This window comes from Tauraco erythrolophus, chromosome 11 (assembly GCF_009769465.1).
Source record: "Tauraco erythrolophus isolate bTauEry1 chromosome 11, bTauEry1.pri, whole genome shotgun sequence".
Lineage (NCBI taxonomy): Eukaryota > Metazoa > Chordata > Aves > Musophagiformes > Musophagidae > Tauraco > Tauraco erythrolophus.
The window spans coordinates 11480693-11601173 of record NC_141475.1 but is presented as its reverse complement, the minus strand read 5'-3'; the positions used below and the strand labels follow the sequence as shown (position 1 = coordinate 11601173).

The 120481-nt window shown below is 39.0% G+C and overlaps 3 protein-coding genes across 24 annotated transcripts; all 3 read right to left on the bottom strand.

Annotated features, from left to right (window-relative positions):
- Nucleotides 1–16063: 16063 nt before the first annotated feature.
- MRPL44 (mitochondrial ribosomal protein L44) lies at nucleotides 16064–19917 on the bottom strand. The gene is made up of 4 exons (XM_086618314.1): nucleotides 19769–19917; nucleotides 18904–19372; nucleotides 17627–17805; nucleotides 16064–16398 (listed from the first exon to the last, which is right to left on the bottom strand). Exons 1-4 carry the CDS (start codon nucleotides 19915–19917, stop codon nucleotides 16227–16229), a joined length of 969 nt encoding a protein of 322 aa, XP_086474440.1. The 3' UTR covers nucleotides 16064–16226.
- Nucleotides 19918–21687: 1770 nt separating this feature from the next.
- On the bottom strand, nucleotides 21688–46780 carry MFF (mitochondrial fission factor). Of its 22 annotated transcripts, none has more exons than XM_086618487.1 (11): nucleotides 43094–44090; nucleotides 42595–42655; nucleotides 42267–42397; nucleotides 41020–41237; nucleotides 39940–40112; nucleotides 38992–39080; nucleotides 34920–34994; nucleotides 31217–31375; nucleotides 25571–25633; nucleotides 22722–22806; nucleotides 21688–22359 (listed from the first exon to the last, which is right to left on the bottom strand). In XM_086618487.1, the coding sequence occupies exons 4-11, from the start codon at nucleotides 41234–41236 to the stop codon at nucleotides 22228–22230; spliced, it is 993 nt and encodes a 330-aa protein (XP_086474613.1). In that variant the 5' UTR covers nucleotide 41237; nucleotides 42267–42397; nucleotides 42595–42655; nucleotides 43094–44090; the 3' UTR covers nucleotides 21688–22227. The 22 variants fall into 22 exon arrangements, with proteins under 22 accessions (XP_086474613.1, XP_086474616.1, XP_086474617.1 ...); XM_086618490.1 differs by having other exon boundaries at nucleotides 42595–42650; XM_086618491.1 differs by having other exon boundaries at nucleotides 43124–44090.
- Nucleotides 46781–52633: 5853 nt separating this feature from the next.
- COL4A3 (collagen type IV alpha 3 chain) lies at nucleotides 52634–118397 on the bottom strand. The gene is made up of 52 exons (XM_086618613.1): nucleotides 118314–118397; nucleotides 105334–105390; nucleotides 99599–99688; nucleotides 97438–97482; nucleotides 96910–96954; nucleotides 96551–96613; nucleotides 95752–95805; nucleotides 94889–94915; nucleotides 94192–94269; nucleotides 93024–93086; nucleotides 92470–92505; nucleotides 92307–92348; nucleotides 90781–90858; nucleotides 89271–89333; nucleotides 88953–89009; nucleotides 86489–86533; nucleotides 85037–85090; nucleotides 84617–84658; nucleotides 83196–83283; nucleotides 82058–82093; nucleotides 81536–81700; nucleotides 80339–80431; nucleotides 79526–79621; nucleotides 79111–79181; nucleotides 77671–77859; nucleotides 76652–76820; nucleotides 75692–75784; nucleotides 74029–74133; nucleotides 73066–73163; nucleotides 71488–71638; nucleotides 71242–71355; nucleotides 70257–70424; nucleotides 69095–69184; nucleotides 68394–68528; nucleotides 67570–67668; nucleotides 66707–66796; nucleotides 66179–66318; nucleotides 64990–65116; nucleotides 64639–64719; nucleotides 63561–63659; nucleotides 62491–62541; nucleotides 61304–61489; nucleotides 60612–60742; nucleotides 60107–60179; nucleotides 58699–58770; nucleotides 58458–58577; nucleotides 57298–57396; nucleotides 56487–56699; nucleotides 55643–55820; nucleotides 54485–54599; nucleotides 52993–53165; nucleotides 52634–52718 (listed from the first exon to the last, which is right to left on the bottom strand). Exons 1-52 carry the CDS (start codon nucleotides 118395–118397, stop codon nucleotides 52634–52636), a joined length of 5016 nt encoding a protein of 1671 aa, XP_086474739.1.
- Between the last annotated feature and the right edge of the window lie 2084 nt (nucleotides 118398–120481).

Here is a 120481-nt window from a genome sequence, read left to right as displayed (position 1 = left end):
ACGCCGCGGGGACAGGGACCGGGACGGGGGAGCAGCCCTGTGGAGGATCCTAATGGAAAAATCTCAATAAAATGGACGGTTCGCCTTTCCTCGAGGAGGAGGGGCTCGCCCCCTCCCCGCGCCGTGCTCCGGGGGTCTGTTCCGCCGCGCGCTCCAGCGGCGCCCCCGGGGGCGCCCTCCGCCCCCGCCCGCCTCCCCCGGGGTGCGCGCGAGGCGCGGCCGTCGGGGGCTGCGGCCGTCGGGGGCTGCGGCCGTCGGGGGCTGCGGCCGTCGGGGGCTGCGGCCGTCGGGGGCCGCCGGTCCCCACACGCCCCTCGGCCCCGCGCCGTGAGGGCGGGCTCAGGCCAGCCGGGGACATGAGCCTGTTCCATGAGACAGCGAGCACCGACCTCGCCCCCCGCCCCAGCTCTCCCTGCAGCCCTCTAAACTGCGCTCGTCTCCCAAAAGTCTGAAAGCTCAGTCGCGGGGCCTCGTGAGAGCAGAGGCTGAGGCGAAGGTGGACCCGCGGGGGGAATCTGCAAAGCCTCGTCAAACCTCCCGAGCGGGAAGCGTTTTCCAGAGGGCTGCCAGGGGTGTCCCTGCCGGCCTCGGAGTGACTCCCAGGGTACGGGCTGGTCGCGGTGGTGCTTCACAAGGGCTCAGTGAACATCGTCAGTGCGATTTTCACAAGGCAGGGAGATCTGTGTGGAGAACATTGTTATGGATCTCTGCCCGGTTTGTTACGGAGATAAAAAGTGCAGAGTTTCCTCTTGGAAATTGACTGCCCGTTCCCGATTGGACTCTTTCCTCATCAAAAGACAGAAATCAGAGCCAGCAGTCATGTATATCTGCTGATATCCTCGAGGAACCCTTGGTTCTGGCTTGAATTCAAATCCACTGCTCATCTACAAAATACGCGTTTTTTCCTTACAAAGGTGCCTAAAGGAGTATTTTTTCAACAGAGTGCAAAATACATTTAAAGAAAAACAAACAAACAAACAATTTGGTGATTTAATTTGCAAAACTGCCTAACAACACTGCGTGTGATTAACATCTTTTAAGGTTTAATGATTCCCAATGCTGTGTATTTAGAGTCAAGTTTCGCACTTCTGACGTCAGGACATATGGTAGCACTAGCTTTTGTAGGAGCAGGATCTGATCCGCTGTATTTTCCTCATACTTTTAGTTTAAAAAAACCCAGGACTCGGTGTTCAGCATCAGTAGTTTGCCAGTCCTCCTCTTATTCCTTTGGATATGCTGATTTACATGAGCTGATCAAATAGTCCTAAGTTTTAAACCCAGAGTATAATGAACTGATCTCAAACTTTTCTAATATGGATGGCAGGCGCTGTTCATAGTGAAAAAGTAAACATCTATTAAATAATCACAAATGCTTAAACCGCATTCTTAAAAGCAAACACAAATTATTTCCAGTTTCCTAAGGACCAAATTATCACTGCTTCCTCTGATTTTTCATTTCTCGCTGACATGCTGATATTCTTGTTATTCAGAAGGTTTCTTTTTTTTTTTGCCTTCTACAAAACATGCTAACATTGGAGATTCGCCAATGACCTAAATTACCTAAAGTAGATGACCTAAATTTAGGAAAAAAAAAGTTTAAAGGTTAAAAACCAAGCTTGTTTCCTGGAAAATGCTTTGGAGAGCAATGGTTGGCTGCAATGCCTGCTGTAGCTACATACAGCAGGTTTTGTTTCATCAAGAGTCAAAGGTGCCTTGTAACTGAAGTGAGAACATCCAACTTCGATTGCTTGTGTCACAAACGTACTTACGTGAATAGCTGTTAATAAAAAAGATACCGTTGTGACTGAAGTTGTCGTTGTCATTAAAATATGAAACTGAACTCCCAGGGAAAATCCTAGCACTGTTTGAGTCAATCACGCAGTTCAATAGGAGTCTTACTGATTTCACATTGTACTAGAACAGGCTCTAATTTGTTTCGTGAAGAAACAGTTCTGATGTTATTCATGGTCAGCACCAAGATGGACTTATGCTAGCAGATAAATTACCTTTGTTAACATTAATTTGGTTTAGAAATCAGTTTTTAAAAATAGCAAGCTTCTCCATTCTGAATCTTATAAAGCTGATTTACGCCAGGAAACTACGTAAAGAAACTTCAGAGGGTTGTGAGGATATACCCTTTTACAAATATCCATAAACGTTGTCGGACTTGGATTCTTCTAGAGACTGTGAGCACATCTGCTCCAAGTCTTGGGTTCCTACAATCGAGCATCTAAACCTTACCTTCTTGTTTCCTGTAGGAACTGGTGCTTGAGAAATACAACTGCCTACGTGTAAAGGTATGTGTTACACTGTTGACACATACAGGTCTGAAAACCAGCTGCCTTAACTTTCAGCCCTGCTTCACCTCCCGGCAAGCAATAATGTAACTTGTGCTGTTATCTGCTCACAGTCAGCATTAATTTCCTCAGAGCAGGTTCCTTGTGTTTTCTCTAAATTACTATGGGGAAAAAAATCCACAAATAATACATATGAATAAAAACTCTACTCTTCGGCTTTACTCGTTGTTTTTTTTTTTTGGTTTTTTTTCTTTCCCCCTCCTCCCCGATATATTTTTCTGTTTCTCTATTCTAGGATCTGAATTTCCTTTCCTACATCTTCTCTCCTCCTAATGACCAGACTTTTGTGGTTGGAAATATACTGGCCATTGTTTATTCCAAAAGTGCTTAATCCCTGCTGCACCTGCTACAGCTTTTAGCATTAAAATTAATTTCTTAACAAGAGGTAAAATAATGATTTCTTATGCTGACAACATTTCTCTTTACATAAAAATCAGAATTTAAAAGTTTGCCCGGTCTTGTGTAATAAAATCTGAAACATGTTGCTTCAGTAAGCCCTTCAATGTAGGCTAATAGGGTATAAATTATAATATATGAGCACATAATCTACGAGACTCATTGTCAGGACCAAGAGAAACAAGAGTCTAAGAACGTACATTTGGGAGATGAAGAAGGCATTCTCCGTTTGTCACTAGGATTGAGGTCAATAATATCCATTTTAAAGCAATTAACCCAGCAGGCTAAGTGACGTGAACGTTATCATGCTGAAAGGTTAATGGGCTATTAAATCCATCTTGCTTCACTACGGATGGGCATAGAAAATTAATCCTGGGATTAGATATATCGGATCTGTGGTAAACTGCTACCAAAATATTTGTACATGAAGAGTTTTCTGAAAATGCTAAGAAAGAACACGGCAAGTGTGTCTGGCAGGAATGTTCACTGATGTGCCCTATTAAAGATTCAGTCAGCTGAGCATAAATTAGTGACTCTTTTCCTGGCCTTATTTAAGCATTGGCTTTTTGTTAATGAGTAGGTACAATTTAGTAGGAGATCAAAACAAGAGAAAGTCAGAGTAGTGTTTATATAAATCCTTGATTGTTGACAATTATTTAAATCTAGAAAATTTAACTGCAGGAAATGGTCAAATACGGTTGAATTGCAAAATTGTTTTTATTTGAAATGCTATTTCCCTTTGACATTTCCCACCCACTGCTATGACGTTAACATAGTAGAAAAGGTAAATGATCGATAGCCCTGCCTTTACCCGTAACAGCTGTTTGTAGGAAACTGACCTCACAATAAATAGAAAGGCACAGTCACATCAGCTTTTTTTTTCTGTAATACACTAGTGGTCTTTTTTATTTTTTTTCAAATGTCATGTTTTATTAGTGTGACATACACCTAATTCCTTTTGAGTAATGTAGAGTAGGAAGTGATTTTCAGCCACCACAGCAATGAAAGTCTGAGATTCAAAGCAGAAGTGCTGAGTCTGAGAATGAAATGGAGAAGGTTAAAGGCATGGGATGAGAGACACAAAAACAAGAGCTAGCAGAAGAGGGGGAGGTATCAAAAGACCAAAAACATAGACATAAAAAGCACTTCTTTAGACTCCTCCCTCGACGGTTTATGACCTCCTGACTGTATCTTTAGTGACAGAAGAGCTTTTACGGTTTCCAAGTGAGATAGATTGAAGCTGTGTAGAACCAGGTATCAGGCATTAATAGCAAAACACATACTCTCCTTGCTGCAAAGTAAACTAGAACTTCCCTGTTAAACTGAATAAATCAGATGGGTTTTAAGAAGAGGACTATAAAGGTGTAGAATGCTTTTCCAAAGTTAACACAACAGATCAACATCAGAGGTGGTCAAAAAGTCTTAAGCATCTTTCCTTTTAGCTTGATGTTTTGCTCTTGATGGTAATTGCTAAGAATGAAGGTTAGATGAGCTTCTTGCAGTCATTAATTTTTCTAAATTGTTTGAGTGGAAAATTCTAATTAAAATTAATTGAATTAGTGATATCCTAAATTTAGTCTTGTTAAAAATATGTTTTCTTTTGTTTGAATTAAACCTATTACCTTATAGTTCAGTTGAATCTACTTGAAGTTTTTCAGTAGAAAGGACTGAGATTCCCCAGATGAACTCCCATGTAGCACTAGTTATTCCGTACACCTACCTCTCTCCAGTTTTTCAAGTTAACTAATCGATTAACATCTCTCTCATGGAAATACTCTCCTTAGGTTTTCTTCATCTTCTAGTTTAGTTTTCTTCTCATAAAGCTAAAAAAAAAAAAAAAGATATATCCATTGATAACACACACACAAAAAATCATTTGTTATTGAATTTTAGCTGTTTAGAAAGTTGTTCAGAGAGTGAGCAGCTTTTGTGTTACTTAAATTGTGCTTACGGTTGTTAACTAAGCACTGTGCTCTCCTGGCTAGACTGGAACTACTAGGGGATCTTGTAAGCCTTTCTTGCCCAAGATTACAATTGTTTTACTGCCTTAAGATTTTCAAGTTCCTTCAGGCACTGTGCTCAGTGAAGAACAGATTTTTTTTGTGTGTGTGTGGTATTTTTGAGTGCAGGATTGTCCCAGATCATAGTGTAATCCAGTCTAGTGCAACAGGAGATTTTCATATCCAGGGAGGATATTTCTGCAGGTTGACTTGTTCCAAAGTTACAGAAATTTTTCATTTTTTAATTTGAGTGAGAAATTTTGATAGCTGAGGAGGCATGATTCTCTTCCTGCTTTGTAGCTTGGTCAGTGATGTTGAAAGGTTATCAATATTTCAACCTTGCCCCTTTATTTGACACAGTTCTTGGATTTCCATCATGCTCTAAGTGTACAAGATCATATTCCAGTTTGTAATCACAGACTAGGTAGTGGAAAGAACATGCCTATATAGAGTTGCAGTGAAGGCAAAACATCTGTCATAGAAATATCTCACATGTGAGGTGAATGTGGTTTATTTTTAAGTTCATCTTTACAGTACCTTTAGTTTTAGGGTATGTGCCAATGTTTCTCTTATTGTGATTTTGATTTGTATTTGTTTATTGTTATTCTATAAGATCCTGTAGCTGAGCTTTCTAAACTGTACCACAAATCACAGGACTTTTTGTAAAATTATTCTTTCATGCATCCTTTCAGAGGAACATGCCAGAGGAGAGTGGAACCTTTTAAACAGAAAAGAGAGTATATTAATATCCAATCCTATTAAGAGCAATAGAAAAATAGTGGTAAGCCATATAATATTTTACATTTGCTGGAACTGCCCATGGGAACGTTAGTAATACACAAGGCAGCCTAAAGCCTTTAGGTAGAAAAGAGAGGTTGTGGAACCGATATGACTAAAGTGTAAAGGAAGCAAACAAACGACCTGAGGAGACAAAGAGCTGGAAGACAGATCTCATGGTGGAAAGACAGTTTCACTCTGTCTAACTTTTGTTTCTAAATTAGAAGTGGGAGAGACAGAATCTAGATAGATATCTAAACCACCAACAATTTCTGTAGTATTTTGGCTACCTAAAGCACTAAACCAGGAAATGCTCTTCCAGCTCTCTGAACAGGAACAACTTAATTTTCACATTAAAGTTTAAATAACATAACTTATTTCTTGACCTATGGATGAGTTTTTTATTTAAAGCCCAGTGTATTTTCAAGTTCAACTCTTCCTTCTCCACTTGATGATGAGCATTTCCTGCCTGTTTTCTATAAAACTCCCAGAGGAATGAAGAGAGGCCTTTGATCCTCTCCACTAATGAATTTAAATTATTGATTAGTCAGTCCAATTTGTCGAAACTTCTATCAGTTAGTACTGTGTTAGAATGATCTTAGATTTGGCAAAAAGTATTACAGGTAATTTGACAAGCATCTTCAGTGAGGGAAACACAATATTAAAATAGATAGGAGAAGTGATATTCTCAACTAGAGTTCTTCTATCTGCCCATGCTTTACATAACTCACATATTCTCCTTCTGACTTTCCTAAAATTTTAATTATTTTCATGAATATCATTGAGGGCTGATTTGAGGAACACTAGAGTTGAATTAACTGTTCTGAGCAGACATCCTTTAGTGCTTGTGGTAATCCTGAGGCAGTGTTTACAACTGGAAGCTACATACAGAAAACAAGTCCAAAACTTTTTAATTCTCTAAGTCAACCTGAATACACACAGAATGAAAAAGGTCAAAAAGGAAGAAAAAGTGCACTGAGTCTAAAATGCCAAGACAAGCCATGAAATACCTGTCACGTACTCCGTTATCTGAAACACCGAGATGGTAAATCAGTGACTCCAATGTAGTGGTGTTTGAACCTTGCCTGATAAAAGAGAGTTTTGTATACTGCAGTGAACAAATCAATGAACACAGAAGTATCAGAGTAACTAAAAATCATGGAAACATCCATTTGGATTTGAAGTGGGATGAAAAAGAACAGTATCTCAGTGCAGAACAATGGAGATGGACATAACAAAATAGGGAATTTGGGAAATGAAGCTTTCCAAGTGTCAGACATTTAAATAGAAGAATAAAGACAATAAGATATGTAATGTGAACATGGGAAAATTAAGTTCTTCAGTCACTCTGTTTCTGAAAGAAAATATTTTACAAGTGAACTACAAAAGGAAACTTGATCCTTCAAATTTAGTGTAATGTTTCCCACTACTGCAATTTTAAAATCTGAGATGCTGTCACCAAGATTTTTCCCATGAATTCCTGAGAATTTGTCCTGTCCAATGGGCAGTTTCATTACTCAAGGAGGAGAACAGGCAAGGACTTATGACTGGCAATATTAACAGGTTAAAAATAAGAGCGCTAACAAGATGCACAACAAACAAACAAACAAATCCTTCAGAGAATGTAGCACAGGCTAGTGCAGTTGTGGTAAACAGATACAGATGATACCTGGTAGCTGCACATACCCTCTTAAGGGCAGTTTCTGCAGGAGAAGCATAATCTCAAACCACACATGGGAAAAATAATGCTAAAACTAGTAACATTTTAGCACTTTCGCTCCATGTCATTTAGTTTGGAAGTAAAAGGACAAACCTTCAAACTGTTGTTTAGAATGACTAATTCTGCTGTGCAGCAAGACCACCTTCAGTTTCTTGCCTTGGACTGACTGTTTTCAACACTGCAAGCCACAGCTGCAGATACAAACAGCTTTAAAAAATAAAAATTTATTTCAAGAATGCATTCTCTGGTTAAGTGGCAATGATGGGCATGTCTCTGTGAAACAATGTGTGTGAATTTCAACTGACAATGCAGATTTTGAAAGTATTTGCCAATTAAACTCCTTCTTAATCAAGAGGAAAAAGAGAAATGCTCATCAGCATATGACTTAACCAAAATGACTTGACATAAAAAAGAAGCTCTTTTCATAACATGACAGGAATATTTGATGTTTACTGCTTACACACTTAAATAAATTAAATTAAAAAAACCCCAAACAACCACCCAAACAAATAACACAACAAAACACAGAAACAAATTAACAATTAAAGCATGCTGGGCACAGTGTTAGTAATATTCTACATACTGCATTTTGGGAACTGAAAAGAGTGTTTAGAATGTTATTGCAGCCTGACTAGAAAAAAAACTTTTTTTGCTTGTTTTTTTTTTTTCCTTTTCAGTTTGGTTTGTGAACAAGGGAGTTAATGGAAGAAAAGGAATAAATACTCTGCAACAGTACAGTGAATGAAAAATTTGGGATACTGTCCACTCACAAGACTTTGAGAAATACAGACCCTGATGTGCAAGAGATGAAAAAAAAAAAAAAAAAAAAAAAGAGGGAAATAGGTAGGGAAAAGGAACCTGACAGTTAGTAAATCACAAATATAGAAACAAAAATATTACAGAAGCTATTATGTAAGCATAGTATTTCTTACAGCTTAGAACTTTTGTTTAAGTCTCTTGTAATTGTTAGAATTTGTGACACGCTTCCCAGTACTGGCAAGTTACTTGCCAGTAACTTCCCTAGAGCTCTCCTAGTTTACCCTGACTTTCCTAAATTATCAAGATCCACTTTGTGAACACACAGGAGGTTTTGCATCCTGCTCCTCTTTGTGTGGGGTCGTTTCAGACCTCAGTACTTTACTACTTAAGGCCAGCTTTCCCATTTTTCAGCTTCGATGAATTCATAGCCATCTTATAAATATTGCTCTGATGCCAGAACTACCCTTCAGCTCATTTTTCCCCTCCCTGCATGTACCTTTGTGGACACAGATAACAGCCCAACTGAAACGTGCACACATGCAGGCAAGAGATACAGGAGGTGTGTGCCCAGCCATGCTGATTAGCTTCCAGCTGCGGTTTAGTGCTGCACAGATGGCTCTGGATGCAGGCCACAACTTTGGTAACTCAGAGTTAGGATTATGAGTGCAATCATTAAAAAAATATAATTTAAGCAAAGTAATGATTAACAGAGAAAGATTTCATAGTAATTGATGAAAAGTTGCCATTGTTACTGACCTAAACATCTGCCAGGGTAAACTCTTGTTTTATACTCCTACTCTTTTCATCATTAATAGAGATCACCGTACAAACCCACCTGTCAAAGGGTTTAAATCTTCCGATTTCATCCTCATTATACACTGAACACTTAACAGTCAATGATTTTTTAGAGTCATGTCCACAATCTCAGCTTTCCTCTGGAGTACCACGTGTTTTCTTTCTTTGCTAGAGCCTCTTAGTGCTGCCAGGCAATGGTCAAAATCGCCCCATGTCCTCTCTATAGCCAGTTTCATATCCTTGTTACAATGAAATCGAATTAACTGTTTGTCAACACAAACTCTTTGGAATGACATCTTCATGTAAAGATGATGTATTATTATTGTTCGAAATGGAAATTATGTTGAAGTATGAAAGTGTTCTTTGCAGTTTTCAAAAAGAATCTGGTAAGAGTCAAACAGTCCAACAGTGGATTCTGGCACTAACTGCAAAACCCTTCTGCAATGGGGGTAATTTTTCTCTAGAGGAAAATTTTGAAGCTTATTCTAAATTTTATCATACATTATTATTATTATCATCATCATCCTCATCTAGTCCCTGATGTTCTTGGTTACTAGGAAATTATGACTACAGTACTTCAGTCAAGAAAAAATGTTTAAACGTATTATTTTCTAATTGCCCATTTTTATCTCTTATGGGGTAATGAGATCAAGCAAATTCAATCTGATCCATGATCATCTCTTGATCTTACAGCCAAGCTTGCAGTAGGCAATTGAAATAACCAATTAAGAACTGACAAATTCAACAACAATCTTTCAAAAAAATAAATCATGAAATAAGTTACCTACCTCTGAAACCTGGGACAAACAATAGGTTTTGCTACTGGTCTGGATTTCCATGAACTTCAGCAGCCTGCCTGCTGGTCATGTGGCACACAGACTGAATCAAGGAAATTATCACAAACCACACTTGGACATCATGCCTGAAGTCACAGGACTCTGAGTGTCAGTGCAGATTCCCAGCAGCTGAGAGAAAAATACGCAATGCCAAAGGCCTTGAAGTGAAACTATATGGGTATGTGCATCTAGGGTACCTTCATCCTAAAGCAATAAAAGCAGCGATAGAAGCGATAATGAATTTCCATGTGAAGATCTGCTAAATGTCAATAAGAATGTTGTCTGCTTTGTTTTTCTTTTCTCTCCCCTCAAAATGCTGTCTCATTGCCTGGTGGAAACAGGTTGTTAAACATGCCTGCCTGATCGACAACATGCTGGAATAGCATTGTGTGATATTTGAGATAGAAATGAAATACTTAACATCTATTTCTACTGAAAAAGAAACATAAAAGCAAAACTGAACTGTACCCTGACATTATAAACAGAAAATGATGGGTAAATCAGTCCAGTCTAAAACCATTAGCCCCCTAATGATGAAAGCCCCATCAAATGATAAAAGTAGTTCTACTAGGCTCATTGCCACAGGTGTTACTTGATGCAGGAGGTCTGTGTAATGGAAGAAGTAACCTTCAGACACTCACTTTAGATTAGGCATCCATTTTTCTCTGATGGACTATAAAAAAAAAGTTATTTTGTAAATATTTTCCATTCCTATCATTTGAAATTAAAGAGAATAATTTTCATTAGCATTCAACTAACGGTTGGATGGTTGACAGTTGGACTGGATGATCTGTAAGGTCTTTTCCAACCTAGAAATTCTATGAATTCTGAACTAGCATTCAACAAATGAAGCCATTTTCTCTCTGTACTCTTCTCCTCCTGAAACATTCTCTGATATTAGAATTGTTTCTACAAATCATTTTGTTAGATTAGCATCTGATTAGCACTGATAATTTTGCCAGTAACTTCGAGGATAAAGCTGTGCCTCCTAGTTCTTTCTATTGAAATAATCATTAAAGTAACTGAACTTCTTTATTGGACTGAGCCAGAATTTTTAGACAAATTTTTGCCCTCTGGTGGTGGGAACACTCTTCCCCTCCCCGCCCAATCTTCTGCGCTTACAGGATGAATTCTGTAACACTCCCTCACTTTCATTAGTATTTTCTTAATTGCGTTGGGCTGCCTCTGTGAAGGAGATACTCCACAAGAAGAGATTGCAGAATGGTATCTTTGAAATCCAGATACTCTTGAGTTTTCTCTCATAGGTTTAGGTCTAATGTAGGACAGTGGTGCTCCACTAGTATGCTTCCTTCAGCCTCGAGGAACATGTAATGATTTTTCAATCAGCTAGGCTTAATTATTTGTTTGATCTGGCAATATCCCCTGCAATACCTCAGAGATATTAATCACAAATCTAGATCTGTCCCCACAAAACTGTCATCTCAACATGGCAGGTCTAATACCACTTACTATGTGCTACATAAATGGTGGCATTGTTCTCTAGAAGTGGTCAAACAAGCAAGAGCAGAACATTTTAAAACTTCCAAACCTAGAAACTTCAGAAACTGACCTCCCACATCAGTCAAAAGTGTTTCTTTTCTCACATCCAAAAGGTGGAAAAATTGCCAGCAGCACTATTTTTTTCCCCCATGTAAGTACTAGCCAAAGGCTACAGAAAGAGATAAATACACTGGCACTGACGAGCCAAAGATTTGATTCAATATTCATCTAAATACGTGTGGATCATGAAACGATAGAATCTGTTGCCAGAAGTGAAGGACTATAGCTGACTATGGTCACTCTCTGCTGAAACAACTTGGATTAAATAATGTTAAAAAGTTTCTTTGAAGCTAGATATCAAAACATTGTTTCAGAACTTTTTTTTGCATGTATGCATATTTTTAAGAGTTAGAAATTCTGTATAAAAATTGGCCAAGTCATTTGAATAACTACTGAGAATACAGTTTTTTAATAGACACACCTACCTATTGATGTAATTGATTTTAGTGGCCTACATAAAGTACCAAAATTAAGTACTTTAAACCAAAATCATGCCTTCAGGACAAAGAGTATTAAACTACAAATGTCGGGTAATCGTTAATCTAAAATATGTTACTCAAGTTATCATAAATGTTGCTCTGATTTATATAAGCATCCCAACCTAATTAAGGCAAAACATAGGACTGCAGAGCTATTGAGGTGCCTTGTAAGGGGGAACTTTCAAGCATGTCCAAAAGTCATTGAAATTTTCATCTCATTGGAAATAAATGTGAAATTCTCCCAACATCAATAAAAATCAAGATTTCTTCTGATAAAGAACACTGGTATAAGAACAAGTGATCACAACTGGCAATGAATACTTACGGGCATAAGGCATAATTTTTAATTTCTGTATCAGAACAGTGAGGTTCTGTAATTGTCCCCAGCTGGAGCAAAAGCTGCAATGCTTCTACAATGGAGCTCCATCTGTTTAGGAAAAGGCTCATATAACATCACAATGATGGTGAAGGATTGTCTTGATGATCCACGAGGTCCCTGAGAGTCATGCAGTACCTGCACTATAGTAATTCAGATAATGTATTTGAACATAAAACTGGAAGTTCAAGAGCACAGTCATAAGCATAACTGCCACAGACCAGCAGAAATATCAGACTTAGTACACAAAAATAGAGAGGGATGATAACGTTTATCTCCTCCCTAGACATACCCTTTTCCCAAAGAAGACCAGCCCGTTTTTAGGTGCACCATAAAGAGCTGCATTGCAGCACGGCCCGCGATTTAAAGAATCACCTTCAATGCTCTGATTCTGTCATGCAGATCAACTATGTTTCCACTACGCAACTTTGCACTATGACAGTGGCTATTTACTGACCAACTGGTAACCATTTTATCTTCCTAATCTATCAACAATTTCTTAGACAAGCTAAAATGGTAAACACACAAAACTAGTGCTGCTAGATCAGTGGAATCAATTTGAAAAGATAAAAACAATCTGTCCTTAGATGTTTGCTTCTCTACACTAAAAGCATCTCTTAATATTAACTTCAAAGCTCAGTTGTAAGAGAAACCAAACAGTTTAGAGCCTGTTTAAAGTTTACCATGGCACTCAGTAAAGCTAAGGACAAGAAAAAGTAGAGCTCTTCTAATGTTTCCACACTGCATCATCCCTCTCCCTCCTCTGCAAAAAAGAATGACAACACATCTTTTGATGTTTTGAATTCTTTACGGCTTTTTATAGCAACATAACACCTGAGCAGCTTATTTAAATTTTTATCATAAAAAACAAGAGTTTGGTATAAGAAATTTCAATAAAAGCTTTAACTTTTCACCACCAATTTCAAACACCAAATTAACACAGAGATAACTGTAAAGTGATTGTGTTTTAATCTCCTGCCTTTAAATCACAGCAACAATTCCTGGACTCCTATTATTTTTTAAGAGAAAATTGCAGCAAAATATCTGGTTATTGTAACCAGAAGAAGCTGCAGTTGAAAGCAAGGAGATAACACAGAGCATTCAGATGCATTGTGTCTGAACAGCTTGAGACACAGGAGCAAAAGCACGTACTGAGAACAGAAATAACTTAATAAAAGTGCATGAAAGCATATTCAGAAGTTTTTCTCCTGGTTACTTAGCTCAGATGAATGCAGAACAACTTCTCTTACTTTTCTCAAAATAAAATCACTTTTGAAACACTTTCAAGAAAACGGGAAAGGATTTAGATGACAGAAACAGAGTAGTCCAGGACTGTTCACGCACTGAGTTTATTAGGATGTGGAGTAAAACTAAGTCCAGACCAAAATCTGTAGCGAAACTGCCCTTGCTTTTAATGGATTAATGACTAGTGGTCCATTTATTTAATAATTTGACCTGTATCTATGTCTAAGCATATTAGCATACTCATGCAAATTAATACAGAGATCAAGAAGGAAAAGAAAGCTAAAAATAGGGTCAGCATATAGTACTGTACTTTTGTCAAAACACAGCTGTTAGTACACACGACTGTATTTTAAGTTAGTGCAGAAATATTGCGTTTTGGTTTACCAATTATAATTTTCACTTAAAAAAAAGGTCGTGATTATAAGATAATGTTTGAATGAGTTAAAGAAAGGATAAATGCAAATACAGTAACAGAAATATCTGCAGCAGATAAGGTTAAAAGGTAGCATACAGAAAAGCACAATCAAAAGTTGACTCCTGAGGTGATGTTAACCTATTCCAAAATCCCACAAATGCTAAAGAACATAACCTTTTCTACTACTCAGTAAGTTTACAAACATAATATTCATAACAATAATCAATTAGTTGTTCAATGGGTTGCAAGAATAAACTGTCCTGATTCCTTTCTGTCAGTCAATCATTGACACTTTGCTTGATCTATTGCCTTCTCTGAAAGATAAATAGAATGTGATTTGTGAAAGGAACAACCACTGGGAAATGTAAATACACTTGTACACAGCACCTGGGTCACAACCAACGCCAGTAGCTTACAAAGTACTTTTCAGACAAAAACACTATTCATGAACAATTTTTCTAGTAGAAGAAATGCTGCCGTTTTCACCAAACTTTGAAGATACCGATTTCTGTAAATCTAACCAATCTTTTAATGCTACTTAGGTATTGTTTACAGCTACTGATTCAGGAAAAAAAAAAAAAAAGAGAGAAGAAAGAAGTTATTAACCTGAAGTCTGCAAATGATCCCACTACAATGATAACTGCTTAAATACATGCTTGAGTATCAAAAATTAGAGCAGAGATACCACATAAAATGTTTTTCTGACCTTTGTAAGCCTGAAAACATTTTCTTATAAAAACTTCTTTTCCACTCACATCTCTATAAAAACCCAGTCCTTCCTTTCCACATCCCCCAACTGTCTTTCCGTTTGAGCTCAAGACATTTCATACATGTATTACACAATGAATTGATTTATCTTACATTATTCAGTTTTTTTCAAGCACACTATTCAGTAATCCACTTCTCCTAGGACTTACACCCATATTTCAAACTGTGAAGCCACAGTAAGCAGATCTTAAATCCTCTTTTAAGGTAAACTGCCAGAAAACTGCTTCCTTCTCCCTCTTAAAATACATAAATATGTATATAAAGAATAGTAGGTAGATAAACTTTGGATGTGAAAAAACCCTACCTTCACTATTGTCCTTTTAAAATAGGTAAAGATAAGACAAATACCTCATCTGGAAACTATAAATAGCATGAGTAATTTCTATCCTCTTTTCAGCTTTTGCTTTTATTCCCTTGGAATATAGTGACCTTATTGGCTTTGCTTATATAATCATAGAATCATCTGGTTGGAAGAGACCCTCAAGATCAATATAAGTGATAATAGATTACCTAGCTGGAATTTTTCACTTAATACAAGCAATTTTATGCATATTTAATGCTTGACTGATCTTTCCGCTCTTTTTTACATTCAAGTTTTCACACAGGTAATCTCTCATGCCGGCACGCAGAAGAAAGGGGTCACTGCTATCCAGCCCCAGCAGCGTGTTACACACGCTTAAGATGCACGTCACCCCAAGTACTGAGGACACACATGGACTGCAGACAACCTAATACGCTAATAAATCTGTTCCCATGGAGCAGAGCAGAACCAGATCTCACTCTCAGAGCAGGGAACACAGGGAAAGCACCACCTGCGAATGAACCACAGACCTGCTTAGAAGCCACCAATGCAGCCCAAAACCTTGCGCTGCCAAGTGTCCTTCATAGAAATCCATCCCGGGGGCCTAAGGCAGTGAATGCATGTTGTTACGGACAGTAACACCAAACTGGTCTGATTTTTATTTTTTTTTCCAAATAGTGAAGACACATTTACCTGTTGTCTTTTCAAACCCAGTGCTCACAATCGGATATGGCAGGAAACACTTCTTTAACCACTGTCCTACATTCAGCTTCTTCCTTTGAGGACTCAGCCCAAGTCTGTGATAGACTCTCACTCAATTTTAAAGGAAACAATTCCAAAAGAGTCACAGTCCACATGCATTTGTTGTCTTCTGGTACACCCACAGAGTTTCTATGACATTTAATAGGAACATCATGCAGGTACCCGAGTCATTCCTAAGTGACTTTCATTTACTTGGAGTTACACTAGAACAGTTACAGATAGTGCAAACAAAAGAAACACTGATTTCACTGAATCCAGTACTTTAGTTCCATGACTGCTTAAACTAAGCAGCCAAAAGAAAGACAGGAGAAAAATGAAGTACCTGGACTAAACAGGAAAAGCACAAAAAAGTAAAAAAAAAAAAAAAAAAAAAAAAAAAAGAGAATACTGTAGCTTATCTAATAGCCTAGCATTAAACAATGCAATGTTCTACAATTTCTTTGGGTTTTGACCTTCATGAAATTCAGAAAAACAGTACTTTTGTTATGCTTAGGAAAATGAGCAAATAGCAATCATTGTGCAAAAGGAAAATACTTTATTTATTTTAACACCGTATTTGATATTAAATTTTCAAGCATTTAAGATCAGAAAACCAAACTGGATTTTGCTTTCCTAAATCCATCTGTATTCAGTATGGAAGGCATTAATTCTTAAGAGAAAGCAAAAATGTCTTTTATTTTCTAGTTACTGCTGATAGCCTTTTCAGGGGCCAATCTTTGTTTGGGTTTTGAGTAATCCCAAGGTCTTCTGTTCTCTGTATACCCATAGAGCTTCCGCAGTGCCACACGAGCAGCTTCTTCCTCTGCAGCAAGCAGCGTTTCACCAGGGCCTTCAGCTATAATCTTCTTATTGCTTGGGGGGAAAAACAAACAAACAAACAAACAAACATTTTCATCATGAACTCCTGAGCACTACTGTGTATCAAGAATAAGGGCTGCTAGATTTTTTTTTCACCCATGTCTGTGAATGCTGAAGGTAACTTCTATATACATACAAATGTAAACATTTCCGTTGGTCTTTCTTGCCAAGATAAGTGATTGTATATTCAACAATGGAAACTCAAATCAGAAATGCATCTGTTTCCTGGAAGAACACCACTCTGTTCATTTAGACTCCTAACATATCACTGATTCTTGACTGTGTTTGATTTGTTAGCCCTGTTAAAAATATGAAAATTCATTCCTCTGGTTAGCTTAAATAAAGAAGTGAAATGCTTCTGTCTTTGCTCCTGCTCTGATAAGAAAGCATTTTAAAACTTCTTCAAAAGGATTCACAGATAAGTTCTCTGTGTTATGAAGTATGTACTCAGCTCTGTTTAACCAACACTTATGGGCACTGAAGAGGAACAGTTTGTGAAAGACACCAGGGATTCCAAAAGAAAACAAATGAAAGTTCTTTTCTTTTATATAAGATAATAAATCTTAGAAGGCATATAAACCAAAGCATGATAAATCAGAACAAGTTAAAGCAATCTTTTCACCTGTTTATCTGCAGCTCATTTAGCAAAGCAACAATGATGTGTGTTTTGGTGGAAGAAGGTCCTGTTCTGCTCCAGAGGAGCAATGTTACCGCTGGGCAAGAGACCAGGACAGGCACTGACCCCACCCGAGACAAGTGCACCATGGCCGACTGACTCTTTCTAAGTCTTGTCTGGTACAGATACTCCTCTTGCCTAGTCTACCGTGACCGTGATTTGAAAACTAAAAGGCTTCTCTGGAATATAAACCAAATCTCTCTTCAATCCCACCTCCCTTGATGTCTGTGTCTCTTTACCCTTCCCTGAGCCCTGGATACAGTTGTGGTCCCTCCAAAGCCATTCAGTTATGCTATTTGCACCCAGATGCTTTCATGTGCCCGATTTAGACTTTGAAGCCCTTTAGTCAGAGACTGTCTTTTATGCGTCATTGCAGCAAGCTATTGCCAATGCTTAAATGGCTGATTTTACATGGAAGTCACTGTATCATTTCTTTTCTGTAACAACTTCACCAAAGAGCACGCATAAAAAAGTAAAAGACCATCTTTCCTCCTCCCCGCCCCTCCAGCTTAAATCCATTTCACTTTAAATTAATATTGTACTAACCAGTACAACCCAACAAAGTAGAGGGGCAGAACCGTGGTGACTCCCAACTGCCTGGTAATTCTTGGTTCCGGAGAAGAGATATTCCTCTTGGTCAGTTCTTCCACTAGTAAGCCCATAGGATTTACAACTTCCCAGATCTCAAACAGGTCTTTTCCAATCAGTTGGGGAATAAAAAAATCCTAAACACAAATATTTAGAAGTTACAATTAATGGCAAAGGTAACAAAAGCTCTAGCTTCTGGTATCTGCTAATAAAAATACAATATGGAGAGGCATTAATACAGCTGACAATAAATTGCTGAAATAAACAATGAAACTGCCTCAGTGCTCCGTCACAGCTGAGCAGAGCTAACCGGTGTTACAACACTCTGCAGCTCTGGTTCCAATTTAGCCACTGACAGGACGTGCGTCTTGGGTAGAGTCGACCGCCCAGATGTAAAGAAAGAACAGCACCAGCCTGAGAGAGGGATTATAACGACACTTAAGCACAGCTCTGAGCACGAGGTAAGCAACACAGCGCTGCTTCCAAGCAAGAAGTTTTATGTCAGAAGAGTTCCGCAAACAGGTTGAAGGGAAAGTGCGAACTCACAGGTCTTTCACCTACTCGGGTCACTCTCTTGCTTGTTAACTGCTACTTGCTCTTAGAGAGACCTCTGAACAGTCTTGTATCAGAAATAAGATTTTTAACAAATATTTCTCCATTGCAAAACTGGAAATAAGTGAAAAGGATGACTGAAAGGACAGTAGCAGATAAAACTACTTTGTTACACTGCATTTCAGTTGAATGTTTTCGTATGAAATATCTTTAGGTGCTTGCACTCCTACATGCTAAACCTATGAACTCAGTCCCTGCCTTACATAAAATTTTTTTTTTTTTAAATTGAAGATATATGTGGCCATACACAGAATAATTTCATTATTTGATAGTATAGTGCATGCAATATAATGCTTTCCCTTAGTAAACGTTAGGAAATAGTAAAATATCACCATTATAAAGCAGAAGTATACAATTTTATGTACTTGACCAGCCTGTGCCTCTTAAAGAAAAAACCAACATCAAAAAAACCACAACCCCAAATCCCCGCCTGACCACCACCACCACTCCCCAGCAGATCTCATTGCTAAATTGTCTTCTTATAGGTATTGTCAAACTTCTGCCAATCTCCCTGGATCTCTGACCATCAAAGTACAAGATATTTTTTTTTTGCCTATTTTTTCCTGTAACTTCTGAGTCGTTATTGTTTTCAGTACAAAAATATATGATAAGTAATGACTTACCCTGACAAAGATCCCTGTTTTCTCAGGCCCACTGCTCTCAAGCAATGCTCCTATTACAGCAAAGAATGTCCTCTGAAGGACATCTGGTGGGACGGGAAACTCTTTGCAAAGTGTCAGGTCCTGTATAGACAGGTTTTGAGCCACGTAAGAAACAAGTTCCTGACTGGTAAGAAAATCAACAAGTGCTCCTATCCCCTTCGCAGGTAAATCCGGGTAGGCACCTTCAAAGCACCGTGTCAGGTAAGAACGTGAAAAAGACATCCCCCGTTCGGCGAGGTTACTGTTATCCTGCAGATTCAGAGCAACCGTCTCTTTGTCTAGCCCGAGTTCTCGGCGTCTTGCCTCTTCGCTTTCAATATAGGAGGAATTAACAAATGCAGTCTTGAGGAGATCCAAAGAAAAATTTTCGTGTAGCCGGTGGCTAAAAGCTTGTATCTCCGCGTGGTAATCCCAGTTGGGCTTCTCAGACCTACAGACACAGAGAAGACAACAAAGTCAGAACCAGAGCAAGAAGCGACCCGCACTGCAAGCATCATGCCTTTCCAACGATGGAAAGGGAACGAAAACTGGAATTGCTTTTGAAGACCAAAGCCAGGGCTTAAAGCCTTGCTGTCAAACGGAGATTTCCCTCCGTTCGCTGCCAGCTCGCGCATCGCCGTCCGCCTGCCGCAGGCCGGGCCCGCGGCACCGCCCCCGCCGGGGCTGCGCTGACCCGCGGGGCTCAAACACTTTGCGCCAAAGCGGGACGAGAAGGTGCTGAAACGCGCCCATTGCACCTGTCTCCCCCTCTACACCCCCTGCCCCCGAGCCCCGCCGACACCGGTCCGCCCGCCCGCCCTCTCCCCGCGGCCGGGCCGGCTCTCACCGCCGCTGGGGGGGCGCCTCCAGCCGCTGCTGCTCCAGGTAGGCGCGCAGCCACCGCTTCTTCTCGCGGGGCTGCGCAGTGCTGAGCGCCACTCGCCCGGCCCCGGCCAACAGCCCTCCCACCGTCCGCAAGAGCAGCCCGGCGGCCATGGCGGCGGGTGCGGGTGGAGGAAGGCTCCTTCCCCTGTCGCCGCCGGGAAACACGGACCCCTCCCGCTAGTTCCGGGCGCAGCGCGCCCGGCCGGGGACAGCACGGCACGGACCGGCGGCGGCGGAAACGGCCCTGGCGCCTGCAGCTCCCGGCGGGCCGCGCGCTGCGCCGCGCTGCATGCTGGGAGCGGCCGCCGTCGTGCCGCAGCCGCGCGCGGACGGGACGGGTTGAGGCGCAGCGGGCAGCGGCGGCTCCGGTCGGCGGCCATCGGGCCGGGCTGCCGCCAGCTGCCGGTGCAGGGCCCTTGGGCAGCCTTCAGCGAAGCCGCGCTGAGATTTATGAGCTCTCAGCTGCTGCGGTTGCAGCGAGTCGCAAAGCAGCAGCATCGCCCGGAGAAGGCGGTGCCGCTGCCCGGCTATCCAGTAGCTCTAGCCCTCGTTTGCATCATCAGCGTTTACACAGCACACCTTTAGCTTAAAGGTCGCGGTACAAAATTCATGGAAACACAGAGAATGTGCAGAGCAGGCCCTTCCCTTCATATTGTCTTCCACCGAACGACAAAGGCACGCGCTTTTAACATTCATGGCAAGAGAACGCGCACAGCAAATGCCCTAAATAGCCCATGGAGTCATGTGAGTCACAGAACAAAGCTTACGGGCGATGGACACAACAGCCAAATGCAGAACAGCACCAGGAAGCAGGCGTGGGAGCCTACACGACAGCGCAAAAGCCACATAACGCCTGGTACAACACCCTGTGCAACCTGATAGCAAGCAAAATGTACGAGAGCAGCATTCCTTAACCAGGCACACACAGCGTACGTATCTAAATCCTCAGGGTTTCTCATGCTGATGCTTCCTGAACAACCCGTCCTTACCAGGACACTGCTCCTCCACTGCCAAACCAGAGCGTGCAGCCACCAGCAGCACAGGTGCTGGTGACCTTCCCCGCTGGTGGGTGTCTCCCTGCACAAAGGTAGCTCTGGTGCTGCTCTGTGGCCTCTGGTGCTGCAGGGTGTGTGGAGGACATCACTGAAAGAGGCCTCACGTCCTTCTCTTCTGCAGCCTGTTGGGTACCATCATCTCTTCACCAGTCTGTGTACTTCTAGAGCCCAGAAATGATCCTGCACAGTGGTCCAGGGCTAGCTGTTCTAGGAAAGGTCCCCTTTGAAGCATTGTCTTAGTATCACTGCACACTCTCCCATGCACTGACACACGCAGTGGCAGCTGCAGCCATACAGGGCAGGAGGCCACCAACATGCAGGGAGGCAGAGGTCCCCCCAGCAGCACCATGCACGGCTCAGCAGTGCCTCATGCAGTATCTACCAAAAAAGGTGGTGGATTGTGGGACTGAACAGGAGATGCTTAATCTGACTGTGGTACATGGGGACACCATGCTAGCTTCCCATACTTGCGTACTCACCACACACACTGAGAACAATCCCACAATGCAGAGGACAGTAGGCTGCAGTTAGCTATTGGATGCCCACCTGCTACTTTTGAGTTGTTCAGTCCATCACTACTACTCCCTCCAAAGACTGAAAGTTTAGATGAACCCTCAAGTAAACTTAAAAAAACCCCAAAACATTAAACAATGGTTTTAGTGGGTTTTTTTGAGAGAGAGTTTTATTAAATATACCACATCAGTAGCTTTTACTCCATAATCTTTTGATCACTTACAGACGGACTTATTTAAAAATGTATTTTATAGAAAAAAAACCCTACAAAATTAAAGATAAAAAAAACCATATTACACACCTCTGGACAATCTCCATGTTAGTAAAGAATTCCTTTTATTATTTGACCCGAACATGTGCTTAAACAAGGAACATACTCATGAAACAGGACACACTCCTTGAATATGGCATACCTCAAACTACTCAGACTAAAGGAAAACTAGTGCAATCATGTTTAATTGCATCTAACAACAGAACAATAAAAACTACTTTTTATTCCTTTGTTTTGATATTTTTTCCACACCCGTTCCACTCAGTCTCTTCCCACCACAACAAAATATCCAGTGGTTATTCCTGTAGATCACTGTCCTTACATTGCATGAAGCAGACTTCGTATCGGCTGATCCATATGTACACTGAAGCATGCAAAGGAGGATACTGCAAGTATTTGCGACGCAAATCTATTAAATACATTATAACTGAACAACGTGTCCCCTTAAGACTGCAGTTCTATAGCCTTTATCTGTGGTGGAAGTTTCCAGTGTATGAATTATAAAACTGCATACAATTCAGAAACAAAGAATTTTGCAAATTGTTTGTATTTTCAACTATTAAATCATTCCAAGAGCTGTGTCTAGCGCCGAAACCAAAGCCAGCTATTGAGTAGCCAGAAAGCTACAGTAATTGAATACATGATCATTTCCCTTTTAGCACGCTCTTTGTTTTCTTCTTCCAGAAGTTGCAGACGACGATTAAGTTTGATTATCTAGGAATAAAGAAAGGCATTTAATACTTCATTAAAAGTTAACCAGAATTTCTAGAAGCTTTTGAATAGTGATGTAAACTTAGTATCTCAGAGATGGATTTTAAACACGACTTTCTATCTTCAGTCGCTAGTCATCAGATCTTGCTGTCCCTAGTACATAGGAACAGAAACGGAGTTGAACTCTCCAGATTCCCAGAATGATACAAGATACACCAGGGTGGTCTCGCAGGGGTACTGACAGGATCCCTCACCATATCTGTTATGGCTACCTTTGCAGCCGTACAGAAAACCTGCTCTCCCATTTTACAAATACAGCTTTTTTTTTTTTTTTTAGATAGCATCAACTACTATGCTTTACATACCTGTCGTCTTAAGGAAGCAGCATCTACAACTGTCATGTCATCTGGTGTTCCCTCAAGCGTAGTATCCAAGTTGGAAAGACCATATCTATCAAATAAGGGAGATAGCTTAGATGTCTGATCCATACAAAGATTAGCAAGTACCGTATTTTATCAACATTCGAGTAGATGTATTTTTTGTTGGTGACAGAGAGAATAATTATAAAACTTTTTTTCCCAGCTTTTACAGTGTTGTCTATTTCAACAGGATCCTAACCGAATAAAGCACAAACGCATATGAAGTGCATAAGTGCTTGACTGAATCCGGGTTTATTGCTCTCCATGTTTAAATATTTTTGAAGATTCTCTATGCAGGTGGACTTCTCGCCATCACTTGGTCTCTCAAAAGATCGTTTCCAGTTATTTTACTGATTAATCAAACCTGAGAATTGCCTGAACTAAAATGCCAAAGTTGCAAGAGACCAGGCAACAGATTAGAAATAGCCAAATGAAGACTTGGAAAGAATTGGGTGTCTTTTGTTCAGTATCTACTTAAATATCCCAAATGGAGACCTACTGAGACTATTGATCTCAGTCACATTAATCGTAGTATTTTAGGCAAAGACAGAGAATCTTGCAATTAAAGAGTCTAGTGTGGAGTCACTGACTGCTGAACTTTGCATGCATTAACAAGTTTGTTCCCAGAGCACCTCTCAGTTTTCTTAACGTAGCAATTCAGAGAAAGCATTATTCTAACTCCAGGGTAAGTTAATTAAGTATGGCATATCTATTATCAGTTGGGAAGTGGCAGAAAGTCTGCATAGAGTATGTGTTTTGATCATCCAAATGCTACCTCTTAAACGGATTCTTTTCCAACAACTAACAGGTAAAAGTAGTTTCTGATGCTGCACCTACCACCGCGTTTCTCACTTCCTATCTTAAACCCTCAATTTCCAATATTAGTTTCCCTTGATTTACTTTCTAATTAGACAAACGAACAACTGCTGCAAACAGCTTAGGAAATTGAACAAAATAATATAAACGCTACCAAATTCACAACAAAATACATCTAAAAGAATGTTCAGCATTTAATGACAGTTAATGGCCAACTCAGACTAACGTGAAAACGTGTAGAACTCCTGAAGCTTGCAGAATGCACTGAAGTGCAGATACTACTTTTGCACTGCATGTTCTTTCATCACCTTCAGCAAACTTCAACAGAACGCTCTCAGCTCAGGCAAGATTCTCTCCCACTCCCAACAGTCAACTTGTCAAAAGTTTCCCTGTATCATTTTAACATATTGTTTCTAAATAAGAATTGCTGTTTCAGGTGAGTTGCATTAGTACGGACTTAGATAACAATGAGATCCTTGAGCAACACTGTATAAAAAACAAAGTGAATTATATTTTGATCTGTGGTTTTTTTGGGTAGAGGGTATACACAGAGAGGGAAACCTTTTCCAAGTGAGATCAGGATAAAAATAGCTTTTAGTAAGGAAATGGTCAAACAAGCAATTGTCTGTCAATAGAGTCACAGCTGTTTTAAAAACGCAGTATGGGACAAAAAAAAAAGTTCTGGCAACTCCTTTAATGAGAAAATCTTTTTCTAACAAAGACCATTATTAATTCTTTATTCTAAGAAGACTTCAAACATTCACTTAACTATGCTATTTACTACTTGTAAAGAAATAGTAAACTTGTAGTTCTTTCAGTTTGGCCAATATTAAAAAGATTGAAACTGTTGGGTGGGTGGGTGTTTGGGTTTTTTTTGGGGGGTGGGTTTTTTTTTTATTTCATTTCCTCAGTGCTGTGAAGCTCACATTGCTAACTAAGCAAAGTTATTTTAAAATAAACCTAAGTTAATTATTAAACAATATGAACATTTCTACTGTTAAAAAAAAGTCTGAAGGTTTACACACACCAAAAAATAAATAAAGTTTTCTTTACTACTATAGGTCCTCCAAAAGCCAAAGAGATTTCTGAGGAGGGTCTTTTTGTAGCTATTTTTTTAATTTGTAGTAGATGGTAAAAAACCTAGAAAATCCCACCAGATCCACAGAGTAGTTGTCCTGCACCATCTCTTAGGAAAAGCAGAGAGGCTCATCATTTCACTGAGATGGGCACACGTCCCTCCCAGGACACATAAACTTAATACAAAGTCACAGTAAGTCACTGTATATCACTGCTGCTCTACCAAATTCCAGACCATTCCTGGCGTTAAATTGAGAGGGTTACCAGCAAGAAATCCTTTGAGATAATCTTTTGGACTGTTACAAAAATTGAATTCCTGAGATAGAGAAGAATCACCTGCTTGAATCCAGTGTCTCCTTAAGCACAAATGTAATCTCCATTTTGATGAAAACACAGAAGTGTAGTGGGAAATGAGAACGATAGATGTGGAAGGGACTATTTTCTTCCTTCATCCTGACCATGAGATTACACGTCAATCTTTTATCCAGCTCCACTGAAACAATGTCAAGCTGCCAAGATAATGGCAGTGAAAAGGCATCCAGCTACAACTAACAATCACAGGCACGTTACTGAGAACACCTGGAAAAAATATGGTGATGCAAGGCCAAATTTACTAGCAATAAAAATATAAAACTCATTTAAATACAAAATACTTGAAGTATGCTGCTAATGTAATTTAAGAGCCTCCCCTCATACACTACTTTTTATCTATTAGACAAGTGTGGTCTTTGCAGGTGACTCCGATGAGTAAAGAAAAAAGGCCTGAAATATCTCAAGAGTTGAAAGGGAGGATAGAAATGAGTATTGTGTTTTAAAATAAGGACACTAGAAACAGGGAAACAGAAGTCTGACTTTTAGACTCTAAAGTAGTGGATCATGACTAACAAAAACATACTCTTTACCTGGTGTTGTCATGATGAGGGTTAGAAGAAGTGGTAGCAGCTGACCCACCACGTAACACTGGCCTACAGCAGGTTTTTGTAGATAGAAAGGACAAGACAGAAACAGGAAATGACCAACAGAGATAAGAGGTAAAATACACAGAACAAAGGAACATCAAAATACTTCCACTTATATTGTATAATGTTTCAATACAATATAATATCTGGTTGTGGTTTTTTTTTTTGTAAATTGTACTTTCATATTTCTTTTATTCAAATTTAATCAACACTAAATGTTTATGCAGCTAAGACATATAGGCAAATTTTTGATGATACAGCTTCATTTATGGAGGACAAACTGTTGGAATAGAGATTTGGGCAGAGGTTATCAATCTTGGAAAATAACCATGGGAAACTTCAGGTTTAAAAAAAATATTCCTCCCCAATACCAAAACCCCACTCAACAGCAATGGAAAAAAGAATAAAAGTATCTACACATAGTTATAAAAGCCTTTTTAATCATCCTGTCTTCCCTCTAGGGAAAGGGGAGATTTTATCTTTTTTTTTATTAATCTATGCCAGATATAATTCCGAAAGCCTGGGCTTGTTGCCCAAGGACTGTATACAGTCGACAGAGAGGTAGATCACTGCAGGAAAAAGTGACTAAAAGATTCAAGTAGATGGCATGAACATCCTGTAAGTGTTGCTCTTTCAATTTATTTTCCTTTTCTTTCTAGGCAGAGAGGAAGAAAAGATAGAGCTTTTTAAGTTGCTGCAACTATATAACATACATTAACTTTGCAATAAGAAGCTACTGTGTCCCAGTTTACAGAAGACGTGAATACCAGCAGTACCTTCTGACAAAGCTGGTACTATATGTTTCCAGTACCTCTGGTAGTGAGGCATTAAGAGCTTCACATCTATGATGTGTTACAAACTGTTCAAGAGCCTGAAGCCTTTTTGCAGTTTCTTCCATTTTCCCAATGCCAACAGCAGGTACTTGTACCATGCATTCAACCCACATATACACCAGGCTATAAAATTAAAGACAAAAAGAATCTAGGTATGAAGATCTTTCTAGCAGGTACATGTAGGAGGCAGAAGCTTGGTGCTGAGGTGGCTGGGAGAAAACAAGCGAGAACCATGCAAAAACATCACAACCACTAGTTTAATTTAAAAGGATGAGGATCTAGGAGCCTCAGTAAACTCTGCCACCCAGTATAATACTTTTGGGGACCAGGTCCTACTCTAATCAGCACCACAAGTGCATACCACAATGTCTTCCCATCTAGCACACAAGATAAGCCAGCATAATGTGTTTTACAAAACAGAAACACCCATTTCCAATACATACAATAAAAGAATATTCCTACTTAAATGCATGAGGTCTTGCAGAAAGTGATCAAAAAAGGTACTCCCTGTTTTTTAATTGGAGAAATAATTCAGCTAGTCTAAAGTCTTATCTGACCGATGCTAGAACTAAATACTTTGAGAAAGCATGGGAAATTCAGCAAACAGCAGCTATGGAACAGGTCACAGAATTTCTCTGCAAACATAAGTCACCTGTGATTAACTGGCAGATATGTGAATGCCAGCTTGATGGCATCCAGCAGGCATTTCCCACGTCATCTGACACAGGACAACAATATCTGGATTTTGGGTAATGAGAATGACAGGTCTCAAATGCTCAAAGACTTGGACTCTGTGGTATTTTGTGGCAAACTAAGTTTTACAGATGTTGTAGAACTAATCAATATTAACTAATCGATGCTGCCCTTCCCAGGGAAAGCCACAGGCTTGGAGGTAGCTGAGGGCTAAAGCAAGGAACAAAACCAGAGCAATCTGGAATCTGCGCAAATCAGGAACTCAATCTAAACTAAAGACAAGTTAATTCTACTTCCCAACACAGCCAGGTTGTTAAGAAGCTGCATGATTTCTTCCTTTTCTTTGTAGTTCACATTTTATTTCTTTACAGGTGGACACAAAAGGATCACCAGAATATTCCTCTGCCTTTCCCATACTTTTTACTTGCTTGGTTTTATATATCAACAAAAAAATTCATTATACAGGTAACAGTAGCCTCATAACTGGGATCACCTTATCGCAAAATCAGCAGCAAGTTTTTTGGTAAATACAGAATGCACAAGTATAATATAGTCAAGCTATTAAATACACAGCCTTCTTTCAAAGTTTTAATGTACTCAGTATTTTTTAATTTTCTGGCTACTTCTGTCAATTCCATCCTAAACATTAACACATGATGTTACGGAAGAAGCTGTAACTGAGGCCATGTATACTCAACACTTAACTATTTGACTGCAAATACAGAGGCAGCCTGAAACATGAAGGGAATGCACAGTAATACAATCTAGTAACAGTGGGAAAACAGGCAATAAGGCAATGACCAAATCAATCTGGTCTGTCTTCCGCTGCTTAGAGCGGAGCATGCAATGGAAATACCACAGTAATGATGCAATCATAGACACATGGGCTGGGAGGAAAACAACAAGGTGTGGACAATCTAGGTACCTGGGTCCAACGTCCATGATTTCTGTGCATGCACACAGGGGTCTGAGGCCAGCACATTCTCTTTGTTCAGTAGAGGTAGGAGCTATGTTCACCTCTCACTGTACTTGAAAACACCTCTGGAAACCTCAGAAAGGCCATAAGAATGGGCACTAGGACTTTACAGATGTGTTCTGGATGTGAACTGAGTAAGAAGCTCAGCTTCTAAAGGACAGAAAGGACTGGTGCATTGAAGAATCAGTGACTGGATGAAATCGCTCCCCTCACTTCTCTCGGTGCTTTAAAGCAGTTACTTAATACAGCATTAGGCTACTGTTTTTCCTCGGCCTCTTCACATTTGCAAATCCATTTCATTTTCTTCTGAACTGTATTACCCCCATCCAAAGTCATGTGTAGCCTTCTTTGATGGTCTAATATCCCATTTTATTTCTTCCATGAAAAATATAATTAACTTGCTCAATATAAAAAGTGATCTTGTAACACCTAGGGATATGATAATGTGGGTTAAGTCTCGCATTTAAGGACAGTGGCTTTTTAGAAAGGGCTATCCTGAAGAAAGGAAATGTTAATAAATTTCCATACTTTTTTCTCCTAAATAAAAAAGTATTGACCCAAGAGATGGAAAAATAGTTCAGATAAAGTACAGATTTCAACACAACTCTATTCAGATATGAAATTGCCTTTTTCCCTGCATTTAAGACATCACTAAAATCTCCTTAAATGCTGGGGTATTTTGTTTCAGTTGTTTTTGTGTTTGTTTTTTTTTGTTAGCTAGAGCATAAAAGATCAGTCTTTAAAAGACAGTAGGTATAGGCCCTACAGTCATTCAACAGAAACTGAAAAACAGTTAGAATTGGAAAACAAAACTGACCTATTGTCCTTGTCCAAGCTGAAAGAAATGCAAGAGTAAACAGACAGTGTAAACAGTGATCATTAAATTGTTGCCCATTTAAATAACCTATTATGCGAGCAATGTTGGCTAAACTGGGCATAATTCATTACCTGCAGCAGTACAATCAGCACCTACCATCAGCCGTTTTAGTAGATTGGAAAATATTTTGGGAAAAAAAGCAAGCCATGAGACAAGTTAAAAAGATTTTCAGTGAGCAACACATAGTCAGATCTTGTTCATTTTAAGAGATCTCTTCTAGTATTAAGCATAAAATGTTAAAATAGATAAGGTTTTGTGATAGAAAGCACATTACACAGAGCAAAAGAACAGAGTGCAGTTTTGGAGCAATTTAAAAAAAGAACAGTATTTTGCAACCATGCAAGTGGATCATCCAAATTTCACATTCCTGTGCCAGCTGTAGAGTTATGGTGGGTATCTAAGCACCCAACCACACAGAATACACTTTCACCTTATTGAAAAGTTCATTATTTTGGCACCTATTTGTTTCATTGGTGACTAGAAACAGGTTTCCCATTTCTTCTAGCAAGGTTGGTAAGAACACCTGAAAAATTAACTCAAACCACGAAGAGTAATGCAAACTTTTGAAGTCTTCAGAACCCTAGAAATTTTCTGATAATTGATGTTGAAAGTGTATGCATGCATGTGTATGTTTTCCAGAATCCAAGAAACCACGGGCAAGAACATGCCTAATGGAAGCCAGGAATAAAACCTGTTAGCTTCGCTGCAGGAAAGGGCTAGAATTTCAGTTTATATTTTAACAAGGACTCTTGGCACAGTATCCATAAGCACTATTATTCACAGACAGTAGAAATTCTCCTTATCTGGGAGCTTTAATTTTGTAAAACAAAATAAACTTGCAATTCCATCTAATTTTTAGTATTGACAAGGAGAAAAGGTATTGCTGTTCAGCTGTTGACAGGCATCAAAATTTTAACAGCTACAGTCAGTTCATCGGATTGAGTAAGACTGGAGTTCTATATGAATCAGGAATGTTAATATGGGCATTTATATACTGTCAAGTCAGCAAACATGGTGAGCTACAGGAGGTGCAGTTTGGAAAGTGACTACAAACACACAGACATTCACAATAAGATTGGCTTGATAGTCATATTTTATTATCAAAACAACTAGAAAGCAAATCCTTTTAACTTCACACTGCAAAATATGAAGGGCGGTGCTGGGATATTAGCAACCAGATGCAGACAGCAAATTTCAAAGAACTTCCTAGCACAGGCCACACTGAAGGGCTGCAGGAGGACAGAGCAGTTCCCCCCAACATTCTTACCAATTATCTCCTCTACTTCAAACTCTTGGAAAGCCCTAAAGGTCTCAGCCAGCCCTACACTTGAAACTAGCTGTGTGCAATTTTTACCTGAATCTCTCTGCTAGTGTACTATTGAAATGAAAATTGCGTTTGGTAATTTCACCTTGCCTTTATTAGTCTTTATAAATGTTTCTAACACACCATTCTTTTAATGCTTACAAGTGCCAAATCAAAACAGTCCAAGGATACATCAAGTGGACAAAACTCCACTGAAAAGAATGTAAATACTATGCAATGACTGCCATGAGGCTTGTTTTGGCTCATCTCTCAAAGTATCGGCTTATCCATAAAACCAGACAGCATTAATCAAAGGAGCAACCAGCTTCTCAGTACACATTGGCTTTGTTGCTCTCAGCATCCATCAAAGTGGTCACCATCAGTCATGTTATCAACCAGATGTAACTATTCCCAATATAAACTGAAACAGCTAAAAGTCTTGACATGTTATCAGTGTCTGTAATGCCTTGCATAATATTATACCTTTTCTGCACATTTGTTTTAATTCTTTATGACAACATCAACCCAATCTCATTGATTTGCACCATTGCTCACCAATGGAAAAGCAGAAGACAAGGCTAATAAATTTGCAGGCTCAGGGTCAAGTATTAATTGCAAAAACACTGACAGTCTGGGAACAGCAAAATCCCTTGCAGTCACAGACTAACACTTCTTATTTTGGTTTTTATTTGGAAGGATAACAAAACAATGCTGTATTTGACTGAAATAGAAGCATTTTGAAATGTGAATTTTGGACAATTAAATTGCTTATGAATAGTGAAAGCAAAAGAAAGCAAAAGCAAATAATTTCATCTCATTATTTAGTAAACAGAAACCAAACTCCACCAGAAAGGAAAAAGAAAAAAAAAGGCAGCAAAAGCTGGCAGAATCAGTGACAACCAATCACCTGCGGTTTTCATCCAGCACATCCAAGACCTGCTGGTAAGCCCTACGAGTGGAAGACTGGATAAACGACAAAATGCCACGAGCAGAGTAAAGATTAGTTCCATCTTCAGGTAACATATTGGGAGGACAGACACGAGCCTGTTGCAGTGATGGTGTCACACTGTTCGTACAAGCACAGTAAATGAAAAGAGAAATACTATAGTCAGATTTTTAAATTAAAAAAACCTTTTCAGATAGACCCCATTGCAAAATGCTTATTGCTTGCTTTTAGTTTACCCTTCTCCCACCACTGTGAGGTAACACTCCCAAACTCTAGGCGTGTAGGGATCATGAGCTACATTTATATACATTCTTCAGAAACAAACACAAGTAATAATCCAGACACAGTTTGATCTGTTATACAAGTTAGTTTCAGAAGCCCTTGTCCAGCTAATTCTGTACCTGTTGAAGTCAGTATTCAAGTCCTCCCTGACATCAATGAGAAAAGTGTTTTTACAAGCACTGGCATTTAAAAAAAATCCTACCCATAATCTCTTTCAAAACACAAGCCTTTTTCCATAGGGAGAATCTCACACAGAGCCTCTTCAACAAAAATTTTTCTTCAAGCTATGACTAAAGATCAAGATAGTATTTTGATTTGCACATGAACAAAGTTTAAAGGCAACTGCAAGAAACTCCAAAGAAAGCACAGAATTCATATATCAGTAACAAGAAATTACATGATCTCAGTTTTTGACTATGATGCAGAAATAGTATTTAAAATATACAGGATTGAAATTCAAACATGACCATTTGGATTATACAAACCTCACCACTATCAGACAGGAATTAGTTTTGATAAACTGCCTTTGATTTGCTCCTGTTTCTTTACATTCAACCTGACTTTATCCACATTGTCCTTCACACATCAGATATTTTATTTTTTTTTTTAAACAAGGAAACTTTAATTAAAGGTGAGATGCTTCTTCAATAGGAATTAATTCATGTTAACTTAACTGTAAATATTAACACAAATGCAAATCAAAGTGCGAGTCACTGTACTCTTTAAATTTGGGGATAGTTTTTATTTCAAGATTAGCATCCATAATTCAACGCGTTCCCCTTGATCTTGCCACTTGTACTTTGCTCCAGCAGTTTCTGGAGTTAGAATGTCAGTCTTCACAATTTTGGCATTTTTAAGAAATTAAGCAAAGCATTAGTGGCTGAGTGCTTGGAAGCTGATTTGATAATCTCTAGATGGGTCATAATTCTATAGATACTCTTATTTTGCAAAGAGTTGCTCTGTGACTGGCTGGCATCAAGATCACGAAACTGCGTAAGAAAGAAAATTCAACTGAAAAGACATATTCAAAGCATGTTACACAGATGTCAGTTCACCCACAGAAAAGTTCAGCCATCCTGTCAGGATGCATGTCAGGAGACATGCAAAGACAGCAGTGGCTGGTGCTTGACTGATACTGGTCATCATTTATTACCTAAACTGCAAATATCTTTTCATGCTGCTGTAGAGTAGCAAGACTTGGACAAGAGGAAGTGAATAGCAGAAGGAGACATCAGTAAGCATCTACTTGGCTGCTTTACAGCTTTTTAACATTCTCCAAGACTTGTAGAATCTATCTTTCTTTTATATTTATGACGACTTCTATTTTGCAACCAATGGTAGTGGTCACATCCACACATTTTACTCTTGAAATGCATTGGAAATGCCCATATTCATTAGAAAAACCATCAAGAAGCAAGGGCAAGTATAGAAATACTGCTACTAAAGTGAATTTATGAGAATTTCTACTCCTTTGTGGATTTGCTAGCTTGAGGGAAATGAGGGAAGAGCTGAAGGCTTGAACTCATAGTATGTTTTATATTAAAGGTAATTTTTCCTGTTGATCACTTCAGAGATTTACAGAATAGGCCAAAAGACAGCTTAAAAAAAAGTAACAAACAGTATTTAGACATATGACAAACTAGAAGATATTGTGGAGCTCCTGTTGTCCACATTCAGATTATTGTAAATACCACAGTAATATTATTTGCATACAAAGTCTTCTGTAGATACAAAAAAAAAATCCCAAAAAACTACTTAACTAAAACTGCATGAAACTCTCTAAAAGAAAGTTAATGTGCAGATTAAATGGAAAGTGTATATAGTAAGGAAAAAATCAAAGTGGACTTCAGAACTAGATAATTCCTAATCCCATGGTCTAGTCCCTGGACTGCTTTATGCTTGTTTTTTTTACAGGTGGCTTGAACTTTACTCATTTTAGGATATTATTTAATTCTTACTTATAAGAGATTATTTAAATCTATTTGCTCCTGGATATGAGCTAAACTGTACAGGCACATGAAAATACTCACATTTTCTTCATAAAGGCTATTGTTACATTTAATATCCTTCTAAAGTACATAGTTTGAGAGTGCCCTCTCTTCCTTTCTGTCTGAAAATAAGAATAATTCTGTGAAGAACTCAAATGTCAGGATTAAGAAATATGGGGGGGAGGAGGGGGGTGTAGAAAAAAACCCACAACAACTAAATAGGCAAATTTTTCTTTTGTCCTTTTCCATGATTCAAAATTATTGACTACCATATCTTTGCAAGACTTTTGGACTATGTCAGAGATTATGGAGAAGAAATATTATGCAGCAAAGATCTGATATACAAATCAGCCAAGATGACACACAATAAAAAATCTCTAACATGAGGAAAATTCTCTAACATTTAGTATGACTACTTATCATTAGACATTGTGGTTATCCCCCTTCTGTCTTCCATTTGTAGTGAAATGGTCTTAGTCGTAAGTATAATTTTGTTTCAAACTTCTGAAAATAATTCTTATGTACAGCTCTAGCCACTTATTTTAGTACTCCCTGGTTACAAACATCAGTCAATTCCAGAGTTTAGAACCAAAAATCAACAACATGGAATTACAGAAATTACTATGGAAAGCACAGTAATATTCTACTATACGCAGAGTTTTTAGCTTAGCAGTTATCTCCCCTAAGCCTTCTCAAAACATTTGTGATGTACACAGGGCTTATTTCAGATATTTCTCTGATTTACTGTTCTGGAAGTATCAAATGAGAGGTAAACAGATTTAACTAATCAAGGTTATTTTAAATTCAACCACAAAGACATGCACACCATTACCTTTTCCCCCATTATGTACATGAAGAACAGAATTTCTCAAACTGTGAAATTGAACTCTCTAGAGAGATGTGTTTTTCTAAGGGAAAGGCTAGAGCAGAAAAAAAAATAAACGCTGTCCCCTTTTCCATGCACTCTTGGTGGTTTGTTGACTTCTGATGCAGAAATGGAATCCCTGCATTCAACATTGGCTGGTAATGGCCAAGAAGCAGCTTTTTTTCCTCCAGCCATTCAAAACCAGTCAAAGAACAAAAAAAAAAAATAATCAAACAAACTAAAGCTATTTTGAAATTTTATTTTTCTTTTCAAATTGGTTCTTAGTTGAAGCTGTCCCTTTCCTTTTGCCACCAGGTATTTTTCCCTATGCTTGTTACACAGGGAAACGATTTGGCAAAGTTTGAGAAACCCTGAAGCAAAATTAGAAACCACACATTCAGTGTAGCTAAGGCTGTTTCAAATTTCATGTTCTAAACTATAGATACTTAGTCAGAAAATTAGTATTGCAAAGAGCTATATAATTAAACATACTCTTGATTTTCATATACCAGGTAACATTTAGGCTTACGTGCAATCCTTAGATGAAAGAGGTGACTGGAACCGTGGCATTTTATTTCTCGGGACAGTATCTGATCTGTGCCACCTTGAATAATAATTGTAATCTCTTAAGTAAGCATCCTTATAAATAGAGAGATTGTAATTTAGAAAGCTGTCATTATTGCTATGCAGATGGACAGTTATTGTACAAGCAGGTGACTACTTGTGAGGCTCAAAACATTTGAGAGTCACTGTCTTTAGTGAAGCTCAATTCCTGAAAAATTCTTGGAACTGTCTCTGCATGCAACTGGATGACAAGAGAAAAACAACATAAAAGAAACAGTTATTAGTACCACGTAGAAAACACTGTGATAGGGAGCCCAGCCAATTCTTTTGCTTTAATCTGACAATCTATTCCAGAATGTTTAATTTTGTAACTTTGTAGGTCAAGCACTGGAATTTTGCACAGTACACCTGAACATTTTGTCCAAGGAGGACAACAGTGTCCCAGATTAAAACGTGAGTGTTATAGTCCTATTTAGAATACAAAGGTTTGAAAAGGCAGTGCTCCACGTGCCTTATCAATTGGGTCCTCATCACAGCATCCAAGTAGGCTATTGTGTCTATCAGGAAGTTGAATAAGGGAGGTAAGAGAAACAAGCATTTTAGGGGAGGAAAAAAAAAAGAAACTTTTTTTATATATATGAATTAAATATTTGAAGTAAAACATGGACTCTCTTTCCTATTGGAGATGTGAATCAGACTCACACAAGCACAGGAATAGAGAGCTGATAGCTGTCAAGTTAGAGTACCATAGTATTTGTTACTGCAGAATTAAACTACTTGGACATGATATGAACTTGAAAGTCAAGCCAGTTTTGATGAAGCAGCAATGTATCATCACAGTAATTGGAAGAAAGATTATTTATTTCTGTCAACAACACTGGAAATAAGACCTTTAGGAGCAGCTGGTTTCTTGTGGTTTTGTACCACTGGAAAAAAGAATATTTCTAGATGGTAAAGAAATTTCAGTGTGATATAAATGAGGTAACAGGTGTACAATTACATTTTCTGTAGTGCAAAGAATACATTTGTAGTAGAATGTATCTACTTAAATGGTCTAATTTGTCAACAACAAAGCTAAACTTAGAAGACATGCACCACATTCACCGCAAACCTCTAAGAGAAATAGTAGTCTATGAGCTAGGTGATACCCGGTACCATCTGAGGTAGCATGATTTACATCAAGCAGGTTTATTTGCTTCTGTTGCCTACTTTGAGCTATACAATCACACTTCCACATGGGTAGCTTCTCCAAGTAGCTAATGCAGTGAAAACAGAATGCCACTTTATCAATTTTGTTTGTAGAATCACTACTCCTGTTTTTATTTACATGAAAGTTGCAATTTGTTTTGCAGTTTATGGTATGTGTCCTCTGGGCCTAAACTGTGAGACAATGAGAGGCAAGAGATACCTTTTCCACCAAGTACAAAAGACTTAGCTTTCCTGCATTTGTGTGAGCCATACAAGTTCCACTGTGAACACAGCGTTCTCCTTATCTGAATTCACGTAACATTATCCTGAGAGTTAGCTGGATACATAGTCAGATTCTCCACTCTGAGACTGACAAAACCTGAGGGAGAAATGCCAGACTCAGCATCACTGAGAATGCCACAGCATGTTCAAAGTGGTTTCTTTTTTTGCATCACACTGAGTCAGAAGCAGCAATGATGACAGAAAAAAAGCCATTTCTAGAAACCTCATTGATTTCAAAGCAGATGATGTACACATTAGGCACAGCATAGCTTCTGTCACAAAAAAACAAGTACTTGAGAGAGTATGAGACAAATGAAGTTCTACTAAAATACGTTATCTGCAGGTCGGCAAGTGTGGAATGTTGCAGGGAAGAAAGATAGCTTCTTCCACATGGGCAGCAGACAGCACAGACACAGCAGGCTCAATATTAGCTAGTTGTTATTTTTCGTACAAATAAAAGAGAAGAGATCCTGGACCAATCTAAACTTTATATACTTTTCCTAGAAGACACTCATAATGGAAACTGCTTGGCATCAGAAGTTTGATTTATCTGACAGACATTATGCAAGCACTAGCATGGGCATAAAGAGAGGAAAACTAATCTCCAGATGCGTCGTAATTTCCTGGCTTTCGTAAGTGGAAAACCGAGTCACACAAGCTACCAGTTACATGTTTATTGATCGTATCCTTTTTCAATTTACAGGATTGCAAGTTCGTAGCGTATTGCTAAGCCTTAGAAGGACCGCTAGTAGATTAATCACTGTGATGGCAAATAATATTCAGACCATTTTAAACCAGTAATTCTAGATATAGCACTAAGAGACAGCAAAGCACACAGGTGAGTTTTACAGATTTATGATTTTTGGATTCAAGAAGTCCAAATATTTGTGAGAAATCCAACAGCAACTGGATACATCCAGTCAAGAGCTGATCTTGCCAGTTTCTAAGATGGCTGGCTGGGCAGACACAGCCCATGACTTTCGGAAGACTGGTGAGCAAGGATAAATTGATTTTCTTGAAACTGCAAGAATTCATATACCATCCATTCTTCCTTTAAGTCCAGTACATCAAAGACTGGAAAAGCAGAGCTGGTAACACCAACATCAAAGGGGTAAACTTTTTCACAAGCAGCTTCCATCACATGAAGACCATCTATTCCAGCATGTATCATGTGCAAACTATTAGGAAAGTAAAGGCCACTTCTGCAGTGAAATTCTAGTATGACCGGTCCAATAGGGCATAACTGGATGACCGATACCCACAAGGAACCTGAGGCACTTAGTAGGCTGCTACAACATTTGGAGACCGAGCTGATCAGAAGCTTATGAATGAATCTGTTTTTGCCAGCTCAGTGAATATATGACTCAGCAGACCTCAGTACCTAGACATGTGCTATCTACAAGCTTGTATGAACCAAAAGGCTCATTAAGCAAGACGAGGAAGGTATGTAACAGTATTTCCATGAAGATCTGGAAGAAGAGAAGGAGAATTGCAACATGTCTGGAACATGCATCAGAGTACATGTTTTAGACAAACTAACTAACAGGTAGACAGATATGTAGTACATACAGTACCTCCCAGTGCCCCTGCTGTAAATAGAAGAAACGAGACATTTCTAGGACATAATTCACTTGATCTATTTTAAACTAAAAATAGGAAGACCCTAAATAGGTCATGTGCTTATTTCCCTCTAGTTACTGAAAATGAAGTTTATGGTGGTTTAGCAGTAGTGTTAAACAGTCTACATTGGGACAGATCAATCCCATCTTTGGAGTCTTAAATCTAACATCCTTTCAACAAAGGAAAGTATTCTTTATGGTAGCTGTATTAGGAATCTTTTATATGTGAGTTTTAAGTGTTACATTGCAAAACCAGTTATGGCCAGGTGGAAAGATGCTATCACTCAGAATGAACTGTGATTAGCCAAAGACTGTCATATCTAATAAAAACATACAGACCTGTATGTCTTCAGAAAGCACCAGAAGAATTGCTACCTCAGATGGTATCAATAGATGAAGCTTACAATTCTAGATGCCAACTGCCATTTTGGTCTCAAAAGATTAAGATATATACTCACAGATTCCAATACATTAAGTACATTGACACTAGAGAAAAATGACTTATTCTAGTATTTATGAGAAATACACATATTCCTTTGTCTATGAACAAAAATCATTACATAATATCAACAGTAAAAGAACCAGAAACATTTTGATGCACAAGGAACTCAATTGCCTGAAAATTCACAGAGAAAAAAAATATTACACCAGCTCAGAAACTGAAAAAATCTCCTGAAGTTAACAATTCACGATAACTGGTGAAACCAACTGTGAGCCCACAAACACTCCCACCCATCCACTGCAAAAAAATACTTCCCAAATGAGTCACCTCACTAAACAAAAGGCATAGAAATTAAGAAAAATGCTGGCCTTATAATATTTAGAATTATGTACTTGCCACAACATACAAAATATTAGTTGGAAAACACAAATAATGAGGAGATAAGGAACAAAGGAACTATGTAAAAAAGCTCTAATTGTGTCCCTGCACCTTGTTGCTCTACTCACATGGAATCATTTCGGGCCAGCTGGCCATTCTGTCGAGTGGCGTTTTCGCTCATGGAACGTTCTCTCTTCAGTCTTCCCACTGAGCGGACCTGTGTAAAAAGGGAGAAACAGGGAGATAAAAGACAGGGAATTCCAGGACAGATTTAATAACTTGCCTTGGAGATGCGTAGGTTAGGTCTACCCTCAGATACAAAGGCATGTTTTCATGGGTTTCTCAGTAATTAGGAGGAAAACAACTGATGACAGGATCTGATGCTAGCATATGCAAAACCAGGGTCCAAACTTATTGCAATCCTGTTGTCATCTATCCGTATGATCTGATGCCAGAAGTATGAACAAACCGAATTTTGAATATGCCAGAAAGCAATATTTTTAATATTACTTCCTATCACCAGAGATAAATATTTCTCCTCTATTTTATAAGTCTATAGAATATGCAGCTTTATAAATATTTTTCAGGTTTTAAGATGTCAATTTCACATCATCCACCTGGATGCCAGTGTTATAACATTCTTTGAAGTTGGTTTTCAGAGTTATGTTAAAACTCACTAATTCTATGTGCTGTTATATCATCTGGCCATGAATTCCAAAGGTTAACTATTACCATTAAAAGAATCTTAGTTTGTTTACCGATAATCCGCAAATTCAAAAAGTCCTGCAGCTTTCTCTTTAATCAAAAATATTGTTTTTGTTAAAGGTATTTCGAGTAGTTCTAATCATGATTTTATTTTTTTTAAGTACTGCGTAAGCTTACTGAACATGCCAACCCCTAGCCATCTGCCAGTTAAGTATGGAACTTCAAAGTCATAATTAGAACTAGTACAGTGCTAATAAAATATTTTTATATTTCCCCAGGTAAATCTGCATCACAGTACAGAAATCATCGGCTGTTTCGCTTTCTTTAGTGAAATGCTTCTCAACTAAGGAAAAAGTAAAATAAGTACTAGCCTCTTCATTTTGAGGTGTCTGCTGTGGAGGTTTTTCTAGGTCCAAAAAGTCTAGTGGTCGGTCACTAAGAGAAATAACACGGGGAGGAGTTTTCAATGCCAGTGGTTTGAATGGAGTAGACTGAAGAAGGTCAAGGTCTGGTGGTCTGGAAAATGGAATGTCTTCACTATTACCTGCAAGAACATCAGTTGTCAATAGAAAGCAAGCTGTTTTGAGGTCTGAGGGCTAATCCTAAAGTTCAAAAAGACATCACATCAATTACTTTCCCTGACTACGCCAAGTAATTAAGTATACCTTTCTTTAACAGGACGTGTATGTTAAACACATAAAGCTCTCATAAAGACCACATTAATTGACACTTATTTGAGCAGTTTCTCCAAAAACAATGATCCTGAGAAAGCCTAAGCAACATCAACTGCTATTGCAAGTACGGGCACTTTTAATCTCAAGACATAGTCCTATTAAAGGTGTATTTGTTTAGAAATATGGTGACTGGGGATGTGAAGACGTCACTCTTTCAAAGCGTAAAATACATGCATGTCACACATTTTGCAAATTGTAAGGCCTTCAGCAGTTCCAGGACTGTCACTGTAAAGCCCATGATGATAAATATTAAAGAAATATTGATACAGTGTGACCAATAATAGACAGATCCTTAACATAATTAGCATTCTGATTATAATCAAACACATATTGCACAGCTAATATATAATACATCCCCAAAATTTGTTATAGTTACCTTAGCTTATAGTTAATTAAGAAACTTCATGTGTAAATCAACATTTTTTTTTCTTCCAGAAATGGTTTAGTAAGATGAAAAGTCAGCAATTAAACTTACTGTTCATAATTCATTCATTAACTGTCTCCACCACAAGTTATACCAAAACTATTCATGAATCATTTTCTGAGTTTAAGAAACTTCCTAAGTCAAAGTTGATGAACAACAACTGTTCGAAAATAAGGAAGCAATTTACAGGTTTTTCTTTTAAAAATGTACCAATATATATTTTTGTCCATCTGAAATTTGGGAAACTAATTTAAATTTTTGCTTATTTTTCCTCTATTGAAATGCAGACATACCTGCCACTACAATCCGCTCTGGAACCTGCATAGTTACGCTGGCATTTGGAAATCCTTCTTGGATGCCCTTCTCAAGGTCAGCATTTTGAGGAGCTACTTTGAGTTTTTCTGGGACCCTCATACGCTGACTGATTCCTTCGGTGTATTCCATTTCATACTGAAGGCGATTAATTTCTGCCATCTCGGCAGCTGGAGATGGGAATGCAGCCCCACTCATTCTGGCAAAAGAAAACCACAAAGCTGTAACAGCAACATGGGAAACTAGCAGAAAGCAAGTAAAGGAAACTCTTTGTTCTGATTACTAGGCAAGTGTTAAGATGATCTCACCTGAACAGACTTATTTAGAGAAACGAATTAGATGATAAAATTCACAGGAAGCATAGTCACAAGGGGCTGAGAGTTGAGGGCAACAACAGAAGAACAAAGTGGTGCTGCAGACAATGCTTAAAGCTGCACTGAGGGTCCTCAAGTTGAGCTGTGACAAAAACTCTAGAAATTCTGCATGTAATGTACTATTCCTGCGCTAGCTGGCAGAAAAAGAAAAACAAACAAACCAAAAAACCATTGGTTGGATTGATAGGAAGTCTATTCAGGATTGGTAAGAGATCTGAAATATTGATCTGTAGCTACACAGACCCAGTGTACTCGTATTTGAGAAAACAGATGAAGTCTTACAAAACTGCATGTTGAAGCAGGGGAACAAAAGACAGGCTTCAGCTTGGGCAGTAGACTTCTGCTCACTGTCAGTCACACAGATCTCACTCTGTTTTACCAGGACGAAGTTCCTTATCAATAGCCTGTCAAATCAGCTTGAAAACCTAGCATACCCATAACCCATTCCCAATCACTAGCAATTCTGTAAACTTTTCACTTCTGAATTTTTCTGTAAATGAAAATCTTACTTTTGCAAAACAGATACAGGACAGGCAGAGAGGGAACAAGACTTTATCACACTTAAAAGTGTTTGCCAATACTTATATATACATTTTCCTAGGAAGGGAGGGGAATTTCACAGGAAGCAGTGGGGGAATTTCCTAGAAACTGGGCTGTGAGAAATTCACTAACACAGCAATTGCTGGGACCTGTGTTGAGGACAAAGACCAAGATAATTAGTATTTTTGAGGTTAGATTTAAGGTTGACAGAAAAAGAAATCCTACAGCTGCACTTGGAGGTGAGCTTGAAAGGGGCTGCTAATGGAAACTGTGGGCTGGAAAGGGAACTTGTATGGCTGAGAGAAGTTGTTCACCTGGGCAGTGGCTAGTAGACCTTGTTGATGGCTCAGACTGAGATCACGGTTAGGTGCTCGGGTAAGGGAGAGACATTCCGGAGCTGCAGTTAGAGCAGGGATGGAAAGAGGCTCCCAGAGGAAACTGTGAGCTGCAACAAATACTCGGTTGTGAGAAACCTCTCATGCAGGCAATGGCTGAGGGGCTTTGTCAACGTTTCAGACTGAGATAATGGTTATTTTTAGGGTTAGGATTGAAAGAAATAAATATTTCTATACAATATATGCACACACACAATAAGTAAATATAGCTATCCCGGCAAATCCGCCTATGGGAAGCATAACTTACTCTAGGAAGAAATCTTTTAGTGGTATTGCTTGAAGTAGTTCCCTAAATGAATTGATCTGTCCTGGAAAAAAGGCAGGGTTTGCCACTATAATTGCAACTACATTCTTTTACTATTTTTAGCACCAAGGCTATGTCTGTTGCTGCACGTGTGCTTTCATAAGCTGAACGTGCAGAACTTTGCAAACAAAAAGTCTCAGTGCAGACCATCTACATGGCAGGTGAGACGGTCCACAAGCCATTCCTCCCACCATCACACAGAAGCAATACTTCCCAAATGTGGTCGTTTAGGCAGGCTGGCAACTAAATGTCACACAGTCACTCGCTCACTTGCCTCCACCCCCAGGGAACAGGGAAAAGAATCAAAGGGGAAAAGGGAAGGAGACTTATGGGTTGAGATAAGTACAATTTAACAATAACAATAATATAAAATTTAAAGTAGTAATGATAATAATAATATATGAATATATATATGTATGTATATAATAATAATAATATACACAAACGAGGGAGGCACGGTATAGTTGCTCACCACCAGATGACCAACGCCTGTCCCGTCCTGATAAACAGTCCCAAAACTGTAACTCCTGGCACTGCAATCCCAGATAAGCAAACGTCCTTCTTACCTGTCAATCCTCATCTATATGCTGGGCATGACATTGCATGATATGGAATATATGATTGGCCAATTTAGCCCTCCATCCTAAGTTCAAACCATAAGCGGACTTGTGGACCCTTTGTCCTGGCCATGCTCCCCTCTACCCTGTTGTGCTCCTGCACACTGGCAAAACATGGGGAGCTGAAAAGTCCTTGAGGTTTCAGTGCCAACTACAAACATCAGTGCACTGTCAACGTTCTTCTCCCAGTGAATCCCTGACTAAAACCAAAACACAGAGTTCTTCTAGCTGCTAAAAAGAAAAACTAACTCCATCCCAGTCAAAACCAGGACACTGTATCACTAAAATCTCAAACTAATAGTAACGTTCGGACAACAGAAAGCAGCACACAGAAGGATCTGGATTGTGTAACACTATATTAAATGCACATATTTAGTATATTCAAGATTTGATCCACTTGGCAATCCACTCTGCGATCCTCAGTGTTACTTTCAGGACTTCCTATCACCACAGATAAATGAAAGAATCTCATTCATCTCAAGGTCTCACTACAGCACAGCAGGAGAACCAGGTGTCAGGGAGAAGGCAAGAAGGTCATTGTTCTATGTAAACTTAAAAAAAACCCCACAGTTATAAAAAAAATACCTGAAGCAATGCAGATTTAATCTATCTGTATTAATTCTTACTGTTTGTATCTATCAAGTGAAAGGAACTGGAACAACCCATTTAAATAGAAATAAACACCTTACAAGAGTTCAAGAGGTGCTTAAGCAGCTCTGCCACTTCGAAATTCTTAAGATTTCAGTTTGAGGTTTTTTTGTCCCTGCCCTTTGGTTTTGCAATCTAGATTTGTCTCTCTTGCAAGACATGGGCTAGATTAGCCAGTGACATGAACAGAGTTCTTCTGACGTTTCCACGTTCCAAAAGGTGCTTTTCATTTCAAAACATGGTTTATGATCAGTGAAGAATTTCCAAATCAATAGGAGTGAAAATCATAATGTCAATAAAGAGACCACATTTTAAAAAGAACTTAAACGTACCCAGAATATCTACTGGCAGCAGCTTGAAGAATAAACTGCTCACAAGACTTGACAAAAGGTGTTTCACTGCTTGTTCACCTTCTAATTTTGAAATACCTGTAGGGCTCTAATTTTTGCAACCAAATACCGCTACACTACAGCAATATTTACACGACAGTTTGCCTAAAGTTTGGCATTGCTTTTGCACATAAGTCTGCATGACAACTGCTTTCCAGCTGTAAGGTAAAACATGCACAAAAAAGGACAGCATTAGAACAGTTGCTTTACAAACTAAATATCAATTTGTCAGTTTAGCTGTTCTTGCCAAGGACCTATAGATACAACACCTCAATGTCTTTCTACTTGTGCCTACTTCTTATCTACTTTGTGCCATTTAAGCACTGTACTTTTTGTCAAACTGATTTCAATTTTTACTCCTTTGACAAGAGAACGGCAAAACAAGAAACAGCGAGATTTCAACAACAGAAAACTTAAAATACTTAAACCGTTTGTTAACAAAATCCCCAACTACTTAAAGAGGACAGAAATCAAAGTTATGTTTTCTGTAATGTTCTTGTTAAAGCATTTTACAGAAGACATTAATAATAAATTAATAAATCAACGAGAAGGAGGATTTTAAAATTGATATTTACAGAACTAAGTAGCTCTAAAGAGGCACAAGAAAAGAAAAGAAGTCTGAGTGATGAGACAATAAAAATACAATCACAAATATAGGATAAAGGACAGAGAGCAGCTGAAGCACAAATGAGCATCAGTGGCATTTAATGAAAGAGAGAAAGGAAGGAGAAAATCCAGAGGAGGGGAAGGGAAAAGAGTGCAAGAGAAGTTATATAAAATGAATTAAATGTGTTCAGAAAGACACAGGGGTGCCTTTCTCCTTCCTCCCTCTCCTAAACAGGAATGCAACAGAAGAGACAGAGATGAAGCAATGCATATGAATCCAAAGGATGACTTTTTGTCAGCATTCTGGCAGTAACCAGACATTGGCCGTATCTGTGCTGTAACCAGCAATGTTATGCGCAGTATAGATATCCGAGTTAATCTGAGATATATGAAGATGAGTACTGGTAACAGTACAGCCGTGCCAGCACTGAGATCAGAGCAGGTTTTACAGCCTACACCAAATAATTGACTGTTCCAGCAACAGCGCTGTTCCTGACGTGGCTACTTCACAGGTAGTCTGTTCGAGTACACGTAAGCTACAAAGTGCTCCTTTGGCAAGTGTCTAGATATCCTTTGACAAGTAAAAGGGGAAGAGGAGAGCTTAAAGCAAAGTTAAGGAAACATATTACAGGACCCAAAAGACCCTAAACTGTCAGAACATATATCACAGAGGCATTCAGGATCAGAAGCTACGAAGTAACAAAGTACTAACAGAACAATTTGAGGGAAAGGGGAGCTAGATGTAGGCTAAATGCTGAAAGTGGTTCTGCACAGTAATTACATGTGCTGAACTTTTAAAATACATCGGGACCGCTCCTTAGCACAAGGACGACATGAACAAAAGTGTCTATTATACATGAACAAGGGGATGGGATCACAAAACACTAAAGGCTGCATTCTTTCAAGTTTGTTTTACTCCATGTGAAGGTTTTAAACACAAAACACCTTTTTCATTTTTTTAATAGAAGAAATACTGGAAACGTTAGGAGGGGAAAAAACTGTCACAGTTTGTCTGAAACACCCAAATATTCATTGCGTTGTGATAGCATTAAGAGCATTCAGTAACAGACCCAGTCAACTACTCATGTCATGAGAAGGTAACGGGGGAACTGGGAGCTCGGAGAGCACAGGAGCTGTAGGCATGCTCAAGCTCTCCCCTGGTACTCGGGACCACCCCGAGTCAGTCCCCTTACGGGCCGAGCCTCCAAAACACGCGTCCAAGGCCACTGCCAACCTCCAGTTGGGGAAGGCGGCTTCAAGTGGCGCCGGTCCCGCTACTCAAACGTTTTCAGGAACACAGAGCTGGGAACGCCGGGCGTGCGAGACCGGGCACCGGCAGGTGTCGGGCAGCGACACCCGGCACCGGGGGGAGGGCGGCCACCAGGAGGGTGGTGGGCAGAAGCCGAAAGGGTGCCCCGAGGTGGGGGGGGCGGGGGAAGCAGCGGCGGGCCGAGGCAAGCGGGTAGGTGCGGGGCGAAGAGCAGGGCTGGGGCAGGAGGGGGCCCGGCGCCATGGGGGCCGGGTGGGCGGGGAACAAGGCTGAGAGGAGCCGCAGCCGGGGGCGAGCGGCACACGACACGGGCTGGAGGGAGCTCGGGCTGAGGAGGGGAGACTGTGCGGCCGGGGGGGGCATGCTCGCGCCCCGACAGCCGAGGGCGCCCCGCGGCCGGGCTGAACTCCCCCGGACAGCCTGCAGACGCTGCCGCCAGGCCCCGGCAGCCCCTACTCACCCAGAGCGGTGGGACAGCGGCCGGCAGCCCTTGCCCTGCCCGCTCCTGCCGCACTCCGGACCCTCGCGCTGCCTCCCGCGGGCGGGGGGCGGTTAAGCGGCGCGGCGGACCCTCACCACCGGGCAAAAACCGGCCCGCTCGTCTCCATCGAGCCGCCGTAAGGGCTGCCGGGCCGGGGACCGCGCGTCATGTGACCAAAGGAGGGCGGAAGCAGCTGCCGCTGGAGCCTCGCGTGCGGAGGAGCCGGAGGGCATCCATTTTTAGTGAGGCACGGCGGGATCCGCGCAGGCGCGCTGGGAGGTGTCTGCCGGCCGCCGCGCAAGGTCACGCGCGGGGCGGGGCCCGGCGGGTGAGGGGTGGGACGGGCGCTACCGCTCCCGGGCGGCGGTGGGGTGGGTCGCGGCGCGGCAGCCGTTTCACTGGCCCTTGGAGCTGCCGGTCGCCTGCGCCTTGTCTGCGCGGAGAACAAGCCGCCGGACTGCGCGTGGTGCCGCCCCGGGGCTGGGGCTGCCCCTCCGCAGCTGCTCAGCCGAGCCTCGCAGTAACTGGCGGTGCCCGGGGGGAGCGGCTTTGGGCAGCGCTCGCTGCAGGGGCCGGCAGGGCCAGGGCCCTCTGCACCGGCGCGTACCGCCACTGCTGCCCGTCGCCGCCTGCTGACACCACTCGTTGGGACCATCCATCAAGGGTTGATCGTCAAGCGGAAGAGCTTTGCGGGGAGCACTCACGCTGTGCCTGTATTTTTGTGCTGTGGTGGGTTAACGTACTGTTGTAATGTGGAAACATGACGATCTAATTATGTGTTGGTGGAAAATCTGGCTCGGTGTGTGATGAACCTGGCCGCCACCCTCATGTGCAAGGGCAAAAGGTCAGTCACTTTAGGGCACGTTTTCTGAAGGACAGGTAGCTGTAGCCTAGGTGCCACTGAAAAGTCACTGCACCCTTCAAAAAACCCAGCTGCTAGTTAAGCTTCACATCTTAACCAGCTGGTAAACTTAGCAAAGGCTGTCCTGTTGAACGGTGTCTGTCAGTGACCACCCCATTAGCATTACATAAAATTTGTCAGCAAATGTGGCTGACAGAGCCATCCTTTTCCTGTTCCACTTAAACCCAGCTTGCGTGTCGACTCTGATGGGCAGTGCACCATCTCCATATGTCAGTAGAACACTTCCAAGAGCCCCATTAGGTGACCCTTCCTGAAACTGGCGCTCACTCACAGCACAGGCTGCGTACGAGCAGCTGTTTCCTTGTGGTGTGTGTGGGTAAGTCTCAATTTTCCAATTCCATACAGAAAAGTAAAATTAAAAATGCTGTTATATACAGCAGATAATTTTTCAAAGAGAGGAAAGTAGACTCTGAGCTTTCCCTATACTTTGATTTATGGTCACAATAATGTTTTGGAGGTCAAAATGAGTAGCAATGCCAGAAGTATTGAAGCGTATATTGATCCAAGACCCACCAAGATGCTAATTCAGTTCTTTACAAAGACCAACAGCAGTGTTTTACAGCGGTCAGTGATCTGAAATATGATCTCTTACAGGATAAAAATAAAGTTGTGTAACATTGAGAATTATTTATTATTTGCCTTTAGACAGATAAGCTTACATTTGGCCTCCTTGAAAAACAAACTGTAGGCCTGAGCACATCTTACCAGGCAATCCCCATCATTCTGCAGGAGAACCCTTCTCAGTTTTACCACTTCTCCAGGCTCTAGGATTTACAAACTACCAATACAGATTTAGTCTTAAAAAAAAAAATCTGTACAAAGTCTAAAACTGTTTTTTGAAGTGCACTAGAAATATGGTCCTTCTCCCATGATTCCCCTTATATAATTTTATGTTGAGATCACTTATGGAACTATTTTTATTCCATTGAACATGCAATTGTTGTTCATAAATTGAGTGGTCACACAACAGAAGCAGCCACACATGAGTCACCTGAGTTCTTCTAATCCACAGGAAATTCTCCAGAAGAGCCCTGATGATGACTTCTAGTGCAGTGTCATGTTATGAATTACCACAAGCAGATCATGACTACGTCAACCTGTCCAGGCCCATGTATTCTGTTAGATCGCAAAAAGAATTGCATCAGGATGTACCCTAGATGTACCCTCGATGTACTCTCATCCCTTTCAGGATTCTCTTTCCATTTTTTCATTGTATAAAAGTCCTAGAGCAAATATTTTTGACCATTTTCAAATGTGTCTGCACATATCCTTGACTTTCTTCTTTAGTGATTTAAAAGGCCATCCTTAGGAACATTGCATACAACACTTCAATCAGTTTGATGTTCAGATTTGTCTTCCTTATTTTCACACTGTAATCTTGCTAATAATTTTAAATGTGTCCTTTTCTTTCTGCTGCACACATTCTGCTTGTCTGTCTATCTGTAGGCACTGAACAGAATACCTCTGGGAACTGTCTTCTGTCTGAGGAAACACTGCAAGTCCTATGCTTTTTCTAGTTTTTACAGGTTTTGGCTTGCTTTCTGGCCAGTCCTTTCCTTTCTTGAACCTGGAGTTACAGTGGTTCCCTAGGCAAGTTGTGAGTGCATACCAGCAAGCTGCAAGAGTGGCTTCCTTCCATGGAGGACGACAACCCCAGCCTAGGCAGGGCAGTGATCTCTCCAACAAAGGCACAGAAACACGAAGCTGCGCTGGTGACCATAAAAGGTTGTGTTGACTGTCCAGCAGCCATCAGGCACACGCAAGGTGACAAGTCAGATCCCAGGTCAAAGACAAGTGAAGAACCTAGGAGCAGGCTGGGCACAAGCCCACCTACAGCAGTGCGCAGACAATGCCCAAGATGGAGCTTGGATACCACATCTGGACCTATGTGCTGAGTGTGCAAGCTAGGCAGGGCTGGGCTTCGGGACCCTTTGAGTCCCATCAGCCAGCCTTCCTCATCTTCATAGATCTTCCTCAGTGTCACCACAGCTCTTTCTCTCATACTATTTCTGTCAACAGCAACTTGCAGCTCATCTGTGCTTCATGCATATGAATCCAGCAGAAAACATGAATGAAGGCAATAGAAGAGAAGAACATGGATGAATTGTTCCAGATCAAAACCACTGTTTGTCACCAGCCTATCACAGTGTCCTATGTAGAAATATGTCTAGGAATACAGCATGCAGACATCCCGCCTGGGTATCCACACTGAAGTGTGAGACTTCTAGTATAGTCCAAGTAGGAGAGAGTGAGCGTCTTTCTGAAGGCAAACTGCACCTACTGTCTTTTAATCAGATAACACTTTTTTGGGGTAAATAATATTATGCATAGGTAGTGGAAAAGATCATTAGCATTGGGAAGAACAAAAACCCAAGTGAAATGAGTCTTTTATTTAGTCAAAATATTTTTATTTGGTTGTATTTAGCAGAAGGTTTGCTTTCCTCCTTTCTCCTCCCCCCTCCCCCCCTTGTTTGCTCATTATTTCTGATTTCTTATGCTTCCATCCTTTCAGTACAATATATTAACACCTTGCACCTCCTCAGCATTTTCCAGTTAAGGCTCTCAAAGCATTTACAGACATGAGTTAACTAATCCTCTCAACAATCATTAGCAGTAGGGAAGTGAAATGATCTGCATCTGCAGAGAGAAGTTAAGATCAACTTTTTCTCAAGGTTTTTCCAGTGTCCAGCTTGTATTAAACTGGGCTTGATGAACATGTGTCCCTGCAGTTGTTCTTCATGCTTTTGAAAGAAAGACTGAGTTTGAGCACTCAAAATCTAAAGCTATTTATGAAAATCTTTCTTTAGTAACTTGTTCAAGGTCACACGGTGAGCGAGCAGTGGAATCCAAAACCGGGAACAAGGCATAACTTCCAGTTATGTGCTATACTATGAGACGTAACTCTTTGTAACTTACCTTTGGACTTTAAAACTACAATCCATTCCCTTCTCCTTACACATTATCCTCTACTGACCATTTCCAGCAGACTTCAACCTCAGGTACTTACATTCTGCGTTTTACTAGCAAGTTTTACATAAGGGTCTCCACAGTCATCAATTGTATACAGTATACAATGCCTTCGGGTGACTGTAATGAGCCTTAATGGAAGAAAAAGCAAACCCAAACAAAAAAAAAAAAACAACCTAACAAGCAACAGGTGTGGATTTTATCTTTGAGTATTTAAAGCAAACTTCAGAGTTTATGGAAAAATCTAATATGTGATTGTTTTAAGGAAAACACCCCCATCCCCAAACCTGGTTCAAATAGAAGACTAAATATTAACTTGACATTAACACCTTATCAGTAGTGCATCTGCATAGAGATTCTTCATAAAAACCTGCAAATTCACAGTTATACCTTGCAAATAGAAGTACTGTGACTGTTCAAGCAAACAATTATTTTAAAATACGAATTCAGTTCATGTAAATGGTATCTTCACGTTAGCTCCATCAGAAGATACTGGCATGAAACACAGATGAAACTTTTTCTTAGTTAGGTTAACACTGAAAATTCAAACAGTCAGACAAACACAATGCAAGTATTTTAACAGAAAGAATATAAAACTTCACTGGCTTAAAAAAGATCTAGATGAGAAATCTTGATTACTCCAATGAGTTGCTAGACCCTACATTTAAAATGATGCATTTACAGAACTATTCAGATGAATTAGGCTTCTTCTATATCAGTAAATATTGGAATTCTGATAGATTGTGCAAGTATTAAAAAATATTAACATTTTAAATGTTAACATTACAATTTTAAATAGCCTTGCAAGTGCAATGTTATAAATATAAAAAAACAACCTCAGAGCTACAATTTTATATAAGTTATATGAGTAAATGAAAGTGCTTTTCAAGTATTTATGTTCATTTACAGCTGGGTTCTCTTGTCTAAGTCAGTGCTCAGATGGTACAATTTAAATATCAACCTTTTTAAAAAAAAATTTGTATGCATGCATTTTACTGGATGGAATAAATGGTTTCATTTGCAGAAATGTGTGATAAATATTTAAATACAGAATATAATTTGTGATAAATATTTAAATATGGAATATTATAAAATGTGAGTATTATATTTTGTTGTTATCTATTAAAAATAAAATAGAAAGAGATCACATCCTGATAGGTGTGTGATAACCTGATAATGCCATAGGAGCCCTTGAGCCATACAGTAATGGTTAATTCCATCAAAATCCCAAATTATGATATGCTAAATAGTTGTTCTTCAGTAGAGGCAAAAGCATGTGATCATAATAAAAGCCCAATATCGTCAACTTTTGAAGAATTTAATTGGTCTGTGTCAAAAGTCATGGAATCTAATGAAAACTTTCCAACACTTGCAATTAGTCAGCCCTTAGCCGTAGTCACTCTGGAGAACACAGCTAGTGCCTGTCACCATTGTACTGCCTGCCCAGTGCCTGGTGTGTACAGCTCCCTTTCTGGCTAGTCAGGAACCATTATTGCTCTAGTGATACAAAAGAAGATTGTGTTCCTGTTCGTCAGCCAGAGGAAGGGTGAGGTAAGCGGGGAGATGCTTATTAGACAAGAAAACCAAACCAAAACAACCCTAAATGAATCAATATATATTTAAAAGTGCACTGAAAAATCTTTCCTATTGAACCCTATCTTTCCTAAGTGCCAGATTTTAATCTCAAATTATATCCACTTTGAACACTGAACGTATGTAAGCTGATATTAGAGCATTTAGTTCGTCTTGCAGTTTGAAAAGCACATGACACAACGCAGCATTAACGTCTTTCATTAAAGATCTGGCAATGCCATAGTTTTATCATGCAGATGCAACTTAGAAATGACATAGTTCAGGAGAAGCCCCTGCAGACTGCCATTACAAGCCTTCTCCAACTAAGTGCTTTGTCATATGCCAAAGACAGAAGTCAAAACGTTGCCCTACCTCACCACAGTGCTGCATGGGCAATTTATAATGTTCTTTCCAGATGCAGTTGGACTTTAATAAATTATAGCTCTTCAGAGTTAGGCAGTTCTTTGTAATAAAAGCAGAGTTTCATGTTCCATCAAGAGAGGCCACTGTTTAGACTGGTCTCTTCATGCAGACCTGACAACGGCTGATGATATTTTCTAGTTCTCCTGCTTTCAAGGTCTGTGGAAGAGGTCTCCTAAAAGAAAGAAAAGAAACATTTACTTTTTTCTTTTAAAAACAGGGAGAGACAATGCAACTTTAGATATGGAATTATTGACAAAAACATTGAAATCCTTGGCTCGCTTAAGGTATCTTTGTTCTACAGAACGACCCTAAACCTTACAAATGGAGATGTCTAAACTAAGGGGACTTACTAGGGGAGCCCCCACATGTTATGCAGGCAGTTATTGTCTCCTCGGGCACTTGCAGCATGGATGTGATGCATATGGATGCAGGGAAGTACAGTTTACCTGAACATTCTTCTTGGATTTAATGATGCCAACCAAAAGCTGTAGGAATTTGTGTAGTAGTTGCATGTCCCCCTGCCATGGCACTCTATGAATGGGATGGCTCGAAATTCTTCCAGACAAGATCCAGGAGATGCCAATGCTTGGCCAGAAGCTTCTGAGCCGGCACTTGTATACTGTAACCATCAATACATTTTTAATGAGAACTTGTCCATCAGCTTTTAGTAAACTGCAGGCCAAAAAAAAATCTCTTTCTAAAACATACCATATGTTCTGTGGTATATCTTGGACAAAACAAAATGAAATCAGATTAGTTTTATCAAACTTACAATGAAGCACAGAAGCCTTATGAAAATTCAAGCAGTTACAGCCCTTCTTAAGTCCCCGCAAAGGCCTTTTTCTGCTCCATGAAAGGGCATGAAACTGTAACCAGTGCAAAGACTAGATAAGTAGCTGTAGCTGGCTTCTGTCCAGTTGAGGACTACAGTAACTGAATTACAAATAAACCAAATCCTCTATGTTGTGCGTTCCTATTTTTCATTGCATTGATTGCTTCTCCAAACACAAAAAGCAAAGAAGGCATTTTCCTTCTCTGATGTTGGTAAGTGCTTGTAGAAATAGCTCTAAAATAATTTATGACAGTAGAAAATTGGCTAGAAAATGTCACTTAAATTTGCTGATGTTGGAAACAAGCCAGTGACTTTAACCAGATGCTGCAAAAATTGTCTCCAAGAATTCTTTTCCAATATTATTATTACTTAGGACCAGATCGCCGAGAGAGACAACAAATTTCACACTACACCTAAAAGGACTTTATGTCATGCAAAAAAGAAGGGGTTTTAATTCTGTTTTTCAGCCCTTTGCTAGCACCCTCATGACATCCCACAGGCATGGATAACAAAGATGAAGTGCTACATCCTCTAGTATAAATACACCCTTATTCCCATAATGAATTCTCACTTTGCAGGCACATTTTGAGTTTTCTTCACTCATATCTCATTACGGCATCAAAATTGCTGAAGCAGTCTTTTGTAGACAGTGTACTACATTTGTTTTGATTTTAGCTTTCTGTGGAGTTCAGCCCCAAGATCTGATTTACAAAAGAACTGCCCAGCATGGAATTGGGTCAGTTACTTCCATGTATTTGTGTTCAGGACTGGTTTAACTACTCCACTCCCCAAACCTGTTTCCTAGATCTTAGCACGACACATGAAAATGAGAGCATGCAGTTGTTTTTGTCAGACTAAAATCCTATGGGTCTCCTTTCATCTTTTCCCCTTTTCCTCCTGCCACCTGTTTTTGAGGACAGATCAGAATAGTTGTTCCTATGCTTCTGGCATCGAGTGAGAGTCAACAGAATGATTGTCTATGTCTTGGAAAAGAAAAAAAAAAATAATTTAACAATCATTAAGAAACAAATGAGCTATGAGCAGATGAAAACACTAATTAAAGTGAGAGGACATAAAATTAATAATTCAAGTCTTTATATCCTTACCATAACAAAAGAAAAACCCTTCCAGAGAGATATCCAGCCTTCTGGACATGGAGGAACTACAGTTGTTTGGCTGTGAACTGCTATTACCATTGCAGCTCCTTCGCATACAACACACCTGTAAGAAGAAACGCACATGCATTCAGTGGAGGTATGAGGGAAAACATGAAAGCAGACAAAAATTGTATCTTCTAGGATAGTAGCTACCTAATGGCACAGCTTACTATAACTTACACAGGTTTTCTCTGTTTGACGAGGAGTTAAGTAAATTGAAGGTAACCCAAATAACTTGCTCTGCAATTGCTTTGTAATCTCTACTAGAAACACCAGACAAAAGTTGATATAAGATAGGCATTAGTCCCAGAACATTTCAGCTTCCTAATTTTACCGAAATAACAATTTAATAACAAATTAATTTTATCTTCTTCATGCGCTCACTACTTTATGTTGTTATGGTCTAGATCACAGTTCTGCACCTTTATTTCCTAAGATTGGAAACAGTAATCTTTATTTCTTAAATGAAGAAACTATGAAGCTGATGTACTAGATTGCAACAACTGGGTAGAGCAGGCTAGAAGACAGAGTGCAAAGCTTGCCTTCCCGTCTTTGATTTTGCTACTCTTGGTCTTCCACGCTTTTAGAACTTTTCCTCTTAAGATGCTTTTCATCCTTTTCAGCTGTTCTAAAGCAACTAGAAAGGGCCACGTTTGCACAAGGGTGTTTCATAGCAGAGAACCTTCAGCCCCAACTTACAACGTTCATCAGCTACAGTAAATATATCATACATAATTGAAAGCAGAACTTGATTTGTACAGTATTCCAAATAATGAAGCTGTCTTTATCTTATTTCAGTGTGCTTCTAATATCCACAACAATAGGTTTTTCAAAAAATATCACTGCAATCAGTAGGACTGTGTGCCATCTTCTCATGTCAGCTATGCAGATTAAGCCCTATGGTGAGACCCTAGCTTTAATCTAACTTTTCTTAGAGTATCACTGAATATCTGACATATTCAGGTGAGTAATCAAAAATTAGGTAGTTAAAAATAGTGCTTGTACTGGCTGAGATGGGCAGGTCTTTGCCTAAGATTTGCTGCTCAAAACAATTTATGGCGTCTTTGTGGATCCAGGCCAGAAGATCTAAAATTCTTATACTCTTACCTGCTTATATGGGGCTCTAGTGCCCTGCCAGAAATCGGTGCCATGTCTACTGGCATTACTGCAGCAGTTGACAGCCAGTATGAATAGTCATTGCGAGAAGCAAAACTACAAACATTACTGGTGCTACAGAATAAGAATGGCATGGTGGTAAATCTCTGCAAGCAGCTACCAGCTGTTCCTAAAAGACAAAAGAGGAGAGGTTTGTGATAGAGAGGAACATAAATATAGTCCAGCAAACAGAAGAGATGCATTATGGCATCCAGTCTACTATAGTGAGAATTAAAACAGTTGGTAACTATAAAGATAGGAGTGTCTGTATAGTGCAATTATCCAAAAGCAAAATGCTTATGGTATATATAAAAATATGTATATAAAAAATAAAGGCTAAGAACAAAATCTGTTAAAATAACAACATCTTCTTGAATGATATCGGTCCTTGACGTAGCAGCAGGGATTCAGCTGCTTAAACAAAAGGTTCTGATGCCATTTTTGATACTCTAAAGCATTCCATTTGGTCTGCAAAAAAGCAAGATTCTCTCTCAGATCCTGTGTTGTTACTGTCAGCCCTGTGCAGATGTTGTTAACATTTATACTAGACATCTATCCATAAGTAACTGAATTCCTCCTAAAAAAAGACTAGCAAAAGAGGAATACAGGAGCGCAGGAAAGAAAGGTGTCTTTCAAGCCACGATTCCTGAATTGACTCAGAGAAGCAGACCACTCTGGAGACTGATGGTTGAAATCAGTGTTCATCTTGGACACTTCCTGTAAGTTTGGATTCATGATAACTTAGCACGAGTGGACTCTAAAAAAAGTGATCTGGAAATTTTTACCAATACAGTACCAAGATCTTGTCCATGTGCTCGTTCATTTCCTTGTACAAAAAGCAGCGAATAGCCAACATAGATCTGTGATGTCCCATGTGGGCATGAAGGAATTTTTGTTGATTGACTATGCCGGGTGAAGATAAAACCTCTTCTTGTTGGACCAGCAACGGTAGTACCTGGTGATCCAGGTAACCCTGGTAGACCTGGAAAGCCAATCAGTCCAGGTTGTCCTGTGGAGGGGAAAGAGATATGACTGCAAACGTTATCATTTTGTTCAAATGTTAACTTCATTTAAATCAGTGGAACCACTTGAAAACTATACAAAATTTATCTATAAGAAGATACAACTTGAAAATTGGTGGTATTTGTTGCTAGATATATTAACTCCTTCAGACCTAGCTCAGGTAGCTTTACATTGCATAGTTTCATGGAATAGAGATGTATTTTAACCATGGCCATTTTTACAAAAAAAAGTGTAAAGTAAACACATTTTATGGTGACTAAATGAAAATATTTAGTTCTATTTTGATGTCATAAAAAAGCACACTAATACCTAGGGATTTCAAGTGGATAAATAAATGTGATTAATAACAGAGGAGCGCAGTAAAGGCATATTTTCTAAATTATTATTTCAGTTGTGAACACGCATCTGTTAAAAGCTAAGAATATGCGTACATGTTCTTCTGGCCCTAAAGCTACTGTAAGTGTTGCAGAATCTCAATACATGCAAGAGGAATGATTTACAGAAATTAGGAATACAGTAAACTGTATTAGATAAACTGTAAATTCAGCAGTAGCTGTCAAGCAGACATGTCTGCTTCCCTGTACCTCTTTGTCCTGGAAATCCCCTGTCTCCTTTTGGACCAGGCAGTCCTGGTTGACCTGGATGACCAAACCTTCCTGGGAGACCTTTTACTCCTTTAGGTCCTAAATTGTAATCAAGAAAAAAACCAGAATCACACATACAGGAGTAGGTGTTCTAGATTTTAATAACTGTTAATGGATAAAGTTAAAATCCCCACATAAATGTAGCTGTGTTATGATGAAAACATCAGCATGAATTTACTAAGTTTTGAGACTGTCTGTAGTGTTACTGTCACCATATTTCCTATGAGGAAGATTACAAGGAAATACTGAATGGATCGCAGAAAAATATTATTCTCCTAAGAAATGTTTACAGAGACCAAAGCAAATAGCCTTTTCTTTTAGCATATGTCATACAACAGAAATATTTCAAAAATACAGTAATGGCCATAATCATCTCAGTCAAGGTTTGTAATTCTATCAATAATGCAGTTCCTTTGTAAAACAATTTTAAGGAAAGTGTAAAACAACAATTCTTTAGTGCCTGCTTTGTTATGCCGGAGGCAGCTGTCATTCCTGAGTGGGGCATGCCTTCTGGCAAGCCTGCACCCCTGAGGAGCTCCCTTCCTAGGGTGGAAAACTGTGGCATTGAGAAGGGTGGCCAAGTACCCACTGCACATCCACCTCATCCTACCTGCTCCTTGCTTCCCCATTCCTCACAGCTGTGTCAGGCTTCACTTCTAGTGCCAATGGAGAAGAAGCCAGCCTCTCCTTTCCCTTCCCACCCCAACACTATGACAGACACAATCTCTTTATAGCACGTCTAGAGTACTTCTATTCCATGTAGTAATTTCCACCTCAAAATGACAAACATCCTGACCATGGTTCTAGTTGTATGAAAACGGTGAATGTTTTGATCCAACTTTACTTTTTATTCCATTCTTTTGCCTAGGCTTCTGCTGAGGAAGGAACTTACTCACTGACTGCAAGTGTGGAAGGCAGATGGAACGGGACAGGTTGTAAATAGAAGGTTGTTAACAAGGTACAAGGAGCTATTTTTAAATATAGAGAGATATTTTTAAAGACACACCAATTTTCTATGCAGAAGCATGTCTTCCCACCAAACTAAAATGCTCCACTAAGCAGCACACACAAACATGTACAGAGATAAAAATATAAACCACCTTGTAGTCCAGGAATCCCTTGAATTCCTTGATCACCTGGTGTTCCGGGGATTCCTGGCAGCCCAGGAGGACCCTTGCTTCCTGGCACAGAGAATATTCTCCCAGAGACTCCAGGTGGACCTAGCAGCAAAAACATAACAAAAAGCTATTGCTTTATGTTAAAAGAAAGCAAACAAACTACAGAACAAAACAAACAAATCAACCTAAATCAGCTGTTATTAGAATAAGAAAGGTTGCTTACCATGCTGGCCCTTTGGTCCCCTTGGCCCTTCTGCACCTTGTGGTCCAGGGGGTCCTTGACTACCCTTTTCTCCTAAAAAAGAAGACTGGAGATATGTCTCTCTGGTTTAAGATGTCGAAACAACTGTCAAAGTTTCAGAGGCGTATTTAAGAGTCCTGCATGAACCATGCAGCCTTCGCAAAGAGTAACATAGCCTGTAGACTCATTTGAAATGCAAAAGTGGACTTCTACACCTCTGCTGTTACTGTGTAATTTATAGGCCAAGTGCAGTCAGTTTATAAGATGTTTCCATGCCTATATTCACACAATGGCTGGTCCCATAAACCTAGCTTAAAATCTCAACTTTAGACAATGTCCTTTTTATCTCATGCATTTGTCACTGAGTTTGCAGGTCAAGTGCTGCCTTCAGTAACGCTGTGAAGTTCAGCTCCCTTTAAACACTACTGTCAGTTATGCTGATAGCTGTTAGGAGGGTTGTATAGTTTTTCAAGTGTTTGAAACAGAGCAGTTCTTTTCACTGTGCAAAATATGAGGTTACATCCATATTACTCCCCACACCTCTGCTGGAAATAAAAAATAAAAATGTATTTTTATCATGTCAGGAGATTTGACTGATCATGCAATGAAATGAGAGCTTTTTGCTTAAGAAAGTAAAATTACTGTCTGTATGGCACCTTTCAAATTGGAACAAATTTAAAACACACAGTAATTAGCATGGAACACAAACCAGTACATTAAATGGGTAATGACAATTTTGTGTCACTGCAAATCATGTAACTGAAAAATGAGGATATTGGAGTAATGCAGACCTATATCAGATTTAAATCACTAGAAAAATGTCTAAATTAAAAGGATTTTCAGCCAGCTACTGATCCAACTAACCCTCAAGAATATGAAATTAATGAAACCAATACATTTAATAGTTGTCTGCTGATAAACTGGTGAATTAGATTATAAGTAGAACTTTTCTTACAGCAAACAGTGGACCCAGTGCTCTGTGTTGTAATTATGATTAAATGCTCTTGAGTTCTATAGCTATGAGGTTGCCAAAAAGTCACATCTTCTAGCAGTAGTGGGGCATTTCTAATTAGCAGACTCAGTCCCAAAGTCCTTACATATGCATTAGTCACTAAGGACAAACTTGTTTTGAATTTGGCTGGAATGGAGGCCATTGAGTTTTATCCCTTCCTCACTTTAACATCAGTTTGGATATATCCATAGTATCTAACTCAAACAAAATGCTCTTTTAGGGAATGCTTTAATTTACAGCTGACCTACACCCTGCTCTTGATGGAAAAACCTCATGTCTCTAGGACCTCACCTGGTACTATTACACACATACTATTATAATGCAACATGTAAATGACTATTTGGCACACAGATGTGTGTGTAATAAATACATTAATACCTTTTACACCTGGGAATCCAAGAAAGCCAGGGTCCCCTCTAGCACCAGCATAACCTGATCGACCTTCTATTCCCTGCAAGTCAGATAACACCAATAATAAACAGGAAGCAGCATCTGCACACTATGAGGTACATTTTCTTTTTGTTCAGAATATTCAAAGTATTATGTTCACAGAATATGCTACAACTAGAATTATTGCTGCATTTGTGAGCATGTTAGAAATAGTCATATCATTGTTAATATTATTCTATAATACAGAATGGCCAGGGAAATGATATGCCAGAAATTCACAATAATTTCTTTTTTGCTCCACTTAAGTCGATAAAAACTGCTTTTCATATCCATTTTAATATCTTTCCTCTATTACAAGGTTTTTTTGGGGAGAATTTGTTGGGGATTTTTTGTTGTTCTTTTTTTGTTTGTTTTAATTGTCCTGGGTGTTATTTTCATGGTAAGAGTAACATTAACAATGGAGTAAGAAACGAGCAGTATTCCTGTCACTGACTTTTGGACCGGGAGGGCCAATGTCGCCAGCTGGGCCAGTTGGCCCTGGTACGCCATCTGCACCTCTAACACCTTTGCTTCCTTTCATGCTGGGAGTGGGAAGACCAGGAGGCCCTGGAAAACCAGGAGCACCTGCACAGAAACATTAAAGTAAAGACTAGTGCCAACAGCATTTCACATACGTCACATATAACGCAGTACAACATTCAACGATTCTATAATGGTACTCATGTTTACCATCTCAGATTCCCAAGGAAATATACTCATTTAAAAAAAATTCAACTAATTTTTCCTAGTCTGCTAATTTAAGATGAGAGCTGAGTTTTTGCAGTACTCTATAGCACTACAGTTTTTTTAATATTCTCCAGTTGTAATTGTGCCTGTAATCACATTTGTGCTATTTCACTTCTTTAAAGTTGGATCTCAGCTGCCCTACAGACTGCATGGGAAGAAAGCAAAATAATGCAATCAAGTGGACTGCAAAGCTTAACTTTATTTTAATTTAAATCATGCTGCATAGACCTTGACAGTGTTTGCAGTAGTAACATTGCAGTAACTGGTAAAGGAACTACCTGTTTAATTATTATGCTCTCTTGGAGGAAGAGCACTTTCAACCTTGAGTTCTAGACAGGCTGAATTCTGCTTTCAATTATCAGTATATTTCAGATAAATAAGGAGTTATAAACAACACACCTGGTCTTCCATTTGCACCAGCAAAACCTCTATTCCCTTTTTGGCCAGTGATTGCCATGCCTGTTGCACCTTGAAATCCAGGTAACCCCACTAAGCCAGGAGGTCCAACGGGTCCTTGATCACCTTGATGACCTTTCATACCTGGTGGCCCAGGAAAACCAGGCAGTCCCATGTTCCCTTTGATTCCTGCAAAATGGAAGTATTATGTATGGGGAGAGCTGTCAAGATGATGTGACTACACAGAATACGTGCATTTACTATACTGCAAAGGTGGAATTCAGCCTTTGTTTTTAGTATGAAGTCTCCAAAGCCACCTTGCTACTCTAAAGCAAAATAGTTGTGAGAAGACAGTACTCATTGCAAGGCAGTGTACACACCATGCTTTTTTCTTTTCCCCACATTTTTCTTTTCCTTTTTAAAACTCCACTTCAGAGATTGTTCATACAAAGGAATAAACTTGAGACAAGGGAGAAAGACCAGAGCACTTGATGCACGAGCAGAAGAAATGCTTCTTTGAACATCAGAACTAGCAAATTCTTTTAAACTAAATTCCTGCTAAAAGCATCAATATGAGTAAAATAAAGTAAGAGACGGCTCCAAAAGGGTATTGTTCTAAGGTTGATCTTAGAGTGCATGACCTATATATAGAGGGCATGAAGACAGAATTTTCTTTTTTTTTTTTTTTTTGAAGTAAAGCAATTCAATGGATTTCTACCAGTACTAGAAATACAATGAAAAACTTAAAAAATGGGAAGAGTCCTCTCAGTCAACTGTTCATCAATAAAAAAGAGGCGATGAACAAAATTAAAATGCAATCACTGTAGCTTTCTTACAGTATGCTTGGTATTCAGCACCATCACGTATTTTCATTAGAACATACTCTGTTAATCAAATTATATATCAAAATAAAATTTCAAAAGCTCTAGAATGTGTACATCACTCTCACAAAACCACAGAAGTTAGCTTCTTCATTTCCCTTTTACAACAGTCTTAACTTTACAAGCAAGAACTCTTGACATTTCATATATAGCACCAAATCATTGACCAAAAGTGCAGAATCACTCTTGATTTCCTCTGGCACTCTTCGTGGCATTCCAAGTATCCAAAAGCAGGAAGCAACCTGAAGATAAAGATGATGATTCTGGTATTCAAAAATTAAGCTTTTGCTTTCTGAAAAGACAACTCACCTCTATGACCAGGAATACCTCGAAGGCCAGGGATTCCTCTCCCTGGTGTTCCTATAAAATATTAGGTCCCATTATACTCAAAGTTCTGAATAATTGTTAGAAAACATCATAGTTGTCTAATATTTCATACATTTCTTCACAATTCACTGAATCAAAATGTCGATTTTAATTATACGCAAAATATAATTTATTTGTTATTCCCATTTCTCCTACCAGAAATACAAATCAAATTTGTAACTTTTTCTTTATAGTAGAAACGCTTGATTCATATTTGAGGTACATTTTACAATAATAAGCTTTGTCTTTTTTCAGAGGAAAAAAAAACAGAATAAAAATCTGCATTTAAGTTAGTTACTAAAAAAATAGAGGAAGAAATGTAAATACCAAAAAAGGAAAATATGTTAACAGTGATTACTTCAAACTTAATACGAAGAAACTTAGTAAATGCTTCCTCTGTGTCCTCTTTATATTAATACGCAAAGAAACATTTTCACCGTAAAATATGAAAACACTTTCTATCAGAATTCAGTAGAAGACTAAATCTATCTGTGGACCTTGATGACATCAGGAGTGACATTTAAATGAAAGATTTACAAGCCAAGGGCCAGGTCATGGAAACCTTCACTACTCATGTAAGTAAACACTGCGATTATTTCTATCTTATTTCCACATAGAGAGATTTCTTTAAAAGGATTTTGGTTCTTTTAATCTCCTTGAGATTAAACATGTAAGAACTGTTAACAGCAATACTTCAGTTCTTGCAGACTTGAACATTTTTAGGGGGAGTTATGACAAATCACACGTATAACAGAGCAGTGACATAAGCATTTGGGTTGTTATATATAAACATATAATACATTTCATATATAATTGATATAAATCAATTTCAGTCTTAAGATATTACAACAATTATGTGGAAAAACCTAGGAATTATGTAAAAGTCAAACCTTCTACTTATAAACTTTGGCTCCACAGAAGCTCCTTATTAATCCTTCCCAAATAATCCTTGCCAGTTTAACTAGGGAAAAAAAAAATTGTAAAACAGAATGAAAATATTTCACTGGTCTTACCTGGTTCTCCCTTTACTCCTTGGGGACCAGGCATACCATCCTGACCTTGATTACCTCTTTCACCAACAAGTCCATTTTTTCCAGGGTCTCCAACAGCCCCTGTGAATTATAATGGACCACAATATAATTTTCACTTCTATTATTTTGCATTTCAAAGGGAGAAGATATGAGTTCCCTTTATTAAAATGTAACTAGTTCAGCTGCTTCAAAGATAGATGTAACTGTGTTGGTATATAAACATTTGAAAAGAGCAGCATATAATTTTCATTGAGCTCACTGGACTTCAATGGATTTAACACTCTCGCTACTTTCACAGGCAGTAACTTCCTGTCTTTCAAAGACGTTTTAGGATGCTGCCTTTGATTTAACCCACACTGGTGGGAATCCATACAGGCAGCGTAGTTTATTTCCCTGGCTTTATTACAAATTCAAGGTTTCTCTAAAGAGTGAGTAGATTCTGATCTTTGCTAACTCTGCTGGTAAGTCAGTGCAAGTTCACTAAAGTCTACAAAACCACATCATAATTTTGATGAGGATGCCTGACTGTAAGATCATTCAATGCTCTTTTTGAAGACAACGATTGGCACTGACTTTATTAAAGTCTGCATTGCATAACTCTCTGTGGCTGCATATGTACACACTCCCCTTTATACATATTTTGAATCGTTAGATCTTTTCTGTTTGCTTTAACAAACAACTGCAACTCTGTCCCCTCTTTCCACTCTACTTCATTTTCTTCTCCTCATCTAGGTACATCTTAGTTTATTATTCTCTTTTTGTACAGTTGTGTGGATATCACATCTTGAGACCTCTAGATGAAAAAAAAAGGCAAAAAGCTTTGTGAAACAAAACTTAAACCTCTTGCTTTAGCTGAACTGATAACATTGAAAACAGACTGTTAAAAACCTTAGCTGGAACCAGCGAAGGTAAACAAAGCCTTGAACTAACATAAACAGAGACTGCAACTGCATCAGTTAAATTCTAAAAAACTCAGAACAACAAGAACATCGACTGCCTCATTACAAGGAAAATAAGAAACTCGGGGACAGTGATTTGGGAGAGATGCTATATACAATACCAGGAGGGCCTGTAATGCCCTGCTGTCCTGGGCGGCCCTGCCGTCCTTTAACACCAATGTCTCCAGGAGGTCCAAGCTTTCCTGTAAGGAGAAAGAGTGTGGGAGATGAGAAAAGGCATTATCACTAGATCCAGACTCGGTCACACTTCGCTAACATTTGTGCTTCGGATAGCTATGAAAGATCTCTAGCTGATGTAAGCCAGCCTGGCTGTACTAACTGCAAAGGAGCTGTTAGGTCTACAGCAGTTGAATATAAATGTGCCACCTCACGGGCACCTTGTGAAGTTTATTTTGAAATTATCTTTTAGAAGCATGTCAACATCTCACCACCCCTCCAAAAAAACCACATACCTGGGATTCCTGCACCTCCATTTTCCCCTCTGATCCCATGTGATCCTGGTACTCCTTTATGTCCTGGATGACCTTGGGATCCTTTTTCTCCTTTGCTACCCAAAACTCCTGGGGGGCCTGGATCTCCCTGAGAAATAGCAGTTGCACATAAACAGGTAAAGAATCACATTACATGAAATACATTACATTCCATATTTAAACAATAGAAAAATCATATATAATTTTAAAGGTTAAGTGCAATCATGGGTCAATATGATTTTCAGACAAAGATCAAAGTAGCCTAATAAGTCTTCTCCTAATACCACTGATCCTTTAGACATAGATAAGAAAAAAAAGACCTTTAATCTATATAAATCAATTTCAGTCTTAAGATATTTCAATCGTCACATAGACTTCCCTTCAATTTTATTCTAAGAGCTCCTCTTTTGATCCAAACATACATTCCTTAGGTAATATGTGACTATACAAAATAGCAAAATGCATATTTTTCCTTGAATTCCTACTGACTTTCATGACACAGTAATCTCACTGTGGCTACCCAGCTAATACAGAAAATCAATAGATAATTCAGGCAGGTTAGAGGAGTTATGGTACAGTTTACATCCTCAACCACGTATTTTGTATAATCTTATATGTAAAAAGACTCCCAGTTGTTCAAAAACCAGAATATGTGGAGTAATACTGTACACAATTCACCTAACTTAGATACTTTTTTCTTAGCAATATATATCATGTTTAGTAATATATATTGCTAAGCAAAAAATCAATTCATATTGTGTGATAATATTACTAGACTATCAAAACTCAACAGCACAATTTAAGATTACAAAACTTTTGCATTTGTTAAGATTATGTTTTTCTGTACTTTTTAACGTACAAGTGTTCCTACTGCTGACTTTTTAAATGCAAGTCCTTGTTCTTAACAAATTAGCAACTTTTACAAATCAAAGTTATTTCCAAGATCTTCCATCTTTACAAATAAGAAATTCTTGCACCAAGAGAAAAATGAAATATAATGAATGCAAAAATTTCTCCTGAGTAATGACACAATTGGATTTTCTTATTTCTTACCACTGCAAAATTATCTACTTCTGCAAAATCTGCAGCTCTTGCTTACATGTTATTCTGTTTCTATAGTCAAAGGCTCTGCTTATTTCCTAATATGAAAATTATTCCATTGCCTTTATACCTTTGGACCAGGTTCTCCTGGAGGCCCAGCAGATGGGTACCCAGGGTCTCCTTTGTCACCTGGAAAGCCACCATAACCCGGTGGACCAGGGTCACCTGATAGTCCTGGAAAGCCTGGTGATCCCTTCTGACCTTTTGGACCTGGAGAAATACAGATACTGATACCATTCTTGAAAGGATCATAACTGCATACCACACCTTGTGTTTTGTGAACTGCTGGTTGTATATTAAGATACTCATTCTCCATTAATGTAATTTATACAGTCAGTGATTTTATTTCTAAACACATTAAAAAGAGGTTCTTACATGTAACAATACATAAATTAAAGAAGTTACATTTCATTTAGAGAGAGGGAGAACTGCATTCTGCTAGTCAAGCAAATGCTGGGGTGGTGAGAAGTCTATAGGTACTGCAAAGAATAAATCCCAGTCTAAGTATTGTGTAGTGCGCTTACAGTAACTGCTCGGATCTGGGCAAATGCTTCTATACAGCTCTACGAGTTTGTAATATGGCTTGATAGAAAATGACCTGGAATTCCCATGTCCCCTTTGTTTCCTGGTGCCCCTGGGAATCCTTGTCCTCCAGGAATCCCTGGAAGACCCATAAATCCTTTGACACCTGCAAGATGAAGAAATAAGTGTAATCTTCACGTTTGTTTTAGACACTGGCTGGCTGGTAGAGCTGTCAAGAATACAGAATCCTCTACCGCCCAACTTGTCATGGTATCTTATTGTTTTATAAATCAACATGCAGACAAAGTATAAGCCTTCCTCTTGCCCCAGACACAGATAAAATTATCATATTGTTGTCAGAAAGTCAAGGAAATAACAAGCATTTTATGTATCAACACTAAAATTGAGGTTTGCGACCCCTTGCAAATTTTAATCAAGATCATGAGTTTGTATTTACGCACTGGATTCTCCTCTCATTGTGCCCCTGAGTTCAGCCTGGTTTCTGGGCATGCCACAGTCACATTATTACTTACTCATAATGCACTTCATGACTAATATACTCAAGAGCTTTTTCTTATATGGCTTAGGCATATTTTCCCCCGCTCACTTAACTTCAACTTGATTTAAAATCTAATTTAAAAGCTCATCAGCTTTTAGATTTTAAAGTTATTATTATTCAAGATTTAGTATTATTTTCTATTTATCACCCCAAACAACAGTCGATATTTGGAAGGAAACAAAGAATCATTTGGTGGTAGCTGCTATGATTTTCAAATAGAGCTTTTGAAATTGCTCAGTTTCAGAATGCTCAGAAAAGATTCAGAGTGAATACAGAGAATGTAGTGCTGCTGCTGGAGCAGAGTTTATGTGGTAGCATTGAGGTAATATTATCCCTACCCTCCACGTGATACAGTAATCTTCAATATACGCATTCCATACCTGGTAGACCAGGTATTCCTTCAGACCCATCAAGACCTGGGGGACCTTGCACACCGGCATCTCCTTTTTCTCCTCTTAGACCCATTCTTCCTTGAACTCCTGAAAGAAAAGTTTCATGAAAAAAATATTACAGAACAACATATCAGAACATAAATTTTATGTACAGTTTAAAGTTTTATAACTCTTAAAACTAATGAAGCAGAAGCAGAGCATAGGATTTTCACTCTGTGAACACACACAGGCAAGGCACAAGCTCACAGTTAATGTCTTCCGTATTTCTCAAATGGAGACAAAAGGAAGATTCTGAAAGCTTCCATAGGAAAATGTCTACACAAAAAGCCAGATAGCATTAGTTAAGCATGTACAACTCAATACAGAGAGTCTATACTAATATTGCAAACAAGGGAATTCCTCTGACAGTCAAGTGCGTCTGAGCAGACTCAATTTCTTTGCAATCCAGCATCTAGTTGGTAAGCACACTCATTTCTGTGCTCGTGGGCTACTAAGTATGTAAAAACATGGATGTATAGTGTGGATGTATATAGGCATCCTAGTACTACTGACATATTAATACTGTTTTGACACTACAATAAGAGGTTTTTTTAAGGAATATGGACTTGTTAAAATGAAAACAAATATTAAATGTAATATTCAAATACCCTATAAATAAAAAGGCAGTTACAATCTTCGGCAATAATTATTTCAAAGCCACGTGAATGCTCTCAGTAGTAGAGTCAGTTTCTTCCGTGTTTTAGAGTCCATTGGAACTGCAACATAGATGACAACCCTAACTATTTTTTAATGACAGAACAATGAATGTGTACCTTTTAAGCCTCGTTCTCCTTTAGTCCCAATGCCAACCAAGGTCTCGGATGGTCCAGGGAAACCTTTATCACCTGGTTCACCTTTTGCTCCAAGAAATCCTTTTCTTCCCTTTAGTCCTGGGAAGCCAGAAGAACCTGCAAGAAAATATAATGAAATTTTCTGAAGAAACATGACAGGACGATAGTATAAAGGAAGCAATGAAATTCCTGTCTTCAAGGGTAACTACATATGGAAATACACATTCCAAATCAACAACCTAAACTAGCTTCTTAATTACTCCAATCATCAATAAAACATCTGAATACAGATTATGGGAAGAGGTGGCAATTCTTTCTTATACTGAATATATGTATAATCTTATATCTGTTGAATAGATATAATAATTATATTTGGAACATGAATGGGATAGAAAAAATAGAGCAAAAAAGCTCTGCTCAAATCAGTAGCCACTTTTACAAATACCAATGAAATAGAAAAAGTGGCAATTCAAAACTGCTAAAAAAAAAGCTAATAATGATGTCATTCAGTTTGTAGTCTGCACATATACAGAAGTCGAAGACCTACCATGACTCAAAGAAATTCTGGTATGACACACATACTCAGGAGTGATAAAATACATCAAAATGGATCACAAGACTACTTCAGCATGGAAGTTTCTATATTCTAAGTAATAATGAAGGCAGATACTATGGCCACTTGCCTCTGATGCCCGGGTTGCCTGGTCTTCCAATCATGCCAGGGGGTCCAGGAGTTCCTAACAGGCCCATTATACCTGGCTCTCCCCTTGAGCCTGTAGAATTGAGGCAACAGGAACATATTTGTTAGTACTTGATCAGTGAAACAGAATATTACTTCAGAAAACTACACATCTGCCTGTCATTTAAGTGTTTAATTGCTTATTTATTTTTTTCTCCGTTTCTATAACATACTGTTGAAGTTAGTTTTCTAGTCTTTAACCACATCAACAGTACTTACACAGTAACCCCCAAACCACCTAGATTAGTAGTTGCAACAGCTTCTATCAATGAATGAATTAACTGATTGAGAACAATGTGTCATCTGAGATATCCACACAGGGATGGGAAAGCTGTCATGGCATGTTCTGGCTCAGGAGTTGAAGGCCAGCTGGCACATGACAGCTCCCCTTAAATGATGTCTAAAATCTAGGTTTGTGCCACTGAGTCAAGCACTACACGTTTATCGTTAGTTTTATAGGTTGTATCTATAAAAAGATATGTACCATCTCCTTCCCACAGAATAAAGCAAGATTTGAGAGTAATGGGAAATCTTTGTCCATACTTGATTTCTTTTATTCTACAAATCAAATTTGAGCACATTTCCAAAAAAAAACCCAACAAACCCACCTGAAAAGGATTACCTACCTTACTTAAAGTTAGTTCTGGTTAAAGTGACAGAGTTTGACCCGACTCAACTCTGTCAGACTCAAGGTCTGTACTTGCTTATTGAAAATAATAGGACAGCATTAACAAGCTATCTGTTTGAAAAGGGATGCTGAGTAAGAACTATTAAACACTTTACACTTCCATTACGCTGAGGACTTGCTTTGAATATTAACTAGTTTATATCCTACTGCAAGGACATTACAGGACAAAGCACAATGTAAGGCAGCCTTCTGTTCTCAGAAGAGTTATAGAAAATTCAGTACTATGTCATGACAGCTTCAAGATATGCTTATCATTTACAGAATGATTTATTCGTTTTCCATACAGATCTCAATGATATATGAAAGCTGTTGATAGAAGAATATTTCAGCATCTTCAATTTGGAAAACCATAACTGATACCTTTCTGTGGAGACTGACTTAATTTCTATGTCAAAACAAGTATCTGGGGAATCCGTACCTGGCACACCAGAGATTCCTGGCCTTCCAGACTGTCCCTTGGGACCAGGTAATCCTGTATTTCCCTGAAGACCTATTAATCCAGGTTCCCCAGGCTCTCCATAGATTCCAGGGATACTCAAGCCAGGAGGACCTAGTTTTCCTTTTGAACCTTGCAAACCTCTTCCTCCTAAGAAAAATACATGACACTGTAGTATGGTACATCTGTCTGGAAAATAAACCTTCATCTCTATCTTGCCATCAAGTGCATGAAAACTATTGAACTCTGCCTGTTTGAGGGCTAAACGTTAGATCTATAAGACAATATACAGGTTTGGGAAATCTTGTAAGAGTTGTAGTAGTGTTTAGGAGTTTTCTTAAAAAAGAAAAAAAACAAACAGATGAGTAGACAATTCTGTTCTTTCTCAGAAAGAGAAGAAAACACCAAACAAAAAACCCACTGATTCTGCATTCATTCCCAAATAAACCCAAACAAACAAACAAATCCCATATTTTTTTTTTTTTTTAAAAAAGTCTTTTTGAGATCATATATAGGACAAGGACTGTGGTGGGTACCTGATAGTGTTTCTCTTGGAACAGAAATCATAAGCAGTATATGCAAGTACTTTTGAGTCCCTAAAGTGGTTTTCTACGTAGCTGAGCTCTTTCTCTGTTTTGCTCCTTTATCAATCACATTGCACCAAGGAATCTAAGTTCAGCTCCATGTAGGAGACGTGACTGAAATATCCTTTTTCCTGCAGAATTCAGGCCAGTTTATGATTACTCTTTGCACTGTACAAGGGAATCTGAATGTTAATCCATCTTAATCAGTGCATGTGTTTCCTCCCATCTGCAGAAATTGTATCTTGTAAACGGGCTCTCATTTTCTCACATACTGTCCTACAACCAATATCCAAAACCAAGTTCAGCTCCCTCAGGCCACTGGAAGGCAGAACAAAACCCAGACCCACCCAGCCAAATGGCACATTTGGTTCAGAATGTCCTACCTGGTGGACCTGTAGCTCCCTGGCCACCTGGTAAACCTGGCAGGCCAATAAGACATTCAGCAGGTTTCCCTGGAAAACCTGGATCTCCAGGAACTCCAGGTGAGCCACGATCTCCTAAAAGAAAGGAGACTGGATTCACAATGATTTAAGTAGAAGTTTCAGGCTTTAAGTGAGCATTGTTTGACTTGGCTTCCCTTTCCTTAAAATAACTTGCTGTGCTCTTTGGAGCTTGTTGGACAACAGTACCTCTTAGGCCATGATCACCATCATGTCCAGTACGCCCTGGTAGGCCTGGAAGTCCTGGAAATCCAGTATCACCCTTTAAGCCAGGAATGCCATGACCTCCTGGTGAACCCAGTCTACCTGGCTCTCCAGGAATAACCATGCCTGGGTCACCCTGCAACACAGAGAGAAATGGAAACAGTTCAAGTGTACTATGTTTTTGCAAATCTGCCAAAATATTTTCTCCACTGTGTGATCAATTGAATTCTTTAATTAGGGTAATTTTCTCCATTCCCTCGGGTTCTTCCACATTATAATTTTTCATGATTCCAATTCCATTGATGTTTCTTATTGACCAGCTGCAGGTTCCATACCAGAAGAGTAATTAGTCTAGCTAGCTTTTGAATTCTATCTCATAAGTCTAAGAAATTGCTACTGAGCAATGCAAGACACTTCCCTCCATTTGGCCTTTACTCCACTGTGATGCTTGCTGTAGCTGTGAAAAGCTTTGGACCTGTATCTGAAAATCTGGTTGAAGTTTGTGCAAATACTACTTTTCCTTTATTTAACATGATAGTCATATTTTTATAAAAATATTTATTTAAATAATGACAGTCAGCACCCAGACATGTCTCAGAATACTCAAAGTCAGTTATTGTGGTATTTTTAATCATTCTGAATGTTGTTTTCCATGAAGACTGTTTTATTACAAATGTCCCAAGTCTATTCCCTGAAAGGAAAGTTTGATTTGTGGGGTTTTTTTTAGGGTTGGTTGGTTTTTTTTCTTTTGGCTGACTGAAGTGCTGGTTGTTTTGAGTACTAGCTTTGAGTACCAGCAAATCAGTACATTCATAGAGCAGGTCAGTAGAGCTGAGCTAATTACCAGTCACTGATGATATACTTGAACCACAAAGGCCACTCCACACCCAGCTGTTCTGTGGCATCAAACACAGATTAAATAATAGTTGAAAAATAATCCACAACCACAAGCCTCGCACTTTGTCATGTCAAAAAAACACACAAAAGAATGACATATGAGCACACAAAAACAGAAATGCCACCTTTTCAAAACATTTAGGTGTTATTATTTTGTTCAAATTTGAATCTTGATTACAGACTAGTCAAGAATCCTGCATTTACATATGCCATCAGTAGATCAGCTTCTGATAATCAGCAAGAGTGGCTGCAGTATTACCTCCAACCAACTTCCTTTATACGTCAACAGAGCACTTGCTTAAATTAAATGTATACCTACTTGCCAGTGACCTCCATTAAATAGGTGCTTAATTGCAATTTCTGAGTAGCCATCTTTTCTGAAGCTATGGCCTTCATTTTTTGCTGTAAGCAATGAAATATCCTCTTGTGGTCTGAAAACTGAGTACCAAAACATCCCAAACACTTGGGGTTCTGAAATCCTGTATCTGAATTTAAAATTCTGGCTTGAGACCCTTTATATATAAAAAAAAATTACTCCATAGTTTGTGTATCACTAGTCAAGAAATATAGGAACTCCTGTTCCTTACACTTCTTAATTTATTTGCTCAGTGTCACATTTAATGAATGAGACCTATGGAAAAGTCTGTGCTGTATTTCTAACCAAACCTTTTCTCCTGGTTGTCCTAGGTTTCCAGCACGGCCTGGATCTCCAATCTTTCCCTCACAACCTGGCGACCCTCTGCCTCCTGCAAGTCCTTTATCTCCTGCAAAAGGAATTAAATGGCAGTACAGATGCTACCATTATCACCTTATTTTACAAATGAGTATTTGTATGGATGCAGTTACGAGCCTCTGACACTAAAGTAGCTTACATAAGATGAAGACAGCATCTTGATTTCAGAGTTTATGTGACACACTGCATCTTGTTCCTTACACGTTCACTCAACGTTGACCATAATGCTGCTTGGTTACTTGCTTGAAATCAGTTATTTAACATGTCATTTTCTTAAAGTGAAGCTATTCTGATGTCCCTACTGTTTTCTTTAACAAGCAGCTTGGTAGTAGTTTTAGTATCAGAGCTTTCTTCTTTTTCTTTTTTCCCCCGTTCTGACAGGATTGAAAGAATAGTTCTTAATATCTCTAGTGGCCAAAGAGGGATACGATTTTGCATGAGGAATGGCCAAATTTGCAGTATTCAAAATGCTTTCTATTATCTACACATTAGAGCAAGTATTGCATTGTACATAACCAAAATTGAGTGAAAATAAAGTACTGGCACTTATACAGCTCTGTCTCTGTAACACATATCCAGGTAAAGAGAATCCATTTGAAGTAAGCGTGGCACTTAGATGAGCTGCACCTGTTTTGGCAGTATTCCAGGATTCATCAATGTCTTTTAAAAAATATTTTCCTACTGCCAGCTTTGTACTTAATTCTCTGAAATGCTTCAAAAAATTTCAAACTTGCAATCTATACATATTTATATATATATTTTTATATATATTTATACATATATAGATATTTTAATATATATTGCTTTAATGTGGACTAAAAAAAAAGTAGATTTTTTTTGAGGTTTGGTTTTGGTTTTTTTTTTAAGAAGATGATGATCAAAAAGAGTATTTTTACCTTTTGGACCTGGGTTTCCAGGAAATCCAAGCCCTGGAAAGCCTGTGTCACCTGTTGGCCCTGGATGTCCTGAATCACCTGGCTGACCTCTTGCTCCAACTCTACCTATACAAAGAAAATAAGTAAACTGTGATGTATCTTACCACAGAACATCAACTTTTAAGATTACATGTTTTATAGTTTATCATTATTAATTAGGACACCACTGTAGATTATGTTAGAACTTAGACACTATTTCTCCTCCACAGCAGGTCTTCACAGTTAAAATGCTAATTTTAAAGGCAGAGTATAAAGGCAGGCATAAGTCTGTGACGTAAGTTTTTATGCAATGTGCCCAAATTCCAGACTTCTAGGAACAACTACATGCAGATACAAATCTTCTACTTGTTGAGAATACACAAACATGCATTATAGGGGTGAGGCTTTGAACAGAAGCAACTACAAGAACAGAAGCTACCATAAAGTAGCCAAGAAATTTTCCTATGCTATTCAGGGCAGCTTTAAGGAGTATTGTTCTAAAAAATTCAAAGCAAAGATGCCTTATAGTTAGCCTGAATGTTACTTACTGTCCTTTAGTACATTCAAAAATTCTGCAAAATTTAAAACACCAGCAACCAAAAAAATCCCACCTAGAATCCAAGTCCAAAACCCATACAAAAAAGGAAACTCAGATTCTTAATATCTTAGAACACTGGTTAGTAAAAGTCACGTCAAAAAGGAACCAGGAAACTTAGCAATAGAGTTACTTTTTTGACTGTGCCCCTGCAAAGCATGAGAAGGACCAAGGGCTTCAAGATGATTAAGAATGCTTTAACCTGATTTTGTTCCTTCTCTTTGTAAGGTTGCAGCAGTCCCAGTATAACTTAGGATAGGTTTTTGTCAAAATTATGACAGAGGCACCTTTCTGGATATACAAGCTGCGGCGTATACACCAGATGTTCCTGGTTCTTGGAGGAACCAAGATATATCATAGGTCTGCTTGGAATCTCTGCCATACTGCACAGCACAGATTTCATAGATTTCTAGGTTGGAAAAGACCTTAGAGATCATCCAGTCCAACCGTCCCTAATCCCCATTAAACCATATCCCTAAGTAGATCATCCACCCTTTTCTTAAACACATCCAGGGATGGGGACTCATCCACCTCCCTGGGCAGCCTATTCCAGTGATTGACAACCCTTTCAGAGAAGAAATACTTCCTAACATCCAACCTGAATCTCCCCTGACTAAGCTTATACCCATTTCCTCTTGTTCTATCACCCATCACTAATGTAAAGAGCCCTTCCCCCACCTCCCCACCATCCCTTCTCAAGTATTTGTAGGCTGTAATCAGGTCTCCCCTCAGCCTCCATTTCTCCAGGCTAAACAGCCCAAACTCCCTCAGCTGCTCCTCATAAGTTTTATTTTCCAGCCCCTTGACCAGTTTAGTCGCCCTTCTTCGGACTCGCTCCAGGAGCATGGACATGGCCCTTCTATATTCACATCCACTTCCTCCAGATTTCTTAAAAGAGAATGCTACAGCTAATTCCATGGTTTCTGTACCACAGAAATCCTTTTATAATTATTTCAAAGAAATCCAACAGTTTTATCTGATCAGAGCTGGGAGAGAAATTCCAATCAGATTATCTCTGATTTTTACTGTATTTAGTGCAGCTGTACCTACCAGGCACTCCTGGGGGTCCAGGTAAACCATCTGGTCCTTGAGGTCCTGGCAACGCAGGTAATGGAGTTATCCTACTGGTCTCTCCTTTCAGACCTTCAGCAAATACATAATCAAAGATTACAAAGGCTGATAGTTTGGTGATATGTAATCTTAAGCATTTAAAAATATTAATAATCAATCTACTTGGTTAAAAATGCAGTCTTCTACAGTTTCCACATTTCTGAAACTCCAACAGACTTCAAAAAGCCTTCAGAAAGCAGAAGAATTTTACTGACACCAAGCCCACCTGCAGCCTTCCTCTCAGCCCTCCTGCAGTCTACTGTGGTCTCAGAAAAGGAAGCACAAAGTCAGCAGGAAGATGACGCAATCGAGAAAAATTTCATAAAGATTTAATGGGTATTCTCTTTAAGAAATAGTGACTGTATCTGCCGTCCAATTTTGAGTTCTTCCAGATTATGCTTGCCTATAAATATATACATTGCTATGTTTTCAGCACTCAATAATAAGTCCTTCCTATTTTCCCTTGATGAATTAGCTCACACTAATGACGATGACTGGATACACATTCAAAGACTTTTTCCTTTCATGACGAGGACAGTCAAGCCCTGGAACAGCTTGCCCAGATACGATGTGCTGTCTTGGTCCTTGGAGGTTTTCAAGGCCCAACTGGATATAGCCTTGAGTAACTTGGTCTGATCTCATAGCTGACCCTGCTCTGAGCAGGAGTTTGGACTAAGGACCTCATAGGGTGCCTTTCAACCTCAATTATCTTATGACCCTAAGACTTTTACTACTATCTGCAATGGGACTGAAGTTGAAAAAATTCTGTGGAAATCTCATCCCAAGAAAAACTTCCTATGTTTCATAAATTATGTCTTTGACTTCAAACTATCTCTGCAATTTAAATCAAGTGCTCTTTTAACATCGTACATGTACATGGTAACATAGGAAGTTACAAACCAACTTCTCCAGGTAATCCAGGTGGACCAGGTATTCCTTTAGAGCCTTTGAAACCTCTTATTCCTTGTGGTCCATATCCTGGCAGTCCAGGAAGCCCCATCTCTCCAGGAAGACCAGGACTGCCAGGCAATCCAGGTAGTCCTCTGTTTCCTTTTGAACCAGCCAATCCCTATTAATGATTACATATGTGTGTATATCAAACATTACTTGCTTTCCACACCAGCTTTCATAACAAAATGCCTGATATAAATTTTAATACCAATGGTTATAAACAGAGAGCTATTAAAAGTGAAATTATACAAAAAAATACAGCAGCTTGATTTTTCAACTGCTGTGGCATTACACTGTACACCTTTTTTCTTTTTAAAACAGGTTTGGTCAAAAAAACCCTTCAGCTCTGATTCTCCCTGAACAGTCGGGTCAGGTTTAGAGGGTTATATCTGAATCACTTCTATGGTTTCTCAGCCAGCGCAACGCAACAATAATTGTTACTTTTCGTTTCTGCTGAGCAAAGGGCTCAGCCCTAATGATTCTAGTTTTATGGTCAGTCTTCCCAGCTTTTGTGGTTTCTCTCAGCCCTGACTGAAGATTAACTCCTAAAGACTGAACGGGAATATTATCTAAATTATTCTTTCCTTTAAGCATTATAAGTTGTCAGGAAATCTTTCTTTTTCTTTTTTTTTTTTTTTTCCCCAAAAATCTTACTCATCATAGGAATCAAAGATAATGCTCCAATATAACCAACCAAACTAACACCAAAATAGACTGCCAAGGTTTTTCACCAACATGTATCTACACTAGCCTCATCTCTCTCATATTACATCAGAATATTTACTCTCATTCTTTCATACATATTGGTTCTGGATATTGGTTGCTATAGTTGAACACAGTACCCCTAAGTCAGGTAGATGATATTCAGTGAAAGTATCTGAATAGATAAAACAGACTGTTTTACAAGATATAAATACTGACTTGGGTTTTCACGAATTCTGTATTAATTGCAAACAGTGCATACCCACCTCTTCACCTTTAGAACCCTTGGATCCTTTAGAGCCAGGTTTTCCCAGAAATCCACTTGAACCTTTTCTTCCTTTGTCTCCCCTGGCTCCTGGATCTCCTCGCTCACCCTTTGGCCCTTCTGGATACACGTATCCTGGTTCACCTTTTGATCCTTTATGTCCTTGATCTCCTCGAAAACCTGGAGGTCCCTGGAACAAAGCAATCAAAAGAATTTCAGTGCTAGATATATGTCAACTGTTTTCATGCTTTCTTTTTTAAATTAAATAACTGAAAGTGGTTCTCTTTATTCTCATCTTTATTCACTGTAATGGCACACTTCAATGAACAGGGATTTTGATGTGGGTTTTTTTTTTCCTTTTTATCCTGCCTTTACTCCTTTTGGCCCTGATAATCATTTCATTTATTCTACTACAAGCAGGAATAATGCAAGATCATTTAATGCATCAGACTCTTACCTATCTCTCGTGCTTTGGTGGTACAAAAAGAAGGACAAGAAAGTACCTTAAAATCTAATTAGAGATTTCTCCTTCACATGGGAATACCTCCCCAGGGACTCTATAACAGCCACCGCTGGCTCTGTTGTTAGTTAACTTCTCTCCCTTCTTTCCCCCTCAGAGTACAAAGCAGATACTCCATCCCAGCCAAAACCAGTAAAAGCTGAAAGTACACTGGGCTCTAATGATCTTGGGCTCATGAACTCTTGGGAGCCTTCTGGAAAAACCTGTTAGCAGACTCTTTCATTCTGCATCTGTATGGCAACCACCACAATGAATACTTCTGTGTGGCTTTTTTTTTTTTTTTAATTGGACAGCACCAACTAATTTCCAACAAATAATTACTACTACAGACAAAAGTTAGAACAACCAAGTGGTATGTCTGTGTCAGCAGGTGTCAGATTTCCCTCTTCATAATGTTTCCCAAGGGGGAATGTCCTTTGCACCCCTGAATAAGGTATTATGAGAAGCAAGTTTCTCTGCACAGCAGGGGCTTTAGTAAGTCCTGAGTATGCTGGAAACAAGAGAAATAAGAAGTCTGATGATGATCACAGAACACAAAATTCTATATATGCTTTACAGTCACTGCAATGATCATACAATTATGCAGATGAACGGAAGTTAACTGTAAACTACACATAGCAGTCAGAACCAGTAGTCTAGCCATCATGAAATACAGTGCAGGTTAATCTCACGGTATTTAACTGCCTCACTGACTGGGCTGAACTTCTTGCTGCACCGAGCAAAACAGGTTCATGTAAAGCTAGGTCAGCCATGTCCACAATACAGTCTCTACCTAGGCCTTCCATGCAGACACATTCATTACTACAGAAAGAAAACTGTTGAGATCACCCAGTATGACACTGCATGTAACACCAGTCATGAGGTTTCTCTGAAATAATTCATGTAGGACCTGACAAATAAACTGAAAAACCCAAGTCTTACTTGAACTCCTGGAAACCCTGGTGCTCCTGGAGAACCCGGAGAACCTTTTGGACCTGTTGTTCCTTCTCTACCTGCAAAAGAAAACAGCATGTTTTGTACAGAAAAATGAAAACAAGGACATGGATTTTGACAAGCTCCGATAATCACACTCAGCACTGAATGTTTCTGCTTGTTACATTGACTGCATCATGATAGACTGACCTGGCTTCAGGATGCATGTAAGCCTATTGGCATTCTGGCTTCACCTCTTTTAGGGCTTGTGCTCATATCAGCAGATACAGCGCTCACGCTCATCACAACCTTAGGGATAGTTCAAGGACTGCATGCTGCAGACATGCCCATACCCTATTCTCATGCCAAAAGCAAAATAACTGGAATTTCCTACTATCCTGTTACAAACAACAAAATAATTTACCAGGCATGCCATCTTGGCCATGTGGCCCAGGAGAACCAGGAAGACCAGGTATTCCCAGAATATAGCTGCAATCAGTACAGACGAAAGCTTCATCACCTAGAACGAAAATAATTCATTAGTTGTTCCACATTCCCAAGCTTAACTAATGTGTTATATAGTTTTTTATAAATGATGGCTACGACTTTTTGGCCAGAGAACGGTAGGAATAGCCTTAATTTTGTTGGAAGATCTTTTCCAACACATTACAAAACTACCTGTGGTTAGACAGTGAATCAGAACTGATTACATTTAACTGGAAATCTCTTGATATTTTTACCTCTAGTTTTAGTAAACCATTTGGATATAGTCACTCTACTGATAAGCTAAATTCTCTCAAAAGAAGAAAGGGACATAGATTATGGCTCCATAACAGCCTGGGTGACTAATGACTGGCAAGTGACAAAAAGATTCAGCAGCTCCTGTGGTGACATCTGCAGAAGAAACCTTCTCTCAGAGAACAACTGTTAGGGTTGAACGTAACAACAGGAGAATATGAAATTCTACCAGCCTGTAATAATTGTTTGTCCTAGTGAAGAACTACACCTTGGCTGCAGTGCTGTACAACTGGCGTGCAGCACTGGCACATGCACTGCTCTTTTAGCTGCTGTTTACGGTAAGGGGAGGAAGACACCTTGCTGTCCCTAATGAATTTTCTTAAGTCTCTGAACTCATCAAATGGCTTAAGAGGTAAATTACATTCAACATTTCATGAAGATCCATGAAGATTACTGGATTGTACAATCTACTTCTGAGTGATAGTTTTCTGAAACTGACCTTTCATGCCCATATCTCCTGGAGGTCCTGGAGGTCCTGTATACCCTGGCTCTCCAGGAAGTCCTGGTGGGCCTGTTCTAAATGTTACTTTACCTGTTAACGAAATGAGCATGATGCCATTATATCATCAGATTATTCAGATAATTTTCTATTTGCTAAGAGAGAAAAAAGTTGCAGGGTTGAGCTGGAGGCAGTATTCTGATCCTTATGGGTCCCTTCCTACTTCAGATATTCTGTGATTCATTTAAGAGAGAGAACTACCTGGACAAATCCAAAACACCTGTAATGAAGTACTTGAGGATAAATATGGTAATGCCAAAGTAAATCTCAGCAGACTGTTGAATCTGTCTGTCTAGCCTTTAAAAAAGCATAGTCTCTTCTGAGGAAAGTATTTCTTTTTTATTTGAATCAACAGAAAGATAATTCTTTTGTTTACCAGAAATGGAAAGGAAACTTTTCTTTTAATCTTAAATTATGAATGCTGCTTATGTGTATTTGATAGAATTATTCTGGTGTATTTACTATTACTGTGGAAAAACAGAATGTGTATTGAGCTCTTCCTAAGGTAATATATTTGAGGGATAGATATATTTTTCAAATAGAGAGAAAAGAGAAGCACTACATTGGTATTGGTTCAGGAAAATTTGTTTTGGCCATAGCACATATAAAAGAAATATGATGCTGTTGGTACTCCTAGTTAGTACATTTCCTAGAAGTTTTATAAACTGCTACTGCTTTATTTTCATGCTGCCAGAACTCCAAACCTGCTCTAAGGCCCACTAAGACCTCTGCAGACATGCAAGTGATTTATTTAGCTTTCAGATTTGTCCCTTCTGAATTTAGTTTTACAGATTTACTACAACTTTTGGAAGAATTAATTTTAAGAATAGATTCTCTCTCATTAGTCTTTCCTGGTTTTATGTACCAGATTTTTATAGTCACACTTATACAACAAGGTGAGAAATCTTTATACTGGGAAGTCATTGTATCTTCTCCATGGAACCTCATTAGCAATGGAGCACAGAACTTCACTTCATGAATATACTAAAAGAAAATTTCCAAAGAGAAATTCTGTTCAGCCATATTACTCAAAATATACTTTGTATATATGTATTTATATAACCTTACACATTAGACATTGAGATGACTCTGGATTTGTTCTTGTTCATTATATATATAATGATACTGAAATGTCACCTGGTTCTCCTGGAGGACCTGGTAATCCAACAGAACCAGGTCTGCCAGTAATACCAGGTAGTCCTGGAGGGCCTACAATACACAAGCCAGTTTGTCCTTTCTCTCCTTTTGTTCCTTTCGGCCCAGGAAACCCTGGGGGACCTCTCAGACCAGGTCTTGACACACCTAATCAAAGAGGAAAAAATACAAAAATTAAGTTAAGAAATGGAATTTCAAAGTAAAGTAAGTACTCAATAGGATAAGTGAGAGACAAAACATACTGAGTTCACCCCACAAATATTTTTTATCTTGTAATATAGTGAATAATCACAATGACAATGTAAAGACATTTAAAAATGATCTTTAACAAGTATTCTGTAAATACTTGGCCCATCAAAGCTTCTGGGTGACAATTTAGTGATTCTTTATCACTTAGAGATATGTTTAAAGTCATCTTAAGTTAAGATTCCACTAAGATGATTCAATATAATGGGCAGGGAGAACAAATGTATTTTATTGTTGATACTGGACCATTACACGTACCTGGTCTACCAAAATCTCCGGGAGGACCCTGTGGCCCTGCAAAAGCAATGTATTTAGAACTTGAGTGAAACCACTGTATACTCTGCAAAGTCACTACTCATTAATATTGACTGCAAACTTTGGGCTTCTGCATTTTAAGCTTATTTTATTTTTTAAGAGTTCAGTTTTGCCTGAGTAGACATCTACTACTTATGCAACTGTTGCATACTGACAATTCTCATTGAAATCTGGCAAAATATGTATGTTTACAACATGTAGGAATAGGATCTGTCACATTTATCTTAGGTGGGGATGCACTTAATAACTTGAGAATGACTTACAGGCCTGCAAACTTGCTTCTTTTTGCTACTACTATTTGCTCTAGTAAATACACCACCTCTTAACAATGCATTAATACCTTTGCAAGGCTCAACATTCCTGTTGCCATCCTTTGGAAGTAAGTAAGTAGGTTTATAAAAACAAAGAGTAGACACTGAATGCAATACAATCACTTGGATACATAAATACTCGTAAAGCTAGAATACCAAAACACAGAAGGCAAGGACTTGTAGGCTACACCTCATGCTCATCCAGCAAGATGCTGCCTCAGTGTTCAGCCCAGATGTCCTTGTTATATTGTGAGACAGCCCAAATCATAAATCAGTACATTTTAATTTTACAGCATAGCCAAAATAAACAAAATAAAAACTTGCAGATCTTTATAATTTTGGAATAATAGGCAATAAAAATGGCATAAGACTAACTATGAAAGCTACTCAAAAAAAAAAAAAAAAAGAGGGAAAAAAGTGCATGACATTTAACAAGAGACCTACAGCCCTGATAGTTTGTTTATGGCATATATAAATAATATGCTGATGCAGTAGCCCACTTAGGTCACGAGACAGGATGTCAGAGAGCTTTGGTGCTCCATTCAATGTTATCAGTGCAAAGAAGTATGCCAGCTTCATTATTTTTAAAAGTAAATATGTCCATAAATCAAAGTCTCAGGATAATTTCAATTCTGCAACTTGATGGGAGTAATTTGGAAACACTCTTGCAAAGGCAGAAGCAGGTTGCTGTGCTCAAAAACTTAGCCTGCAACAAGCTCTTTGAGTGGATAGCTCTTGCTAAAAGATTCTAGTTTTGATGTCCCACTCACCGGGCATGCCACGTTGACCTTTTGGTCCTGGAGGCCCAGGAGGTCCTTCATCTCCTTTTTCACCAACTACATAATCATAATACTCTGTCTTAAGAGAAAGAAAAGAAAGAATAGTAAGAATGAAGAGAGAAGCACAGTGCCTCATATTGAACATCTGGTTAGAACAATGTTATGATCTCATTCATAATTTTGGTGTTGTGACACCATGAGACTTTTCTAATCACATGGTAATTACTAGCAGCCAGAAATGAAATCATAATTGTTATACACAGATAATGCCAAGAGACCTGTACAATAGATGGGGCTGGGACTTCAGCCCAATTCCTCAACTCCCAGAGAACTCCTCTGCCTGCAGATGCAATTATACAGGTAAGGTGTAAGTTGGAGATCCAATCATGAATGTTATGGTAGCATGAAATAGAAAATATGTTCAAAAGAAACATCAAGGAATCCCTTAGTCTATCCTATTGGCTCAGAGCAGCATCAGCTATATCTGGACTACTCTTTTAAATAATCAAATATGAAAACAGACAAAAATCAACTACTTAAATCACATGTGCATTAAAATGCCATTCCTATAAAAATGAATACTTAATTTATTAAGGTTTAATATTATGATGCTTCAAAGTTTCTACAAATGACAGGCAAAATCAAAATGCAATTTGCTGTAACTATTTTTTTTTTATAATTACGAATTTTTGTTCTCTCTGGATTATTTTGTTTGGGCACTGTTACTAGCAAATCAGTATTACAATAAGTATTGTGCCTTAATATATAAATATCACAGTGAAATTTAAATGGACTACTAATGCACCAATTTAAAAAGAAATAAAAAATTACTTAAAATTAAATTCAAAATTTTTACTTTTCTCCTATTGATTTTTTGAAAAGTAGTGTGGGTTTTTTTAGTACTCTATTAGTATCACAAATGATTTAGCTTTTTTACAAAGTTATTTCTTTTGAACAACTGGGCAGAAAATTTCCATTAGGTGCACATGGGGCCTTTAAGAAAGCCACTAGCAAGACAGCATGACTAGACAGAAATTGTACTCATAACATCTCTTGTTTTCTTTAAAAAGTTGGTTTAGGATTTTAAAATTAACCCCACCTGTTTTGGAACTGATTAGAGATTGGTTTAAAAACTAAATCCTGTGAATTTTTCTAACTGTTCTGTGACAGTTCAATCTCCTGCCAAAATTGCCGGAACTGAGTGAGGTCTAACCAGGCCCCAATCATGCATCTAGCTCTACATGACGGAAGATGCCATCTCTGTGAGACTCCCAGCAACATTAGTGCTTTGAGAAAGTCATACCTCAATTAGAGCACCATGGGACATCCATTATTGCCTTATACAGTCAGTCTGGCATATTCTTATCCTAATGGTTTAGAAAAATGATATGATGAAGATAATTTACACTTACTCGACCACGAGCTCCAGGTGGACCAGTGTTTCCTTTCATCCCCTTCATCAGAGGACAGAGAAGAGTTTGTTTATTAAACAACAACACATGGTATGACATTTGGTACCCACTGTTACTTCAGTACATTAAAGAACTTCTGCTCCTGATCAGTCCTTCACCACCTCTGTCTCTGTTCCTTACACAACTATTCAGTCACATGCACCAAAAGCTACAGGAACACATCAGCAGACATAGACAGACACCAGTTCAAACACGTGATCTATTTCAGCTGATCCATTCCCTATTCCATGATATCATTACTTGTTATCTTTTAGGTAAAGTAAAACATTGTATACACAGTGATAAATAAAATTATATAATAACCCCAAAACATACCTTATCCTCATCTTTAAAAGCAACAAAAAAACTACTAGACAGTACCTTAGCTCCTTGCCTGCCAGCCAGTCCTGGTTTGCCCTGTTCACCATTTTGTCCCTGCAGGCAACAATACACAATTTCATGAGAGTTAATCTTTTAGCACTGTCATCAGTTAAGATCTAAAATGGAAAGCTTTAATCTTTCCTTGTGCTGGCAAGGTGAATGTGACTTGCTTAGGGGAGGAAATCTCAGAGACTCAGTTTGGGGTACAGTTCCATGTCTGTGGGAAATACCGCTGGTCTCTTATCCCAATCTGCCTTTATAATGACACACTCCACCAATACCAAGGTGGAGTCATTCTGGATAGAACAAGTTTAGGAGGCTCTGGTTTGCTCTCCCTCTGCGAATTACTATTTCTGAAAGGGGAGAAACCGAACACAATGTGAAACTCTTACATTCAGCAACTCCATCTCCCAGAACTTGGTCAGTCTGCGTGATGGTGCTGATCTCAAGAGGTGTCAGCAAGACCAGAAGGGAAAATAGCGCACACTGCTGATAAGGCTTTCTGTAAGTGTATACATGCAAGTAAGAGGGAATTCTCAGAGGCTTACGCATTTGAATGTACTGCTAGTTAGTAAAGTTGAAATGGGAACAGAGCAAAGACGTGCTTTTATCGTGACAGAAAGTTTTCTTTCTGTTAGCTGAAGCAGTTGGGCTTTGCGGTCTGTTATTCCACGTTCTTTGTCAGACTGGAATGCGTTTAGACTGTCGACGAAGGTCATTTTGGCATGACGAAATTATGTTTTAGTAAGATATACGTGAAACCGGCTAAATATCTGTAAGGTCACTGTGACCCTAATGACGTTTTAAAGTGGAACTGAAGTAAATATAAAAGAATTTATACTTAACCAATTGAATACAGTATTCCAAATACCTTTGACAAATTTTAGATTAGTACACAAACGAGATCATTTTGGTTATAAAATGGCATATTTTAAGAATTATATGATGACAAGATGACAGTTTTAATATCTATCAGTCATCTTGTATCAGGCCAAGGCAGCTGTGACCTTGACAATAACTCTTCCTTGTAAAAGAATGTCTTTGATTCTAGTGATGAAAAATTATCCATTTCACTTCTTGATTTATGCTGAAGTGAATGTATAACTCTTTAGCAAAAAATTCAATATGGCTAACCAGAATTTAACTCAGTGGAATTAATTTTGAATAACTTGGACATGCCTCAAACTCATTACATAGTCAGCCGCAAGCAACAGGTCTTTATTTTTACACAGAAGAGACCACATCTGTGAACTGAGCCTCTGTCTCCTGCATAAATCTATGAGGACACGGAATGTCCCAAGGTCAGCTGTGAAATCAAATGTTTCACAGTGTATGCAAATCAATATTTTCAAATACATTCTGCAATGGGAAAAAAAGCTGTCAGAGGAAGATATGACCATGACGAACAGATGACTGTTACTTAGAAAACGTTTAGAAGGCTTCCTTCATTACCGGTAAGCCAGGTGGACCTGGAGCACCTTCTTTTCCAGGTTTACCCTTCAAAGAAAAAAACATAAAATTAAAATAAAAAAATAAGAACATCAAAAGAGGGTCATTGCATTCAAAGAGCATAATAACTAAATGCTGTTCATATAATTATATTTTAAGCCTTCATAAATTTTGAAAGTCTTCAAGGTTATTTGTAAAATGTTCATTATTTGTAATCATAACCAATGTTCATAAAACTCTACAAAACAGGGAGTAAGATATTCCCTGGACATTGATCCTTCTGTGGCAGATTAGTTGAGGCAGACACTGCATCAGCACAAAGTGCTAGGCAAGTGCAGATAGCTTGGTGCAAAATCAGGTCCTTGCAGAAGACAGACAAATGATATAACAATACAGCAGCTCACAACCCTTCTAATGGTGAGCATGGAAAGATACTGAAGGGAAACTTTTACAAGGAATGGGGTTAAGAGACGACTTGAAGAGAAACTATTTAATGAAAAAGAACAGTGTGCACTTCAAAGGTATTGGAAGTAGGGCAGTAGATGGAAAAATGAAAACAGAAGGAAGCAGCGTGCCAGAGGTATCTGATGTTTTCTACACTGCACAGCACTTTAGACAGCCTTCCACTGGGGTCCTGGTATCCAGTGTGGCAACAATACATGTTAAGCAATTCCTAACAACAACAACAACAAAATAAGACAAAGGGAAGGGAGAGAATGGGAAATAAATACGGAGAGAAGCAGAAGGAAATGAAAACATAATTCTGAATATGGATACCTTGCTTGCCACCTTGCAGGCAGAAATGAGGAAAAACCCGTTCATTAAAATCCAAGGTAGCGATAAGATAAAAGCAGGGTGGAAGATTATGAGCTCAAAACAACACAGGAGAAAGTACATTCTAGAAATTTCTTTTGCACTGAATACATCAATGAAACTTAGAATAATTTTGAAAAATATAATCAGACCATGAGTTACGATGTAAGAATCAGAACAAAGCAGAAAAACTTAAAAGATGTCAGAACTTAACCAAAGATAATACTCTGGAAGAGAAGAATGGGAGCTGGAAAGATGTCACCACAGGCTCAAAACTCGCACAAAATAATATCTTTTTCCTAGAACATAAAATCCACAGCCATTTGATATTTTGTGCTCACTGATGTAATTTCAATAGCAAAAGGAAATTATTTTTTTTCATTTTAGAATAGCTAGTCAGTCAATGTCTTAAGACAATTTGTATTTCCTTAGCATTCTTCAGGGTCAATAGGCAGAAAAGCAAGGGTGCTCTAGCACTTTCTCCACAAAGGAGGAAGGGAAAGGTCAACTAAGAAGAGTTCTAAAAAACACTGCATGACAGGACAGGGCTTTTGAAAACAGAAGACGTAATATGGAAGAAACACAAAAGATAGAGGAAGAATAACAGATGTTGGATAGTAAGAACTTTTAGTACTTAATACCAGTAACTCAAATAGAAATTAAAATGTTCATAATGTATAGGAATAGTAAAAATAACAATCAAGTTGCTCTATAGCATCATCATTGTTAGAGCATTACACAACTGAAGAAAAAGAAATCTACAGGAACTACTGGTCTTGTTTTGCTCCCTCTCTTTGTGGAAGAAAATTTATTGCAACCACCAGAACTATGGAAAAAGTTTCAAAATATATATGTTTGGACTGAATAGAATATTTCATTTGAAAATTATTTTTCTTAAATATTAATTTTCTTAATTCTCTGTATTTGGAATCAAGATGTTTTGTTCAGAAAACACCACCAAACATTTTGATTTATTTGGATATTTTAGGGTTCTCCCCGATTACGTATTGATAAACCATAATTAATTAATTCATACAGTTTTAGTTACTAAGAACCTGCGCCTTTCATTGATTAGTTTTTATCTGAAAGTTTGAAAGCTATATGAATGCAAAGAGGTCACTTTCTATTTAATTGTCTTCAAAATGTAGATATACTCAAGTATATTATACTTTAAGGTGCATGCTTTTTAAAATAAACACTTTTTTATCATATTATCCTGTTAAAAGAATAACTCTCATGACAATTTTCTTCATGTCTCCACATACCTGCTGGTTGAGCATACTAATTGAAGTCTGCTGCCTTAAGTAAACCCAACATTTTTAATTCTCTTCTACATATACATTGGCACTATAAAGCCAGTACATGTTCAGAGGAGCACTTTTGTTTACTAAGTTTCAACAGTAGAACCTGTACAGCAAACAAACAGAAGTGCATCCACCATACTGACCTTTACTTCATGTACTCATGGTATGTGAGCCTATAAGAACAGTCATTTGACTTTCAGCTCTCTAATCTGGTTTACTGGATGAAAAAGCTTTTGAATCTAAGAAAATTTGCTCTGAGTGGCATTGAAACAAGAACTGGAGAGAAACACTAGTGCAAAACTGCTTTTCAGAAAAGACTAACGTGTACGTATTCAATTGTTTACTCATACCTGTGCTCCAGGTTCTCCTCGGTCACCTTTTTCACTTTGAGAATCACCAACTGGCCCCTGTAACAAAACCACCCTCAAGGTACACATATTGAGAGACTCAAATATTCTAAATTAAATATATCTTTTATAATTTTGTTACTTTTAAAAAAACATAAAAATAAAGTACAGATAGAATAATATTAATAGATGTTCTATTCATTAGTCCTATTTATTAAAGGCTGGAATAAGTAGTGTAAATACTGGACTCTGAAAAGCAGCATTTACTAGGTAATGCTGCCTGAACATCTGGATTTTAGGGATTCACTTCTTGTCACTTACTGTAAACCCCATTGGCCCTGGAAGTCCTCTTGATCCTTTTTCTCCCTTCTCTCCTTTCAAGTCCTATTACACAGAAAAATCAAAATTTAATATGGTTTGTTGGATTTTTCTGTGCTTACTATAACACTCAAGTTTTACAAACCAGCAATCTTCTTTTAGCAGAGATGGTTCTACTTAAATGATTAAGAAACAGAAACTTCCTATCAGCCCTCCTGCCTAAGTTTATAATATCGGAAAAAAAAACTAGCTCTGCATGTATTTCTGAATAGAGCAAGTTCACAACGACTGACCTGTGATTACATGCAAGGGGAATAAATATCCCCAGAAATGGCAACAAATAGCAAACAAAAAAACAAATAAACCTCAATTGCTTCACTGGAGCTACAGTTACCTCCAATACATAAAGGCAGCAGCTGCCCACGTGATCCTTGCCTCTGTGGGCTCAAGTTTAGGTCACCCACTGTGTAGCACTATTATGTATTGGGCCACATCCTAAGGCCATTGTAAAGCTAAAGTTTATAGATTGTCGAATTATTACCTGGTTAGACCCATGCTCCAAACTATTTATGTAAAGAGTTTTGAAGGGTTTTTAAGACTTAATGCTTAATGTCTCTGAAAAATCACCATTCCTCCATGATAAACTCCGACAGCTGTGACTGGGAAGTGCTCCAGGTGGTCCATATTTGATTTAAACAGGGAAGAGCTGCTGTGCCTAAAAGCTGAACCTTGCTTCTGCATCTCTATTTTCACTCCTCAAAACAGTTTTGATGCAAAATTCTCTTTTTATTTTAGCACATAATGGAGAAGGAGTTTTAATAACTCCATGGATTAGATGCAAATTAAAGAAAACAGAGTCAAGAACAGGCTGAAGACTTGTTCTGTTAGTATGTGAAGACTTAAAACTGTGTATCAACTATTGTTTTTTAAGTTCTATATAAGGAGGAAATGCAAGAATTTTAATTCACAAAGCAATACTTAAAATGAGAGCTGAATCAGAGTATTTCTTTTCTCCAGTATTCATTGTTTTTCAAACACTTTCCATGATTACTCATGTTCCAGTAAAAACAATGAGAAAATAAACTATGAAACGTACATGAACATGTCAAGCTTTTGTGAAAATCCGTTAGCTCAGAGTCCTGATATTTTCAGTGACAAGGCCCCACAGGTCAACACAGCTGTGGCTTTGATTGCCATTCAGAAAAACCGTGTTGATTTGGTGAAGCTACAAGTGATTTACTTTTCATGTACTTAGATCCACAGCAGGTGGGTTACTAATAAGCATTTAACATTCCACTGGCATTATGCAGATGTGCACGTGAAGACACAGGCCTGCGCTGAGTTGGCTGTACAGACACACTCTAAGAAGAGCTTAGTATCTAACTAAACAAGTCTGAAAAATGTTAGGATGGGTAAAAAGAAATGGTACTGAACAATGAAGATGAAAATGTCCTCTCAAAGTAAAACCTAGTCAGATGGCTTATCTGAATGCGATGGTTAACAATTTTACTACCGTTATGTTGTCTGGTCCACTTAATGTCACTATAACAGTTCCTGGTGGTCCAGGGGGTCCAGTTAAACCAGTGTCACCCTTGAAAGAAAAGAGAAAAATAGAGCAATTACAAGCAGTGGGTTCTAATTGTTTTAAATTTCTATTGCTGTACTTTTGACATTGTAAAACTTTTCTGTTATTACACCTAGCCATTAATACAGTCAACGTTTCTTTGCTTGCTATTTATCTTCCAATAAGAAAGGCATATGGAAGACTTAAGACTACTATAACAATCTTCTCCAAGATGAGAAATATAAAAATGCATATGCTGATTTCTGTTAAAGTATCTAGAATTAGCTTAAAATTTTAATACTGTTTGCTTAAAAGTTATATGATCATTTTAACTCTACATCAAATAAAAAATATCTCCTTGATTACCATTTTTGTCTCCATTCGATTAAGTTAATCAATAAAATACATGAACTGGCTTTAGTGATATCCTCAAAACTGCAGCCTGTGTATTACAGGGAGATGACTGTAGCATAGCACTGACAGATAAAATTAATTTTCATGTGTCCTTAACCAAAAACATTAATATTGCAGTACACTTTTTCATTAAGGATTTTTTACAAATGTGCTCTTTCCTGTGGAGCTTAGGAAAAACAACATCCATATTTTCCACTGATTTTAATCCAGTGGAATGCCTTTGTGAGCACTTGCAGTGTTAACAGCAAGGAATGAATCACTCTTTCATAAAGAAGCAAGATGCTCCATGGTCACCTGAGCTAATGCTAATGAATAATCAATTCTATTTACAGAAGTTTTCCCAGGAAACTTCTAGCACATTCTAGGTAGTGATTACAAAGTAAAAAACAATCCCACCATCAGATAATGCTGTTTCAGTCAACAGCTGAATCTGTGCAGGTCAGTTAGAATAACTGTGAGATGCCCCAAGCTCTTGAATAGATCCCATAAGGACTTTCAGACTGACTACACTGGTCCTCCAACTGCAGGCTGAGGCTCTGAGAGACAATATATGTATCCGTAGCAATTTCTAACTTAATGTCAATTATATAGGATATAAAGTAAGAACATGGACGACAAGTCATTCAATTTTTATTCAAAATCTGGGAGGTTCTCTAGCATCATAAAGGCTGACACCAAAAAGATGTTGGCCATAAGTAGTTTTAAGTCTACAGACGCTATATATTTACCAATGTTTATATGCTTAGATAACTATTCAGGAACACTGTGCAAATGATATATGAATGAATTTAATGCTATATGTTAGTAAATATTAACTACTGGTTCCTCTTAGGTTTCTACTCTTCTGTCAGGAAGTTTATATAATTTGGCTTTTATGTGAAAAGTTTGCCCTTAGATATTAATTGCCATGTTTCCATTTTCCAATTAAACACTTCCAGATATATACTGAGAAATTTTATTTCACAGTACTTACTTTCTCAAACATTTCACCATAGTGTATCAGAAAAAGCAGAAAACAGAAACAAAACTTAAAAAATGTTTTAAGCATTTTTTACAATTACCTTTCTTCCTTTGGTTCCTATTACTTTCAGTCCCATAAGACCCTGTAAAAAAAAATCCCATTTTTTTAAATTTTTATTTTTATTTTAAAAACATCTATAAATTGAGTTAATTGATGTTACACATAATAGGAAGTTTTCAGTTTTATTACCAATCTGAGACTACCTTAGGTCCAGGAGGTCCTGCTTTCCCTGGCATGCCCTACAAAAAAGGAAAAAAAAATTTATTTAATATAAAAAATTACAATCTTCAGCACCAATACAGGTGTTTTGAAGTACCCAATTTTCACGTGAATCATATAATTACTTTTATTCTTTCTTCCACCTTTACAACTGCAATTAGTTGTTGGTGGGTGAAGAATGTCTAGTCTAGTTGCAAAATATAGTAGAAGTATAGTCTAGTTGCAAAATATACATCTCTCTTACTGTTACACATATTAATATTTAAAGTGAATTTATGGGTTATTATTTGAAAATTAAAATTTATGCCTACACGGACAAGGATGCTTCTGAAAACATGGACATTATCATGTATAAAAATAATTTTGAAAAAATGTAAAAAAAATCAGATGAGTGCAGGAGGATACGGATTTCACATACACGTCTCTAGACGTCAAACAAGTGCTGGGAGAGTCAGGTACTTGTATTTGTGTAAAATTCCATAGGTTTCTAGGAAAATCAAAGGCTAAAGTAAAAAGTGAGACCTAAATTCATACTCACTGAAGCTCCCGGAAGGCCCTGTGGTCCAAGTTCCCCAGGATATCCTTGAGGACCCTGGGCACCCTGCATATTTAAAAAAACCCAGGAATAAATCTCCTGCCAAGATGATGAGCCAACCACAATGCTAAGTTCAATGAACTGAATAACAAACCGAGGAAAAGCACTGCCTCTGGATTTCCTTTCCATGTCTCAGGATAACAAAGAAGTATAATGCCTCCTGATTGCTTCATTAGTCAGTATATGTTTTGAAACATGAGAAAACTTATCTGTTCTAAAACTAAACTACTCAAGTGAGGATGTATGTCATGTTTATCTGTGGACATTCTCATAATCCATATAGTCCTACTGCTAGCCCTAATAAGCCTTTAATCTTTCGAATATGCTACGCAATAAATGCAATACTTTAAATCCTCATTTTCAAAGACATGGAAAATCAAAAATGTTAATTTTCCTTTTCATTTCATGTCCTCCATTTATTGTTAACAGCCAAAAGAAACGTCTACTCTGCCATCTCCTATTAAACTCCATTTTTAAAATATGGATCATATTGTCCTTTGTCAGTACTCTGAAAGTTAAGCTGGTCTAATCTGTTCAATCCTACTCCATGGGGAATTTTTGCAGTTGAACGAGATAGTCATTGTAGGTCCCTTATAACTGAACTATTCTATTCTATTCTATTCTATTCTATTCTATTCTATTCTATTCTATTCTATTCTATATATAGGGGTAAACCCCTAAATCTATGACCAGTTTTTCTCCATTTCTAAAGTATTGTTGTTTTTCTGCAACCTGACTTCCCTATCTCACTTTACTAACACATTATGGACAGTATTGGTTCTGTTGGCAAAATTAATTACTCTTCTCTTAGTGTACTCTGTTTCGTAAAGTCAGAAGAAAGACTTTTAATACATTGTATTAATCAGATTTTATAAAGTTAATAATTTTTTAAAGACAGAAATATTTTTCGGTTTAGAAATCAGTGACATAATTGTAAAAATTACTATATCTATATAAAATGTATAATACATCAAAATTATATATATATAAAATTACATACATTACATTATATATACATATTAAAATGTTTTTATATATATATATATATATATATATATAAAATATCTAGCTCTCTCTCTCGTTCACACATTCTGAATTAATTCTGAATTACCTGAAGTCCAGGCATTCCTGGCACTCCAGGATCACCTTTTTCACCATATCCTTGGTTATATCCATCAGCAGGGTAGCCCTGGACAATTAGATAAAAAAGGAAGATAAGAAGTTAGGCTGTAGAACTCTGTAGTGGAACAAATCTTCTAATACAGTTTTGTAGGGAAATAAGCAACATCAGAATTGCACAATGATGGCAACTGTCCATGGGGGATCGTTCTACCTTTAAAAAAGATTTTGTTGAACAGAATATACTTTTTTCAGGCATTCCGGTTCTTTGTTAGGAGCTATCTTCATTTCAGACATACCTATGTTACTTACCCAGAGTCCCAACCTTCAATTTATTTTTAGTACTTTTTATCCCTTTAAAATACTCTCTAGTGCATCTGCAGATTTCCGTATGAATTCATAAGCTGTTTGAAGGTGGGGCTTAGTTATTTGTGTGCTTGAAAGGGTTAAATTCCTTACATGCAATAACAGTAGTTAAAAGGAAAAAAAAAAAACTAAATACTGTTTTGTAACCAAGGGTGAATGGAACTAGTACAGGCGAAGCACCAAAGTTTGCGGTTGCTTCTTCTGGAAAATCAATCTTCTCTTTGCCACGAACGGAGCCGTAAAGAACTTTCCCAGCAGGGAACATACACACAAACTGTTGATCACCAATAAATATTTCATGTAATATGGTGTAAATAATGGACCTTCTCTCCTTTGATGCCAGCAAAACCCTAGGGAGAAGAACAATCATACTATTAAAATAGAAAAGTAAAAAGAGACAATGGTGAAAAGACCCATTCTAAATATTCTCTAAGTTCAGTGCTCTTGGAAGTGATTTATTTTCATAGACATAGTGTGTAGTCAGGTACATGTTAACTGTGCCAGACTTCAATTTCAGAAGGGTATATTGTTAAAAAATAGTCCAGTCTCACAGTTACAACTCTACACGTGAAGGCAGAACAGTTTTGAAGCCTGACCTTTATAAATAAATAAATAAAAACAGGAGAGCTAGTAAAGATCACGTGTAGAAGTTACTAGATTTGAAGCCACTGGAAATTGACAGACAGCATTCCTTTTCCATTTGTTTAGAAGTTTCTTTTAAAAGCACATTTTTACACAGAGAACACAAATCCTAGGGCTAAAGCAATGCAGCCAGAATGAGAAGTTCTGGGTTTAATTCCTGGTTCTTGTTGACTTAATCAGGCCGTATCCTCAACGATATTTAGGCATAAACTGAAACTGCAATCTATTAAATATACATTGGACACCTTTAGAGATATGAGCGGTAAATTTTCATGAATGTCCATTGAAAAACTAAATAGCTAATAACACCAGTCAATGAATTTGCATGCACCTGTTAACTAAGAAGTTGAGGCCCAACATGCAGCCAATAAAGCATTAATTTAAACTTTGGTTTCTCTACCACATAGTTTTCGTATTAATAAAATGGGGATACCTATATCTTTCAACTGTTGTTAATACCAGCTAATGTGAGGCTTTACGCTCCTTCAGTGAATGGCTTTATGTGGTAGAAATGCACACAATCATGAATTTCACAGACACCTACTGGAACACCTGGAGCTCCTCTTCTACCTGGAGGACCTGGAAAACCTCGATCGCCCTGAAAGTAGTAGGAGTGGCTGTTAATGCATATTATTGTTTATTACTTGGTCTGATTTTAGCAAATGTGAATACAAAAGAATTTTATGTTATCATGCTAAAATTGAGTTGCGTTACCACCGTATTTGCTAGAAGGGGCACAGCCTGACTGTATGGAGTTGACTTCTATCCCAGACACTAGGCTTTATTAGCTATGTGAAATCAGTTCACTGTTTCTCTAGAAACACACGATTTTTCTATAGTAGGCATTCCTCTGACTCCCTCTTTCAGAATGATGGAAGCGTTTGCTCATAGAGCAAAGAAAAACTAGTAAATCTGTAACTTAACATTAAGCTTTTTCTTTTAACTGCTTTCAGGACTTATGAATTGCCAACTATAAGCTAGATACTGGTGAAATAAAATTAATTAACTATCTCTTCTATAACCCATTTCAACAGAAGGACAGGTTGGACAAAACTAGTTCTTCGGCATTTAATGAAAAAAGTTTTTATCTGTCAAAATATCAAACATTATTTTTAACTTTTTAGCAAAGGCCATCAACATGTATTATTTAACTATCTATCTTACACAAAAAGGCAGCACTTTTCCTTCCTCTGGTTTCATGATTCAAATTTTTCCTAGTTGATAAAGTCACAAACCAAAACAAATCAAAGTTGTTGTATATCAGGAGAAAAATTCAGAATGCTTTTTGGCCATTCCTAAGGATAGCCAAACACAAACTCCATGACACTGAGCTTGGTTTGTACCTTTGTGCCATTGCATCCTGGAACACCCGCGCTCCCAGGAGGACCAACAGTTCCTGGTTCACCCTAAAGAGAAGTGCAAAATTGACACAAGCTTTGTTTTCGCACATTCATATTACCCTACAGCAACACTGAAAAGAGTTTATGTTGGAGCAGTGTTTCACAAGACTTGACAGATTACAATGTGTTCTTAAATCATTACAATGAGTAAGAACTGCTGATGCTAAGATTTTTATCTCTAGGCTAATTGACAGAGACAATTCTGATGTTCAGACCAGAGCGAGCACATTGGGCTGAGGATAATTGTGTACTGAAGACTGTAGCAAGAGAGAAATGGTTAAATCAGTTTCTTTTTTACTTACTGGAAGGCCAGGGGGACCTGAAAATCCAGGTATTCCTGGGACTCCCTAATTATATAAAAACAGAGGAATAATATTACAAATATTAAGAAAAGCTCATGATGCAGTTTTTCTTTTGATCACATTCAGAAAAAGAACGAATGCAAGTATGATTCTATCAAAATACCATTATTTCCTTAACCCTTCTGACTGTGAACCAAGTACAATGGTAGCTTACGTCCTGTTAACATTGACTGGTTTTGCCCACAGAAAACACCCTAGAACAACTCTTCATGGAATTCTAGTCTGACTTTTTTATAGCACACTCCAATACCAAATACATACAGTATGAACCTTGTACATAAGGTGCGGCAAAAAAGACAAAAGTTCTGAAAAATAAATAATGCATGTGCATACTGTGTCATAGATTTTAAAAATACTTTTAAATCATATATAATGCGCTTATTTTTATTTTTCACAAATTATTGAACCAAGTTGGCATTTAACATGACATTCAATACACAGAAGTTTGTTTAAAATAGAAATACTTACTCGTATACCTTTGGGTCCAACTAAGCCCACAAGCCCTGGAGAGCCCTAGATCACAAATGGAAAAGAATGTATTTCAATATGATTGAGAAAAAGCACATATACGTCAACAGGATATGCAATATTTTTATTATTCTACCAATACAAACATGTGAATGTGAAACTATATAAATAAATAAATTATTTGCCTATTACAGACACTAAAGCAAACAAGCATTTAACAGAATCATAGAATCATGGAATCATAGAATAGTTTGGATTGGAAGGGACCTTTAAAGGTCATTCAGTTCAATCCCTCCTGCCATAAGGAGGAACATCTTCAACTCAATCAGGTTGCTTAGAGCCCTGTCCAACCTGACCTTCAGTGTTTCCAGGGATGGGGATCTCCCACCTCTCTGGGAAATCTGTTCCAGTGTTTCACCACCCTCATTGTAAAAAATTTCCTCCTTCTATCTAGTCTAAATCTACCCTTTTTTAGTTTAAAACCATTTCCCCTTGTCCTATCACAATAAGCCTCACTAAAATCTTTGTCCCCATCTTTCTTATAGGCCCCCTTTAAGTACTGAAAGGCTGCAATAAGGTCTTCCAGGAGCCTTCTCTTCTCCAATTTGATACAACTTGCATAAATCATGGTGTCTTGCCCTCTCTTTCAGTGTTTAGAGGGGATACATCTCATCATAGGTCAAAAAATAACAGTCAGGGTAAGTTGAGAAAGCAGTTGCTACGGAACTGTTCAAACTGTGAGACCTAGAAGTGCTTCTCTGTGAGGAAACAGCCAGAAGGCTCCCAGATATGAGTGATGTCCACGTAATGATCAGGTATATGCATGTACCAGCCACTCTCACCTGCACTGCTGTGGATGGAAAGAAAAGCCAGGAGCAGGGTGAAAGGGGGTTAAGCAGGATGAGAGAGCACGGCTGAAAGAAGAGAGCAAACCATGCCACAGCATGGTCTACAAAGAACCTGCTAGAATTTTTTCAAGATACTTAGAGCTTTACTGATATTAAGAAACTTTTATCATTCCCAGAAAGGAAATGAGGAATGTACAGAACTGCATAGCTCCTAAAATCCTGGGCAACACTTTGTTTAAGATAACGTACAGGTGTTGAATAGGAAAAGCTAACTGGAATACACTACAATACACAGGATTTAAGCTAACAGAGATGTTCTTGCTAGATAAATTATCCTTACTTTTTGCCATTCTTGCAGAAGTTATTATCAATTATTAAAAGGGAAATGCTCTACTACACACTTTTCAATGAGTTCAAATAAACGGCAGATCAACATGTACAAGATCCACCACGTGTATCAGTTCCACGAAGTACTGTAAAAACGAGACAGGACAGAATAATACAACAATACTCAAACAAATTAAAACTATAAAAACCATTTGTTTAAAGGTGTGGATAAGTGCTGGAGCCACATTAGTGCAGGTCCTAGACATAACGTGATGGTGTCAGTGCATTCCTGATATATACTGTGGCTGAGTTCATGGCATATTTAGACACAAGTAATTTATTCATCAGAGTCAATTTATCGATGATAGCAGGAGTGCTGTTCCTCAATACAAATATAAACAAAATGGTTTTTAATGAGCAATTTATTTGTTTTTTCTGCTCATGTAGGAGTCATCGAAAATTCATATTTGGCCTCAGTTTAGGCATATAGGAAAGAAAGAAAAGCCCGAGTCACTGAAGTCACTTTCTCCATACCACAGGCAACTAGGAATTTCGTAAAGAGACCAAGATTTATCTTAAAAAACATCTTTCCTTTCAAATTTTCTTAAACTTATTTTTCATATTTGTCTAGTAGCTTCTTTCCTCTCTTTCCAGCAATAGATGTCAGAGTATATTGTTAAGACAAAATTGAGGTTATGCTGCTACAATCTATTTAGACCTATGTTCATTGCCTCTGACAGTTCAGCCCAGGTGCTTCAGCACTGGCCAATGGCCAACTGACAACAAAAGCCAATGTTCATACCAGCTATTTCAACTCAGACAAAAATGACTATTGCAGCTGGTGACCACAAAACATCTCCCACCAAATACGAAGACTCTGAAAGAAGTTTGGTTTTGTTTGGTTTTGTTTTTTAAAACAGAATTCTCTAAGCAGTCATAGCTCACTTTCACAGTCAACCACAGTAGTTTCTCCGTATCTCACCTACCTTTGGTCCCTGCGGCCCTGGAGGCCCTTCTGGACCAGGAAAGCCTCTATGACCAGGCGGACCTGGAACACCAGGAAAGCCTTTTTCACCCTGTAAACATTAAAAGAATGAAGATCTTAAAACATCCATGAATTCCCCTTTTGATAACTTATTCCTAAGTCATCCATTACTTTCAGTACCTCTTAACTTCTATGTACCTGTCTATTACTGCAGCAGATATACTACCCCTGCCCATACTGACCTGTTTTGGGGGTTCCACCTATGTGCTGTCTAGGCCACATTGTACCACTGAAGTAACATGCTGATAAGTATGGCTGAAGATATCAGAAGACAACAGTACTCAAGATTTTGCAGAGTATGGAAGTTAATTGGCAGCATGAAAAGTTTCAGAAAGCAGCTGATACATATTTCTTGTTTATATTTCTATATTGTGTTTAGTCCTTACAAGCACACAAATCCAAATCCATCATAGCAGCTCTAATTTGTAGTTGGCAAACTTAATGGGTGCTGCTGTACAGCGAGGTCAGTTCCAAATCATTAATTCTTTCTTCATGCAAGCCATGGAAAGAAACAGTGGGAGTCAAATGCAACAAAACCACTCAGAATCAAATAAGTTTGTAACTTTAAGCAACAAGTTTTAAAAATTTTTCTGAGTCTCAGAGATTAACACACTCAATTACTTTTTCATGTATTTTTTTAAGGTCAAGTTTAAATAACCAAACCATGTAAAGGAAACACAGAAGATTAAAGCTACGCAATCAGAATAGAGGAGGATAAGTTATATTGGAACTGTATGTATTATATTTTATTTAAATATAAAGAAGATGCAACTCTTATCTGGGTTAAAATAAAGTGCTTCAAGCCTAGAAACTCACAGAAAAGATGTTTCAGCTCTTTAGATAGCAGCAATTTAGCTTGCTCAATTTTACATCAGTGAAAAGCTGCCTATTCGAGATCTTTTACATTACAGCATGACATGGGAGACAGAGAATGAGGTTATTATCATAGAATGGTTAGGGCTGGAAGGGACTTTCAAAGGTCATCTAGGCCAACCCCCCTGCAAGGAACAGGGATATCTCCAACTAGATCAGGTTGCTCAGGGCCTCATCCAACCTGGCCTTGAATGTCTCCAGGGATGGACCATCCACCACCTCTCTGGGCAACCTGTTCCAGTGTTCTACAACTCTCATGGTAAAAAATTTTTTCCTAATATCCAACCTGAATCTACCTCCCTCTACTTTAAAACCATTACCCCTTGTCCTATCACAACTGGCCCTCCTGAACAGCCTCTCCCCATCTTTCTTGTAGGCCCCCTTGAGGTACTGGAAGACCGCTATAAGGTTACCCCGGAGCCTCCTCTTCTCCAGGCTGAACAGCCCCAACTCTTTCAGCCTGTCCTCATAGGAAAGGTGCTCCAGTCCTCTTATCATCTTCGTGGCCCTCCTCTGGACTCTCTCCAACTGGTCCATGTCCTTCTTATGTTGGGGACTCCAGAACTGGACGCAATACTCCAAGGGAGGTCTCACGAGGGCAGAGTAGAGGGGGAGAATCACCTCCCTTGACCTGCTGGCCACGCTCCTCTTGATGCAGCCCAGGATGCGGTTGGCCTTCTGGGCCGCAAGAGCACATTGCCGGCTCATATTGAGCTTCTCGTCCACCAGCACTCCCAAGACCTTCTCCTCAGGGCTGCTCTCGATCCATTCACCACCCAGTCTGTATTTGTGCCTGGGATTGCCACGACCCAGATGCAGGACCTTGCACTTGCCTGGTTGAACTTCATGAGGTTGGCACGGGCCCACCTCTCCAGCCTGTCGAGGTCCCTCTGGATGGCATCCCTCCCTTCCAGCGTGTCGACGGCACCACACAGCTTGGTGTCATTGGCGAACTTGCTGAGGGTGCACTCCATACCACTGTGCACGTCACCGACAAAGATGTTGAAGAGGGCCGGGCCCAACACAGACCCCTGAGGGACGCCACTCGTGACCGGTCTCCACTTGGACATCGAGCCGTTGACCACTACTCTCTGAGTGCGACCATTGAGCCAATTCCTTATCCACTGAGTGGTCCATCCATCAAATCCATGCCTCTCTAGTTTAGAGAGAAGAATGTTGTGCGGGACAGTGTCAAAAGCTTTGCAGAAGTCCAGGTAGATGATATCCATTGGTCAACCCTTGTCCACCAATGCTGTCACCCCATCATAAAAGGCCACCAAGTTGGTCAGGCACGATCTGCCTTTGGTGAAGCCATGTTGGCTGTCACCCACCACCTCCTTGCTCTCTATGTGCCTTAGCATGGTTCCCAGGAGAATCTGCTCCATGACCTTGCCAGGCACAGAAGTGAGGCTGACCGGCCTGTAGTTGCCCGGGTCCTCCTTGTTCCCCTTTTTAAAAATGGGGGTTATGTTCCCTCTCTTCCAGTCATCGTGGACCTTGCCAGACCACCACGACTTCTCAAATACAATGGCCAGTGGCTTGGCAACTTCATCCGCCAGTTCCTTCAGGACCCGCGGATGGATCTCATCAGGTCCCATGGACTTGTGCACCTTCAAGTTCCTCAGATGTTCCCGAACCTGCTCTTCAAGTACAGTGGGCGGTGGTTCATCCTCACAGTCCCTGCTAGTTCTTTCCACAGCTTGGGTGGTAAGACAAGAGGCTTTATCAGTGAAGACTGAGGCAAAAAAGTCATTGAGTAACTCAGCCTTCTCTATGTCCTGGGTAACCAGAGCACCAGTATCCTTCCGGAGGGGGCCTACATTCTCCTTGGACTTCCTTTTGTCCCCTACATACCTATAGAAGCATTTCTTATTGCTTTTTATATCCCTTGCCAAATTCAATTCCTTCAGGGCTTTAGCCTTCCTCACCTGATCCCTGGTCATTCGTACAGCTTCTCTGTATTCCTCCCAGGCTATCTGTCTCCGCTTCCACCCTCTATAGGCTATCCTCTTCATTTGCAGTTGGTCCAGGAGCTCTTTGCTCATCCACGCGGGCTTCCTGGTCTTTTTGCCCGACTTGTTCTTCATCAGGATGCACCTCTGCTGAGCTTGGAGGAGGTGCTCCTTGAATGTGGACCAACTTTCCTGGGCCCCTCGTCCCTCCAGGTCCGCCTCCCACGGCACTTTGCCCATCAGGTCCTTGAAGAGGCCAAAGTCCGCCTTCTTGAAGTCTAGGGCACAGAGCTTGCTGAATAGTTTCCTTGCTGCCCCGTGGATCTTGAACTCCACCGTGTCGTGGTCACTGCAGCCAAGGCTGTCCTTAAGTTTCACATCGCCCACCAGTCCCTCCCTGTTGGTGAGCACAAGGTCAAGCATGGCACCCCTCCTTGTCGGCTCCTCTACACCTGCAGGAGGAAGTTGTCATCCACCCATTCCAGGAACCTCCTGGACTGCCTGTGCCCTGCCGTATTGTCTCTCCAACAGACGTCAGGGTGGTTGAAGTCCCCCATGAGGACCAGGGCTTGTGACCGCGAGGTTGCTCCTATCTGGCTATAAAGCGCCTCATCTGTTCTGTCCTCCTGGCCAGGTGGCCTGTAACAGACCCCTACCGTAACATCCCCTATCCGTCCCCGTCCTCTAATCTTGACCCATAAGCTCTCTGTCAGCTCCTCCTCCGACCCCAGGTGAAGCTCCACGCACTCCAGCCGGTTGCTGACGTAGAGAGTGACACCCCCTCCTCGTCTCCCCTTCCTGTCCTTTCTAAAAAGCTTATACCCCTCTATGTTGACACTCCAGTCATAGGAGTCGTCCCACCACGTCTCCATGATGCCAATTGATTCTCTCAGACTCAATTTTCCTACTGCTTTGTCAGGGGACAGTTATACAAAAAAGCGTTTGAAATTCTGCTGTGCAGAAGTTCTGGTATCTTATTATTTGATGTACAAGACAGGATCCAAAAGAAGACTCGAGGAAGCAAAAATACCTTGGCTTGTCCCTCCATCAATTCTCGCCCCTCAAAATCCCACAAACTCACCAGATTTTAAATACATTCTGATTTAAAAAAAAAAAAAAGGAAAAAAAAAAGAATATTAAAAGATAGAATATAATTCCAGAATATTTTAACACAAGTCGAAATAAGAATTGCATTATGAAGTAAGTGTCTGTGAGATCTGTATCATAAACCGGCATAGCTTTTTATAACATTGATTTCATCCACCAGTGTCTCAAGGATTACGCTATACCGAAACGTGCCACTGGAGGGAGTGTGGTACCAGCTCACAGAAAAACGAAAGAAGCCCTTGATCTTCCTCCACTCAGATTGCTACCCCCTCAGTGCAGCAAGTGATGGAGTGCTCTCCAGATACAGAGCACCACTGCACTCTCCCGACAGCTTCACTCCCCTCCATAGAGGCAATTTTATCCACTTTCTTCCTGACAGATCAACAAGATCAGAGGATTCTCAGGTTGGGGAATTTCTTAACACTGAACACTTATCAAAACATATTGATTAATGTAATTGTCCTGACTTTCCAAAGCTGCCTGAAATCAGTGTAAACAATGATTATCTCTTACTTACTAACTGCTCAGTTGCTTTAACATGGAACTGATGAAGACAAGTTGTGGTGTTCCTTCTTATTAATATTTCTCTTTTAGTGGGCAGCTTATTTTTTTCTAATTTTTCAACGGGTCTCAATTTTATGGGTTAGGACAAATCAGGTTAGACTAAGAACACCTAAAATAAGCAGAGACTTTACTAAAAAAATAGGTATTCTCCTTTTCCACTTATGAAATTATATTTTAATAATGAACATATTTGCCTTGAGAGACTTTTCTCCACCACTGAAATGAAGCTTCCAAAAGACAAGACTAGCAGTGTTTACTATGGTGTAATATGATGTTTTTTCTTGGTAATAAAAGTACAAGAGGAAAATTGTAATTCTTTACCAGCCAGACGTGTCAATCAGTGAGACAAATCACAACTCTAAGCTTATACAGACATCTGGAATCTATTGATAAGGTTTAGTGGCAATCACTGTATCCACAGTTAGCCTGAATTACAATCATGGCTTGTTTAATAATGCCCCTTTCATTTCTGAATCAGTTGTTTTTCCAACTACAAGCAGGACTGAAGGAATTTTTGGCATTTGTGTAATTCAGGTTTGCCTAAAAGCTCCTCCAAGCCTCTGCCAAGCTACTGCTGGCAACAGGCAGAGCTGTAGCTCTGTTACTTTTGATGCATTTGATGCTGTTCTCTCGCCGCTAGCAAGGTGTTTGTGATTAGGATCCAGAAACTCGGCCCCTGAGTCAGTCTGCAGGAGATTTATCTGATGCCAGTGCATGTAGCTTTCCTTCAGGAAGCGGAAAAGAGGGGGTAGATGGACAAGGTCCAAAGAGACCAAGAAGGAAGCACTGAACATGACACTCTTGATGGCATTATGAAATTTGTAACAGGAGACCTGCTGCCAAGGTAATGGTATCTGTGGGCATTTGTTAGGAGTTTGTGAAAGGGATGTAGTGCTTCAGACAGTTTTTCTTCTGTTGGTGTTCAAACATCATGCAATGCTGTAAACAAACTAATGCACTTGAAAAAAAAAAAAAAAAATTCTTCTTAGTTAAACAGTGTCCCCAGAGCTATTTTAACAGATTTTTGCAAGGAAATGCATTCCTTTTACAATTCTCTGTAGACTCTGTTTACAGAATATCACCACACAATAAATCCACTCACTGTATCAACTCAACTAATGTATTAACAATTTCCAGGTATAAGCTAATCTTAAAATAGGAAAAATGTTTTTGTTCTTACCTTATTACCTTTCACGCTATCACAAAAGCAGGGACTTTTACCTTTGCATATACAGCTCTGAAAAGCAAAAAGACAAACTTGGTAATAAAATTATTTTTGTCCTTGTGTTGTGTGGTGAGGGGCAAATGAGATCTCAGTGGTTTTAGTAAAGTAATTATTTCACAAATAACACAAGTTTAAAAAAAAGTTCTCGAAGAGTGGCAATTCTCAACAGCAGAAAAGAGCTCATTATTCCTCTTTACTGTCTTCTGAGACAGATTATGGCACTAGTTTAATTTTACAGTTGGAGTAAAGGCCAAGCAGCCATGTTTAACACCATCAGGGTTATACTATCAGTATGAAGTGGAAATTTCAAGAGTTTGGGCTAACAGCACTAAACATTGTTGATTCTTTTAAAAACGTACTATAGAAACACACACATATACTGATATTGTTTTAGATTGCAATGATATTATTTTTATTTTAGTCTATTAACCAATAATTTTCTGACTTTTTATAGTTGCATTCACCTCATGATACCTAATACAATTACAAAGGACCCTCAACTTTGTTGTTTCTTAATTCTGCAGGTTTCCTAAGCCAAGCTGTGTGACAGCAAGTGCCCTCGCACAGGGACGTCACAACTCCTGCAGCAAGCCCTGGGCTGTAGCTGCTACCATCATGTCACATCTTCAAGTAAGCCTGGAGTTCAAAGCCCTCCATGGAGGGCTGAGCGTTGAGTCTGTGACTTCTACTATCAGAGTAAGGCATGGCGATCCAGGAGCAACTACAATTTGGGAAAATCCAATCATTTATCACGTACGGAGAGATATTCAGGTTTTTATTGTTCACACTTAAATGAAAGAAACAAACAGAACAAACAAAAAACCCAAACAAGGATATTCAGTATGTAATTGCATAGACAGCATGACTACATTAGCTATAGGTAACTGTGGTAGCAGGGAGCTCAGCAGAACTGCAAAGCACATCTGAGATCCTGGGTGAATATGAGAACACTTAACCCTTCTGTGCCTTGTTCCTGCTACAGGTATCATGCACTCAGTTCCGGAGGTAGCCCGGTCTGGCTGGGACAACTCTAAAAATGGACTTTCCTGCACTCACGTACATATATCCCATTTCATTGAAGTGGAGGAAAAAAAAGAGAATCTTTTGTTAACATAAATATTATACATACTAAAATATCACTGAAGTTATTGAAGCCATGTATTTCATACAGATGTGGAGAACAAATGGTGTTTATCGTCCTTCTTTGTACACTTAAATTCTCTCTTTTGTTTTTGAAGCTCTTGCTGAACGACTTTTTCAATCGTACCACTGTAGAAGGAGGGTTATTTTTCAGTTTATTCTCCCACTTTAGTGTATATGCTTATCACATTGACCATATGCTATGGTTACTGTAGTTACAGACAATAAAAGAGGAGCAAATATCACATATTGGTTATTAAGATATTTTTCCAAGTTGCACAAATTTCAGAAAATAAGGAAGAACCATATTTTTTTCTGACCAGATTAAAGCCTTTAAGATGATATGATATGCAGTTTCTATTTAGATCTTGAACACAATTAGCCCCTACAGCTGGTCGTAATACCACAGCAGTACTATTCCAAATTTGTAACTTTTCTAGTGGTGTTCTCAAAAAACAGAAACCAAAAGATAGAGGAAATAACTGTTCTCCATTGCATTTTAAAACAGTAAGGTCTGATTGTCACTAAATTTAAATGTTCCTGTAGCTATCTGTTCAGGTAAAACATTTTACGGAATTGAAAAGCTTTTTACCTCCCACTAGCTAGGATCAATTTCTTCTATCATCCAACACAAAGGTAGGTGGCATCATCTAGCTGCCTTCATTTCTTACACAGTTCATAGTGTTTGTCTCTTTCCATTGACTACACGAGGAAACCTAACATCTAGTTTGGAACAACTCATCTAGTCTCTTTAGGTGCCTCTTTTAGGATGGAGGAAAGATGCTGCCAGTACTTGTATGTGTACTTGTATAAGTACTTGTATGCCAGTACTTGCACTCCATGGACTAGACAATTCCTGACAGTAGCTGCCTGTCTTTCAGGGGGCTGAAGTTAGGTCAAATGACACCATCTATTAGTTTAAAAGTAGATGCAGGGGGTATTCCTCAAGTGAATAGCTATCGAGACACTCATTTACAAAATACAACAGAAATTAGAATCAGTTGGCCATGAAAAGCAAATCCTCCAAGAAATTATTGTGTCTGCCTGTCTTCTATTGACAGATCAATAGGTGATTACTTGATGGTTCAGGCTAGATTTTTGGAGAATTGCAAATTAATTAAATTAAATACTTAATTCTTAGGCATATTTAAAGAAGACTTCTTTTTTTGCCCTGATCTGACAGCTAGAATTCAAGTAGTACTATATCAGGAATTTGGAAAATAAAGGTATCACGTAAAACAGAAACCATGTGACTATGCTACCTTATTTTAATCAATATGTCACCAGAGACACAAGAATAAACACTAGTGCAGAATTAACAACAAACAGTACCCTGATTTCTTCTTGGTGAGTTCTATCAGTTTGGCCTTGGATAACCTAAATTTACCAAATAAGTTATATGACCGATATCTTAAGCTTTTAAGCATAAATACCAGAGGATAAAGTGACATATTTGCAAAATAAATTTGGAATAGTCTGTAAGACAACCAATTTTCTTGTTCCCTGTTCAGTAACAGTACCTTCCATCCCACAAAATAGGTGACAGGGGTTATTGGTACATGTCTGCTAAGCAGTACAAAAATGTAACTGTTCAATGTTCAGCATCCCAAGGAAAGACGTAAACACAGTACACAATAAAAGTAGTCTCAAATTGTAGGCACAGCATTTAACTGCTGTACAGGGCTGGTGAGTGACTCAAGCTACCACATTCTTAAGGCTCACATAAGAAAATCGCAAATCAACTGTAAGACTTATGAGGCCCAGGAGACCCATTTACTCAGCAATCTCAACTGCTAGAGCAAAGATTTAGCTTACAGATTTAGTAGACACATGTCTGAGTCCAGGAAAGGTGGTGTTCACTGAGGAAAAAATGCTTCCAGTATTCCAAATTCTGTGAATTTCTTCAGTGTAACTAGGAGCATATCCTGGATGACCATTGAGAGCTTTCCTGAGAAACAGCCACAGCTGGCTTCTAATCTTCCAAGTATCAGTTATTTCCCATTACAATTCTATAGACTTTCATGGAGTTGCATCCTATTTCTACCAGTGAAAGTAAAGCTAGAAGCAGATTCTTTACAGGATTTGCATGCAAACCACAGTTTTCAGGACACGTAGAGAAATCACCAAATGAAATCACTCTTATTTAATACGTATAATCTGCAGAAGACGTGATATGTACAGATACAGAAGAAACTTTCTTTTAACTTACAGTCACAGAAAATTCAATGTGAAGTTAAACGCATGAACATGTAGAAACTTATGATGCTACATAACTAAACAAGGTTATTAAACTATTTAAGGAAAAAAAGCTTTTGCTCTTCAAGAAGTCAGAATGCTTAGAACGTGTTTAATTTGCCATTAGTAAGCTTTCAGATCAATTTAGGTCTTTTTGTGTACGCATATCACTTTAAACTGAAAAGACCAAAGATGACTTTACATTACACAGTCAGTTAGCTGGATAATACTAAATGTTTTGGCATATGATTTTTACATAAGATTAGATTCTGCCTTCTGTAAAGGAGCTTTGAACCAAAAAATCATTGCTCACTTATACTACTGGATGTTTCCACATCTTTGCAAGATGCCTTCAGCTCCTTTATCAAAGGACCATAACAAACCAATAGTATATTGCCAGGTTATAAGATAAGGAAATTGGATATTACTTATTAATGGTTTATTCTAAATCCTCACAATAACATCCACATAAGTAAATGCATTACCAAAGCCACAAGTTTACTGCATGTTTTTCAGTTGTGTGATTTTTATAATAATCATCTACATGTATTTCAAATATTCAGATACAGTAGATGGCACTAGATTTTTGATCTAAAAATCTAGGCCAAAGAATAAAGTCAGATGAATGATATATGAGTAACAAATCAAATAAATTCACCAATGAACCAAAATTTTTTAAAAACCCCAATACTTTCTTGGAGTAATATATAGAGGAGCTCCTTTCAAAAGTGTTTTGAGTGATAGTAGTAGTATTCTATGTTCTTGAAATAATTACAGTTGTACACGCTAAAGCACATTTTCTGCAGCAGCTGAAGTTTTGTTCAGTGGGTGCAACCTTATCTATAATGCCAAACTGCCCTTCCTGCACTATGCGATTGGTTTCTATGGGCTCTGACCTCTTCCTGCCCCCAAGAGAGACTAACTTAAGCATCTGTTTAAAAAGTGTTCCAGTCCCAAAGAAACGTTTAAGAAAGAAGGAAGAAATAACATACTACAGACTACACTGTCACCCATACAAAGCTTAATGTAGATTAAGCATGGCAGGGCTACTCCTACCATTGCAGCTGTGGCAACTTAATTTGGAGTCTCAGAGAGAATCTTCAACAGCTCACAGCACTTTGCCAACAGAGCTAGTCATATGAAGGATGCAAAAGTCTGTAGTTAGCGATGTTATCAAACCTCACTGAATATGTCAAAGGATGTCACAAGGTGTCAATGTAAGGAAAAAAGCAAATAATGACAGGCGTTTCTATCAATAGCACAGGGTTTGAGTCCTGACACTTGCATTTGTGGGGCAATGCAGTCATACTGAGAATAGTTTAAAAGCAGGAAGATGGGGAACAGACAAAACGAGCCAGTGAGGGTGATGAGCCAGTGTTTCTCCATCGATCGCTTTTTGGAATGACGTACATGATGACAGAACAGTCAGAGCATTTGTTTGCTTTTCCAGACACAGAGAAGATCAGAGCAGGTCATCTATGATTTAAAAATATATATTTATACTAAAAATACTGCACCAAGGACAGAGAGGCAGCAAAGTGTGTTGATGCAGGCAACAGGCACCGTATTCTTCAAATGTTTCAGATGAAGTCTACATCAAGATCACACAGGATGAGTAATAAAGACATTCAGATGAAATTAAACGTATTCTGTAGGAATATGGTAATCTGGCTGCAGTGGCACTTAAGTTTACACTTTTGGCCTGATTAGTCTTTAATTTCATGGGTGAACTCCACAGATTCCAAAGGTAAATCGTGGCTAATATAAATGAAAGATGACTGTGCAACATGAGGAATTTTAAGATGAATTAAAAGCAGTGCAAGTGATACCCATTAATTACTCCGTACAGTAAAAATAGCCCAGGTGTCTTCTCTCAAGTGGGTGATGAAGCTGCCACTTTCCTTCACTGGTGGTTCTAACAGCTGATCAGGCTCATTTTTAAAAATGCAATCTGTTTTTTCATTCAAACGTTATTTTTATTAGCATCTCACCTATCCTGCTATTAAGTCTTCATTTTCTAACTTCAGGGATCACTAAATTAGAACTCCATCAAAACATGGAACTAGACTTATTGGACAAGATCTGTTTTTCTGTGATGCAGCCTTTTGTTTTCTTTTCCATCTTTCCGATCATTAACGATATCCTGAGCAGTCTACAAATATGCAGGTCATCACAGTGGTCCTTTCTAAGTGGAAGTAAATTATCAGTTAATTTCCAGTTTTCTGTAATTTCTCTTAAATTCCAACACTTAGTAAAAAATATATATCAGTGAGCCAGCTCCTTTAAGAGTCTTGATGATGAATTTTCAAGGCCTGCTGACACACTGAGATTTCTGAATTCTTCCTGAGCTGCTTCAGTGCAGAGCAATCACTTTACACATCCCAGCTGCGTCTACAAACCACAACTGATCACACAGAATAATATTGCTGGAATAGCTGATGTTAATATAGTGCTTAAAACTACAAAGGGCCCATTTCTCTAATGTTCTCTACTATGTGTTTCCTATTATATCTAATAAAAATGGGTGTAAAGCATTATGATTACAGTAAGTGGAAAGTTTTGCCTTAACATTTATCTACATTACAGACTTGTGTTGGGGTAAGTATGCTGCACGGAGATGTGAAATGCTGCACTTTCTGCAGGACACTATGGTGCTAGCTAAAGCTTCTAGCTTGGACACAGTTATGTTATTGAAAATTTATCCTAACCTGCTCAAGCAGAGGATCTGAGAGCAGAGCTGTAGAGAAAAAAAGTTCACACTGTGGAAAAGGCTATGTAAGGAAAATCTTTTTCTGAGTCTGATGCACCTGTGTTATGATACTTAGCTAGACTAGTACAGTCTGTAATTCCATCTAGACATGGTTAGTAGATACGTGACCCTGGCAGCGTATTCCTCATATTGCAAAACTGTAAATCACCACATAACGTACAAGGCACTGGAGAATGAAGTCACTTCACTCCAAAACATTGCTATCAAAACAAAATACCAGTCTCACAATTACAATCTGTATACTAAAAGTTTTTCATGCATTCTAAGCATCAAACATGAATTCATTAAAATTATCAAAGACCACGAAGAACTTTGTGTTTTTTCAGTGATTGCTGGACCAGTACAACAAAACCAAATTATTAAGCCTTCAATAAGTAGAGACTACATAGAGCAGAAATAGGAGATGATGAGCTGAAGGAAAATATGTCAGTTCCCAAACCCTGAAACATTGTGTAGTCACTTGTGAACTGGAAGGCAGCCAGACATTCCTACCTTAGAAGACTCCTGTTAACAGCCATGTATGCTATCAGAATTCACTGCATTTTGCCTACCAGTTGAATACCTAGCACCTGACAAAAATTATTTGACTTTCCATTATAAAGAAATACACCTATGACTTTAACTAATAAACAGCTCGGTCAGTAATGTCTAATGCAGGGAGACTGGATCCCAAAGGACCCAGTGGAAGACAACTGTTATGCTACAGATAGTGCAGTTGTTTTATAAGCTCCATTAAACACTTGTAATAGGAACCTTGCTCAGGGAGTAACTACTGAATCAATATCCCTCCTTGGTGACACAGACCTTGTATTACTGGTTACATGCTGCTTTCAGTGTAAGGTGCAGAAGAGAAGCCCTAAGCATTTACTATCATAAGAAAAAACTTTCATAACACTTCACAGAAGCAGGATTTTGTGTCTAATTTAGGGATACACAATCTGTGATCACACAATGTCACAACATGTGTCTATCTGAACTTGGTAAGAATTTCCTTACTTTCTATTCTTAATTTTAAAGTGTCAGGAGTTCTTTTGGAAGGGATTTATTCTTTTATGTAATATAAATGTATACCGGCATTTGCAAACTGACCATGGTAAACGACTGGTATAGAGAAACGGAGGAAGCTGCTGTAGATGAACTTTTAAACAACTTTCTATTACGTCAAGGGAATATATGTATGAAAACCCTTTTTCACTTCAGAGATTGAAACAGTTCTCTTAGTTTTTTAAAGCAAAAATCTGTTCAGTAAGAACTTTGTATAATGATAATTTTGTAGTTGGCCAAATCTCCCATTATAACTATTCATATTTATCACAATAAAAACCCAGTAACATAAACCTTAAGCAAAACAGTATAAAACAGATGGAAACAAAATTTTCATGGACCTTTTGGTATCTCTTGCCTATGTTTAAATGGAATTAAAATTACATTATTTGGAAAAAAAAACCCACAATCAAACACCAAAATTACATGGACCTTCTCCCTTCTCTCCAACTCACTGACAGGAAAGAATTCGGGAGTGCAAGAATGGTAGGGCTTAACAGTCTTCACTGTGCCTGCATGTTATCATCATTGCTTACGATAAAACAGGTTAAATGTTGTAATTTAGAAAAAAAAAACACTACCTTGAGTATTCACAAACTCAAATTGTTTGTGAGCTCTGCAGTGATGACCACTAAGGCCTGTGTTGCAGAAGTTGCCTAAAATTACTCTGTATCTATGCACATAGAGCCGGCATGTTGTGCGCAGTTTTGGAGAACTCTAAGTTGAGGCTCTCAACTGAATCTCTGGGTTTTGTTTTTTTTTAATTGCTTTTGGTCTATAAAGAAAAGATACAGAATTAATGCCTCTTTAAACAGAGAGAATGATGGTTTGTTTTCTTCTGCTAAAACACAGAAAATTTTGATACTTACAATGACTGGTATCTTACTCTACAAATAATCTCACTAGAGTAGAAGTCAGTATGATGAGGACTATCAGAAACTGGACCAAATTGTTCACAATGTATTCAGACGGGTAAAATCTCCAAGGCAGACCCATAAACCACATCTCTGTGGGTTTCTTCTCCTGACCTTGAACCGGACATGGGGAAAAAATAAATAAATATTCTTCCTTTCCACAAGGAAAAAAAGATTAGGCAATTCAGGCCACGGAATTTTGTTTTGTGTAGCAAACTCTTAAGGGTGTTTAATCAGCTTATTCATCCGTGCTCTTCCTTCCTAACAGAGGGTCATCTTAAAAGAGCAATCTAGTAACAAAAAATACGCACCATTTAACTAGTGAATTTTTGCTTACCTGCCATAATATGGTTAGCATTACATCACACAATATTTATTTCTTCCCAACTGTTCAGTGTGGGAACGGTGTTCACTATAATTGTTGTTTCCTCAAGCCTGTATATTTGTATATTCATAGAATTCCTGGTGTGCATCGTCTGTTAAGTGGTGCAAATAGCAACGAAAGCAACAGTAGCTTGTTCAGAGAAAGCTTATTGCACATGCTTTGGTTTCTCCTTTTTTGAAAGGCTTTGGGATTTCACAGATTTTAAAAAAGTTACTTTTTCTTGCAGCTTCCTCTAAAATGATCTGTGGAAAAATGCAGTATAAAGCCCTAGTTAAAAGTCTTCATTGAACCAGGCTGAATGGAAAACCTGTAAACCTGTGAGACTTGTACCCTATCATGAAACTGCTAAGTTAAAAAAAAAAGACAAACGATGAAAATAGAACTAAAAATAGGTGTGGCAAAATGCAACTTTTTCAGTGCGCGCATGAGAGACAAGGGCTGTAAACAGTTAAGAAGAAAAAAGCCTTTTTGTATCTCACCTTCCTCCTAGGCTCCTGTAATCCATGCCAACATAGTGAGCCTTCTAGTATTACTTTGTTAGGTGGTGGGGTGAGAATGTGACAGTAAAACAGATGACCGGACATCCCATACTAGTTGCACTTAATAGCAAAGTATTTTGTTTCAAAGACATGTTATGCTAAATCAGCTCTAGGTATTGCAGAAGAGGTTGCTAGCACAGAAATAAAATGCTGTTGTACCTATATGAAACGCAAAGCAATGGAGAAAGAACCAGTGTTTGCCCACCTACTTTGATCATTTTAATGATATTATTCAGTCAGCAAAATAACCTGAACTATAGTTTTGCTTAAATAAGTATTTACCTCATAGATTCATTAGAAAAAGGTTATATATATAGCATAAACAGTTCAGTTTGCACAGATGTTTAATAAGATCACCTAAGGAGGTCCACATGCTTTCAGTTGAATGACACAGCAAACACATAAGCACACTTAACATTTCATGGCCATCAGAGCAAGCCTTCGTGTGGTATAAGACAGCAGAACTCCATAAATGTTGATGCACAAACATGAGGGCAACTCTGCTAATTTATGCTAACTTGACCCAGTAGGTAAAGCCTTGCTCTGCAGTGCTCTGACACTGGCCTGTTTCTCTACAGAGATGATGGCCAAATTACAACCAATTACAGAGGCCATCAGGATCAGAACAGTCTAGTATAAATTGGGCCAAACTATCAAAGTAACACCCCCATTGACTTCAGACCTGGGATCATACAGTCATGACCAAAGCAAATACCGAATATAGAGTACTTAACTTTATCCTGTGTGCTAATACAATATTGCAATTGTATCACAATGCAAATCAAAAAATGGTAGTAACATGAGGTGCAGCCAATTTGCAATCAAGTAATCTTGGTCAAATAGAAAGTCTCCTGTTCTGAACGTGTGCTACCATGATGCCATCATAAAAATGATCGAAGCCACTAAGAAGCAGTATCGATTCAGTACTAATGAACTTGACCTAGGTATTTTTCTTATTAGTGTCATTTGAAACAGCAAATTTCAGGGAATGTTTTTCGATTAGTGTTTAAATTCAAGACATACAAGAAGTACATGGATGGTATCAAAAGACAGGACACACTCAGGAGAATTAATTGGATTGTACATGTGCATCACGACAGTATTGGCTCCAGGTGCTGTTAAACAAAATGAAACAACAAGAAAGCAAATTTATTTTTTTTTATTTTCTGAAAGGAATAAAATAGAAATGAGAACTATCTTGTTCCCTGAGGAAACATATTGTTAATTTTTACCATTCTTCTGAAACATTTAAATGAACAGTGAGAAAATCCAAAGAATTATAACATCAGTATTTGGAGTGAAGGAATACATCAAGCAAGCTGAAAAGCCTTTGACATGGGAAGATGCTACTTCTGCTGAGTTTTCAGAAGATGTGATTAGAGCATGCCAGTGGCCAAGAATGCAGATAATAATACTCCCTAGCAGGTGCCAGAAAGTTCAGCCTCCTAAGGGCAGAGAAGTCTGGACTCTTGTGAAGGGCTGTGAGGACCCAAATTTACTGTATAAACAGCAGGAGACACAAATTAATAATTTTCTTTCTTGTCTTTGGGAATAAACTACTTATTGAGTTATTAAGGATACACACTTAAAACTTTTCTATGTTGAAACATTTTTTTAATTTATGCATACACCAAAAATATTGCTTGTTGGTCAAGTATCAATTTATTTTCATATAAAATGCAGAATTATTTTAAAATACAAACAATACCTATTTCTTTGCAACAGGCAGTCCAGCCAAGATGCAATTATTTATTCATCAATCATTTCATGTCAATTAATGTTAGCCACTAATATTTAATTAGGACTTCAGATAAAATTGCTTTATAAAAAGTTTTTAGTTCCTCCATCATCTAGAAAATATTGTTAGACTTTCTCTTTTGAAAATATCAGCACTTTCATACAAGAATAGAAATGATGACATTTGAATCTTAAAACTGATCTCAATTATCTGTTGCAAATCTAGCTCAAACTAATCTCAGACATTTGAGATCCATTGAATTTTCAGAGCACCATTGCATCAATACAATGTGTTCAAACTTTGCTTAAATAGCAAGATTTCTGTAGAAGGCACTTCTTACCATCCTAAAACCTGTCTTTAAGGCCTAAGGGTAAATGAGGACCTAGGAATGACAATGTTCTAGAAAACTAGTATCTCAGAGCTTCATGATCTACCTTAAGCAGAAAGGCTGCTAATGAACTAAGGTACATGAGTCTGCAAGACTGGCAAATACTGAAGGATCCTACTGAGATCACTAAAAAGCGTTGAAATGCTTTACTGGGCCATAAGTAAGGTCTTACTTGTCAATACATTTCCCTTTCCCTTCCTTTGTAGATAAAAAACACAAAACAGGATGAAAAGATCAACACAGCCATAATAGAGACTTAGAAAAAGTGTGAGTGTGTGTGCCAGGGCAGGGGGGCGGGGGAGCTCCTGCTACACAGCCTGCGCTTAACAGCCATCCAGAAGCATCTACGATGATGTCCACCTCTTAGGAGCAACAAGGGAAATGGATGGGAGATACCAGAAGAGGAAGAGAAGAATGGAATAAATAACAGCAAACTGAGTAGAAGAGAGAGGCAGATCTTGAGTTTATATGTCTTCCACCCTTGCTTTAGAGTAAGGATCAGATCTAGGCAGAGCATGAAAATAACTCTGCAGAAAATGTGTACTTTATAAATAGATCTGGTACCTCCGTGCTACATAAGAACTAAGAGGTATTTTAATTCCGTTACAAATAAAACAATTAGATCTTTGTTAAATGACTAAACTTTACTGCAAGTTAGCTAGAGTGCCATGAAACAAAACATGTTTGGTGAGGTGCTTGTGCAGTTTCCAGACACTTAACCCAGAATGGGTGAGTGAAAGAGCTGCAATATTTTAGAAGAAACATTATTACTAATTAGTTTGCTTCAAAAAACCACAGCACAATGTGGCTCTACTTTAGCAACAGCAAAGTAGATCAGATTTTTTCCTCATAAAGGTGAACTGCTACATGTTTTGATAGGCAGTAAAGGATTTTGATGTACTGCGTTAGACCTTCACGAGAAATTAACACTGTTGACTTTTACTGAAACTGACAGTTTCCTCTGTTTGATGTCTATCAGAAATTTACTGAAACTGGCAGTTTTCTGCTTGGTAACTGCCAGAATTGTTGAGAGCTACACTGACCCATTTACCCTCACAGCTGACTGCTCTTCTCCCCGTTGGGAATACACAATCTAAATGTCACAACCAGACAGAGGAGAAAGGAACAGCAAAGATCACGGTATGATCTGGGAGAATTTATTGACCAAACAGTGGTGCACACTTGTCATTAAACCTGAAAGACAAACTGTGAAGTGAGTTTGTAACGAAGGCAGCACAGGTGATCCAGGCGGTAAGTGCTGCTCTGAGACCGTTTACCTCAGAGACCATCCACAGGCAACACTGCACTGTCCTCGCCGTCCACACTCAGCCTCCCGCGGAGCGATGCGCTGCCCGCGGGGCAGGCCTCCACGGTCGCTGTCCTGGTTCGTGGCGGGACTGCGGTGACCCCATGCCTTCACGGGAGCCCCTCAGCTGGCAGCGCGGGAAGCCGCCGCGCGACGCTGTGCTTCTCCTTCGCACCTGAGCCCCGCAGTGAGGCGGCGCCCTGCGCGGGGGCCTCCCCGCCCTCACTAAGCCTCACCGGGCAGCGGTACCCCAGAGCTGGGCGAGACGCGCCTCCCTTCCCCGTGCCCGGGCGCGCTGTCCCTGGCGCCAGCGAGGCGTATCATTTTAAACACGAAATTCACCGTTCCTTCCTCACGGCTTGCCAAGGCCAAAGGGAAGCGCGCTGGCAGAGGGGCCGAGGGGCTGAGCCTCGCTCTGCCCCAGGTGACGCCGCAGCCGCCGCGGGACCCCGCGCCACCGCCCCGCGCTCACTCACCTCAGCCGCCGCGGCTCGGCCCGGCCAGAGCAGGGCGAGCAGCAGCAGAGGCGCCAGGCGGCTGGGGCAGCCCCTGCCGGCCATCCCCGCGCTCGACGCTGCCTGCGCGGCGTCCCGCGGAGCTCGGCCCGGGGCGCTCGGACTCTGCCCCCCGCCTGCCCGCGGCTTTTGGCCTGGGGGCTGCCGCTTCGCACCCGCCTCGGCGCTCCCGGCGCCCTGGGGTGGGGACAGGGGCTGGGGCTGGCCGGGGCGGGGCCGGCCGGGCCACCTCTCTCCTCCCCACTCCTCTCCCCCCCGTGTCTACTGCCTCGGGCTCCGCTGGCAGCCGCTGTCCGTCCGTCCGTCCTCCGCGAGCATGGAGTGAGCGAGGAGCCGGGGGCTTTCCCGTCTGGGAGCTAAGGTGAGCGGTGCGGAGGGGCAGCCCCGGGCGGCAGTACGTGGCGCTCGTCACGGGCCGTCCCGCCTGGCCTCGGCGCCTGCCGGGGCTGGGGAGCTCACTGAGGGGCCAGCCCCGTCCCGGGACAGCTGGAGGTGTCCCAGGTTACCGCGCTGTTTCCGTCCCCCGCCCGCTTCTCCCGCGCCGCCGTGAGAACGCAGGTGGTGGGCGCCGCCCGAACGGCCTCGGGGCTGCGCGGCGGGAGTGGGGACCAGGACCGGCCCGGGCCAGCCCCGGGCACCACCCGAGCAAGGACGCGGCCTGGGCCTGTCCGGAGCGGGTCGCCTGTAGCGCCTCGGTGGGGAGAAGGGGTCGGTTACACCGGGGAGCGAGCGAGGTGGGAGGCGGCAGCGCTGGGTGCGGGAGTGAGGCGGTACCGGGTGAGGCCGGCAGCAGCCCGGGCCCTCAGCGCCATCCCGCCGCTGCCCGGGGTGCTCCCGGCACTGGCCGGCGTGTTTTCCGTTGAGCAGCGCTTTCCTCTCCCTCGGGTGTTTTCTTGGTGAGACCGCGGAGACCGAGAAGTCCCAGAAGGGACTAAGTGCTGCCCACTGCATACATGTGCATCAGTGAGAAATGTTTCTCGCCGGGCTTTCCACGTAGGTTTTCGGAATGGAAATGTGATTTGTAAAGTGTTGGCAACATCTAAAGTTTATCACGTTTATGTTATTGACAAAAGTACGGCATGTTCAAGGTAACATCCCACCAAATAAAGTGCTGTTCTGAGATGGCACAGACTTAGAAAGTATGTTGGCCAGGCTGGTCACAGTCATCTTGCCTTATCTGTAGTGTTTGTGAATGCTCTACAGGAAATTCCACGTTACAGGTCTTAGTAAGCACTACAAGTGATACAGACAAAGCAATAGTATACAGCAACACAATATGTGTATCCACCTATTTGGGACTGCTCATAAAGCTAACCACAGAGCTTTGTAAAACAGCTGCTCCTACAGGCGTGAGAGTAGAGATGTAGACTGTACTGTCAGCCCTCTATGAAATCCTCTGTGAAAGCTAGTTAGTAGAGGCTACTTTTACCAAAAGTTTGGTACTAGCAGCAAGAACACATCTCTGGAAGAGCAGAGCAGTATGTTCAGTATCAAAGATCTTGTGCATCATCACAGATGTTACCACCTTGTCTCTAAAATCTCAAGCATCAGTGAGAGCAAGCTGGTATGGAGAGAAAGGGGAAAAAAAATTCCCTGTTTTCAAGCCAGATTGATGGTGACCACGTAGAGGATCCATCTCAGGGATAAAACCACTAAACTGATGCATTTTATTTGTCAGATTCCTAAACCTGTCAACTGTAACAGTGCTACATTTTTTACACAAGAATACTATAATAAGGACAAAAATGGGGTCTACAAATTTTTATAAGCCTTAAGCACCTATAAATTAGTAAGTACCTAAATCCTCCACTGAAATTTAACATTAGAAGAACTGGCGTTAGACAAGGTAGCAGAGACTCAGTTAAACACAAGTGAAAACAAAAGGTGCAAGGTTCTCTGAGACAACAAGGTAAGAGCAAGGGAGACTGCAGTGGGAGAGAGTTGCCAGTTCTCAGAAATCTTCAGAAATTATGCAAATTGAGATGTGGAATGAACAGTATGACACTGAGTAAAGAAGATAGTACTTAAAAGGAGAGCTCTTGAATACTAGGCCAAAGAAATATTGGAAGAAACAAGAGAGCAGGCAGACCACTGTTAGGGGAGATAAATTAATCCATACAGAATACTTA

Bases quoted from the DNA above. Each gene is read 5' to 3' on its own strand.
- MRPL44 (XM_086618314.1), bottom strand. From the start codon at position 19,917: ATGGCCGCCGGGCTGCTCTTGCGGACGGTGGGAGGGCTGTTGGCCGGG. The intron at 19,373-19,768 runs GTGAGAGCCGGC...CTGTGTCTGTAG, and splicing joins GAGGCGCCCCCCCAGCGGCG to GTCTGAGAAGCCCAACTGGG. The intron at 17,806-18,903 runs GTAAGTCATTAC...ATTTGTGTTTAG, and splicing joins AAACAGGGATCTTTGTCAGG to GATTTTTTTATTCCCCAACT.
- COL4A3 (XM_086618613.1), bottom strand. From the start codon at position 118,397: ATGGCCGGCAGGGGCTGCCCCAGCCGCCTGGCGCCTCTGCTGCTGCTC. The intron at 96,614-96,909 runs GTAAGTAAAAAA...ACTTCTCTTTAG, and splicing joins CAGGTCCCCCTGGCCTTCCA to GGTGAACCAGGAACTGTTGG. The intron at 54,600-55,642 runs GTAAGAGTATAA...TTCTTCTTACAG, and splicing joins CTAGAGCCCCATATAAGCAG to GTGTGTTGTATGCGAAGGAG.
- MFF (XM_086618500.1), bottom strand. From the start codon at position 41,236: ATGAGTGGGGCTGCATTCCCATCTCCAGCTGCCGAGATGGCAGAAATT. The intron at 39,081-39,939 runs GCTAGTACTTAT...CTTTTTACACAG, and splicing joins AGACACCTCAAAATGAAGAG to GTCCGCTCAGTGGGAAGACT. The intron at 34,995-38,991 runs GTGAGTAGAGCA...TTATTATTCAAG, and splicing joins CTGGCCCGAAATGATTCCAT to GTGGCACAGATCAGATACTG.